This window comes from Bufo bufo, chromosome 4 (genome assembly GCF_905171765.1).
Source record: "Bufo bufo chromosome 4, aBufBuf1.1, whole genome shotgun sequence".
Taxonomy (NCBI): Eukaryota; Metazoa; Chordata; class Amphibia; order Anura; family Bufonidae; genus Bufo; species Bufo bufo.
The window spans coordinates 55,968,231-56,112,409 of NC_053392.1; the positions used below are offsets into that span (position 1 = coordinate 55,968,231).

The 144,179-nt window shown below is 44.9% G+C and overlaps 1 protein-coding gene across 2 annotated transcripts; it reads left to right on the forward strand.

Moving 5' to 3' along the window:
* The first annotated feature begins 7,408 nt into the window (after window positions 1-7,408).
* Window positions 7,409-84,760, forward strand: LOC120997259 (cytochrome P450 2C5-like). 2 transcript variants are annotated; one of them, XM_040427271.1, is made up of 11 exons: window positions 7,409-7,455; window positions 14,715-15,166; window positions 30,823-31,019; window positions 35,608-35,770; window positions 66,474-66,623; window positions 71,465-71,625; window positions 74,025-74,201; window positions 75,014-75,155; window positions 78,014-78,198; window positions 78,721-78,862; window positions 82,948-84,760. In XM_040427271.1, exons 3-11 carry the CDS (start codon window positions 30,837-30,839, stop codon window positions 83,130-83,132), a joined length of 1,488 nt encoding a protein of 495 aa, XP_040283205.1. In that variant the 5' UTR covers window positions 7,409-7,455; window positions 14,715-15,166; window positions 30,823-30,836; the 3' UTR covers window positions 83,133-84,760. The 2 variants fall into 2 exon arrangements, with proteins under 2 accessions (XP_040283205.1, XP_040283206.1); XM_040427272.1 differs by lacking the exon at window positions 74,025-74,201.
* Window positions 84,761-144,179: the final 59,419 nt, after the last annotated feature.

Consider the following 144,179-nt stretch of genomic DNA (forward strand, 5'->3'; position numbering starts at 1 on the left):
GTGAGATGTAGGCACCACGTCTCCAGTCCCATGACAAGACAGATTTACCACCATCTGTTCCAGGATATGAATCAGTAGAATGATGTTCTTCATCCCATTGTCCTGGCGACTGACAAAGTGGCCTTCTCAAAGGGCACTAGCAAATGGCAGGTGTCATGCATGAGCTGCCCCTGGCTAACATCAAAGTTACACAGGGGAGTACCTATACCAGCCTGTATCATCAAGAAATCATTTATGGCCTTTCTCTGTTCGTACAGTTGGTCCAACATATGGAGGGTGGTATTCCAACAGGTGGAAACGTTGCATATCAGCCTATGTTGAGGGAAGCCGTTCTGCCGCTGTAGCGCAAGGAGGGTGTGCTTGGCAGTATACGAGTGACTGAAATGCATGCAAAGTTTCCTGGCCATTTTTAGGATGTTTTGCAGATGGGTGGAATACTTCAGGAAACGCTTGACAACCAGATTGAACACCTGCATCATGCAGGGAGCATGGCTCAGCCGTCCTTGATGCAGCACCGACACCATGTTCTTCCCGTTGTCAGTCGCCATGGTTCCGATTTTCCGTTGTCACGGAGAAAGCCAGGATTCTTCCTCTCCCGTGTGACTCCGTTCGCCCAGGCAAACTAGGTGCAGAACAGCGTGACACGGCACATGTAGTATGCTGGTGGGGCACTGTGAATTGTCCTTGCAGTGGAGGCTGAGGACAAGGTGGAGGATGAGGAGGCAGAGGTGGACATTGTCGCAGGACCAATGGTGTGAGAGTGTGGAGGCGGAAGCGGCGTCACCTGGCCAAGTTGCTGGTTTGGCTGGGCAGTAACCACATTCACCCAGTGGGCCGTAAAGGACATGTACTGTCCTTGACCGTAGTTATAGCTCCACACGTCGGCGCTGCTGTGCACTGGCAGACACCAACAGGCTGAACGACTGGCCCACCTTCTGTTCTACACGTGTGCAGGGCGCTGCCGTGAACTTTGGAAGACACAGACAGGCTTAAGGACTGGCCCACTTTGTTCTACATGTGTGTGCAGGGCTGGTACTGCCTTTTTGGCAAAGAAATGACGGCTTGGGACTCTCCACCTCAGCTCGGCACAAGCCATCAGTTCTCTGAAAGGTGCAGAGTCCACCACTTGGAAAATAAACTAAATAATGAGGGGCACACCTAACAATACAAGAGGGAGTGCAGGCCTGGTATCAAAAAGAAAACATGTGAAACACTAAAGAAAGAAATACCATAACTTGGCCGCACCTCCAAGAGTAAAACATAATTTATTGAAACATATAAGTTGAAAACATGGATTCATGAAGCAAACTCAACTGATGGGGAAAATTAAAGTGCTACAGTATATAAAAGAAGTCACCATGCAATCATAATGCCACAACAGGAAAACAGTAGAATATCTGTGACCTAGGTGGAATACTTATCGTGAAACATAGTGGTAGCAAAAGGAATGACTAAAGCCGATCAGTGAGGAGAGCAAAGTACAAGGACTAGCTTCCTCAGAGGTCCATCTGAATCCATATGACTAATTTAACATTTATAATTAACATAATCGTATCTTAATTGAATAAACCTGTGGTAGAGCCTATCGGAGAAGTTCTCCTGAAGAGGGGGGCCAGAGAGAGGGTAACAGAATGTTTATGTTACCTGGATCCTCCCCGATTCATGGTCGCGCCCAGATGCAAATGCAATAAAACAAGCCGGCGTGTTGGAAAAGCAGGTGCGCATGCGCAAGATGGCGCCCAAACCGGAAGTCAGCGCCGCGATGCGTTCCAAAGACCGGAAACGCAGCCCGGCACCAACGACAAGCCCGGCCGCCAGCCCACGCAATAACCTCCCGTGGAACGCAGGCAGGGGGTGCGGACCAGCGCAGAGGTCAATTGTGATTAAAATATAAATATAATTATACATAGTATCGAGCCACATGGTGTCTGTCAAAGTAAATGACAAAGATTAATGACATGGTATAAATATAATAGATCAATTACATGATTATACATATAGTGATATTATAGTAAGTACCAGCATACGTAGAAGCTATAAGCAAAAAATAGAAATAAATAAAACCACAATCAAGGCAATAAGTGATACATACCAAAAATATATATTCCATGATTATATAAACACACAATATAAGCAGACCATTAGAGCCATAATAAATCCACAATTAACATGATCACAAAAAGTACAGTATACATAGGCCTTTGGAGCCATAGTTACAGGGCCGGCATCACCAGTAAGGCGCCACATAGCAGGGGGCTCCCGCCGCGATTTAAAAAAAAAAAAAAAAAAAAAAGAAGTTGGTTAGAACTAACATAACAGTGGCGGCCGGCGGCGCCCCTCATGCTGCGCCGCCAGAGCGGCTGAGCGCTCTAAAGAATCCCGGCGGGCCGCGGCGGCGGGCGGCACATGTCAGACAGGCAGCGCACACAGGCAGCAGGCTGCGCACTGCGCAGCACTGGGCTGAGCCGGCGCCTGCTGACTCCTGACTGTGACAGTCTGTGACTGAGCGCTGCTGCCTCAGTAAAGCCGTGGGGGCGGGGGGGGGGGAGTTGCGGGCGGGAGGGGGGGTCTGACGTCCTTACTCTGAGTGACTATTCTAAGTTCTAACTGCTGCTAGCTTATGCCGGCTTACCTGGCTTCAGGCTGCAGTGCAGAGGGTGGAGCGGAGGCGGAGCTCTGCTGACTTTGGAGCTAATGAGGGGTGGAGCGAAGGAGGAAGAAGAGAAGGCGGCAAGGCCGCACACTCAGCAGCCCAGCAGCCAGCCAGAGCCACAGTGGCCCACCACCAGCAATTTGCCTCCCCCGACCCCCAGTGCGGCAGTGCAGTCGTGCAGTGCCTGTGCCTTCTGGGACAGAACTAGAAGTGGGCTCCTAGCCTCCTACCTGCCTGGATTGGAGTGCAGCCTGCAGGTGCAGCTGCTTTCTTCTTCCCCAGGACCCCAGCCAGGGCGACATTCCTGAATGGTGTACGTACCGTGTTTGTCTCCAGTCCCCAGAGCCCGACCAAGAGCCAGACTGCAGCCAGAGACCAGCTCATCTTATTGTCCTGGACTGGTAAGTAGTCAGTAGACAATGCAATATGTTTATTATTTACTGTATTTTTTGCCTTATAAGACGCACTTTTCCCCCCAAAACAGTGCGTCATCCACAGATCCCCCCATAACAGTGCGTCATCCACAGATCCCCCCCATAACAGTGCGTCATCCACAGATCCCCCCATAACAGTGCGTCATCCACATATCCTCCCTATAACAGTGCGTCATCCACAGATCATCTGATAAGGGGGGGGGGGGGGGGGGCGGCAATTTTTATCTTGCCTAGGGCGGCAAAAATCCTTGCACCGGCCCTGCATAGTTAATCCATCACAAAGTACAATAATTAATTAATGAAGAATCACAAGCATATGTGTGCAATAAATAAATAAACATAAATAAATTCATGGACACATAATACCCTAAATTGCAGTATTCCGCATTGGCTCGATTATACAGCCCAAACTGTGTCCCATACCCCAATCACTGTTTCCCTGAATCAGATAGCGAAAAAAGTAAATTGTGTAATCCAACAATCTATATCAAGGTTTATGCGAACCAAAGGATGGCAGACCATGCACCGGGGAGAGAGGGGCCAAGGGAGCAGGCGCAAAAATGGGAAGAGGACCAGCGCACACAAATCTGCATGCTAAATACATATAGGCGGTTAAGTAAACAATAGATTGGTACGGTCAGAAGTACATCACATTACAATGTTGTAAAAAATATATTATTACAAATAGTGTCCAAGCAGTTCAATAAAGATTTATATATACTGTATATAAGTGCAAGAGGTGTTACACTGCAGCAATAAGCAATCAATAGATTGAGTATGCTCCAGTGGCCACAGGGGATTAAAGTGATAAGTGCTATATAATATATAGTGTAATATACCTCTGCGGTTGTGGGAAATGGGCAGGGAGAAATGCTGTCCATTATACCTAAACAACTACAGAGAGTAAACATAGGAGAAACGTGAAGAAGAGCAGGCGAAAAGGATCCATGAATTCTTTATCCCCGCAATCCAGTGTAATCAGACCCCTTAAAAACCTAGAAAGGAAACAATAAGCAAAATGAAAAACAGACCAAACAAAGTGAAAGTGAACTTAGGAATACGTAGGTCTGTACAAATAAGACAGAACTTATGTATAATAGCCATTAAAAGTGAGTTCCTCATTTAGACCACCTGGGGCCTGTGAACCAAGGTTAAAAATCCACCTTGATTCCGAGCGGAGCAAACTCCTAGAAATATGCGTACCCCTAATATTACCCCGGACAATATCCAAACACACCACCCGTAGGTCGTCATACCTACCATCATGGTTGTCCAGGAAGTGGGTTGCCACTGATGTTAGGGGTTTGTCCCCCTTACTTCTGTCCCGCGCTGCCAGCCGAATATTCGAAGTGTGCTGTTGTATTCTCTTCCTGAGCTCCTGCAGGGTCTGGCCCACATAGATCCTATTACAGGGGCAGAGAAGGGCATAAACTACATTCTTGGAGTGACAGTTGATATAGTGTTTGAGATCCACCCTGTTGTCCTGTCCTTAGGCAAAGCTATCTGAGTTCAGCATGAATTGACAGATATTACAGTCCCCACAGGAATAGGTGCCTTTTAAAGTGCCTCCTCTACCCGTAGTACCAACCGGGCGTTGGAAATGGCTGCGTAGGGTATCTTTGAGATTCGGTGCCCTCCGAGCTATGATCCTTGGTTTGTCGTCGACATGCGACGCTAATTTACCATCTGATTGAAGTAGGAACCAATGTGTATTAAGGATTTTGTACAGGTCAGACCACTGGTTATTGTATCTAGTGATCACACGTACCTTGTTATCCCGTGTTTTAATCTTGGGTACAAATAGATCCTCACGTTTAGATTCCTTGGCCCTTTCGAATGCCCGAGATACAACCTTTTTAGGGTAACCCCTCTCATGTATTCTTGATGATAAATCTTATGAGGCCTCCTTGAAATCGCTGAATTCAGTGCAATTACGTCGTAAACGTAGGAACTGGCCCCTTGGTATACCCTTCTTCAGGTGTGCCGTGTGGAAGCTCTCAAAGTGGAGTAGATTGTTAGTTGCAGTGCTTTTTCGGAACAAAGATGTCACGATTCTGGAATCCTTCAATTTGATTCGAAGATCAAGGAAGTCAACTTCAGACTCAGAGATTTTGTGTGTTAAGAATATATTCAACGGATTCTTGTTGAGATGACCAATGAAGTGTTCACAATCCTGTCTGGGTCCCTGCCAAAAAAAGATAATATCATCAATAAAGCGATACCAGCCCACCACATGATCCCTGAACTGAACCAATGGGTACACCCGTGTGGCCTCCCACCAGCCTAGAAAAAGGTTGGCATAGGAAGGCGCACACCGTGCACCCATGGCAGTACCAGAGATCTGCCTGTAGAAGGTGCGGTAAAAAACAAAATAGTTGTGTGTGAGCACAAATTCCAATAGACTCACCAGGAACATGTGGTGGGCTGGATCGCCAGTGATTGAGCCAGACAAAAAGAACTCGACAGCTGTGAGCCCATCACTGTGGGCAATATTGGAATACAGTGACTCAACGTCACATGTGATCATCAGAGTACCAGGCGGTAAGACAACATCCTTCAATTCTTGTATGAAATGCATTGAATCCCGAATATATGATCTGAGGCCCAGTACAAAAGACTGTAAAAAGAAATCCAAGTAAATACATGCTTGTTCACATAGGCCCCCAATGCCAGCCACAATGGGGCGGCCAGGTGGATTTTCTAGATGTTTGTGCACTTTTGGCAACATATAAAATGTGGGTGTGATGGGACAACTCACCTCCAAAAACTGGAGTTCCCGCTTAGTAATGATCCTCATGTCAAACGCCCTCTTTAAGAGTTGGTCCAGTTTTTTCTTGAATATTGTAGTCGGATCTGCTGGGATAGGGGTGTAAGAGACTTGATTACCCAATTGGCGTTTGGCTTCATTCGTATACATCCCCATATCCCACAGTACGACATTCCCACCTTTATCCGCTTCCTTTATGACAAACAATTTGTTCTGTTGTAGTTGTCGGATAATATTGGACTCGGCCACAGCCATGTTTCTACCCTTGATAGTGTTCTTTTGTAGTTTATAGACTTCTTGTAGGACTGCTTGAAAAAATAAATGGATGTTAGGGAACATACTCAAGGAGGGTGTGATTGTAGATGGTTTGGATACACTAAAAAATCTCCTACCTAGGTCACTCTCATTCTCCTTGAGCAGGTCCATCAGATCCAGGAAGACCCCGCGTTCATCCTCCGCAAGTTCTTTCACTAATGTTGGTTGAGCATAAAGTAATTTGAAGCACAATTGCCTACAAAATAAATAAATGTCTTTTATAAACCCGAACTTGTCGAGTGTGCTCATGGGGGAGAACGACAGTCCTTTCTTCAGGACAAGTTTTTCTTTGTCCGATAATACATACGAAGATAGATTAATGACCTGTAATGACCCAGTATCCTGGGAATGTCCGGCTCCTACATCCGTTTCCTGTGGGGTGGTGGATGATTGTTGCCCCTGCGCAGCTGGGGTCCCCTTTTTCTTGGATTTACGTAGTCCCCTCCGAGTTCGCTGTCTTCGCTGTTTTCAGATAAAAAAATCAATATCACTGTTTGTGTTGGTAACAGTCTGCTTCAAAGCGGTATCATTCAGATGATGGCCCTTTGAGGGTGCCCTTGTATTACCACTGTGTTTCCACCTATAGGCCTGTTTCCTCTCAAAGTCACCCTTATCCCGCTGAAATTAGATTTTTTACCCAACATGATGTCGTTATCAAATTGCTCAAGGGTGTCCTTCAATTTGGCCTGAAACATATCAACCTTCTCTTTCTCATGCTGTTCCAGTTTAGCTTCCAACTCAACAAGTCTAAGTCTAATTTTCCCCATCAGTGGGGTTTGCTTCATGAATCCATGTTTTCAACTTATATGTTTCAATAAATTATGTTTTACTCTTGGAGGTGCGGCAAAGTTATGGTATTTCTTTCTTTAGTGTTTCACCACTTGGAAAAGGAGGGACTGCAGCACCAGCAACTTGGCCAGGAGTACGTTCAGCTTCTGCGCTGTTGGATGAGTGCACGCATACTTAGGGCTGGACTGGCCTACCGGGATACCGGAAAAAAAACGTTAGGCCGGTACCCTTGACTGCCACACAGCCGGCCGTGCCGACAGCGAGGAGGCTCCTTGGCTGGTGCAGTATATTACAGAGAGACAGAGTGACTGACAGAGAGAGGAGCCCATCCCCCGGCCCCGCCTCCAACAGCAGGCTCCAGCACGGACATTGCCCGGAGCCTGACTCCTCCCACACATGTGACTGATCACATGATCATGACATCACGGAAGGTCCTTTAGCCTGCTAGCTGCTGCTTGTGCAGAGCTGTCACCCGGCTGTTCAGGGCTGTGTGTCAGGTAGGAGGCTGAGTACAGAGAGGCTGGTGATTCTCAATATCAATAGGAGTTTCAATAGGAGAGCGATTGTTTCAGCAGTAAAGAAAGACTTTGCATACAAAGACAGTTATGTGCGTGGTTTAGGACACATGAGGGAACATTAATAAAGTAATGCTGTGACACATAGGGCCATGAGAGGGGCCAGCATAATATGCTATATGTGTGTCATTCACACATATAGCATCTTATGCAGGCCCCCCTCATGGACCTATGTGTCATAGCACACATCCCCTATAACAGTGCATCATCTATAGGTCCCCCATAACAGTGCCATCCACAGATCTCCATAACAGTGCCATCCACAGATCCCCATAACAGTGCCAACCACAGATCCCCATAACAGTGCCAACCACAGATCCCCATAACAGTGCAACCACAGATCCCCATAACAGTGCCAACCACAGATCCCCATAACAGTGCCATCCACAGATCCCCATAACAGTGCCAACTACAGATCCTTCATAACAGTGCCGTCAACAGATCCTTCATAACAGTGCCATCCACAGATACTTCATAACAGTGCCATCCACAGATCCCCCATAACAGTGCCATCCACAGATCTCCAATAACAGTGCCATCCACAGATCCTTCATAACAATGCCATCCACAGATCCCCCATAACAGTGCCATCCACAGATCCTTCATAACAGTGCCATCCACAGATTCTTCATAACAGTGCCATCCACAGATTCTTCATAACAGTGCCATCCACAGATACTTCATAACAGTGCCATCCACAGATCCCCCATAACAGTGCCATCCACAGATCCTTCATAACAGTGCCATCCACAGATCCCCCATAACAGTGCCATCCACAGATCCCCTCCATAACAGTGTCATCCACAGATCCCCTCCATAACAGTGCCATCCACAGATCCCCTCCATAACAGTGCCATCCACAGATCCCCCATAACAGTGCCATCCACAGATCCCCTCCATAACAGTGTCATCCATAGATCCCCTCCTTAACAGTGTCATCCACAGATCCCCTCGATAACAGTGTCATCCACAGATCCCCCATAACAGTGCCATCCACAGACCCCCCCATAACAGTGCCATCCACAAATCCGCTCCATAACAGTGTCATCCACAGATCCCCTCCATAACAGTGTCATCCATAGATCCCCTCCATAACAGTGTCATCCACAGATCCCCTCCATAACAGTGTCATCCACAGATCCCCCATAACAGTGCCATCCACAGATCCCCCATAACAGTGCCATCCACAGATCCCCCATAATACTGCAAATAAACCTCTAGCACAATTCCCTTAAAATATCGCATCGCATATCGTTATCGCATCCTGTTTGGGAAAAGCTGGTCTACTGTGATAATATAAACAATGGGGGTCCTTCAAAAGAGCTATTATGGGGCACAATTCTTATTCGTGCTTACACACGTGTTTTAAAATGAATGCTTTCGCCTTTTATAAACATGTAAATAAGTACACAATGCTGTGGGGCAGGTATGAATCTTTTTCCAGGGCTGGTTTTTATCCCCAGTCCGGCCCTGCGCATACTGTTGTCTCTTGGCAATCGCTTCGGTGATCGATTGCTGACGGAATTACTGATGAGTAGGAGCAGGAGCATCTGGACCAGCAGAAGATGGGATTTACAGACAGCTCTCTTTGGCTGAGGTGGTGGAGCCTTGACTGGCTTAAACCGGGTGCGTGCCACTGGGTGATGTAGCGGTTGCTGAGGCAGGCTAGACCACCACATCGGAGCCATGGTTCTCCCAGGCCACTTCATGGCAACGCTGCATATGTCGGCGCAGGGCCGTAGTGCCAACATTTGGCACCCTGGCCACGCTTCATCTTCTGCCCACAGATGCGACATATGGATACGTCCACCTCCTCTGGCGCTTTGAAAAAAAACTGCCACACCGCTGATTTTACCCCCAACAGTCTGCACTGACTGATTGCTACCGACACTGCCTCAGTGAACCCCTGCACCACTACTTCCCGGGCAGGTAGGCTGCTGCGAAGCAGGTGGTCTACCCCAGGCACGTTTGGCTCCCGACCTCCCACTGCTGCCAACCTGCTGACTCCGCCGCTGTCTCACAGGCAAGCTGCCACCCTCTTCTCCTGATGATGATGAAGTCCCTTCTGCACCCGGCTCCCAAGTGTGATCGGCTTCATCATCATCGATTAGTGTCTACACATCACTTATGTCCTGCTCAACGGCCTCTGACCACTCGCAGCACACGCTAGCGTGCCACTCTTCTCATCACTACTTGCCCGACTAGCGGAGGAAGCGGCGGATGTCTCCTCCAGATCTTGGCTGAGGAGTAGCTGCTGACTGTCCTCTAGTAGCTGTTCCTCGCTGAAAAGTGGAGCAGAGCCTACAGCATATACTACTTCTCGCGGTGAGGGAACAGAAAAGGACAGAGGCAGGTTGAGGACAGGTCCCTGCTCCGGAGCCATGACAACTAAGGGTTGTGTCTGACCAACCCACCGACTGTTGCCTGGGGGTGTCTGATGTCACTTGGGATGACGTGGATGACCGAGTTAACCAATCGGTAGAGCACCCGAGCATCGCAAAGTGTTCTACTCGAGCACCCGAGCACTTTGGTACTCGATCAACACTAGTGACCTGTGTATATATTTCTCGTATTGGACTAAAATAGGCCACTAAACGATTTCAGAGTAAATAAGAGAAAAAGTGAACTGCGTCGATTTTTCTCGTATTGTAATGAAATATGACAAGAAATGCTTTTAGCGCAAATAACAGCAAAAGTGACCTGCGTAAATATTTCTCGTATTGTATTGAAATAGGCCACTAAATGATATCAGCGCAGTTAACAGCAAAATTGACCTGCGTATATATTTATCTATTTCCACAGATAAAAACCACTAAAGGCTTTTCAACATAGCACTTTTACCCAATAACTAATTGCTGGAATGACAGAGCTGTATTATGAGACTATCTGGATCCCCAAGTAATGTTTCCCTGCACTTGTAAATCGCTTTTTTTCCCAATGAGGATTTTCCTATGACTCTCCCTAGCATCTGCACAAGTCTCTCCCTGCCTGTGAAATGGTTCCTCTCACTATCCTTTCCCTGAACTTCTTTCCTTTTTTTTTTTAACAATTCGTTTTTCTTTCACTCTCCCTAGCGCCTGCATATACAGTCGTGGCCAAAAGTTTTGAGAATGACAAAAATATTGGAAATTGGAAAAGTTGCTGCTTAAGTTTTTATAATAGAAATTTGCATATACTCCAGAATGTTATGAAGAGTGATCAGATGAATTGCATAGTCCTTCTTTGCCATGAAAATTAACTTAATCCCAAAAAAACCTTTCCACTGCATTTCATTGCTGTCATTAAAGGACCTGCTGAGATCATTTCAGTAATCGTCTTGTTAACTCAGGTGAGAATGTTGACGAGCACAAGGCTGGAGATCATTATGTCAGGCTGATTGGGTTAAAATGGCAGACTTGACATGTTAAAAGGAGGGTGATGCTTGAAATCATTGTTCTTTCATTGTTAACCATGGTGACCTGCAAAGAAACACGTGCAGCCATCATTGCGTTGCATAAAAATGGCTTCACAGGCAAGGATATTGTGGCTACTAAGATTGCACCTCAATCAACAATTTATAGGATCATCAAGAACTTCAAGGAAAAAGGTTCAATTCTTGTTAAGAAGGCTTCAGGGCATCCAAAAAAGTCCAGCAAGCTCCAGGATCGTCTCCTAAAGAGGATTCAGCTGCAGGATCGGAGTGCCACCAGTGCAGAGCTTGCTCAGGAATGGCAGCAGGCAGGTGTGAGCGCATCTGCACGCACAGTGAGGCGAAGACTTTTGGAAGATGGCCTGGTGTCAAGAAGGCCAGCAAAGAAGCCACTTCTCTCCAAAAAAAACATCAGGGACAGATTGATCTTCTGCAGAAAGTATGGTGAATGGACTGGTGAGGACTGGGGCAAAGTCATATTCTCCGATGAAGCCTCTTTCCGATTGTTTGGGGCATCTGGAAAAAGGCTTGTCCGGAGAAGAAAAGGTGAGCTACCATCAGTCCTGTGTCATGCCAACAGTAAAGCATCCTGAGACCATTCATGTGTGGGGTTGCTTCTCATCCAAGGGAGTGGGCTCACTCACAATTTTGCCCAAAAACACAGCCATGAATAAAGAATGGCACCAAAACACCCTCCAACAGCAACTTCTTCCAACACTCCAACAACAGTTTGGTGAAGAACAATGCATTTCCCAGCACGATGGAGCACGGTGCCATAAGGCAAAAGTGATAACTAAGTGGCTCGGGGCCCAAAACGTTGACATTTTGGGTCCATGGCCTGGAAACTCCCCAGATCTTAATCCCATTGAGAACTTGTGGTCAATCCTCAAGAGGCGGGTGGACAAACAAAAACCCACTAATTCTGACAAACTCCAAGAAGTGATTATGAAAGAATGGGTTGCTATCAGTCAGGAATTGGCCCAGAAGTTGATTGAGAGCATGCCCAGTCGAATTGCAGAGGTCCTGAAAAAGAAGGGCCAACACTGCAAATACTGACTCTTTGCATAAATGTCATGCAATTGTCGATAAAAGCCTTTGAAACGTATGAAGTGCATGTAATTATATTTCACTACATCACAGAAACAACTGAAACAAAGATCTAAAAGCAGTTTAGCAGCAACCTTTGTGAAAACTAATATTTGTGTCATTCTCAAAACTTTTGGCCACGACTGTACATCTGTCCCTGAACAAAGTACGATAGTGAATGGCAGACTGTAAGATGGCCGCCGTATTTATAGGGCTGTGACATCACCGGGCTGTCTGGCTGCTGATTGGCTGCATGATGATGACATTATGGGTCATCCCGCCTTCCCAGAGTTCCTTGCCCCATGTCCTCACACGTGTAGCTGCCATTTTAGCTGCCATTGTAGCAGGCTAGCTGCCATGTTAGGAAAAATTGTGCTTCGTTACCACGAAGCGCAAAGAAAATTTGCATTCGCTCGGAATAAAATTTTTCCTGAAATTCAGAACGAATTCGACTTCGTCAGCTTTGTTTCGCTCAGCTCTACTTAGGACACATTAGGGAGGGGGTAAATCCAGGAGAAGAGCTGTGGAATAAGCTGGTCATGTATGTGACGCACAGAGTTGAGTGACAAAATGATCCAGCTCTCACAGAAATAAGAAGAGAGGAGATGACCAAGGTCTTGTTGGCATTTTCTAGCAACATACAATTCATTTTTAAAGGGGAACCTGTCACCATGAAAATGCAAATTAATCTGCAGACAGCATGTTATAGAGCAGAAGGAGCTGAGCAGATCCATACATAGAGGAAAGATTCAATATAGCTTGTATTCCATTTATTTAGGCTCCTGCTCATTTTGGGCTTTGAAGTGTTGGAGGCGGCCCTGTCAATGACTGTATATACATAGAGAGCTGTCAATCACTCATAGGACCGCCTCCTTTACTTCAAAGCCTTGACCACACGAACAGCAGGTCATCGATATAGCAACCGTACCATCTCAGGGAGCCGCTCCAAGGGTTATCTGCTGAAAATAAAAAGTGACATTCCCACCATGCCATATAAATGTTTGCCATGGAGGGCGAAAATTTCGCCCCCATGGAAACTCCTGTCAATTTCAAGAAGTAACGTTGCGAGAACATAAAGACATTATGTTTTAGCAGAAAGAGCACAACCCGACAAACAAAATCCTGGAAAGTAGGAGAAAAGTCAGAATAGACATTCAAAAACCAAGCTAAGGAGACCATGGCCACATTGTGAGGGATGACCGTATATAGGGATGTAACATCCGCTGTGATCCAAGAGAAGTGCTGTTCCCATCTAAAATCATAAAATGCTTGCAGCACTGCTCTGGTATCCTGCAGATAGCCAAGTATGGATTGAACCAGCGGCTGGAGGATACTGTCCACCCAGGCGGACAATCTCTCTGTGAAGGAGCCTATGCCAGCGACTATGGGCCTCATGGCTGGAGGAAAACCTCCCTTATGAATTTTTGGTAGGGAATGGAAAATTGGAACCACTGGATGTTGGATAAATATATAGTCCAGTTGTTTTTGGTTAATGAAACCATGTTCCAAGCCATGAGTCAATAGTCGCAGCATCTCCTGTTGATAGGTGGGGGTGGGGTTGTGGTCGAGCTCAAGGTAGGTACTATTATCCTCTAACATAGCAAGGTTTTGCTTTTTATAAATCTAACTATCTAGGACCACCACCCTTGTCCGCCTGTTTAATGACAATATCCTTCAGAAGCATCAGCTCTTTAAGAGCCCTATTTTCTTTGTAAGACAATCTGTCACATTTCTGAGCAATATCCTGTGAGGACACTCTATCATTTAAGGTGACCAAGTCCCTTTCTACAAGTTCCTGGAAACAATCTAACACAGGAGACCGTGACTGAACAGGAGAGAAGTCACGGTTAGATGTAACAAAATTGTGTGCAAAATTCTTATTTTCTTTTTCTTCATTCTGTAAGGGACGGCATTGTTGCATATAAGAAAGATTGGAAAGTTCCTCAAAGGAAAGAGCCGAGGTGCTGTGCGTGCCGGTTGAGTCGTTTTCATGCGGTGTGGCCTCCCTGGGATCCTCACATGTGCAGGGCAAAATGCATCGGAGCATGAAATGCTCTGATACTCATATCAGAGGGGATGCCCAGGTGAAAAATAGAGATGTCCTGGTTCAGCTCTGAACCTGGACAACCCCGTTTAAATTCAGGGAATTCCACTTGCAAGCCGAGCCCCCTATATTATACCTCTTTTGGTGCCACAATGGCCATTCAGGGAATTTAGGTTCCACGTGCATGCTGAGCCCACTCTATATTTTACCTCTGCTGGTTCCAAATGGCCTCCAATAAATGCAGGGAGAGCTGGCGAAGGCTTTATACATGCACTAGTTCAAATCAGCCTACGAGACAGACAGGTTAGTTAGGAGTGCACCACCAATGGAGTCAGCCAAACCTCCAGTGCAACAAAGGGGTTAGTCAGCACATCCAAGGGTGCACGGTACCCCCCTTCCCCCCCCCCAATCCAATTCTTGACCTAAACCTTTCCCTCCAACCAGAGGTGTAACTTGACCAGCATGCACTGGCTATATTTTGTCTTCTTATGCAGCACAAGGGACTTTGGGCCCCCTCAGGTGCCTGGGCCCGGTCGTGACTGCTACCTCTGCACCCTATATAGCTATGCCCCTGCGCATCCCATGACAATGTGCACCTGTGCATTAGGATGTGTTGACTAACCCCCATTTTTTTCTTTGCAGATCTCAATATCACATACCAAATTTCATCAGAGGACAACCTCTTGGTATGACAACATTGATTTCTTTCCATGGTTTGGACCATCATTACAACACAGCACCGTCTAGTGGCACAAATTGGTAACGTGTCAGATTTCTGGCGTAATAGGATTGTGTTGAGATACATTGTAGCATTGGCAGGCATCCAATGTAAAAAAAGACCAAGGTCTACTTAGCAGAAAACAGACCATGAAAACCAAGCTGTAATTTATTTCCTGCTAACAGGAGAAACCAGTTATCCCAGAATAAAGCGGGATCAGCTGACAGGACTCAGGGGTTATCCAGGGATAAATAGGAAGAGAACAAGGAGTGAAAATAATTTTGTTTTCAGTGTTTAGCACCCAGCATCACAATCTGACCTGCTAAACCTAAGTGGAATAGATTTCTTCAGCCTGAGATACCGGGACCACAAGACGGTGAGTTTATTCCGAGTTTACTTTAATATATTTCTAGGCAGTTGTTCTAAAACTACAGGTGAAAGATCCATAAAGGATAAGTGTTTTGTCTAGTGAAGAGCTCTCAGAGGAGAGCATAACACAAGGAGCCTACACTTCACATGACACATGTTACAGTGTTCCAGTTTTTCAGGGAGAGCTTCTTTAACCCCTTCCCATATTTTCATGCACATGTAAGTTGGTTAAAGTTTTTTCATTCTGCCATGCAAGTATGGCATGATGATCGTGTTGGCAGAAGATCTGTGCCGGAGGATCACCAAGGGAGTATGGTTGGAACTGACAGCTGGGGTCCAGCTGAAACCAGTGGGATCAAAAAAGAACTTAAATCCTGGCTGCTAAACCTCTTAGATGCCACCTGATGTCAATAGTGACCATGGAATTAGTGTTGAGCGAACTTGTGGTTTCAAGTCCAACGTACAAGGTTCGGGTTACCTAAGAATTCCGTTATGGATTCCACTACCACAATTGCAAAAAGCGTTGTTCATTTGATTATTATGTAATATGTTTTCTGCACTTGCACCGACAGATCCATGAACGTAGTATCCGCTGGGTTCATCCTACAGATGATGTCCCTGCACCTATGTTCTTTTAATCATGTTTGCGAGATAGCTTTTTGCAATTATGTAATAAAATGATATTAATTTATAAGCGGTCTGGTAGTTATTTGTAGGTTTTATGTTATGGTGTGTACCACAGGCTTAGGTGTGTAATTCTATTCATGTGTTTGAATAGTCAAAGAATCCCTGGTTGGGGCATATATTGGTTATTATGGAATCTATGGTGTTTATCAAAGTGACTAAACTCAGCATCGTCCCCGATGGATTACTATGGCAGCCAGAGTGTCTGATGTGTAATACTTGGAGGAGTAATACAGTTATAAGAGATCGGTTTATTACAAATTCAAGTCCTCTCATTGAATTAAGAAAAAAAATAATTCCGAGTTTAAAAATATTTTAAAAATTACAAAAAAACAGCTGTTTGGTCAATTTTTTTTATTTTTTATGGGGTTTAACATGCAATATAGATGACATGATGACTGAGATGATTACAATGACACCAAATTTATATCGTTTTTATGTTTTCCTACTTTTGCATCATGAAATCGCTTTTTAATTAAAACCATTTTAGTGTACACATGACGTTTTGTTCATTTTAATATTTTTTGGGAGGCGAGTATTCTGCAAGTGTGTTTTATTTTTATTTTTTTATGCAACACTATACTTGAAAAATGGAAGCTGTTCAAGCACATTTTTGATCAAACTGTGTCGGGACCAACGTCATCCAAAATAATCCGTAATCCCTAGTTCTTTTGTTTGCATGTATAATGGTGAGCTGCCACACATATTCTGTTTGTCTTCTGCATTAGCTGCGGTCCAAATTTGCACTTGTTAATATTCATGCAGCAAATCTACAGTGTTGAACACTACCAGCAAAATAAATTAACATTTTAGCAATTCTCACATGTGGCACAAAACATGCCTATTGCATACTTGTGAACTATAGAAGCTTTGTAATAGTTATTTTTTTGTCTCCTGCACGTAAAAAGAGCACTGTCTCCTTTATATGATCTTTGTGTAGTGCAGCACACAAAGATCCTGGCTACAGACAATGTAACTGACCCTATCCTGTCCCTAGTAATTCAATCTACCTAACTAAATACAGTATATCTTCTTCACAATCCCAAGACTGTCTATATCTACTTATGTCTGTCTTGTGTGTCACATCAGTAGCTGAGATCACAATGTCATCAGCTGACTGCAAAGCATCATGGTAAATCCCACTAGCCTGGGTGCATGCGATCTTCTGTCTTCATCTTTTAAAAGTAAAATGGTGGACACCACTTTACGTGATTTATCTGAAGAGAAGCACCAAAATTTTGAATTCATTTGAAAAAATAATTTTTGTAAAATTCTAAATGTATTGATTCTTTTAGAATTACCTTGCTCATCTTCAATTTGGACCCAAATTGAATCTGACAACTAGAGTTGAGCGGACACCTGGATGTTCGGGTTCGAGGAGTTCGGCCGAACTTGAAAAAAAAGTTCCGAACTTGAACCCGAACCCCATTGAAGTCAATGGGGACCCGAACTTTTGGGCACTAAAATGGCTCTAAAATAGTCCTGGAAAGGGCTAGAGGGCTGCAAAGGGCATCAAAATGTGCTTAATAGCATGACAACTGTTCTGCAAACAAATGTGGATAGGGAAATGACTTAAAATAACATAAAATACAGAAAAATAAAAAATAACAATCTGGATCTAGGAGTAGTAGTTTGAGGAGGCGGTGGATGGGTGGATGTGGCGGTGTAGGTTGACGTGGCGGTGTAGGTGGAAGCGGCGGTGAAGGAGGAATAGGTATCCAACACTGATTTGTGTTATTTTTTATTTTTAAATTGGCGTATCCCCCAAAATATTGGGACATATAACAAAATAACACAAAGAATAAGTGCACTTGAGTACAAGAATGGATGGTTGAGGCTGGTAAAAATGTCTATTCTGCACAAGGTACGGACAAGTCCTGTGGGATCCATGCCTAGTTCATTTTAATAAACGTAAGCTTGTCCACATTGACTGCGGCCTGTGATAATGCTCTCTGCCGTGCTAAACACACGTTCACACTATGGCTGCAGGGCAGGTCAGCACCTCCAAGGCGGACAAAGCTTTTCTACATTTTGGCCATGCTAACCCTGCCTTCTCAGGTGCTGGTGGTGCCCCAGCTGCGTTGGCGACCTCTTCCTCCTCCTCTGCCTTCGCCTTGTGCTTCCACTGTGCCCCCGCTGTCAGGTGGGAATGCCATCAGCAGCGTGCGCTTGTAGTCGCGCATCTTCCGATCAGTAACAGATATTTTCACTAAATTTAGTTCCCTGTCACCCAGGCACAGCAGGGGTTTATTCATGGAAAAAGGGGGTTCTTGTCACCCAGCAATAGAACAGAGGAATTTGAGAGATTTGGGCCCCTGTCACCCATGTGAACCGAGAGCAAGGCAGGTGATTTGACTCCGCCACCAGAAAAGAGTGCGTACGCAGAAGTCAAGATTAAGAAAATTGCATTTACTATAAATTAATAAAAGCAGGTTAACAGTGAAGTTACAGAGGTAAAGACAAGCAAAATCTTCAAAACAGTATAAACAATACAAGTTAAACACTGCAACAATTTTAACCTTTGTTGTGTCCGTATTCGCAGTGCGGACACTAATAAAGAATAGTCCCAGAAACTATCCCTAACTGACCCTAACTTTCAAGCGGTTGCGCACCCTTCTTATCCCAGTGGTCCAAGTGGACCGCTTACAGTTTGTGGAAGTGCACGGTGGGGCCCGATGTCGTCCTTTTCCTTTAACCAGCGCAGGATCCGCAACAAAGAAGTCCTCCTCAGCAGGCTGGAAAACCAATTGAATATAATCCAGGATTATTACAGTTATTGTCCGGTACCTCCACAGCACTGTGAGTCTCTTTACTGTTTGGGGCAATCCACACAGCCCAATGTCAGCTCCACAGGTTAGTTGCTGCACACAGTCCTTTTTAACTTGGCTTCACTAAATGCATTGATTCTTTGTACTCCATCCGTCTCTAGACCGAAGTTCACACAGCTTGGCCACACAGGGAAGTCCTTTAGTATCTCCACACATGTCTTACACAACACAGAACTTGTTTTCTATCTTGCTAATATGGCGGCAGTTGTAGTTCAAGTCTCTCTTCCTCCTTCTTCCTGCTCACACTGAGGCAGGGTGACATCATAAGGGGCGTGTCTCTTCAACACTTAGCTGCTGCCTTAAAGAACTAGTATCACAGTAATACACTTTCTCTATGGTAAACTCCAATGCAAATTGGTCCTATGCTGCCATCTATTGACCAAACGAATACTGCAGGCATTTTACATTAAATTTTAACACAGTTTACCAGGATAATGAAACTTAGAGACATTACATGACTGTTTCTTACACCCAGGCACAGCAGGGGTTCATTCACGGCAAAACTAGCTTCATGTCACCCAGCAATAGAACAGAGGATTTTGAGAGATTTAGGCCCATGTCACCCAGGCACAGCTGTGGTTCATTTACGGCAAAAGGGGGTTCATGTCACCCAGCAATAGAACAGAGGATTTTGAGAGATTTAGGCCCCTTTCACTCAGGCACAGCAGGGGTTCATTCACGGCAAAAGGGGGTTCTTGTCACCCAGCAATAGAACAGAGGATTTTGAGAGATTAAGGCCCCTGTCACCCAGGCACAGCAGGAGTTTGTATACGCCAAAAATTGTAAAATGTCACCCGACAATTGAAAATAAGATTTTTTTAAATTTAGGGCACTTTTTTGCATTAAAATGGCTCTAAAATAGCCCTTGAAAAGGCTAGAGGGATGTAAAAGGCAGTAAAATGTGCTTAAGAGCATGGCAACTGCACTGCAACAAATGTGGATAGGGAAATAACTTAAAATAAAATAAAATAACAAAAGATTTCAAATTATTGACCTGCAACTCAGAGGAGGAGGTGAATATGGAGTTGGAGGTTGAGGAGGCGGTGAATGTGGTGTTGTAGGTGGAGGCAGCAATGGAGGAGGAGGAGGTAGCCAACAATGTTTTTATTAAATTTTTTATTGGGGTAGGTAGCCCCCAAAATATTGGGACAAATAAAAAAAAAAAGAAAACAAAGAATCATTGCACTTGACTTGAGTACAAGAATGTATGTTTGATGGTGGTATAAATATCTATTCTGCACAAGGTACAGACAAGTCTTGTGGGATCCAAGCCTGGTTCATTTTAATGAACGTGAGCTTGTCCACGTTGGCTGTGGTTAGGCGGCTGCGTTTGTCTGTAATGACTCCACCTGCCATGCTAAATATATGTTCAAACAATACACTGGCTGCAGGGCAGGCCAGAACCTCCAAGGCATAAAGGGCAAGCTCAGGCCATGTGCCCAATTTGGAGACCCAGAAGTTGAAGGGGACAGACCCGTCATTCAGTACGTGTAGGCGTGTGCACACATACTGCTCCACCATGTTGATGAAATGCTGCCTCCTGCTAAGACGTTCCATATCAGCTGGTGGTGCTGGTTGTTGTGGCGTGCTGACAAAGCTTTTCCACATTTTGGCCATGCTAACGCTGCCTTCTGAGGTGCTGGCGGTGCCCCATCTGCGTTGGTGACCTCTTCCTCGTCCTCTGCCTTCGTCTTGTCCTTCCACTGTGCCCCCGCTGTCAGGTGGGAATGCCATCAGCAGCGCATCTACCAGCGTGCGCTTGTACTCGCGCATCTTACGATCACGCTCCAGTGACAGAATTAAGGACGGTACGTTGTCCTTGTAACGGGGATCCAGCACTGTGGCCACTCAGCAATCAGCACAAGTTAGAATGTGGGCAACTCGGCGGTCGTTGCGGAGACACTGCAGCATGTAATCGCTCATGTGTGAAAGGCTGCCCAGAGGCAACGAAAAGCTGTCCTCTGTGGGAGGTGTATCGTCTGTGTCCTCTGTATCCCCCCATCCACGCACCAGTGATGGCCATGAGATGGTCTGGGTGCCACCCTGCTGTGAACATGGTTCCTTATCCTGCATCTCCTCCTCCTCATCCTCCACCTCCTCATCCTCCAGAACTGTGCCCTGGCTGAACAATTGTGTACCTTGGGTTTGTGGGTGCAGGAACCCACCCTTGGAGCCACTTGGAAATGACTGGCCGGAAACCCTACGAAATTATCCCTCTTCCTCCTCCTCCTCCTCCTCCTGTGTCACATCCTTTTCATTCATCGCCAGGAGTGTTTTTTTCAAGGAGGCAAAGAAGTGGGATAGTAACGCTGAGAACGGCGTTATCGGCACTGGCCATGTTGGTGGAGTACTCGAAACAGAGCAACAAGGAACACAGGTCTCGCATGAAGGCCCAGTCATTGGTGAAGTGGTGCTGTTCCGCTGAGCGACTCACTCGTGCGTGCTGCAGCTGAAACTCCACTATCGCCTGCTGCTGCTCGCACAGTCTGGCCAGCATGTGCAAGGTGGAGTTCCACCTTGTGGGCACATCGCATATGAGGCGGTGAGAGGGAAGGCCGAAGTTACGCTGCAGCGCTGACAGGCGAGCAGCAGCAGGGTGAGAACGCCGAAAGCGCACACAGACGGCACGCACTTTATGCAGCAGCTCTGACATGTCGGGGTCATTTTTAAGGAATCTTTGCACCACCAAATTCAGCACATGCACCAGGCAAGGAATGTGCGTCAAACTGGCTAGTCCCAGAGCTGCTACGAGATTTCGCCCATTATCGCACACACCACCAGGCCGGGCTTGAAGCTGACTGGCACAAACCACTCATCAGTCTGTTGTTCAAGGCCCCTCCACAGCTCCTGCACGGTGTGTGGTTTGTCCCCCAAACAGATAAGTTTTAAAACTGCCTGCTGTCGTTTACCCCTGGCTGTGCTGAAGATGGTGGTGAAGGTGTTACGCTGACCGGATGAGTAGCTGGTAGAGGATGAGGAAGCAGATTAGGAGGAGGAAGCAACAGTAGGCAAACTGAAGCGCCCTGCAATCCTTGGTGGTGGAAGGACATGCGCCAAACTGCTATCCGCCTCAGGCCCAGCCGCCACTGCATTTACCCAGTGTGCTGTTATGGAGATATAACGGCCCTGACCGTGCTTACCGGTACACGTATCCGTAGTCAGGTGCACCTTGCTACAGATGGCGTTGCGCAGTGCACACCTGATTTTGTCCCCTACTTGGTTGTGAAGGGAAGGGATGGCTCGCCTTGAAAAGTAGTGGCGGCTGGGCACGACGTACTGTGGGACAGCCACTGCCATAAGGCCTTTAAAACTATCCGTCTCCACCAGACTGAATGACAGCATTTCAAAAGCAAGTAATTTAGAAATGCTGGCATTCAGGGCTAGGGATCGCGGGTGGGTAGGGGGGTACTTCCTCTTCCTCTCCAGCGTTTAGGATATGGAGAGCTGAACGCTTCCGTGGGACATTGTGGAGATGCTTGATGACCCAGGTGTTAGTGTTGCTGGCAGATTCTCTGTTTGTGGGGTGCCAGGTCCACTGTCACTCCAGAGGTGGATGAAGAGGCCGCGACTGCAGCAGAAGAGGAAGCAGGAGGAGCCAGAGACCTTTCTTGTTTTTTGAGGTGTCTACTCCACTGCAGCTCGTGCTTTGTACTTAAATGCCTGGTCATGCAGGTTGTGCTTAGGTTGAGAACGTTTATGCCTCTCTTCAGGCTCTGATTGCACAGCGTGCAAACCACTCGTGTCTTGTCGTCAGCACATTGTCTGAAGAACTGCCACGCCAGGAAACTCCTTGGAGCTGGCTTTGGTGTGCTCGGTCCCTTGCTGCGGTGGGCACCAGCAGGCTTACTGTCTAGAGGACGGCCGCTCCGCTTTTGCACCCTGCTCCCTCTTCTGCTGTGCTGGTGGCTATGTGCGACCACAGCTTCTTCCTCCGGACTACATTGGTCACTCACATGACCTTGATTCCATGTGGGGTCGAGGACATCATCGTCCTCGACATCATCTTCCACCCAGTCTTCACCCCTGACTTCCTTGTCTGTCTGCACATTTTTGAAAGCCCCAGCAGTTGGCACCTGTGTTTCGTCATCATCCGAGATGTGCTGCGATGGTCCTCCTATGTACTTATCTTGATAAATAAGTGGTTGGGCATCGGTGCACTCAATCCCTTCCACTTCTGGTGCAGGGCTAGGTGGATGGCCCTGGGAAACCCTGCTAACAGAGTCATTGAAAAGCAGAAGAGACTGCTGCATGACTTGGGGCTCAGACTGCTTGGCTGATTTGCAAGCGGGTGAGGTGAAAGACTGATGGACATCGGCTGCAGGTGCCAACTGTGGTCTTTCAGCAGAAGACTGGGTGGGAGACAATGTGAAGGAACTCGATCCACTGTCAGCAACCCAATCTACTATAGCCTGTACTTGTTCAGGCCTCACCATTCGTAGAGCAGCATTAGGCCCGACCAAATACCGCTGCAGGTTTTGTCGCCTACTCGCACCTGAGGAAGGGGTTTCCCTTGTGCGTGTAGCTCGCACAGATCGACCACGTCCTCTCCCTGCAACAGGAGCTCCACCAGCAGCACCACGACCTGGGCCACATCCCTTATTTGACGCTCTCCTCATATTTTTTGAATTTAGGATCTTGCCCTAAATGAGTGTTTAATTAATAGTAGAAAAGAACGACAGTATGTAAAGAGTGTATCTCACATGGCCTGAACCAGACTACGCCTAAATAAAAGATTTCTTTGCACAAAATGGCTGTATTTCAAATGCCTGATTCAAACCCCTGTATGTAGGGGGGTATCTCACACGGTCTGAACCAGTGTAGGCCTGAAGTAAATATATCTTTGCACAAAATGGCTGTATTTCAAATGGCTGTATTTCAAATGCCTTATTCAAACCCCTGTATGTAGAGGTAGTATCTCAGAGGGCCTGAACCTCTGTAGGCCTAAACTAAATATTTATTTGCCCAAAATTGCTGTATTTCAAATGCCTGTATTTCAAATGCCTAATTCAAACTCCTGTATGGAGGGGGGTATCTCACAGAGTCTGAACCAGTGTAGGCCTGAAGTAAATATATCTTTGCACAAAATGGCTGTATTTCAAATGCCTGATTCAAACCCCTGTATGTAGGGGGGTATCTCACACGGTCTGAACCAGTGTAGGCCTAAAGTAAATATATCTTTGCACAAAATGGCTGAATTTCAAATGGCTGTATTTCAAATGCCTGATTCAAACCCCTGTATGTAGGGGGGTATCTCACACGGTCTGAACCAGTGTAGGGCTGAAGTAAATATATCTTTGCACAAAATGGCTGTATTTCAAATGGCTGTATTTCAAATGCCTAATTCAAACCGCTGTATGTAGGGGGGTATCTCACACGGTCTGAACCAGTGTAGGCCTGAAGTAAATATATCTTTGCACATAATGGAGGCCTGAAGTAAATATATCTTTGCACAAAATGGCTGTATTTCAAATGGCTGTATTTCAAATGCCTAATTCAAACCCCTGTATGTAGGGGGGTATCTCACACAGTCTGAACCAGTGTAGGCCTGAAGTAAATATATCTTTGCACAAAATGACTGTATTTCAAATGCCTGATTCAAACCCCTGTATGTAGGGGGGTATCTCACACGGTCTGAACCAGTGTACGCCTAAAGTAAATATATCTTTGCACAAAATGGCTGTATTTCAAATGCCTGATTCAAACCCCTGTATGTAGGGGGGTATCTCACACGGTCTGAACCAGTGTAGGCCTGAAGTAAATATATCTTTGCACAAAATGGCTGTATTTCAAATGCCTAATTCAAACCCCTGTATGTAGAGGTAGTATCTCAGAGGGCCTGAACCTCTGTAGGCCTAAACTAAATATTTCTTTGCCCAAAATGGCTGTATTTCAAATGCCTGTATTTCAAATGCCTGATTCAAACCCCTGTATGTAGGGGGGTATCTCAAACGGTCTGAACCAGTGTAGGCCTGAAGTAAATATATCTTTGCACAAAATGGCTGTTTTTCAAATGGCTGTATTTCAAATGCCTAATTCAAACTCCTGTATGTAGGGGGGTATCTCACACAGTCTGAACCAGTGTAGGCCTGAAGTAAATATATCTTTGCACAAAATGGCTGTATTTCAAATGCCTGATTCAAACCCCTGTATGTAAGGGGGTATCTCACACGGTCTGAAGCAGTGTAGGCCTGAAGTAAGTATATCTTTGCACAAAATGGAGGCCTGAAGTAAATATATCTTTGCACAAAATGGCTGTATTTCAAATGGCTGTATTTCAAATGCCTAATTCAAACCCCTGTATGTAGGGGGGTATCTCACACGGTCTGAACCAGTGTAGGCCTAAAGTAAATATATCTTTGCACAAAATGGCTGTATTTCAAATGGCTGTATTTCAAATGCCTGATTCAAACCCCTGTATGTAGGGGGGTATCTCACACGGTCTGAACCAGTGTAGGCCTGAAGTAAATATATCTTTGCACAAAATGGCTGTATTTCAAATGGCTGTATTTCAAATGCCTAATTTAAACCGCTGTATGTAGGGAGGTATCTCGCACGGTCTGAACCAGTGTAGGCCTGAAGTAAATATATCTTTGCACAAAATGGCTGTATTTCAAATGGCTGTATTTCAAATGCCTAATTCAAACCCCTGTATGTAGAGGTGGTATCTCAGAGGGGGGTATCTCACACGGTCTGAACCAGTGTAGGCCTGAAGTAAATATATCTTTGCACAAAATGGCTGTATTTCAAATGCCTAATTCAAACCCCTGTATGTAGAGGTAGTATCTCAGAGGGCCTGAACCTCTGTAGGCCTAAACTAAATATTTCTTTGCCCAAAATGGCTTTATTTCAAATGCCTGTATTTCAAATGCCTGATTCAAACCCCTGTATGTAGGGGGGTATCTCACACGGTCTGAACCAGTGTAGGCCTGAAGTAAATATATCTTTGCACAAAATGGCTGTTTTTCAAATGGCTGTATTTCAAATGCCTAATTCAAACTCCTGTATGTAGGGGGGTATCTCACACAGTCTGAACCAGTGTAGGCCTGAAGTAAATATATCTTTGCACAAAATGGCTGTATTTCAAATGCCTGATTCAAACCCCTGTATGTAAGGGGGTATCTCACACGGTCTGAAGCAGTGTAGGCCTGAAGTAAGTATATCTTTGCACAAAATGGAGGCCTGAAGTAAATATATCTTTGCACAAAATGGCTGTATTTCAAATGGCTGTATTTCAAATGCCTAATTCAAACCCCTGTATGTAGGGGGGTATCTCACACGGTCTGAACCAGTGTAGGCCTGAAGTAAATATATCTTTGCACAAAATGGCTGTATTTTAAATGGCTGTATTTCAAATGCCTAATTCAAACCCCTGTATGTAGGGGGGTATCTCACATGGTCTAAACCAGTGTAGGCCTGAAGTAAATATATCTTTGCACAAAATGGCTGTAATTCAAATGGCTGTATTTCAAATGCCTGATTCAAACCCCTGTATGTAGGGGGGTATCTCACACGGTCTGAACCAGTGTTGGCCTGAAGTAAATATATCTTTGCACAAAATGGCTGTATTTCAAATGGCTGTATTTCAAATGCCTAATTCAAACCCCTGTATGTAGAGGTAGTATCTCAGAGGGCCTGAACCTCTGTAGGCCTAAACTAAATATTTCTTTGCCTAAAATGGCTGTATTTCAAATGCCTGTATTTCAAATGCCTGATTCAAACCCCTGTATGTTGGGGGTATCTCACACGGTCTGAACCAGTGTAGGCCTAAAGTAAATATATCTTTGCACAAAATGGCTGTATTTCAAATGGCTGTATTTCAAATGCCTGATTCAAACCCCTGTATGTAGGGGGGTATCTCACACGGTCTGAACCAGTGTAGGCCTGAAGTAAATATATCTTTGCACAAAATGGAGGCCTGAAGTAAATATATCTTTGCACAAATTGGCTGTATATCCAATGGCTGTATTTCAAATGCCTAATTCAAACCCCTGTATGTAGGGGGGTATCTCACACGGTCTGAACCAGTGTAGGCCTGAAGTAAATATATCTTTGCACAAAATGGCTGTATTTCAAATGGCTGTATTTCAAATGCCTAATTTAAACCGCTGTATGTAGGGAGGTATCTCGCACGGTCTGAACCAGTGTAGGCCTGAAGTAAATATATCTTTGCACAAAATGGCTGTATTTCAAATGGCTGTATTTCAAATGCCTAATTCAAACCCCTGTATGTAGAGGTAGTATCTCAGAGGGCCTGAACCTCTGTAGGTCTGAAGTAAATATATCTTTGCACAAAATGGCTGTATTTCAAATGGCTGTATTAAAATGCCTGATTCAAACCCCTGTATGTAGAGGTGGTATCTCAGAGGGCCTGAACCTCTGTAGGCCTGCAGTAAATATATCTTTGCACAAAATGGCTGTATTTCAAATGGCTGTATTTCAAATGCCGAATTCAAACCCCTGTATGTAGAGGGTGTATCTCACAGGACCTGAACCAGTGTAGGCCTGAACTCAATATTGGTGCACCAAATGGTGGTATTTAAAATCTCTGAATGTAACCCAAATGTATTAATGGTGTATCTCACAATGACATCTGCATCAAAGGCTGCAAACAATTTTTTTTTGCCTAAATGAGTGTTTGTTTAAAAACTGAATTTGACAGCAGTATATAAGCCTGTAATCTTAGTGTTTTCTGTCTAAAGAGTGTGTTTTTCAAACCCCAGAAAATGATGGGTGTATTTCTACCTAAATTACACACTGACTAATACAGTTGTTGTATATTGCCCAAAAAGTATTTTTTTGCTAACAGAATATGAAAGCTGCATATATTAAACTTGAATTTAACACTTGCAGATCTGGAAAATACTGTTTTTTGAAAAAAAAATGAAAAGTGTGTTTTTAAAACCCCAGAAAATGATGGGTGTATTTCTACCTTAAATTGCACACTGACTAATACAGATGTTGTAGATTGCCAAAAAAGTATTTTTTTGCTAACAGAATATGAAAGCTGTATATATTAAACTTGAATTTAACACTTGCAGATCTGGAAAATACTGTTTTTTGGGGGGAAAAAAGTGTGATTTTAAAACCCCAGAAAATGATGGGTGTATTTCTACCTTAAATTGCACACTGACTAATCCAGATGTTGTAGTTTGCCCCTCAAAAAATTGTGATTTGCAATGTCCCAAAAGCTCAGATGCAGTGCTGGTGCACTGAGCATGCATAAAATGGCCACCCACCTAACTAACAGAATTCTAAAAGTTTGTATTTTTTGGTCAATGAGCTCAGGGCAGGGTAAAACGATAGTGCCCTGCACCCACATAACTATTTGTCTGTAGATCGCTGAGTTAGATTCTCTCCTATTCTCTCCCTGAAATCATAAGTCCAGCAGCATCCTCTCCCTACACTTGTAACAGCAGAGTGACGTGCAGCGCTACGGGACTGAAGCTTATATAGAGCCTGGGTCACATGCTGCTCTGGCCAATCACAGCCATGCTATTAGTAGGCATGGCTGTGATGGCCTCTTGGGGCAAGTAGTATGCTTATCCTAAAGTTTGGTACGAACCTGAACTTTACAGTTCGGGTTCGCTCAACCCTACTGACAACCGATTATTTAAATTCAGACATAAAACAAGTTTCAAGAAGTTCATTCATCTCTAGTGGGGACCATCATCATATCACAGCCACATCTAATAGCATAAATCAGTTGAAAGGGGATGTCCACTTTTTTATATTGATGACCTATCCATCAATATCAAATCAGTGGGGGTGCGTGACCCGACACCCCCACAGATTAGCTGTTTGAAAAAAGCAGTACTAGTGCTGCCTTCACTTCATTGTTTACATGCCAAGGCTTCGGTCACATCACCGTTCAGCCTTTCCGTTCTCCTGCCCCGTTTAGGGGCAGAAAAAAGGAAAGGATGTATTCGGCATATAACTGAGCCAAATGGAGCCCACGGGCCCCATAGACTATACTGCATGCACAACTTTTGTCTCCACTCCAAAATCTTCTTCTGAGCGGAAACCTAACGAACCCTATTATAGTCTATGGGGCCCATGGGCTCCGTTCGCCTCAGTTATGTGCCGAATACATGCTTTCCGTTTTCCTGCCCCTAAACGGGGCAGGAGAACGGAAAGGCTGAACGGTGATGTGAACAAAGCCTTACCGTCACAACTGCAACGGTAAGCAGGTATAATTACAACTTATTGTCTGTTATACCAATGAGGAAGAAACTCTGGCCCGCCCTAGGTTCTTCTGATTACCTCCTCCCTTCAGTGTGAAATTCCGCGCCTGCGCCGTGCATCCGAATCACCGCGCCTGCGCACAGCACTACCCATTATGGGCATCGGCATCCGAGCGTTTATTGCGCATGCGCCGGCCCCAACATCCCAATCTAGCTGGCGGCTACTGCCGATGCCCATAATGGGTAATGCTGTGTGCAGGCGCGGTGATTCGGATGCACGGCGCTGGCGCGGAATTTCACACTGAAGGGAGGAGGTAATCAGAAGAACCTTACATCACAAAAAGTGTAATCGCAAGCGATCAAAAAGTCATACGCACCCCAAAATAGTGCCAATCAAACTGTCATCTCATCCTAAAAAAATGAGCCCCTACATAAGACAGTCGCCCAAAAAATAAATAAACCTATGACTTTCAGAATGTGGAGACACGAAAGAATCTTTTTTTTTTAATGCTTTGTTATGTAAAACTGAAACAAATAACCCCAAAAAGTAGTCATATTTGGTATTGTCGCATCCATGACAACCTGCTATATAAAATTACCACATGATCTAACCCGTCAGATGAATGTTGTAAATAACAAAAAATTTAAACAGTGCCAAAACAGCTATTTCTTGTTACCTTGCCTCACAAAAAGTGTAATATAGAGCAACCAAAAATCATAAGTACCCTAAAATAGTACCAACAAAACTGCCACCCTATCCCGTAGTTTGAAAAATGGGGTCACTTTTTTGGAGTTTCTACTCTAGGGGTGCATCAGGGGAGCTTCAAACTGGACATGGTGTCAAAAAAAAGTCCAGCAAAATCTGCCTTCCAAAAACCATATGGCATTCCCTTCCTTCTGCGCCCTGCCGTGTGCCCGTACAGCAGTTTACGACCACATATGGGGTGTTTCTGTAAACTACAGAATCAGGGCCATAAATATTGAGTTTTGTTTTGCTGTTAACTCTTGCTTTGTACCTGGAAAAAATGGATTCAAATGGAAAATCTGCCAAAAAAGTGACATTTTGAAATTTTATATCTATTTTCCAATAATTCTTGTGGACACCTAAAGGGTTAACAAAGTTTGTAAAATCAGTTTTGAATACCTTGAGGGGTGTTGTTTGTAAAATGGGGTCATTTTTGGGTGGTTTCTATGATGTAAGCCTCACAAAGTGACTTCAGACCTGAACTGACCCTGAAAAAGTAAGTTTTAGAAATCTTCTGAAAAATTTCAAGATTTGCTTCTAAACTTCTAAGCCTTGTAATGTCCCCAAAACATAAAATGACATTCCCAAAATGATCCAAACATGAAGTAGACATATGGGGAATGTAAAATAATAAAAAAAAAATTGAGGTATTACTATCTATTATAAAAGTAGAGAAATAGAAATTTGAAAATTTGCTAATTTTTAAAACATTTTGTTAAGTAAAAATTTATTTTTTTAACTCCATTTTACCAGTGTCATGAAGTACAATATGTGACGAAAAAACTATCTCAGAATGGCCTGGATAAGTAAAAGCGTTTTAAAGTTATTTACACATAAAGTGACACTGGTCAGATTAGCAAATAATGGCCTGGTCCTTAAGGTGAAATATGGCCGTGTCCTTAAGGGGTTAAAGGTAGAGCTCTTTTGTACACAGATCTGCTGTTTCTGTATTATACTGTAACTTCTTGCAGGACGCTGTCCACATCTTCATTCTGTATCCAAGACTAAGCCCTGTTATACCCTGGTAGACTAAGGATAAAGTGGTGTGGTAGATATGGGTAAGAAGAGTATGGGTGGAGCTGGAGGCTATAACTCGCTTGGTCATTTTCTGCCTCACATGATGACATAATGCTCAACAGCATTATCTACATAGACAACGGAGATTTAGAAAACACAATTCATCACTTAATTTTAATGGAAAAACTCTCTCTCCTTCTCCATGTAGATTTGACCATCACCATGTTCAGTGTGGATATTATCACACTTATTCTCTTCCTCCTTATTTTTCTTCTTCTGAGCAAAGTATTTTATAAGACGAAGAAAAGCAAAAACAAGAATTTTCCACCAGGACCAAACTGCTTACCAATCATTGGGAATATGCATTTATTTGATGTAAAGAACCCTTCCAAAACATTCACCCAGGTAAGGATATCTGAGATAAAAGATGTTGCTGAGTGCCCTTTAACACGAGTCCATAGAGCGGGCACTAATCGTATATTCCTGATCATTGACAGTTCATTTACTGCTATGCTGGATGGTGGATTATTCCTACCATCATTTGTCCCATAAAGTTTCATTGTTTACACAGGACGATGTGCTACCGAGGAACTACGATTTTTGGTGTTGTATGAAAGATGCAATCATCCACCAAACAAGCTTTTGCTTATTGGTCGTGTGATTGGCGCCACATTTACACAGGCGGGTTTTTGGAACAATCATTAGTACGAATGTTGTAACGAATTACTTCTTAAGTAGTTCGCGCGATGACAGGGAGTAATGATTGCGCCGCCCCCATTATTGTACTCCTCTGATGCCGCATTCATACATGATCGCAGCGTCTGATATACATAAGTGTGTAAAATTAAAAAACAAACAAAAAAAAAACCCTACCTGATCCATTCGACCTCGACGGGCCAGCCGCTGCTATCGTGCTTGAAGTTCACGCAGCCCAAGATGACTTCAACACGCTGGCCGCGCCGGGATTTCGACCATGCTCTTCAAGCAAGATGGCGGCAGGCAGCCTGTCGCAAGCAAATGGATGAGGTTAGTATATATTATTTTTTTGTTTCTGTACACTATATCAGGTTAAATACATTTGCTACCGCAAGGCACAAAGAAATTAGGCTTCAAGGTGAATCGAATTTATCCTGAAATTAGGATTGAAGTCCACTTCATTGACTTTGATTCACTCATCCTTAATCACTATAATTGGGGCAAAGGTCAGAAACTAGTAAACCTGGGCAGATGTTAGAGCCTATTGATCTCAGGGAGGCTCATAGTAATATGATTAAATATAATCTAAGGGACTGTCAATCAAATAAGAGAAGGAGGCACTGGGCAACAATACTGGTGAAACAACAACGCACCAAACAGGGTACCTCGGTGCACCATAAACCTTATTTGAATAAACAGAAAAGGAATAGAATCAAAATGTAACCCAAATTATTACAAAAATTCATATTGTATTGAATCAGAATGTTTGGGAGAATATTTGAAGAGGGAGAACACCAGTATGGTCTCTGCCGTTTTTCAAGCAGTTTTGATATGGGTGGAGTCAATTTGGGTCCAAATTGAATGAGACCCAAATCAAATTTCCGGAAACTTGCCGATCATTAAAAGGGATGTATGTCTACAGATTAGAGGACCAGATTTTCCCATGAAAATTATGATTGTTTCAAGGCACCTACCCTTCATGGCTGTATGCTTACTCTGAAACCGATTTTAGATGTGACAGACTACATTTAAACCGATATTCCCATCACAGACATTCATATCATATCCACAGGAGATGCCCTACAGTAAATATCTGACAGATATGGGATCTAGAACCCGCACATCTTTGGAATGGAGCCCTCCAACTTGGAGTCCCACTTGGATGTGATGGCCAGATGTAGTCGGCACTATGGAGTCTGACAGCAACTTATGTTCTACTACTGTATTAGTAGAAAATTAGTAGAAAATCTGTGAATGCATTCTTCCTTCATCTCACAGGAAGAACAGGTACAATTATAGGAGATCTATCATGTGAGGACAACACCAAACAGCTTCTAATATCTCAGCTTCCTGAACCCTTCTGAGGCATACATTCAGTTTGTTGCACTAGCTTGTCTTAATACCCTGGCCAAGGCGGAGTGGATTGTTGGCAAAACCTTAGCACCCTGGCCACATTCCTTGACATTTACCCCCTGAGTGGGGTAAGCGAATACTGTAGTTAATAGTAGTGATGGCCTTTTGGTTCACCCAGCGGTCGGTTCGCGGTGAACTTTGCTCGTTCGCGATTCGCCGAACATGTGAACATATGGAGATATTCGCGCCAGCCATATTCTTTTAGATTGTGAAGAACTTTGACCCATGTGACACATCCATCAGGTGGTACAGTACAGCCAATTGAAAAGTTTCAGCACATGGACATAACCCCTACCTTATAAATAGACCCGATATGGCCGCCATTTTACATTCAGTCTTTTGTTAGTTTAGGGAGAGGTTGCTGTGTGGAGCAGGGACAGACTGTTTTGATTGGGTGACTAAAATAATAGATGGCGGAGGTGCAGTAGACATCGCTTATCTGGACTTTAGTAAGGCTTTTGATGCTGTCCCACTTAGAAGTTTTATCAATCAATTGCAGTCTTTGGGCTTGGACTCCCATATTGTTGAATGGATTAGGCAGTGGCTGAGGGACAGACAACAGAGGGTTGTAGTCAATGGAATATATTCAGACCATGGTCTTGTTACCAGTGGGGTACCTCAGGGATCTGTTCTGGGACCCACATTTTGTTTAATATCTTTATCAGCGAAATTGCAGAAGGCAATGACACAAAGATTTGTAACAGGGTTGATGTTCCTGGAGGGATACACCAAATGGAAAAGGATTTAGGAAAACTAGAGGAATGGTCAAAAATCTGGCAATCTTGCCGATGACACAAAGATTTGTAACAGGGTTGATGTTCCTGGAGGGATACACCAAATGGAAAAGGATTTAGGAAAACTAGAGGAATGGTCAAAAATCTGGCAACTAAAATTTAATGTTGATAATTGCAAGATAATGCACCTGGGGCGTAAAAACCCAAGAGCAGAATATAAAATCAGTGATACAGTCCTAACCTCAGTATCTGAGGAAAGGTTAGGGGCCATTATTTCAGAAGACTTAAAGGTAGGCAGACAATGTCATAGAGCAGCAGGAAATGCTAGCAGAATGCTGGGGTGTATAGGGAGAGGAATTACCAGTAGAAAGAGGGAGGTGCTCATGCCGCTCTATAGAGCACTAGTGAAACCTCATTTGGAGTATTGTGCGCAGTACTGGAGACCATATCTCCAGAAGGATATTGATACTTTGGAGAGAGTTCAGAGAAGAGCTACTAAACTGGTACATGGATTGCAGGATAAAACTTACCAGGAAAGATTAAAGGACCTTAACATGTATAGCTTGGAAGAAAGACGAGACAGAGGGGATATGATAGAAACTTTTAAATACATATAGGGAATCAACAAGGTAAAAGAGGAAAGAATATTTAAAAGAAGAAAAACTGCTACAAGAGGACATAGTTTTAAATTAGAGGGGCAAAGGTTTAAAAGTAATATAAGGAAGTATTACTTTACCGAGAGAGTAGTGGATGCATGGAATAGCCTTCCTGCAGAAGTGGTAGCTGCAAATACAGTGAAGGAGTTTAAGCATGCATGGGATAGGCATAAGGCCATCCTTCATATAAGATAGGGCCAGGGGCTATCCATAGCATTCAGTATATTGGGCAGACTGGATGGGCCAAATGGTTCTTATCGGCCGACACATTCTATGTTTCTATGTTTCTATGTTAGGGACAAAAAACGCTATAAAATAGGTCCACAAAAGTCCTTTTAAGGACTGGTATAGGTGTACTATTGATAGGTGTGCAGTACATAGGGGTGTAATACACTTATAATATACTTTCTAACATAGAAAGCATATTATGGTGGATTTGTATTGTGCAGCATTGTGACTGGTGAGCGGTTCTGCAGCTACACACATTGACAAACGCAATTAGAAAAAATTATTATAACTGGTGTGATATACCAGTTGCCCCCCAAAAAAACGGATAGATGCGGGGGTGTTATATACCAATAACATACTATCTTTATAGTGCATTTGGGTACTGCAGCATTTGTTTGCGGTTTTGCTGCGTTCCCTCTGCTACACACAGTGACAAACGGTATTGGAAAAAATAATTATAACTGGTGTGCGCATGCGCGTATGCGAAAATTATATTGCCGATATTTTCGCATTGAAAAAAATAATGAATGGAGATCGCAAATTTGAATAATACATCTGGTATGTCACTGTCCATGTTGTGGGACTATTTGTGCACTTCTAGTAATTATTTCTTGGCTGCAAATATGAGCTGATGGTTTTCCGATTCGCCTGCCATTAAAATGAATGGGACCCGCCGCAAACTCGCAGTTCGGCAGATGTTCGTCCATCACTAGTTAATAGTATTTACAGCTGAATTTTCAGGTTTTGAGTGGAATTTCACTACTACTATATACTGTGCATCAGTAGTATCAGTAATAATTTATTAGTAAAAGTAAGGCCTCATGCACACGGCCGTTGGTCAGCCGTTCCGTGCATTTGGGACCGCAATTTGCAGTCCCCAATGCATGGGCAACATCAGTGCGGATTCCGTAGACAGATTCAGACCCATTCAACTTGAATGGGTCCGTGATCCATCCGCACCACAAAAAAGTAATGCATGCCCTACTTTTTTGCTTTGCAGAGGCACGGAGAGAAACCCCATTGAAGCACTCCGCTGTACTCCGGGCCTTCCGGATTGGAGACCCATTCAAGTGAATGGCTCCACATCCATGATGGGGGGTGAACACGGCTAGTGCCCTTATATTGTGGACCCGCTACTTGCGGGCCGCAATACGGGCACGGCCAGGCAACGGCTGTGTACATGAGCCCTAAATCATTAAATATTTAATATTATACTTATTATTATTATTATATTTATTATATTTTATTCTTCATTTCATTTTACAGCTGAGCAACAGGTTTGGCCCAGTGTTCAGTGTCCAATTAGGAATGCAGAAGGTTGTGGTTTTGTATGGATATGATGCGGTAAAGGACGCTTTTGTCAACCATGCTAATGAATTCGCCGACAGAGCTGACATACCAATATTTACCGAAACATCAAATGGACATGGTAAAAATAAGCTAACAATAACCCTGTTACCCATTGTGACAGCAGAGCCCGTATAATCACTCATGGAAGGGCAACTGTGATTGACAGCCATGGGCAAGTACAATGTCAAAGAAAATACTAATCTGAGCATTTTACCCTTTAAATGATTCTCTACTTTGTGAAAGTTCTTATTTACTAGAAGGTTCCTTTGACAATAATCTGTTCATAAAGTTTCTCTCTATGGGGACCTCCATCTATGGGGAAACCTTGCAGTAAGGAGGAGTCGGTGCTAGTGCTCTGTTTCCTCTTCAAGATTACATTGCGGGTCGCATCATTTGTAATTACACTGTGGCGCAATGTAATCTTGAAGTGGGAGCAGGGCTCACACGAACATTGCCTCCTCTTACCCACTGCACAACCACTTTAACCACCTAACAGTTTTCCTGAGCTCAACCAGGTCTTGTGGGAAAAACACTTAACTGTTCTGCCAGAGCCCAGCTTGGGCAGAAGGCGGAGGGGAGTCCAGTTTATGCTTTATTATTTATTTATTTTACGCACTTATATAGCGCTGACATATTCCACGGCTCTATACAGACATCGGAATCAAGCTGTCCCCAATGAGGCTCCCAATCTAAGTTCCCTATCAGTATGTCTTTGGAGTGTGGGAGGAAACCAGGGGACCCGAAAGGAAACCCTCACAAACACAGGGAGAACATATAAACTCAATGCAGATATTGTTCTTGGTCGGATTAGCTGCTCATATCTCTGGATTGGTAGCAGCTAGAGACATTCCATTTCGTACAAGATCAAAATAATAGCATTAGCACAAGATAAGCAGGAGATATTGCTGTTAGAAAGCGAGTCAGGAATAAAACCTGATTTTACTTTCACTTTTAGCTGCATTTATTGCATCCCGATTTCTAACACTGATATATCTTCCCGTGTAGTGAAGATAATGCTGGTATCTTTGTATTCTGGTATTGTTTGAAAGCTTGGAATGTCAGCTTTCAGACAATACAATGATTTCTAACAGTGATATCTTCAGTTTTTTTGTGCTAATGCTGTCATTTTGGTATCGTATGAAATCCTGGAATGTCTCCAGCTGCTACCTATGCAGAGATATGAGCAGCTAAAGCAGCAGTTGGGGAGCTGACAGTCTGCAGGAGGAAAGGAAAAAATATATAGAAATATGACATTATCATCATTGCACTGACCCACATAATAAGGTTTTGTTATTTATACCGCACAGTGTACACCATAAATAAATGCCACAAAATAATGTTAACCCCGTCCCGACTGCCCATTGGGTAGATACGTCCTATCTGCACATGCCTCGTGCAGATAGCACATACAGTATATACACATTCAGGCAGCACTTTAATTCCAGTGTAGTGTACGGGAGTTGTAATACCCGTCACTACCAAAGTGTCACTTGGTGTGCTGTCGTCCCTCCTAATTATGGGAAGTTGGTATATGTCAGTTTTATAAAATGTCATGTAATGTAATGCATGTATTTCCCTGTGGCTATGAAACTTGCAAGTACAGGCCGGCTAGGGGTGTCATTCCAGCTCTTAGGCATTAGAGGGAGCTAGAGAGCCCTAGTTTATATAAGGCCAGTCAGGGAAGTGCAAAGCAGTGTAACCTGATCTAGTGTGGAGTGCAGAAGCAGTCTAGACCAGAGCTCAGAAGTTTCTAGAGCCTGAGGAAGCTGGGAGAGACTGAGGCAAAGATCAGAGGAGCCAGAGGTACTGAGAGAAACAGAGGAGGTACTTATTTAAGCCATAATCAAGGATATAAAGCCAGACTTGGGTTAATGGGCCTTGGTGAAGAATTGCTACATTCCAGGATCAGACAGAGTTAGAGTGCAATCTCCTTTGCTGCAAATCCTGTGTTTTACACTCTGTAATTACCCTGCTGTACTGAATTGCCTGCATCGACCGAATTGCAAAATCGACTGTATGCTGAGGAACTGCGTTTCCAATATTGTCTCTGCCTGCAAACTACTAAAGTTGAAGTTCTGTTTTAACACCACGTTTCCTCAAATTATTCCTGCATCCGCAAACGGCGTGCCACCGTTTACTTGGCACTGGCGTCACGAACTATTTCTACCTATACCTGCCCTTGCAGAGAGTCAGCTGTACCAGGTTAGTGTATATTGCACTACATCACCCAGAAACACCTATTGCACACAACTTGAGTACGCTGCACTTCTCTTTTGGCGTCACGAACAGGATACGCACGCTTTCTAGTGCAAGAAGCGTGTACTTTGTGCCTTATACCGTTGCCCTGTGACCAAAGTGACAAAATACCTGCTTTATTCAAGTGGACTTTGTGGACTGAAAATCGTACCCAAAGTGTTCCAAAAACCTCTAAAAAGCGCTGTGCAGGGTTGCGCTACCCAGAGGAAGAAAATCGCCGCATTGGATTGTGGTTTTGTGGACTTTAAACATTCCTGCTTGCTGTCAGTGAACAGACAGCGTTTGTACCTAAAGATGGCCGCTGAGCTTGCTGAATTTACTGCTGCGTCACCTTCATCCCGAAAAGGCGGGAAAAATTGGCGCCTTTCTGAGGAAAAAGCGGGAAGAAGGTCAAGGGCAGGCGCCACGGCTTATCTGGACATTTGCATGTCTGCCAGCATGGACACCGCCCTCCATATACTGGAATACCTGGGGGGCGGCTCCCCAGTGCAATGGGAGGAGCTGGCTACTCTAATTGACGCGACCCTATCGCTCTCCTCAGTAGGATCGAGCATGTTGGATTGTGAACAGAGTGTTGCTGCAGCGTCCGCACCTATGATTGGAAAAATGACCGACACCGGTGTAGAGCCAGAGGAGGCTCCACCGGCCTACGCTCCGGGACCGGAGCAACCCGCCTGCCGCACCAGGGAGAAGGAACCCGAGCCCTACTATGGCTCATGGAGGGACTTTTTTCAGCCATCGTTTAAATGGTCTTCCCTGATGGCGGAGATCCGAGAGGCCGCTATCAAGCGGAATACTAAGACTAAGATCGTGTATGAGGAGCTAACCAAGACCATACATGAAAGACATACGCACACCCAACCCCGCCTGGAAAGGAGAAAGGGAGTGGTGCTGTCGTTTGACAAATCCCGTGGCTACGGGTTTATTCAGGACTATCTTACTGGCAGAGACCTCTATGTGAATCGCAGGTCTGTCAAGAGAGACTACCTCCCTTCGTACCAGCACAGCCTCCGCGAGGGAGAGGAAGTGGAGTACACCCCTGCCGAGAGCCTGCGAGGCCCCTATGCGACTGCTGTGACCCGTCCGAAGCGAGGACCTGAGGATTGGGAGGCAGACGAAGGAGAAGACTACTCTGGCTGCGAGCGAGAACCGGAACGCTCTCCAGAGCCGGCCCATCACGCCTTCCAGGAGCGGAGCTCCTTCATTGGGCCGAACGTCTTCTGGCAGCCAACCGTGTTGGAGAAATGGGTGAGCCCCTACCCTTCCCCCGAGCTGCCACGTCGGGAGAAGACACTATCTGAGCTGGAGCAGCAAAGAGGATTGAGTGCTACCTTCCAGAACATCCGGATGGGACGGAGACCTGAGGCAAGTCCAGAACCTGAAGAGGCCGAGTCTGCATCAGCGGTGACTGTACCTGCGCCGGCGGCGCCAGCAGAGAACAGCGACTCCGACACCGAGAGTATTGGTGAGCAGATCGTCCGGCTGGAGGAGAAGTTGCGGGAGTTGCGTAAGACCTACACCGCCAGGATCCAGACGCCGCCGAGGAAGGATGAGGTAAGGGTGCCTGTCACCACCCGCCGACCGCCTTCTGTTGTCACCGCTCCGTCAGTGCCCCAGACCGGACCCGCGATTGCTGTGAATTGCTGCACCCAGAGCACCGGACCGCTTGCTGCGGCGGTACCAAGTATGTCACACCCTGCAGTGATCATGCCAGGGCCGGCACGGCCCACCAGAGGGTTCACCCCTAGGCCTATGGGGCCAATACCTATTAGGGGCCCCTTTACCCTGCAGCTACCCCCTGATACAGTCATGTGGGCCCATCCTCCTGTGGAAGAATACTACAGAAGATACCTCCCTGCAGAGCCAAGTAGCTACAATATGCCACTGTGATCAGCCTGCTAGGCCCTTGATTTATTTCTTCAGAAGGTGATGTTAACCCTTCCAGGACAGGAGTCCTATGTTGCTGGCCCTTTGTTGCAGCTGCCAATTTGTCCACGGCCCAGTGGTAGGTGTTGACCACTGAAATCATAAAGTCAGCAAGGCCACGTTTGTTTCCAGGACCTCCTGCCTGCTTTTGTTACCCCACACCAAGTTGTGCCTGTTCCTTTGTTGCACCTTTTACCCTTCACCCCCTTTTCAGGTTGATCAGGGGTATTACAGCACTTGTCTTTGCTGTCCATTTTATTGTGCAACCTGTTACTAAGGAACCGTGCCCGGAGACAGACTCAAAAGATACCTGAGCCTCTGAGATTCTTACTCTTTTAAAGTATTGTGCCCAGAGATGGACTCCACCGCATGAGAGCCTCTGTGATTTAATAAGAAATAACCTGGGTACGGACTCATGTTTGTTATTTGAGCCTCCAAGAACTTTTATACCGTTTTCTACTGTTTTATCATGGACTTATTCATTGTCATGGACTATCCTGGTTCTAATGTTACGCTGTGCCAGGTCAGCGCCCCCGTTCCATTCATTATCCTGAGAGAAGAGAACGACGCCCCTTGTCACTACCCTGCACCTTTGCCAATTGGACCTGATGTAAATGCAGTTGAATTGCGTATATGTATGCCTGCATGTCTCTTTTTCTATTTCAGGTAGAGATTCCAGTTGGGCGACCCATGATGGAGTACGAGGGCGTACTCAGCTTAAAGCAGTGGGGTATGTAGTGTACGGGAGTTGTAATACCCGTCACTACCAAAGTGTCACTTGGTGTGCTGTCGTCCCTCCTAATTATGGGAAGTTGGTATATGTCAGTTTTATAAAATGTCATGTAATGTAATGCATGTATTTCCCTGTGGCTATGAAACTTGCAAGTACAGGCCGGCTAGGGGTGTCATTCCAGCTCTTAGGCATTAGAGGGAGCTAGAGAGCCCTAGTTTATATAAGGCCAGTCAGGGAAGTGCAAAGCAGTGTAACCTGATCTAGTGTGGAGTGCAGAAGCAGTCTAGACCAGAGCTCAGAAGTTTCTAGAGCCTGAGGAAGCTGGGAGAGACTGAGGCAAAGATCAGAGGAGCCAGAGGTACTGAGAGAAACAGAGGAGGTACTTATTTAAGCCATAATCAAGGATATAAAGCCAGACTTGGGTTAATGGGCCTTGGTGAAGAATTGCTACATTCCAGGATCAGACAGAGTTAGAGTGCAATCTCCTTTGCTGCAAATCCTGTGTTTTACACTCTGTAATTACCCTGCTGTACTGAATTGCCTGCATCGACCGAATTGCAAAATCGACTGTATGCTGAGGAACTGCGTTTCCAATATTGTCTCTGCCTGCAAACTACTAAAGTTGAAGTTCTGTTTTAACACCACGTTTCCTCAAATTATTCCTGCATCCGCAAACGGCGTGCCACCGTTTACTTGGCACTGGCGTCACGAACTATTTCTACCTATACCTGCCCTTGCAGAGAGTCAGCTGTACCAGGTTAGTGTATATTGCACTACATCACCCAGAAACACCTATTGCACACAACTTGAGTACGCTGCACCAGCACTGATCAGCGCTGGGATTAAAGGGTTTCTATCACTTCGTATGACATAATTAGCTGTCAGACACTAGCGATCTGCTAGTGTCTGCTCTGGCCAACCATCCTACTATAATCACTTGTGGGGCAGCGGTTTTGCTGAAAAACTAACTTTTATAAATATGCTAATGAGCCTCTAGGTGCTATGTGGGCGTCATTAGCACCTAGAGGCTCCGTCTACCTTCATACACAGCCGCCGCCCAGCGCGTCCCTCCAGCCCGCCCATGTCCTCCTCCGTGTGACTCAGCGGACGAGTTCTCGCGCATGCGCCGTGCGCGGCTGTATTCGGCGCATTTGAGATCTCAGCTCGGAGCGGTCAGACATTCAATGCGCATGCGCCGAATACAGCCGCGCATGCGCATTGAATGTCTGACCGCTCCGAGCTGAGATCTCAAATGCGCTGAATACAGCCGCGCACGGCGCATGCGCGAGAACTCGTCCGCTGAGTCACACGGAGGAGGACATGGGCGGGCTGGAGGGACGCGCTGGGCGGCGGCTGTGTATGAAGGTAGACGGAGCCTCTAGGTGCTAATGACGCCCACATAGCACCTAGAGGCTCATTAGCATATTTATAAAAGTTAGTTTTTCAGCAAAACCGCTGCCCCACAAGTGATTATAGTAGGATGGTTGGCCAGAGCAGACACTAGCAGATCGCTAGTGTCTGACAGCTAATTATGTCATATGAAGTGATAGAAACCCTTTAAAGCTCCTGCAATCTAGCAGGAGCAGGTTGTGTCCCGGCTGTAAGACACATCTGGGACCCTGAAGAGAAGACAGGAGCAGATTATTACCGCTTCTGCTTTCTCCTGTGCCGAGAAGAGATCGCTGAACGAGCGCAGGTATGGAGAGCAGGATGCGGCAGTGCCGCTTCTTCTGTTAGTCACAGCGGTCATGTGACCGTCGGGGGTGTCTGGGGCAGGAACAGTTCTGCAGGGTCTAAGGAGACCCTAATCAACTCTGCCTGTGTGCAATGCCCCCACATGGGGCTGTTTTACCCTGTTACCCCAGTTACAGTGAAAAAAAAAGGTAAAAGTCAGTGCTCTCCTGAGGTCTTTTAATGACCTTTTGAGGGACATATTATGTGCCAAAATTAAATTAAAATATAAGTAAAAAATACGAATAAAAAATGTATATTTTTTTTTTAATGCAGTCATTAACAGAAACCATCACCATAGTCACCCCATTCGTTCAAACCTATACATGTTACATATGAAAATGATTGCCACAAAATAGTAAACCCATATCAATAATAAATTTTTGTGTCAGTTTTTATTTTTAAGAAATAAAAAGCTATAATTTAAAAAATATGTTGTAATAGTAATTAGTGGTTTTCCTCCAAATTAAACCTAAAAAATAACCATTCTAATAAAAAGTCCTAAGTATCAAGTGAAAAAAAATCGCTAAAATTATTTTGGTACTCAAACAAAAAGGCTACGGTCACCAAACCACCACGTGCATAAAATCACAGAAGGTTGCTTGGGCATTCAGTTTTTTTTTTAGCCTTGTCATGAAAGGGTTAAAATTTATTTTTTTATTTTTTTATTCATTTTTTTAATCTTTCTCCCTAACAATAAATAATTAAAGTTATTTAATTAGAGATGAGCAAATCGAAGCTGACGAAATGGAATTCATTCCGAATTTCAGGAAAAATTCGCACTAAAGCCGTGGTAACAAATCACATTTTTTCCTAAAATGGCTGCTGCATGTGTAAGGACATGGAGAAAGGAACTCTGGGAAGGCGGGATCACCCATAATGCCATGCATGCAGCCAATCAGCAGCCAGCCATGCCTGTGATGCCAAATAAATAGTGTCAGGCATCTTAGATTCTGCCATTTACCAGTGCACTTAGTGCAGGGAGAGGTGTCAGCAGGCGCTAAAGACAGTGTTAGAAAAAACGTCATTGTGCTAAAAAAAAGATTTACAAGTGCAGGGCAAGATTATTCAAGTTGTATTGAAAGGATAGGGAGGAATTATTCCAAAGCATTTATGTTGAACAGGGTTCAGTAGGGGAGGTTACAGCCTGGGTAATAGTAACAATCCTATTACACCTTGCTGCACTGACTGGGCACGCAAATTGCCATTACACAGCTCTGTAATTCCAGCAAACCTTTGTTGTTAGGGTGCAAGTGCTGTTTGAAACAGGCATGTCACGGGGTTCCGAAGGTGCACTCGGTCCCCCATTGCCCGCAGAACTGTTGCTTAGCTTTTGGAGTGAGGTTCTGTGTTTGACCTCATTCCCAGGGCGGCTTTACTAGCTGGGTGGCTCCTTGCTCCTAAGTCTGCCTTGAGCGCCGAGCTGATCACTCGGTGCTCGACTGGTTGGTCTGTCGGTCATGTGACGCTGGCCACGTCACACGACCCTCACTCCCCACTATAAATACAGGCAGCCTGCTGGCTACAGGTTGCCTGTTAATTTCTAGGTTCCTGGTATTTGTTGGACTGCTGAATACTTACCTGATCCTGTTCCTTGACCATCCTTTTGCCTGATCCTCCTGTACTGCGCATCCGTCCTGGTATTGTGACCTCGGCTCCCACCTGACTACTCTCTTAGGACTCCTCTTGTACTTCTCTGCTCTCCTGGTATTTATGACCCCGGCTTCTCCTGACAATTCTCTGCTTGCTCCATTTGTACTTTGCAGCTTTCCTGGTATTGACTCGGTCCGTTCACGTCCTGTTGTTTGTCTGTCTGTCATCCCTGCACTTACTCCAAGTTAGGGATTGCCGTCCAGTTGTCCCCTGTCATTAGGACTCGCGAGGCAAGTAGGCAGGGCCAGGGGTAAGGGTGGAGCGCAGTGGTCACTTCCCTCCCCCCTGTGTGTGTGTGTACGCGACCGTTACAGATTAACAGGCCCAATAACCACTGTATTATAAATCCTCTGGTGACCCTGACTGACTATGTCTCTAATCTGACGCAGATGGTGCAGGATTTAGGGGAAAAACTCAGCTCTTTTGAGTTAGGGCAAGGCTCTTCCACTCCTCAGGCCTCCAGTCCGCATTTTGAGCCCCAGATTAAGCTCCCAGAAACCTTTTCTGGAGACCGGAAGAAGTTTCTCTCTTTTAAGGAGAGTTGCAAACTTTACTTCCGTTTGCGCCCCGTGTCCTCTGGCCCCGAGAGTCAACGCGTGGGCATTATCATTTCCCGATTACAGGGTGATCCCCAGGACTGGGCGTTCTCTTTACCTGCTGGCGCCAGTTGTTTATATTCTGTGGAGGGGTTCTTTCAGGCCCTAGGTACCCTCTATGATGAACCAGACAGGGCTCTAGTAGCCGAGACGGCTCTAAAGGCACTGGTTCAGGGCAATTTACCAGCGGAGGATTATTGCACTCAATTCAGAAAGTGGTGTGTCCCCTCAGGATGGAACGAACCAGCCCTGAAGAGTCAGTTCAGGTCAGGTCTGTCTGATAAATTAAAGGATCTTCTGGTCAGTTATCAACTTCCAGAGACCTTAGAGGAGATGATGACCCTTGTTGTTCGACTTGACCGACGGGTTAGAGAGAGACGACAGGAACAACAGTTCTCTTCCCAGATGGTGGTCCAGCCAGAGGCCTATCCCAGAGACAATGCTGAGGTCTCCACCGAGGAACCCATGCAGGTTGGCATGACCCGAGGGAATCTTCGCCGCAGACGTGGAGAATGCTTTTACTGTGGAGATTCTGACCATTGGATCAACCAGTGTCCTAAGAAGGTCCTCTCTGTCAAGTCTCCTAAGGCAAGGCAACCTAAAGACCAGGTACACCCTGAATTTTCTAAATGTAAGCTTTCGGTACCCATTACGATTTCTCTGGGAGTAGATAAATGGCCGGGTAAGGCCTTTATTGATTCTGGCTCAGCGGCTAGCTTTATTGACTCTGAGTATGCTGTTAGATTGGGTATTCCTATATTTGCCTTACCAACTCCTATCCATGTCATGGCTATTGATGCTACTCCTCTTATTGGTGGTACGGTGAGCTTATGTACCTCGGAGATTTCTCTAACCGTGGGTGTGTGCCACTCAGAGAGATGTTCGCTTCTAGTCCTGGAGAACCTACCTGCTGAGGTGGTACTAGGGTTGCCTTGGCTCCGACTACATAACCCCACTATAGATTGGTCCAATGGGGAGTTGGTGAGATGGGGGCCTAAGTGTGACTCGTGCCTGTCCGTGGTACAGGCTGGGGTCTCAGTAAAGTCTGATACTTTACCCTCTGTTGTTAGAGAATATTCTGATGTATTCTCATCACCAACCCCGGAGGTTCTACCCCCCCCATAGACCTTATGATTGTACCATAGAGCTAGTAGAGGGGGCCAAGTTTCCTAAAGGACGAATTTATAATCTTTCTATGCCCGAACGCAAGGCCATGGAAGATTATATTAAGGAGAGCCTTGGTAAAGGGCATATTAGACCTTCTGTCTCTCCTATGGGGGCGGGGTTTTTCTTCGTTAAGAAAAAAGATGGTGGTCTTAGGCCATGTATCGATTACCGGAGATTAAATAAAATCACTGTCCAGAATAGATACTCCCTCCCATTGATTCTGGATTTATTTAACCAGGTCCTGGGGGCAACCTGGTTTTCCAAAATTGACCTGAAAGGGGCATACAATCTAATCCGAATCAAGGAGGGAGACGAATGGAAGACGGCGTTCAATACTCCGGTAGGACACTTTGAATATCAGGTGATGCCTTTTGGACTCAGCAATGCCCCAGCTGTGTTCCAAAACTTCATGAATGACATTCTTAGGGAGTTCTTAGGTAAATTTGTTATTGTCTATCTTGACGACATTTTGATATTCTCTCCTGACTTCGAATCCCATGTGTCTCATGTTAGACAAGTATTAGAGGTGTTGAGGGAGAATCAGCTATCCGCTAAACAAGAGAAATGTGTCTTTGGTGTGCAGGAGATTCTGTTTCTAGGGCATGTTCTGACTCCTCACGCCTTCAAGATGGATCCTGGTAAGGTACTAGCAATTAAGGAATGGGTAAGACCTTCATCCTTAAAGGCCTTACAACGGTTCTTAGGTTTCGCCAATTACTATCGTAAATTTATTATGAATTTTTCCGTAATTGCTAAACCGTTGACCGACCTTACTAAGAAAGGGGCGGATTTTCTTCATTTGAAAAATTAAAAAAGGCATTCAGTAGCGCTCCCATTCTGATCCAGCCTGATCAGGAGAAACCTTTTATTGTGGAGGTGGATGCGTCCGAGGACGGCGCAGGAGCAGTCCTTTCACAAGGTCCTACCAGCCTCACTAATCTGAGACCATGTGCCTTCTTCTCCAGGAAATTCTCTCCCACGGAGAGAAACTACGACATAGGGAATAGGGAGCTGCTGGCCATTAAATGGGCATTTGAGGAGTGGAGGCATTTTCTGGAGGGGGCAAGGCATTGTGTAACTGTTGTCACTGACCATAAAAACCTTATGTTTCTCGAGTCTGCTAAGAGGTTGAATCCCCGTCAAGCCAGATGGGCTCTGTTTTTTACTCGTTTTGATTTTTCCATCACGTTCAGGCCGGGAAGTAAAAATGTGAAGGCGGACGCATTATCTCGGAGCTTCCAGGCTTTTCAACCTACTGAGGTACCACCTGAATCCATCCTACCAGCAAAAATCTTCTTAGCAGCTCTTACCCAGGATATCTCGGCTCGCATTAGGTCGGAACAACATCTGGCACCGGTATCCACCCCAACAGATAAGTTGTTTGTTCCCGTACAATTTCGTCTCCAGCTGTTGGGTGAGTGTCACGATTCTGCCTTTTGTGGACATCCGGGTGTTGAGGGCACTAAGGATCTGGTTTCTAGATCTTATTGGTGGCCCACTCTAACTAGGGATGTCAAGTCCTATGTGTCAGCCTGTGAGGTTTGTGCCAGGTCCAAGACACCTAGGACTCGCCCTGCTGGTAACCTACGACCCCTACCCATTCCCAGTAGACCCTGGTCCCATATCTCGATGGACTTTATAACTGACCTACCGCTGGCGGAGGGTAAGACTGTAGTGTGGGTAGTGGTGGATAGGTTTAGCAAGATGGTCCATTTCATTCCCCTGACTAAACTCCCGAATGCCAAAACCCTGGCGTCTATTTTTGTGAAAGAAATTGTTCGATTGCATGGTATCCCGGAAAATATTGTTTCGGACAGGGGTGTGCAGTTTGTGTCCAAATTCTGGAGGGCCTTCTGTCAAAGATGTAAAATTTCGTTGTCTTTTTCTTCCGCCTACCATCCTGAGAGTAATGGGCAGACTGAACGCCTTAATCAGTCTGTGGAACAATTCCTGAGGTTGTATGTTGCTGATGACCAGCAATTATGGGTCAAATTCCTTCCGTTGGCTGAATTTGCTCTGAATAACCGTGTCAATTCTTCTGCTGGGGTCTCCCCTTTCTTTTGTAACCATGGTTTTCATCCCCGTTTTCATTCTGGGTCGTCCGTCTCCTCCTCTAACCCTGAAGCTGATAAACTCTCCTCCGAACTGTGCACAGTTTGGGCCCGGGTTCAATCGAACCTAGAAAAGGCTCAATGTTCTCAAAAACTCAAGGCCGATAGGAGACGTTTAAGGGGGGTAAACTTTCAGGTTGGGGATAAAGTATGGTTGTCCTCCAAGAATCTATCTCTCAAGGTAACTTCTAAAAAATTTGCTCCTCGATTTATTGGACCATATAAGATCACGGAAGTGATTAACCCGGTATCTTTTAGGTTGGAGCTGCCTGAGTCATTCCACATTCATAATGTGTTCCATAAATCTCTGCTTAAAAAATATTTTGAACCGGTAGTACCTTCAAAAGCCTCGCCTCCGCCAGTTCTTGTTAATGATGCTGTCGAGTATGTGGTGTCTAAAATAGTGGATGTCAGGAAGGTGCGTAATTCCTTGCAGTACCTGATTCACTGGAAGGGGTATGGACCTGAAGAGAGATCTTGGGTACCTGCCAGGGAGGTTCGTGCTCCTAGACTTGTTCGTAAATTTCATTTAGAACACCCTGAAAAGCCATCGCCTGAAGTCTTAGGTCCGGTGGCCCCTCGTAAAAGGGGGGGTACTGTCACGGGGTTCCCAAGGTGCACTCGGTCCCCCATTGCCCGCAGAACTGTTGCTTAGCTTTTGGAGTGAGGTTCTGTGTTTGACCTCATTCCCAGGGCGGCTTTACTAGCTGGGTGGCTCCTTGCTCCTAAGTCTGCCTTGAGCGCCGAGCTGATCACTCGGTGCTCGACTGGTTGGTCTGTCGGTCATGTGACGCTGGCCACGTCACATGACCCTCACTCCTCACTATAAATACAGGAAGCCTGCTGGCTACAGGTTGCCTGTTAATTTCTAGGTTCCTGGTATTTGTTGGACTGCTGAATACTTACCTGATCCTGTTCCTTGACCATCCTTTTGCCTGATCCTCCTGTACTGCGCATCCGTCCTGGTATTGTGACCTCGGCTCCCACCTGACTACTCTCTTAGGACTCCTCTTGTACTTCTCTGCTCTCCTGGTATTTATGACCCCGGCTTCTCCTGACAATTCTCTGCTTGCTCCATTTGTACTTTGCAGCTTTCCTGGTATTGACTCGGTCCGTTCACGTCCTGTTGTTTGTCTGTCTGTCATCCCTGCACTTACTCCAAGTTAGGGATTGCCGTCCAGTTGTCCCCTGTCATTAGGACTCGCGAGGCAAGTAGGCAGGGCCAGGGGTAAGGGTGGAGCGCAGTGGTCACTTCCCTCCCCCCTGTGTGTGTGTGTACGCGACCGTTACAAGGCATTAACAGGGTTTACTACAAGGAAATATTTCTACCTCTTATTTGCCTTTGTATGATGCAGTTATATGTTCTAAACCATTTTTTGGCTTGTATTAGTGGGAAAAAAGGGCTTATTAGCTGTTGTGTGGTGAAGTGCGAAAATTACAGCCCTATTTGTGGTGTATTAGTGCCAAAAGTAAAATATATTTGCCGTTCAGCGGTGCAGTTATCTGTTCTAAAGTCTTTTGTGGCGTGTATTAGTGGAAAAAGAAAAAATATATTTGCTGGTCAGCAATGCAGTTATCTGTTCTAAAGTCTTTTGAGGCCGCGGTAGAGTCAGCAAGTCGGTAGCGTGGCCGGGAGTCAGCAGGGTGGCAGCAGTGGGAAGTCGGGAGCCAAAAATGGCCGGGATAGACCACCCACTTTGCAGGAGCCTACATGCCCGGGTAGTAGCAGTGCACAGGTTCACGGAGGCAGCAGGGGTAGCAGTCAGTCAGTGCGTAGTGTTGGGGGTAAAATCACCTACTCGGCAGTGTGGCAGTTTTTTGTTAAGCTGCCGGAGGAGGTGAACATGGCCATATGTTAAATCTGTGGGCAGAAGGTGAAGCGTGGCCAGGGTGGTGCCATGTTGGCACTACGGCCCTGCGTCAAAATATGCAGCGTCACCATAAAGTGGCCTGGGAGAACCGTGGCTCCGATGTGGTGGTCCAGCCTGCCGCAGCAACCGTTGCTTCACCCAGTGGCAAGCACCTGGTTTCAGGCAGTCAAGGCTCCACCACCTCAGCCGAAGGGAGCTGTCTGTCCTTCCCATCATCTTCTGGTTCCGATGTTCCTGCTCCTCCTACTCCTCATCAGTCATTCCGTCAGCAATTAATTACCAAAGCGGTTGCCAAGAGACAACAGTATGTGTGCACTTATCCAACGGCACAGGCGCAGAAGCTAAACGTGATCCTGTCCAAGTTGCTGGTGCTGCAGTCCCTACCTTTCCAAGTGGTGGACTCTGCACCTTTCAGAGAACTGATGGCTTGTGCCGAGCCGAGATGGAAATTCCCAAGCCATCATTTCTTTGCCAAAAAGGCAGTACCAGCCCTGCACACACATGTAGAACATAAGGTGGGCCAGACCTTGAGCCTGTCTGTGTCTGCCAAAGTGCATGGCAGCGCCGACTTTTGGAGCTGTAACTACGGTCAGGGACAATACATGTCCTTTACGGCCCACTGGGTGAATGTGGTTCCTGCACAGCCACACCAGCAACTTGGCCAGGTGATGCCACTTCCGCCTCCATGTTCTCATGCTGTTGGTCTTGCTAAAATGTCCGCCTCTGCCTCCTCATCCTCCACTGTGTCCTCAGCCTCCACTGCAGGGACAATTCACAGTGCCCCTCCAGCATACCACATGTGCAGGGCACGGCGGTGTCACAATGTTATGCACCTCATTTGCTTGGGTGAACGGAGTCCCACAGGGGAGGAACTGCTCTGTGTCCTTCATCAAGAAATCAAATCCTGGCTTTCTCTGACACAACTCAAAATTGGAACCATGTTGACCGACAACGGGAAGAACATGGTATCAACTCTGCGTCGAGGAGGGCTGAGCCCTGCGCCCTGCATGACACATGTGTTCAATTTGGTTGTCAAGCAGTTCCTGAAGTCTTCCACCCATCTGCAAGACATCCTAAAAATGGCCAGGAAACTTTGCATGCACTTCAGCCACTCGTACACCTCAAAAAACACTCTCCTTGAGCTGCAGCTGGAGAACGGCGTCCCCCATCATAGGTTGATATACGACGTTTCCACCCGTTGGAATTCCACCCTCTATATGTTGGACTGACTGTACAAACAGAGACCATAAACGATTTCTTAATGATCCAAGGGGACAGGAGTACTCCTCTGTTTAACTTCGATGTTAAACACCTGCTGTTTGCTCAGGCCCTTTGAGAAGGCCACATTATTTGTCATTCGCCAGGACTACAGGATAAACAACGTCATTCCACTGCTTCATGTCCTGGAACAGATGCTGGTAAATCTGGCTGTCAGGGGACTGGAGATGTGGTGCCTACTAGATCTCACGGCCATATGAGCCCTGTGGGGGTTGAACTGAAGGAGGAGGAGGACATTGAAGCACAAGCATTGTGTAGCGAAATGGGTGGTTTTTCTACACAGGTGAAAGGAGAGGAGGAGCAGGATCAGCCAGAGGAGCTACAGGGCGATATGGAAAACGAGGCAGAGGACCCAGATACACTGTGGCAGTATGCAGGGGAGATGGAGGCAGGGAGTCCCTCCGAGTCACTTGCGCAAATGGCCCAATGCCTGCTCTCTTGCTTGCATAGTGACAGCCGAATTGTCACCATTCGGCAGAGGGATGACTTCTGGCTCTCCACCTTGTTGGACCCTCACTACCGGCCAAAATGAGGGCTTTTTTTACACCCGTTGAGACGGAGGACAAACTGAACTACTATAGAGACATCCTATGTAGTCAGTTGGCTGCTGCCTATCTGCACCATCGTCCATCCTCTCGCAGGTCTGACCGCCTGCGCTCACGTTCCACTGCCATGGCTGCTGGGGAGGGGTTGGGTGGCAGGAGTAGTACCAGCTCCATCAACAGCAGCCTGAGTCTACAGTGGCTGATGAGCAGCTTTCTTCACCCGCCTAGTATAGAAACTACTTACCAGCAGAAGCATCTAGACCTGGAGCAGAACCTAAACCAGCAGGTGGTGGCATACTTGGAGTGCACTCTGCCAGCTGTCATTGAAGATCGGCTGGACTACTGGGCAGCCAAACTGGATATGTGGCCGCCACTGGCTGAGTTTGCCCTGGAAAAGCTGTCCTGCCCAGCCAGTAGTGTGGCATCAGAGCGGGTGTTTAGTGCAGCGGGGTCCATAGTTACCCCAAGAAGAACTCGCCTGTCCACCCAAAATGTGGAGAGACTGACCTTTGTCAAGATGAATCAGGCATAGATCAGCCAGGATTTCCACCCACCAATGGCTAATGCATCAGTCTAGATCAGGAATGCACAACCTGCAGCCCGGGGGCCACATTCGGCCCTTGATACCATTCTGTGCGGCCCCCAACTATCTGGTAACAGATATGTATATCTATGTCTTGTGGCTGCTCACATGTATCTTTCATGTATTTTCCCATGAGATGGGAGTACTAGAAGTGTAACCAGACATTTATGATATATACTATATGTTCAATATGCCATAAAAATAGTATTTCAGTTGGTAATACCCCTTTAAGTTTTATTTTCGGCCCTTGGAATTGGTTCAGGCTCACAACGTGGCCCCCAAACAGAAAAGGTTGTGCACCCCTGGTCTAGATAATCCATGGGCCACACCAACATTTTGACAAAAGAGACCGGTTTCTTCTGGCTACCTGCCTCAGCTACTATTCTGATGCTGTCACCCGCCTGATGCCACACATCTGATGCCAAGTGCTCCTTCTTTCACCCATCATCTTCAGCTGGTACTGGTATTGCCACCCACCTCCACACTTTGTCACCTTCACTCGGTCAGCATTTGGTCAGTAATCAATCAGTATTGCTAAAGCCCAAAAAATAGGAGTTGATCCAAAACAGAGATGACACGTAAATTGAATATTTGCATGTCCTCTGTGTTTTGTACCCACTCCTGCTTTTGGCTACCAAATCACAAGCCAATTCTGATGGGGCCACATAGGCCTTACAGCTGCTCACAGACAGGATCTGTTGTGCGTCTCATTTTTCCTTCATTCTGACAGATCAGCAGAAGGGTCAAAAAAATGATGATGTCAGCCAGGCCGAAAGGCAAAATAGTGGCCCAGTCATGAAGTGGGGAGGGTGGGAACAGCATGAGAAGTCCACAGAGTGGCATATTGACATAGTGGTGAGGTGGAAGCAGCATGAGGAGGCCACAGAGTAACGCAATTACAGTGTGGAGGTGGCAGCAGCAGCATCCGGAGAAGGCAACAGAGTGGCACAATGACAGTGTGGAAGTTACAGCAGCATAAGGAGACCACAGAGTGGCAAGGTGACAATGTGGAGGTGGCAGCAGCATCAGGAGACTACAGAGTGGCAAGGTTACATAGTGTGGAGGTCGCAGCATTATAAGGAGACCACAGAGTGACCTGGTGACAGAGTGGAGAGGTGGGTGGCAATACCAGTACCAGCTGAAGATGGTGGGTGAAATAAGAGCATTTGGAAACAGATGTGTGCCATCAGGTGGGTTGCAGCATCAGAATAGTAGCTGAAGCAGGTAGCCAGAAGAAACCAGTCTCTTTGTCAAATTGTTGGTGTGGCACCATGGATGATCTAGTCTGATGTATCAGGCATTGGTGGGTGGAAATCCTGGCTGATCCACGCCTGATTCATCTTGACAAAGGTCAGTCTTTCCACATTTTGGGTGGAAAGACGAGTTCTTCTTGGGGTAACTATGCCCCCCCCCCCGCCGCACTAAACACCCACTCTGATGCCACACTACTGGCCGGGAAGGACAGCTATTCTCCAGGGCAAACTCTGCCAGTTGTGGCCACAAATCTAGTTTGGCTGCCCAGTAGTCCAGCGGATCTTCAATGTGGGGTGGCAGGGTGCTGTCCAAGTATGCCACCACCTGCTAGTCCAGGTTGTGCTCCAGGTCTATTTGCTGCTGGTGAGTAGTTTCTTCACTAGTCGGTGTGAAGAAAGCTGCTCATCAACGACTCTAGACTCAAGTTGCTGCTGATGGAACTGGAACTGCTCCCACCCTGCCACAGCAGCCATGGCAGAGGAATCTTGTCACGGAGGGCCACCCTGGTCAGACCTGCTAGAGGATGGACGATCGGGCAGATAGGTAGTGGCCAACTGGCTACATAGGACATCTCTATAGTAGTTCAGTTTGTCTTCCCTCTCAGCAGGTGTAAAAAAGGCCCACAATTTGGACTGGTAGCGAGGGTCCAACAAGGTGGAGAGCCAAAAGTCATCCATCTGCAGAATGGTGACAATTTTGCCTAAGCAAGTGAGCATGCATCAGGCCATTTGTGCAAGTGACTCAGAGGGACTCCCTGCCTCCATCTCCACTGCATACTGCCACGGTGTGTCTGGTTCCTCTGCCTCCTCTTCCTCATCACCGTGTAGCTCCTATGGCTGCTCCTCCTCCTCCTTCTCTCCTGTAATCTGTGTAGAAAAGTCAACCATTTTGCTACACATTGCTTGTGCTTAAATGTCCTCCTCCTCCAGTTCAGCCCCCACAGGGCTCATGTGGCCATGAGATCTAGGCGCCACGTCTCCAGTCCCTTGACCAGACAGATTTACCAGCATTTGTTCCAGGACATAATTCATTGGAATGACGTTGTTCATCCCGTAGTCCTGGCGACTGACAAATAAGGTGACCTCCTCAAAGGGCCTGAGCAAACGGCAGGTGTCACTCATGATCTGCCACTGGCTGACATCGAAGTTACACAGGGGAGTACTCCTGTCCGATTGGATCATGAAGAAATTGTTTATGGCCTTTTTTCTGTTCGTACAGTCGGTCCATCATATGGAGGGTGGAATTCCAGAGTGTGGAAACGTTGCATATCAGCCTATGTTGGGGGATGCCGTTCTGCCGCTGCAGCTCAAGGAGGGTTTGCTTTGCGGTGTACGAGTATCTGCAGTGCATGCAAAGTTTCCTGGCCATTTTTAGAATGTCTTGCAGATGGGTGGAGGACTTCTGGAAACGCTTGACAACCAGATTGAACACATGTGCCATGCAGGGCACATGGCTTAGGCCTCCTTGACGCAGAGCTGACAACATGTTCTTCCCGTTATCGGTCAGCCAGAATTAGATTTCTTGATGAAGGACATGGAGCAGTTCCTCCCCTGTGTAACTCTATTTGCCCAAGCAAACGACTTGCAGAACAGCATGACACCGCCATTCCCTGCACATGTGGTATGCTGGAGGGACACTGTGAATTGTCCCTGCAGTGGAGGCTGAGGACATGGTGGAGGATTATGAGGCAGAGGCGGACATTGTCGCAGGACCAACTGTGTGAGAACGTGGAGGCGGAAGTGGTGTCACCTGGCCAAGTTGCTAGTCTAGCTGTGTAGGAACCACATTCACCCAGTGGGCCGTACAGGACATGTATTGTCCCTGACCATAGTTATAGCTCCACATGTCGGTGCTGCCGTGCACTTTTGCAGACACCGACAGGTTGAAGGACTGGCCCACCTTCTGTTCTACATACGTATGCAGGGCTGGTACTGCCTTTTTGGCAAAGAAATGACGGCTTGGGACTTTCTACCTCAGCTCGGCACAAGCCCTCAGTTCTCTGAAAGGTGAAGAGTCCACCACTTGGAAAGGGAGGGACTGTAGCACCAGCAACTTGGCCAGGAGCACGTTCTGCTTCTGCGCTGTTGGATGAGTGCACGCATACTGTTGTCTCTTGGCAATCGCTTCTGTGATCGATAGCTTACATAATGACTGATGAGAAGTAGGAGGAGTAGCAAGAGCATCAGGACCAGCAGATGATGGGGACAGACAGCTCCCTTCGGCTGAGGTGGTGGAGCCTTGACTGCCTGAAATTGGGTTCCTGCCACTGGGTGAGGCAGCGGTTGCTGCGGCAGGCTGGACCACCACATCGGAGCCACGGTTCTCCCAGGCCACTTTATGGTGACACTGCATATGTTGACGCAGGGCTATAGTGCCAACATTGGCACCCTGCCACGCTTCACCTTCTGCCCACAGATTCTACAAATGGCCATGTTCACCTCCTCTGGCGGCTTAACAAAAAAACTGCCACACTGCCGAGTAGGTGATTTTACACTCAACACTCTGCACTGACTGATTGCTACCGCCGCTGCTTCCGTGAACCCCTGCACCACTACTTTCATGGCAAGTAGGCTACTGCGAAGCGGGTGGTCTACCTCTGGCACTTTTGGCTCTCGACCTCCCACTGCTGCCACCCTGCTGACTCCCGGCCAACGCTAGGGACTTTCTGGCTCCACCGCGGCCTCACAGGCAAGCTGCAACCCTCTTCTCCTGATAATGATAAAGCCTCTAATTCACCCGGCTCCCAAGTGCGATCAGCTACATTATCATCATTGAGTACCGTCTGTGAGTCACTGATGTCTCCCTCAATGATCTCTGGATCAGGAGCCTGACCACTCGCAACACCAGCTCCCACTCCACTCTCCTCATGACTACTTGCCTGTCTACTGGAGGAAGCTGCAGTTGTCTCCTCCACATCTTGGCTGCCCAGTAGCTGCTGACTGTCCTATAGTAGCTCGTCCTCGCTGTATAGTGGATCGGAGCCCACAGCATATAATACTACTCTGGCTGAAGGAACAGAAAGGATAGAGGCAGGTTGAGGACAGGTTAGGGCACAGGGCCTTCTACCGGCGCATGCCAACTAAGGATTGTGTCTGACGAACCCACCAACTCTTGGCTGGGGGTGTCTGATGTCACTTGTGACTAAGTGGATGACCGAGTCAACCATTCAAGAACTGCTGGGTTGCTGGTCAAGACATGACCGATAGATGACACCGGGAGCTCAGGCCTCTCTCTGCGACTCCTGATGCCACGCCCCCTTACTCTGCTGCGACCTGTGCCTGTGCCAGAAACATTTAGGCCTCTGCCACTCCCCTGTGCATGGTCTGGCACTTCTCTGTCTGACATACTGTTGGATGAAATAAATAAAAAGAAAATTAAAACACCCCAAAAAAGTCTGTAAATTTCTCATTTCACCACACAACAGCTAATAAACCCTTTTTTTCCCACTAATACATGCCAAAAAGGGATTTAGAAAATATACAGTAACTTGCACCGCTGCACGTCAAATTGGCCCTTATTTTTTGCTACTTATACACGCCACAAAAGGCTTTAGAACATATAACTGCACGGATGAACGGCAAATATATATATATATATATTGCCACTAATACATGCCAAAAAGGGCTTTAGGACATATACCAGCACGACTGAGCGGCAAATAAATATATTTTTTGCCACTAATACATGCCAAAAAGGGCTGTAATTTTCTCACTTTACCACACAACGGCAAATACTTTTTTTTGTGCCACTAATACATGCCAAAAAGGGCGGTAGTTTTCTCACTTCACCACACAACGGCAAATACCAGTAATGCGCACAAAACAGTACTTCAGAACATATAACTGCACTGCTGAACAGCAAATATTATATATATTTTTTCCACTAATACACGCCAAAAAGGGATTTAGAACATATAACTGCACCGCTGAACTGCAAATAGGCCCTTACTTTTTTCCACTTATACACTCCACAAATGGCTTTAGAACATATAACTGCACCACTGAACGGCAAAAATATATTATTTTCCCACTAATACATGCCAAAAAGGGCTGTAATTTTTTCACTTCACCTCACAACGGCAAATGATTTTTTTTGTACCACTAATACACGCAAAACAGTGGTTTAGAACATATAACTGCATGGCTGAACAGCAAATAATATATATATTTTTTGCCACTAATACACGTCAAAAAGGGCTTTAGAACATATAACTGCACCGCTAAACGGCAAATAATATATATTTTTTTGCCACTAATACACATCAAAAAGGGCTTTAGAACATATAACTGCACCGGTAAACGGCAAATAGGCCCTTTTTTTCCACTTATACACGCCACAAAAGGCTTTAGAACATATAACTACACTCCTGAACGGAAAATAATATATATTTTTTTGCCACTAGAACACGCTAATACATTGCGATGCTCTGCACGTCGCGGCGTTTCGGCCGAACACCGCGTGTACTCGAGCGCGATGCTTGAGTCTCCTCCCCGTACGTTTGTCAGCCAATAAACATGCAGGGAAGTGCTGCCACTCACTGTAATGCCATAGCCATGTTGTTTACTGGCATTACAGTGATTGGCTGGCCGAGATGCGTCATTGGGTGCTATATAGCACCTCATGACACGTGTGATGCCCGTTGCAGTATTGAGGACCGCATTTGCGGATCCGCAATACACGGGCACCATACCGTGGCCATTCCACATCACGGATGCGGCCCTATTCATTTCAATGGGTCTGCAAATCCGGAGATGCGGAACAGAAGAACGGAATGGAACAGTACGGAAACACTACGGAGTGCTTTCTGCGGTTCCGTTCCGTGCTTCCGCACCGCAAAAAGATAGAACTTGCTCTATCTTTATGCGGAATGGAAGGATCGCGGACCCATTCAAGAGAATGGGTCTGCGATCCCCATGCGCCTGCCCCATGGTGACAGCGACATTACCAGCGCTACAACTCCTGTATAACGTTTGCGCATCATAAATATTAGTGTTGATTGAGCACCGTAGTGCTCGGGGGCTCGGGCCGAACACATTGAGATGTTCGGGTCTCGACCTAGCACCCGAGTATAATGGAAGTCAATGGGAGAACCCGAGCATTAAACCAGGCACCCCTTTCTTTGAAGAGGGGAGGGTGCCTGGTACATAGGAAAATGTCAGAAATTGATGAAAACACCAACAAAATGGTTGGGGAACAGCATGGGGAGAATGTCTGGATGCATCTTGGACTCCCAGGTCGCTGCTGAGAATGATGTTGTCCGAGTAGTACGCCACTTTTACAGACTGACAATAATATGCACAAAACCGAAGATGAAATCGATTTTAGAAGAAAATATGTTAGGGAACATTCTTTTCTGTATATTTACTTGTATATAAAGTGCAAGTGCTGCCAAAAATATTGTTGATTTTCAGAACCGGGGCCATGATTAAAAGGGATGGCCGTTGGCATCCGTATTGCGCCACTAGAGGTGAAATTCGTGGACCGGCGCAAGATGAACCACAGTGAAAGCATTTGCCAAGAATGTTTTCATAAATCAACAATGAGAGTCGGAGGTTCAAAGACGATCCGACAGGCGATCCGGCGGTGTTATTCCCATGACCCGCAGAGCAGCTTCCGGGAAACCAAAGTCTTTGGGTTCCAGGGAGAATATGGTTGCAAACCTGAAACTTAAAGAGGACCTTTCACTTGTATAAACTATGTGAACTGAGTATGCTGCCATATAGAGCGGCGCCCGGGGATCTCACTGCACTTACTATTATCCCCGGGCGCCGCTCCGTTCTCCCGTTATAGGCTCCGGTACCTTTGCTCCTTAAGTTATAGTAGGCGGGTCTTCCCTTGTCCTGTGGGCGTCTCCTTCTCCTAGGCTGCAGCGCTGGCCAATCGCAGCGCACAGCTCACAGCCTGGGAGGTTTTTTTCTCGGAAGGGCACCACCAGGAGTGGAGCCTGCGGCTTAATTTGACTCAACACGGCAAACCTCACCCGGCCCGGACACGGAAAGGATGGACAGATTGATAGCTCTTTCTCGATTCTGTGGGTGGTGGTACATGGCCATTCTGAGTTGGTGGAGCGATTTGTCTGGTTAATTCCGATAACCAACGAGACTCCTCCGTGCTAATTAGTTACGAGACCCCCGGCGGTGAGGATTTTGTTGACCAGACTCTTATGGTTGAGGGCCTGCAGGTGAGCTGACCATCGCAAACAATATGGGCGAGGGCCTGCTGCTGCTTTGTTGACTCTAGGTGACTTCTGCCTGATCGCACGTCCCTGTGATGTCGATGATCCATTTGGATGTCTGCCCTAACAACTTTCAATGTTCTTTTATGTGCCTTACATGGTGACCACAGGTAACAGGGAATCAGTGTTTGATTCCGGAGAGGGAGCCTGAGAAACGGCTACCACATCCAAGGAAGGCAAGCGGGGGGCATGCAAATTACCCACTCCCAACTGTTAGAAAAGGACACCATCTATTGAAAAATTCAATTTTATTTTTTTGAAGCGCACACTTTTCACAGCATACACTTACAAAACCTGGGCTACTGTACATGTGACATACTTGCAAGCATATATACCATTTAATATGCACAAGGAGAGCAGCAACGGATGGGGAAGTGGCTGTGCTGCTGATGGTGCACGCAGAGGCCATGGCCCTGGGCACGGTGAAACTGTGCCTGCTGCCAGAGCACAAGAAACATGATACCTAGCTTCATGTCCCAGTTTGCAGGGCGGCGCAGGACACCACTCTCAAAGTCACACCAATGCGACCAGGTGGTCAGTTGAATTGCAGCAGGTAATGCTTCTAGTTGGTTAAGCACCACCCTGTCTTCCACAAAGTCCAGTGTCAGTAGCCAAGAGTATGGTCAACAGAATCCTCACCCTGATCCTCCATCCTCCCACCATGGAGAGTCTTGGCAAACAAGTGATCCCAAACTCAGATATTCCAAAGAGCTCTTTTCGTCGCCATTCCTTGATTTGGCCCTCTTGCCAAGCCCACTTGAAGAGAGACCTGAGGATATCTTGTGGACTGATTCCCAAACTCTTGAGCATCCACAGTCAGAAAAAGATCACGGTGGGGAACGGCAATTAGTGTTTCACGAGGTGGATAATGATGATGAGACACAGTTGCCAATAAGTCAATGGCAATTAGTGTCTCAAGAGGTTCATGATGAGGATGAGACACTGTTGTCAATAAGTGAGGTTTCTGTTAGGTTAACAAGTCAGGAGGATGACCAAAGTGAGGAAGTGGAAGAGAAGGCAGTGGACGATGAAATCACTGACCCAACCTGGGAAGGTGGCAAGCCGACCGAGGACAACAGTACAGAGGGGGAGGGATCCGCAGCACCGCAACAGGCCGGAAGAGGCAGTGGGGTGGCAAAAGGGAGAAGGCAGGCCACACCAAACAGGCCCACAACTGTTCCCCGGAGCACCCCCTTGCAGCAATCTCCCTTGCCAAGGGGTAGGTGTTTCGCAGTCTGGCGCTTTTTTGAGGAAAGTACGGACGATAAAAGAATTGTCATTTGCAACCTGTGCCGCACCAAAATGAGCAGGGGCGTGAACACTAGCATCCTCACCACCACCAGCATGATCTGCCACATGGCATCAAAGCACCCTAATAGGTGGGCCAAACGCCTGGGTCCACAACCAGTATCTGCAGGTCACACCACTGCCTCCTCTACCCCTGTGTCACGTGCTGGCCAATCCCCTGTCCAAGACGCAGGCCCGGATGCCTCCCGCCCTGCACCTGGACCTTTGCATGCACCGTCAGCTATCACATCCACTTCTGTGTCCCAGTGCAGCGTACAGATGTCCATACCCCAGGCCTTTGAACGAAAGCGCATATACCCAGCCACCCACCCACAGACCATAGCACTAAATGCGCACCTTTCCAAATTGCTAGCCTTGGAAATGTTGCCATTTAGGCTTGTGGACACTGAGGCTTTCAGCAGCCACTATTTTTCCCGGTGTGCCATCCCCGCCTTACACCAGCATGTGTCCTGTAACATCACCCGTGCCCTGACCAATGCAGTTATTGGGAAGGTCCACTTAGCGACTGACACATGGACAGTCAGCTATCAGTCAGTAGCTGGAAGCAGTGTAGCACTGCAGTGGGGAAGCGACAACAGGCCGTGCTGAAACAAATTTGCTTACGTGACAAACAGCACACCACTGCAGAGATGTGGCAGGGTATTAGGGACCAGACTGAGCTGTGGCTCTCGCCACTCAACCTACAACCAGGCATGGTTGTGTCTGACAATGGCTGTAACTTGGTGGCGGCTTTGGAGCTCGGCAAGCTCACACACATACTATGCCTAGCCCACGTGTTCAACTTAGTGGTTCAGCGGTTTCTCAAAACCTACCCCAATTTGCCTGAGCTACTGTTGAAGGAGCACCGTGTGTGTGCCCATTTACGAAAGTCATCTACAGCTGTCGCCGGTCTGGCAACGCTGCAGCAGCGCTTGCAAGTGCCGGATCAGCGACTTTTGTGCGATATGAGCACGCGCTGGAACTCCACGTTCTACATGTTGGCCAGGCTTTGTGAGCAGCAGAGGGCAGTAGTGGAATACCAGCTGCAACATGGTCGTCGCCTTTCCAGTCAGCTTCCGCTCTTCACAAGCTACGAGTGGGCATGGATGTCTGACTTCTGTGAGGTTTTACGCAACTTTGAGGAATCAACACAGATGGTGAGCGGTGATAATCAGCATAATCATCCCACTCCTGTGTGTAATGAAATGCTCACTGCTCACAATGAAGGCGGATGCTTTGCATGTGGAAGTGGTGGAAATGGGGGAAGGCCCAGCAGTTCCAACAGAGGCAGGGCAACACTCTCCAATGCCTGGGACAGTTTTATGACACCCAACCAGCACCCTAACCCTGATGTGCGACCTAGTGTCACAAGGAGGGAAAAGTTTTGGAAGATGGTGAAGGAGTACGACCGCAGACCTTACAACTACTGGTTGTCCAAGCTGGACACGTGGCACAAACTGGTGCTCTACGCCTTGGAGGTGCTGGCCTGCCCTGCTGCCAGCATTTTGTCAGAGCGGGTATTTAGTGCTGCTGGGGGCATGATAACTGATAAGCACATCCGCCTGTCAACTGAAAATGCTGACAGGTTGACTCTTATCAAAATGAACAAGGCCTGGATTGCCCCTGACTTCCACCAGAGGAAAGCGGCAGAACATAAAGGCACTCTAAATATGGCTTTTATGGTGTATTGAATACACTGTATTCCCATGCACCCCTTCCACCACAAAAATGGGTATATGGTTCAATCTTACTTTTATCATCCTCCTCCTCCATCATATCAACATGCTTATTAGGCTGCCCTCACCCCTAATGTTTTAGAGGGTCACGAGCAGACCCTCACCCCTAATTTTTTAGATGGTCAGATCAGCAGCAGGCCCTCGCCCCTAATGTTTTAGAGGGTCACCAGCAGGCCCTGGCTTCTAATGTTTTTGAGGGACAGCAGCAGGCCATCAATCATAATTTTTCAAGGGTGTGTATGATTACGTCCTTTATGTATAATAAAGGGTGTATTGGAGTGCCGGTTCCTTGTAATTTTTGTAAGCCCTTTCACTTAGTGCATAGGCTTTATGAATGTAGGAGTCCCACTCCCTGAACAATTGTGCCAGAATATGCCTCTTCCTTGTAATTTTTGGCAGCACTTGCATTTTATATACAAGTAAATATACAGGAAAGAATGTTTCCTAACAATTTTTCCTCTAAAATTGATTTTATCTTCGGTTTGTCGCGTATTATTGTCAGTCTGTAAAAGTGGCGTACTACTCAGACAATATCGTTCCCAGCAGCAACCTAGGAGTCCAAGATGCATCCAGACATCCTCCCCATGCTGTTCCTGAACCATTTCAGTGGTGTTTTCATCAATTTCTGACCTATGAAGCAGACCCCCTCCCCTCTTCAGAGCAGAGGGTGCCTGGTTTAATGCTCAGGTTCTCCCATTGACTTCCATTGTGCTACAGTGCACCCGAGCATCCCAAAGTGTTCTACTCGAGCACCCGAGCACTTTGGTGCTCGATCAACACTACATATAACTGCACTGCTGAACGGCAAATAGGCCCTTTGTTTTGTTCACTTATACACTCCACAAAAGGCTTTAGAACATATAACTGCACCGCTGAACGGCAAATAATATTTTTTTTTTCCCGCTAATACAAGCCAAAAAATGCTTTAGAACATATAACTGCACAGCACAAGGGCAAATAAGACGTAGAATTATTTCCTTGTAATAAACCCTGTTACTGGCTGTATCAAACAGCACTTGCACCCCAATAACAAGAACGGTTTGCTGGAATTACAGAGCTGTATAATGGCAATTTGGATCCGCAGTCAGTGCAGCAAGGTGTAATAGGATTGTTCCTATTACCCAGGTTGTAACCTCCCCTACTGAACCCTGTTCTACATAAATGCTGTGGAATTATCCCTCCTTATCCTTTCCCTGAACTTCTATAAAGCAAAATAAAAGTTTTAAAGGCTTTTCTACTACTGTCCCTAGCGCCTGCTGAAGTCTCTCCCTGCACTAAATACACTGGAAAATGGCTGAATCCTAGATGACTGATGCTATTTATAGGGCTGTGACATCACAGGGCTGGCTGGCTGCTTATTGGCTGCATGCATGGCATTGTGGGTGATCCCTAATTTCCAGAGTTCCTTGCTCCATGTCCAAACAGGTGCAGTAGCTATTTTAGGAAAAAATGAGATTCGTTCTCACGAAGCATGAGGAAATTCGGATTCAGTGCTAATCTAATTTTTCATGAATTTCGGATCAAATGCCACTTCGTTAACTTCATAGTTACATAGTTAATATGGTTGAAAAAAGACAAACGTCCATCAAGTCCAACCAAGGGATAGGTGGGGACTCGAATCTCAGAAGGAAATGAGACTCAGATTTCTATACTTTTTCAGAAGCATTTATGTTTTTTAATTTTAAGAATTTGTCTAAACCCTTTTTGAAACTGTCCACTGTTCCTGCTGTGACCACGTCCTGAGGAAGTCTAATCCACAGATTCACAGTTCTTATAGTAAAGAAGCTTTGAGGCTTCTGGAGACTAAACTTTTTCTGTGCCCCCTTGTCTTTTGAGCACATTTCACATGGAACAGCTTTTCGCCGTATTTTTTGTATGGCCCATTTATTTACTTTGATTTGCTCATCTCTAGACAACACTGAAGATGACACTTTGATGCAATGTAAAGTAGTCAGTGTACAGCTTGTATAACAGTGTACATTTGGTGTGCCCTCCAAATATCTCAACACACAGCCATTAATGTCTAATACGTTGGCATCAAATGTGAGTACACCCCTAAGTGAAAATGGCCAAATTGTGCCCAAAGTGTCAATATTTTAAGTGGCCACCATTATTTTCCAGCACTACCTTAACTCTCTTGGGCATGGAGTTCACTAGAGCTTCACAGGTAGCCCCTGGAATCCTCTTCCACTCCTCCATAATGGCATCACAGAGCTGGTGGATGTTAGACATCTTGCGCACCTCCACCTTCCGTTTGAGGATGCCACAAACAGGTTCAATAGGGTTTAGGTCTGGAAACATGCTTGGCCAGTCCAGCACCTTTACCCTCAGTTTCTTTAGCAAGGCAGTGGTCGTCTAGGAGGTGTGTTTGGGGTCATTATCATGTTAGAATACTTCCCTGTGGTCGAGTTTCCAAAGGGAGGGGATCATTCTCTGCTTCAGCATGTCACAGTACATGTTGGCATTCATGGTTCCCTCAATGAGCTGTAGCTCCCTACAGCCGGCAGCACTCATGCAGCCCCAAACCATGATACTCCCACCACCATGCTTAACTGTAGGCAAGACACACTTAAAACCATCTAAACCAAATAAGTTTATCTTGGTCTCATCAGACCACAGAACATGGTTCCAGTAATCCATGTCCTTATTCTGCTTGTCTTCAGCAAACTGTTTCCGGACTTTCTTGCGCATCATCTTTAGATTAGGCTTCCTTCTGGGATGGCAGCCATGCAGACCAATTTGATGCAGTGTGCGGTGTCTGGTCTGTGCACTGACAGGCTGACCCCCACCCCCCAACCATGTCTATTTTGAAAAGACCTCTGGATATGATGCTGAGCATGTGCACTCAACTTCTTTGGTCAACCATGGCAAGGCCTGTTCTGAGTTGAAGCTGTCTTAACCATTGTATGGTCTTGACCACCATGCTGCAGCTATGTTTCAGGGTGTTAGCAATCTTCTTATAGCCTAGGGTTTGGCCATCTTTATGTAGAGCAACAATTCTTTTTTTCAGATTCTCAGAGAGTTCTTTGCCATAAGATGCCATGTTGAGCTTCCAGTGACCAGTATGAGAGAGTGTGAGAGCGATAACATCAAATTTAACACACCTGCTCCCCATTCACACCTGAGACCTTGTAACACTAACAAGTCAAATGACACCGAGGAAGGAAAATGGCTAATTGGGAACAATTTGAACATTTTCACTTAGGGGTGTACTCACTTTTGTTACCAGTGGTTTAGATTGGCTATGTGTTGAGATATTTGGAGGGCACACCAAATTTACACTGTTATACAAGCTGTACACTGACTACTTTACACTGTATCAAAGTGTCATATCTTCAGTGCTGTCCCATGAAAAGATAGAATCAAATATTTACAAAAATGTGAGGGGTGGACTGACTTTTGTTAGATACTTTATATACCCCAAAATAGTTCCTAAAAAGTCTACAACTAATCTTGCAAAATAAAAATAAAGAAATTTAGAAGAAAAAAATTAAAAGGTTAATGAAGGGGCAAAGTGTTGCTGGTCCTTAAGGCTAAAATGAATTACTTCACTAAGGGGTTAAAAATGCAGTTGTGTCCCCCTGAGTTGTTTGCCAACAAGATTTACTTCAGGCACATATTAAAAATCTACAATAAAAAAGTGACATTTTTGGGAGGGTTTTTCCAATTTTAATGTGATTATTAGGAGGTTAATTCACCTTATGTTAAATGGCCATATCATAATAAACCATCATATAGTACTGTATACCACTTAATTAACTTCCTCTAACCCAGCATCCAATAATCCAGAATAACACTATTTACATTCTCTTCTTTCAAGGTATTGTCTTTTCTAATGGCGAAAACTGGAAAGTAATGAGAAGATTTACCCTTTCAAAGTTGAAAGACTTTGGAATGGGGAAGAAATCTTTAGAAGATCGGATAAATGAAGAATGTGACTCATTAGTACAGACATTTAAGTCATATGGAGGTGAGATGTTCCATGTACAATGCACAATATTATAATAATAATATTTTTATTACATTATATAACGTCATAGACCCAACTAACTGCTACAATAACAGTTCATGACCGCCGATGGCTTGTGTGCACAGGTGCCAGCTTCCTGTGTGTGAATTAGGACTTGTATTCATTGTACCTCTGTCTTCAGCACTGCTAGGGTTAAACTTTCTGTGAGGTGCTGCATGGCCGTCAGGGAAACTACAGTCACCTTCCAGGCCACCGCTAGTGTGCCCAAAACCTGCTTTTGAAACCTCTCCAGGTAATATGAAACTAAGGCCACCAGACCGCGATGCAAGGTAGGATGGACTTGGCTGCTAAGGACCCAAGATACACCTGCTTCAGATAACAGATTACTGGTGCAGACATACTGGTAGCAGAACTGTCAGGATTACCAGGTAAGTACAAGAAGCACCACGCCATGTCCGCCATAATCCAGGCTTAAGCTTGATAAAGGGCACCGTATCAGGGCCCGAAACGTTGCACTAGCCGTAAATGCTATCGTGTGTACTACTGTACGAATAAAGCCTAAATAGCAACTTCATCTGGTGTGCTGTCTCCGCCATCTTTTGTAAAACAAATTATACAAGACTCCTTGGGTGGAAGGAATTGATTGGAGGCATGCACCTACGAAAGCCCTATAGACGAGTGCTGTGGTCACCTTTGATTAGAATATACCAGGTAAGTACAAGAAGCGTCAGCAGGGTCAGGATACTAGAACAAATATGAAGATTTCCACTAGAGATGAGAAAAAAAAATCAAAAATTGGATTCGGACTGTTCGCCGAATTTTCCCAAAAATTTAATTCGATCCAAATTTATTTGCGACAAATCGCATTCAAAATCAGCTATTTTCTGGCTACAGAGACCCTTTATAGTGGTGCAGAACACTGTGCCTTGCAGTAACATGCATAGGGAGACTGCTGTGGTAGTGAAACTGACCAAATAACTCAAGTGTGAACTTAACCTTATAGGTCAGTGTTAGCATCAGGTATAAAGAACCGTGCAGTGGCCCAAGATTCTACTATAGTGTGAAAGAGCGCACTCCTTTTACACTATTGTCAGCTGATTCCACATAGATTTCTACAGAACCTGTTCACCCCAAAATCAGTACTATCAGACCGCAATTTCACTCCAATTACACAATTAGGGATTAACGGATATACTTATGTATAATAAAATGTGAGCACCCCAAATTCTGTAGTATCAAACCACAGTTTCACCCCAATAACAGAATCAAGGATTACTGGAATTACGTATGCATCAAAGAATGCAAACAACCTGAAATCTGTAGCAATAGATCACTTTTAGTAACCCCAATTAGTGCAGCAAGGTGTAATAGAATCGCTCCTATTACCCAGGCTTTACACTCTCCTGTTGGACCCTGCTCTCTCCCTACGGTGTGGATAATGCCTCCCTATCCTTTCCCTACATTATGAATAATCTTTCCCTGAACTGCTCAATAGTTGTTGTTTTTTTGTGAATAAAGTCTTTTCTAAACTCTCCCTAGCGCCTGTAACATCTTTCCCTGCACTAAGTTCACTGTAAAATGGCAGAGACCGTTTTTTTTTTATAGGGCTGTGACATCACTGGAGCTGGCTATCTGCTGATTGGCTTTCTGCATGGCATTGTGGGTGCTCCCTCGTTCCCGGGCTTCTTACTTTCACTTTGTACAGTAACATGTGCAGCAGTCATTTTAGAAAAAAAATATGATTTGTTACCACGAAGCGGGAGGAAATTCTCACTTTGGAAGTAATCAAATTTTTCCTGAAATTCGGATCGAATTCCACTTTGTCAACTTCAATTCGCTCATCTCTTATTGACACAAATAAAAGGAAATCCAGGTACAAGACAAAGTCAATGCCAGGAGAGTCAATGTGAGCAGAATCAGCAGCAAGAGATAATCCAAAAACAAGCCACAGGTCAAAACCAGAGAAAAGTACAGAGCGTAGAGAAAGAAAATACCATACACCGATGATTGGTACCAGCTGATTTAAATACTTTGCCTCGCTCTATATTTGGACACAGAGACTGAAACCTGATTGGCTCGGTTTCTAGTCATAGTGACAGGTCCTGCAACTGATGCTTGTCTGGTCAGCATAGCAACCCTCCCAGACGGACTCTGCATAGCAATACAAGGAGACAATAGCTATGTTGAATTGCTAATCAGCTGCTCCTCATAATTGTGTTGATTACCTAATTTCATGGTCTGTGCAATGCATTTTCTAGCTAGAGCCTGCACGGTAGCTGATATCCAATTGTCTGCCTATGCACCTGACCTGTACCTGTTCACCATACTTTTCCTGTGCCTCCTGCCCTGACATTTGGTCTGTTTTAAGGATTTTCATGTACTCTGCCAACCCTGATCTCTGCCTGTTTCTTGACTACTTATATTGCCTTTTTCGTTCAGTGTTACACACATCAGGACTATTCCAAGAGGTAGCGACCTGGTGGCTCCTGTGCAGTGAAGTCCAGATCCCTGTAAGGGTAACTGCCAGGGGACTGCCATGATAACACCCTTAGGTCTAGCTCAAAATCAAACTGCTTGGTTGGCACAGTGGTTCTACAACCATTGTTCGTAACACTACTATGTAAGGAATGTCTTTTATGCGTTTGCTGGGCAGGTATATATTCCTATGCCTTTTTTAGTCTGAGTTTGATACGAAATTCATTCCTCCACTGGGCTTTCTGTTGGGGGTACTGTATATGTTTGAATATCCCAAAACATCATTGAAATGTATAAAATAAAGTGTGCATTCACTTCAGTGAGGCAATAGGAGTCCAAAGGATTCATTGGTTGACTTGTTTTCCGTTCATTTCTATCTTTTTTGCCAGATAATACGTAATAATGTTTTTTGTTTGTTTTTGTTTTGTTTTTGTTTACTTTCTTTTTTTTCTTTTTGCATGTGGTTTGAGGAGTGACAGAGAGCCTAATATGAGGTACACACTTCACCAGCTTGTTCACATCTTGTTACTGGCCTCCAGTTACTGAATTCATTGGGAAAAGCTTCCAACATGCACTTCCGACAAAGGTCATACACCGGTATCTGTCATCCGTATGCACCCATGTTTAAAAAAAAAAGTATACTGCATACTATGCATTTTTTTTAATGCATATTATTGCATGGAATACCATAGTCTACTGCACTAGTCTATAATTTTTATTTCTGTATACCGACATATACTGGCCCGATACATGGCAAAAATACATTCTTTTGGACTCCATTGGGCTAATGGTGCCTTATGGACATTCATGAATACATCGATGGTTTTTCCTAGTGTACAGGCTATTGTGATGTGAACATATCTTAAACTGGCACCTACTATATGCAGTACAATTGAGATGTGCTGTAAGGATTGCATCTGAGTTCATTGAGTTTAAGAGATTATGCACATGGCCAGTAGATGAAGGTCATACGGCACCCTAGTATGTAGCCATGTGACCGCTGCGTTTTGCCATGGAGGCTCTATCAAGTGCCTTATGTATGGATATATTCTCCCCTAGATGCAATGCCTCCTTATACCTCCCTACATGTGACAAACTGTGGAAAGTGACTTCTCTTGGATTAGTTTGGGACAAAACTCTTTGGAGCAGATTTACATGCCACTGTTTTACACCACTTTTATGGTTATGAAACACCAGTCTTTATAAATTTCCCCCATTATCTCCGCATGGAATCAGGAGCTTATAAAGTTGCAGTACATGATTATTTCTCTGTGGAAGCCTAAAGTTGAAGGGGTTGTCCGGCCTAGGATCCGACAACTCCAGTGGCCGAAAAAGGTGTTCCCCATTTAATAAACCAAAAAACAAAGAAACACTCACCTGTCCACAGTACTGCTGTTCCAGAACCTCTGTCCTGTCCCCATCCACTTCCAGTCACAACAGGACCAGAAGTGGCTTCGTGCCATGACCACTGCAGCCAATGGAAACATGATCTTAAATGGCACATCATTGCTAGTGATGCGCTGATGGCATGCTGTTCAAGCACATGTGACCGCTAAGGTCACACCAGTAATAGGTCTAAGCCACTTCCGGTCTGGTGGAGAGAACAATGCACACCTTTCTACCACTGCGGTTGTCATCTTCTAAGCCGGACAACCCTCTAAATATGTCACCCATAGCTGTCTGGGATAATAATGTAACTTCGTACGGCATTATACAAAGGTTGTTAACAAATGGGCCAGTCTCCAGAAAAATCATTGCTTCTCAGAAAATAATATAATCATATGGCGACACATCCAGAGCCTACAACTCAGAAATACAGAGCAAAAGAAACTCTGTGTGCTGCTACCCAGACTATGTGCAACACGTACATGGCTCTATGTTGTGCATGAGGCCTAAGGAGTTATGCTGTTATTGTTGGTAATATCCAGCGCTATAATGAAAGACATCGGCAAACTATTATAATTGCAAATAGTTCCATCTAGTAGCTTGTTACTGTAAAACTTTTAGAAAAGAGTTTAGTAACTGTAAGGGCAACTAACGTCATCGACTATAAAATATTGCACATTGTTTTCTATTTCTTCATTTTACATAATAATTTTTAATTTTTATTACTATTGTTCTTTTAAGCTGCTTTTAAGTGTCTATCACAATTTTTAACCAAGATCAGTAAATACTGTATAAATATACCACACTGTTCATTGAATTCAATGGGGCTAAACGTGGGAACAACCATTGCCTCAGGTCCCCGAGAACTGACATTCCCACTAATGTCCTGACATTGATCCGTATGTTTTACAAGATCCTCCATCTTATCTAATATGATACACAATATCACAGTACACCTCTGTCTTATGTTGTTCTTCTAGGGCAGCCGTTTGAGAACACAACCATCATTAACACTGCTGTGGCTAATGTCATTGTGTCTATATTACTTGGCCACCGATACGATTATGGAGATCCAACGATTCTTAAACTCATGAGATTAGTCGATGAAAACTTTAAGCTCCTGGGTAGCCCAATGATCACGGTAAGTCCTACATACAACAGAATTCACATCACAAGCTGCCAAGACAGTCATCAAAAGTGAATACAATCCACCAGTGGTGTCTTTAGGCCCTGATACTAAGGGCATGTGCCCAAGGTATTTTGCCCTGTGTCTCATTTTCCCCTGTAGCAAGGATCATCCCTTTCAATTCTTGCAAAACATCACCCTAGGATACCCTCCATTTCATAGCTCACAAATGCACCAAGATCGCAAGATAGGAGAAAATGAAGATTTAAGAGAAAATAAGCAGATAACTAAGCCAGATAAAACAAGTCCTTACATATACCAGTCAGGAATAGATGCTGGAAGCGGGTAATTCACTCTCTATGATGAGGACAGGAGTTTCTTCAGGGTACATGTGTAACATACATAATGTTCCAGACAAATAAAATGAGTATGTTGTCCTCACCTGACATCCAAAGGAGCAGCTCATCCCAGTGCAGACAAAGAGCTGTACAGAACAGCCAATACAGGGGTTTTGCCAGTGAAATGTTGGTTGGTTGGATCAGAGTCTGAGTTTAGCTTCAACTTACTATGGCCCAGAAAAGACCATTACAAGTTGAAAATATTGTATCCTGAGGCCATTGTATCTTGAGGGACCACTGTATATTGCTCTTCTATATACAGTACACTAAACATAATACATTTGTATGAATCATGCTCTTCAACTCCCTCTAGTGGTAGCTGCTGGCAAGATTTTCTATAAACTGTGTACTGCTCACTCCATTCTCTGAGGTGAACCAAGCAGACCCAATCAGAAATGAAGGGGCAGAGTGCTTCTGCCCCTTAAAATTGGCAATCAGGGTGTGTCTCAACAATTGGACCTCCACCGATCAAAACTTTTGACGTATCGATTCATAAGTTTTTATTATATGCAGGAAAATCAAATCTCCAACCTCTATCAACTTATTATCACAGCAAGGAAAACCCCATGCTAAAACGTAACTTTTATTGAACACAAAATATGTAAAAAAAATATTAGACATATGGATCTGATAATCACTTAATAAAGTCTGGCATGATGCCCAAAGATACTGTCACAGCAGATAATTGCTGTGGTTATTCAAAACATCATTCAAAAGATTATTGGTACCAATATCTAATGGACTATTATTATTATTTATTTTGAAGAGCCATTAATTCCATGACACTGTACATCAAGAGGGGGTTACACAAGCATAACACAGAAAATACAAATAAGATAAACATAAAACTAATAAAAGATTGGTACAGAGGGGTAGAGGACCCTGCCTGTGAGAGCTTACAACCTATTTATCAAACTACATTTGGCCCCGTGAAGAACCAGGCATCTTTTTCTGGGGAAACGCGTTGTAACCTACAAGGTAGGGTTACCATAGTGAGTTTAGCCACTGAGAAGTGGGGTCACCCCTGTCAGAGGCGGGTGCTCCACTTTTAGGCAGGGGTAGCTGAGGGACATCTGAGGGACAGATGAAATTGTGCCCCAACCCAAGAAGCATCAGACAACATTTGACCCCACTTTAATCCATACAGTCATGAGTATGACCATGTTTGGTAGAAACATGTTATGTTGATGCGTTCATCTCAGGAGGATGTTTTAACCACAGTTTATTATGGGTGAACATTTATCCATGCTGTATATTTCCTTTTATATATACAAATGCTCTTCCCCGATAGTCTGACAGATCACCATCCTGTATAAAAGGACCTGGTACAATTGTGTGTACTTTGGCCCCAGCTCAGGTGTTGTCTTACCTTTTTGGTATGACCACTACAATTATATGATGTGACCATGTGTTTGGGCATCAAGTCAGGGTTTATTAGGTGATTATCGGATCCATATCTTTACATTTGTTTTTGTTTGTTTTTTTACATATTTTGTGTTCAATAAAAGTTGTCTATAAAATAATATTATCCTGAGAGTTCAGGCTCATCCATATTCTGCAAATTGAGGATCCGCAAAACACGGATACCGACTGTGTGCATTCCACATTTTACGCAACGTCCAGCCCCTAATAGAACAGTTCTATCCTTGTCCATAATGCGGACAAGAATAGGACATGTTCTATAATTTTGCAGACGGAATGGAACAGGTGTGTGGATGAGGACAGCACACGGTGTGCGGTCCGCATCTTTTGTGGCCCCATTGAAGTGAATGGGTCCGCATCCGAACCCAAAAAATAGTCGATAGGATGCACGCCAAAAAAACCGTTTGTGTGCATAAACCCTAATTAGTAACATACCTCCTTCAACATATAATGATATATGAACTAGCACAGAATAAGGGGCCTTAAAGCAACATGATGATGAAAGGGAGGCGACCGATCATATGGAGGACAATAACTTTACCCTTGATGTTGTTGGCATTGTGATTAATCCTATGTGTGCTTTACCTCTACAAGTTGTACAACATGTACCCTAACATAATGCGCTGGTTACCTGGAGGACATAGGACAGTTTTCAAAAATAATTCGACATTAAAAGACTTTATAATGGAAACGTTCACCAGGCAGAAGAGTCGACTGGACATTAATCACCAGGAGAACTTCATTGATGCCTTTCTGATAAAGCAACTAGAGGTAACCTGTAATTCTTATGTAAGATGTCACCAGAAGTCCTCAGTGGATAAAATCTAATTTATCCTAATGTATACATTAGTGTTGAGAGAATCAAAGTTAACAAAGTGGACTTCGATCTGAATTTCAGGAAAAATTTGATTTGTCACAAAGCCGAAATCCCTCGCTCTTCATGGTAATAAATACATTTTTCCTGAAATGGCAGTAAAAAACCAAAAAATACATACTCACCTCATCCATTTGGTCACCATCTTGATTGAAGAAAACGCGCCAAATCTCGCGCGTGCTGACGTGTGACGTCACCATAACAATGGCTACTATATTTGAAGCAACTTATACTAGTGAACAATAAATATAACACAGAAAACAATTAAATGAATTGGCGTTCAGAAGCCATAGCTGGGACAGCACAATTGTGCAGAGCTGTAAGACAGGATCAATAGGCCTCTAGTGTGTACTATGCCTTCTTCACATGTCACACATTTCATGCAGAGGAATACAGTGGTGTTTTCCTGTTGAATTCTTTATGAACCTGACACCTGCTTTGTTCCTTACGATGCCATATTACAGGGGTATTCTCACAGTACAGTGCCACACCTAACACACTGAGCCTCCTGAACATGGCTCAGCTATGTGCATAAGACCTGTGAGTACATAGCTGCAGTCCAAAGTATATCATACATAATAACTTCATAGATACATCAAGTTGCATACCAAATTCTGGCACATCCACATCCCCTTCTGCTATGTGTATATGCATATTGTAATCCGACATGACCAGCCTTCATTCACTCTTGAATTCTTCTATATTTCAGAATAGTCCTGAATCGGATCTGTACTTTCACAATAGCAACTTAATCATGCTTGTTTCCAATTTGTTTGTTGCCGGGTTGGAAACTACTTCTACAACTCTGAGATGGGGCCTCCTGTTGATGATGAAATATCCCGAGGTTCAAAGTAAGGGACCATTAAACAGTTGGGTGGAAGCACTTTTATCTGAGCAGAGGCCAAGGGATGTGATGGCCTCATAGCAGTGATGTTCAAAGCACCGCCTTCTAGGGGCCTTTGATGCTATCAAATATTAACATATTCATTTTAAGGTCCCTTGTCCGTCCGTTTGCAGTTGACAATTGGTTATGCGTGTGCCATCATTCAGAGTCACTGAGATCTATATTCAGCCATATTTTTCCCATACAAGGTCCTGCCACATGCCCCATATAGACCCCGACCACATACCCCTCATACATTGTGGAGTTATTTTGCCTAATATGTATAGTGCAGCCATATATCTGCTATATACAGTGCATCCTAACAACATGCAACCACAAGACTCCTATATACTGTGCCGATCCAGTCACTGCTGCGTGTATAGTGTCAAGATAGACTCTTTCCCTCTTCTCCATTTCCAAAACTCGTCTTTCCTTTGCTGTAGTCTCTTCCTCTCCTTATTGCTCATTTACTCCTCAGCGTGTACATTAGGCAGAATCATTGTTTGATCCCGCCACCTAATGGCTGAATTATTAGTATTTCCACTAAAACATTAAGAGACAGAATCACTAAAACTTAAATAAAGTTGCATACTCAGTGGGAGGAGTGACAGTGAGTAGAGAGAGCGGCCACAGGGTGGGCACCTGACGGTTGTATGCTAGTAGCCCACTGCTACTCTATAAAGTCTTTTGATTTTAAGTTAAGGGGTTGTCTGACTTAGGAGCCAACCAACCCAATCCTCGAAACCTGTAAACAATCATACAGTATGTTCACAGTCCCACTATTCCCGGTTGCTTCTGCTATCCTTCGGACTGGAAGTGGCTTGGTCCTTTGACTGATGTAACCAATCACTGGCCTCAGCAGAGCAATGTCCTAGAATGGCATATCACTTCTAATGATGTGCTAATAATAACCTGTGAGCAAGTACATGCAAAATGGGGATCACACCAAAAAATATAAAATGTGTACATTTTATTGGATCAATTTAAAAATAATTAAAAACCCCAAGAACAGGAGGTTCCCAAGTAAATGATGGGAGACTCTCCCCTCACAGCAGAGTTTAGAATACAGCTATAGAGGTCCCAATAATATTCATAATAATATTCTGAATAATCTTAAGTGAGTACTTATAATGAAATAATAAATATCAGCCATTACAATATAACATGATTAAAGGTAATCCCCCAAAAATATAATGTAACATCAAATGTCTAAATATAATATAAAGTGCCGGTGCTAAGAATAAAGTGCAAGGAAGTATACAACCTGGAAAAATACTCAGGAACTATGTGGACTTCTTCAAAATGCTGCTAGGGTAATCCCCATGTGTATCGCTGCCATAGGTCATGTGCAGTTTCATCAGAGAACCCCAGTAATGGCTGATTATTTTTAGTACTCACTTAAGATTATTCCGAATCTTTATGATTATTATCGGGACCTCTATGGTTGTATTGTGAACTGTGCTGTGAGGGGAGAGTCTCCCATTATTTTCTGGTTAATTGTTTTTAAATGGATCCAATAAAATTTAGACCTTTCTATTTTTTTCATGTCACGAACCAGTGGGTGTGAACCCACTGTGCCACGTGTCCCACCTCCTCTAAGGGCGTTGTCTAAGTGTACCCCTCGATTCTTCATAGAACCCCCCGATGGTGGGGATAGACTTTCCCAAGTGGAACACCAGGTCGCTACCTCTTGAGGAGGGTAGGCACACGAGGCAGCTGGTCCAGGCGGACCAGAAAGTACCTGAGTAGATACCAGAAGTACCAGGCAGGCGGGGTCGTAACCAGGAACAACAGTGCAGGAACGAGGGATGAGGCAGAGGCATAGTCAGACATGCAAAAGGTCAGGGCAGGCGGCACTGGAACAGGTCAGGAATTCTGGGTCGGTAACAGGAGAGTCAAGGCAAGCAGACAGGGATCAGACGAGTAGCAGAATCCAGGAACAAGGCATAGGTCAGGCGCATACATGAGTATCAGGAGCTTAGAAAACTCAAGGACCTTGACACTGAGGCATCTGGAAAGGGGGCTGAGCCACTTTAGTACCTGCAGGAGAGTCTGGGTTGGTCAACGAGGTCCCATGACCCAACCCATGCAGCCCAGGGAGTGATGCGTGCCACCCCAAGGGCAGTGTAACAAGAAACCAGCAGCAAGCATGCTGCGACCAGGGCTGAGTGAAACCTGTGGAGCGGAATCCTCACCACCACAGCATGTAGAGCGACAGAGGACTGCAGCGGTGTACGGAAGGATCACCACTGAGCACGGCGTCCAGGACTACGGCGGTAAGCGGGGGAACAGTGGCGTACAGAAGCTGCTGTTGCATTCTGAACATTTGATTTTTTTTTACAAGCTATTTTTTAGAGTCCTTGTTCTTTTTAGTAAAATACAATCAGTACATAATAATTAAAGGAATAACAAATACAAGTCATAAATGACTTGCAGGACAGCACCCATATATTACTTATATTGGTGGTGCCCTTACTACTGTATGTGTTTTGATCAGTTTCAATGGTGTGCTAATGACTCGCCATTCTAGCACATGTGACCACTGAGACCAGTGATTAGTCACAACACTCGCGAGACCAAGCTACTTCCAGTCCAGTGGGGATCTGAAGCAGCCAGGAACGGGGTTGTAGCACACTAACAATAGGACTGTGGACATTGGACACTGGTTCTAAGAATCGGGTTGGTTGGCTCCTAGGCCGGAATAACCCTTTAACATTGTATGACCTACAGTATAACAAAATTATCTGCAATGGATTTACCCTTTGAAGGGTTAAATAACCTATAATATCACTTACCATTATATAAACCATTGTAAACCATTTTTAGAAAAAGTTCAAAAGGAAATTGAACAAGTCATTGGCTTCCGCCAGCCCCAGATCGAACATCGCAAGCAAATGCCCTACACGGACGCTGTAATACATGAGATTCAGAGATTTGGGAATATTATACCTGCTATTGCTCCACATGCTACAACTCAAGACGTGATGTTCAGAGGCTACTTCCTGCCAAAAGTAAGAGAGAGATTTCATAGTTTAGAAATTATTAAAGTTGTTGTCTGCTTTTAAAAATCTATTTTCATATAGCCTATTAGGAATTCTTACTCTAGACGCATCTATAAACAGTGTCTCTTACACTGGAAGACCCAGCCTATTGATTTCAGTAGAAACAGTGTAATACTTCATTTCACCTGTAGTGGCGTTGCAGGGAAATGGAACGCCTACTGCCAGGTTCCTCCACAGATTACAGTTGATCGCTGAGCGGAACCACTTTGAAGTCCAGATATAACTGTTCTCAAAGGTTTCATTGTGAATAGAATGATGGACACCATCATCTCTAGTGGCACTGCCAATGGAGTAAAGGTTGTCCTTATAATTTATATAGTGCCATAATCTTCCATGGTGCAGTACACTATAATGGTGACAATTTATTGTAGAACCATGCAGCATATGACCACTCGGTGAACAGACCCCTTTGTAGATATTACATCATTCTCAGTCACGTATGTCATTTACCCCATTATCCTGTAATTGCAGGGCACCCATGTTCTTCCATTACTGGCTACTGTACTGAAGGACAAAAAATACTTTGAAAAACCGGATGAATTTTATCCAGAACATTTTCTCAATTCTCAAGGACACTTTATGAAAAATGAAGCATTTCTGCCTTTCTCAGCAGGTATAGTAACATGGGGTATAGAGTCTTCAGGCAGAAATTGTTGCTTGTTCTGTAACTGTTCTGTGTTTTTTGGAATATGATGAAGATGAAGATTTAAATAGTTGCTTCTCGTGTCAGTGGTCATAAGATACAGTGTACAGATGTAAGAGAGCCACTCTTGACAACATTTGAAACTACGGAAGGTAGATTACAATAAGTAATGTATTAAGTGAGGCAAACATTTTTTAACATATGCGCTGTTCACTTATATAGAGTATGTCTCCAACTTAAAATATAGTTTTGCAGGAGATCCCATTTGTCAAACACCAAATGGATTACAGACCACTTACCAGAACTCCTAAACAAATACCCCAGAGCAGACCACATAACCAAATACAGACCTGAGACTCTGAACTAATACAGACTGCAGATCAGGCCATCTAACCAAATGCAGAACCACGACCCCTAAACTGATACATTTCCCAGACTTGACTCCCTAAATAAATATTGACCCCAGACCCAAACTAAATTTCCTAAACTTACCGTATATAGACCAAAATACCCTTTACAAATACATAACCCCTATAGTAAAACAAATCCCACACCACATCTCATAAATGCTGACCCCAGGGCATACCCTCTAAACAAATACAGGCTCTACATTGCTCAAAGGAGCTGTTCATGCAACACCCCAGAGTGGTGTTACCACTCCTGCACCCTGCTATAGTCTTTATTGGGCTAACACCAATGCCATCTATGTATTTTGTTCAGGTCCTCCACACCGTGCATTCCTAAACTGTTTGCAACTGTTATGTTAATGTAATGTGCCTGGTTCACCAGCAGGTGGCAGCAAATATGGCAGAGCTGTACTTAGATCGAATGGAACTTTCCATTCCATTCTAACCCCCTTCTGGAGAGAAGTGGGCTAGCCCTAATTCCTGCAGGAAGGGTGGGGACCAGTTAGTTCCAGTCTAGTTAAGGGTGTGCAGGGGCACGTCTCTGCTGGATGTGCCCATGCCAGACAGAGCACCTTAAAGAGGACCTTTCACTAGTTTAAAAACTAAAAACTAACTATATCAGTGGGCAGAGCGGTGCCCAGGGGTCCACCTGCACTTACTAGTATGTCTGGGCGCCGCTCCGTTCGCCTGGTATAGGCTCCGGTGTGTGCAGCTCCTTCTGTTGAACGGGGCAGAGTTTTTGTATTAGGGTTGTCCCTTGCTGCAGCGCTGGCCAATCGTAGCGCACAGCTCATAGCCTGGGACTCCCAAAAACTTGGGGATAATTAATTATACAGGACTCTTAGGAGGCCCTGTTATTGGAATGAGTAATAAAAAATTACAGGGAATGTCACTGGTATTTAGGATGAGGAAACGTTATACAGGAGAGGTACCACAGGTAATGTCACTGCTCGCAGCATCTACGCAAAAAGTACATTGTATGTCACAGATATGCGAGGGCCTGCAGGTGAGCTGACCAGCGAAAACATTATGGGCGAGGGCCTGCTGCAACTTTGTTGACTCTAGATAACTTGTGCCTGATCGCACATCCCCATGACGTCGACGATCCATTTGGATGTCAGCCCGATAAAATGTAGATCAAGTTTTCGACAAGGATCTTCTGGTATAGCATCGTTTTGCTTGTCCTCTCCACCAGAGAAACAGGAGATGATAAGTTCTCTTTGTAGTGGATGTCGAAAAGGGTGAACAACCAATAATCCGTGTTGTCTAAAATACATATACCGTACGTGTCGCGGGAAAAGCAGCCTAACATGAAGTCAGCCATGTGTGCCAGAGTTCCAACAGGCAAGACTTGGCTATCATCATCAGGAGGTGAGCTGACCCTGTTAAATATTGTACGTGAGAGCCTGCTGGTGAGCTGACCATTTAAAAAATTGTGTTGACGACGGCCTGCTGCTGAGCTGACTATTTAAAAAATTGTCTGGATGAGGGCCTGCAGCCGAGCTGACCAATTAAAAAATTGTATGGACGAGGGCCTGCTGCCGAGCTGACCATTTAAAAAATTGTGTGGACGAGGAACTGCTGCCGAGCTTACCATCAAAAGATTTTTGTGGGTGAGGGCCTGCTGCCGAGCTGACCATCTAAAAAATTTTGTGGGCGAGGGCCTGCTGCCGAGATGACCATCTAAAAAAAATTGTGGGTGAGGGCCTGCTGCCAAGCTGACCATGTAAACAATTTTGTGGATAAGGGCCAGCTGCCGAGCTGAGCATTTTAAAAACTTTTGTGAATGAGGGCCTGCTGCCGAGCTGACCATTTAAAAATGTTTGTGGAAGAGGCATTGCTACCGAGCTGACCATTTTAAAAATTGTGTGGACGAAAGCCTGCTGCCGAGCTGACCATTTAAAACATTTTGTGGACAGGAGCCACTGCTTAGTCTGGTCCCTTATCCCCTGCCACAGCTCTGCGGCGGTGTGCTGTTTGTCACCCAAGCGGTAGGTGGCGGCGGAAACCCTGATGGAAGTAGGGCCCTCAATCCTTGGCATTGGTAGCACCTTGGTAGCGCCATCCCAGGGTACGACTCGCTCCCAGCCTCCACAACCTTCACCCAGTGTGCCGTCAGGGAAATGTAGCATCCCTGGCCAAAAACGCATGTAATGTCGCTGCCACCACCGCCTAATAAAAAATTTAACTGAATGAATGTCACTGATATTTAGGATGCGCACACGTTATACAGGAGGTATAGCGCAATTAATGTCGCTGCCACTATAGCCTAATAAAAAATTACATTGAATGAATGTCACTGATATTTAGGATGCGCACATGTTATACAGGAGATGTAATGCAGCTAATGTCACTGTCCGCAGCGGACACCGTCTACGTTAAAAATACACTGGATGTCAGATTTTTTATGGATGCGCACACTTTAAACAGGAGATATGACGCAGATAATTTAACTGTCCGCAGCGTACACTGTCTATTGAAAAATGTAATTTAATGTCACAGAAATTTTTTAAAAGCCCACACGTTACACAGCAGATGTAGGCCTGGTAAGGTCACTGTCAGAAGTGGACACTGTCTATGGAAAAATAAAATTTTCTGTCAGAGAAAAATTTTAGAAGCGCACAATTTGCAAAGCAGATGTGGGCCTGGTCAGGTCACTGTCAGAAGGGGACACCGTCTATGGAAAAAGTGCACTGGATGTCATTGACATTTTAGGGACGCACACACTTCACACAGGAGATGTGGCGTGGATAATTTACCGGTTAAACGGTATTTAGTGCAGGGAGCAGACTCGCGCATTGCGCTCAAGCACGTGCGGTACTCGGCCGAGTACCGCCATGTGCCGAGTATAGCGATGCTCGAGCTGAACTGGTATTCGACCGAGCATGCTCGCTCAACACTACTTAGACTGGAGAAACGTTTATTAAAGTAAAGCTGCCATTGGACTTCATCTCAAGGTCTGGACTCAAGTTATTTCTTCAAATCCCTCAATTATTCCCCCTTTTTATTTCTTTAGAGCCAAAGCCTGGGGTCCAGCGGTATCCAGATAGGAGCACCGTGACACACATAAAGAGACATTTATGCCGTGCTACACTACTCTGTATTTCCTACACCTGGGATGCGCGTTATTTAGAGGGCTCTGGGGGGAGGCCACCTGCCACATTCACCTCTGGGTTCCTTTCCAGCAGATCCCCAACATGGTTGAACCTGTGGAGGGAATCATACTTACTGTACCTGGCCCCTGCTGCTGGGTTTTGGCTCCTTCTCTTCCCTGCTAACGCTGCACATCTTTGGTCTCCTCACATAACCATCTAGTTTAATATGGGTCATGTGACTGCTGCATGACTGGCCACAGTGATGACATGTCACTGGGTCACATGACACATGAGGGATACATCACTGCTGTGATGTGACCTGTGTCAAACCAGATGTTCATGTGGGGAGATCAGGGATTTACAGCAGCAGTGGGGAAGTGAAGAAGCCAAAACCCAGCGGCGGAGATTAGGTAAGCAAGAAAGGCCCTTGGGGTTGAAGAACCCCTTTAAAAAATTCTAGAACTGACATTCTCAATTATTACAGACCCGAGACCAACCTAAACTAATACAGACTCAGACTCCCTGAACTAAATATATATATTTTTTCTTCTAGGTAAAAGACGGTGCACTGGAGAGATCCTGGCTAATGCTGAGCTGTTCCTCTTCTTTACAAGACTGTTGCAGAACTTTTCTTTCCAGGCTCCTCCTGGCACTGATGTGGATATTACCCCTGTAGTTGGGTTCACCAGTGCTCCCATGATCCATGAAATGTGTGCTGTGCCACGTCATAATGACTAACCGGGCTGGTGGAGCCCCATGGTCAAAAAACTTTGGTGGGGGTCTTACCCAAATAAGTGTCATATACTTTGTGGCTGTTTAATTTAGTGCTTTGTTGTCCTCTTCACATGTCAAAAATGATGACATCTTCTCTATGACACCTGACCACACTCTCCACTGCTGTAACATGTATGGCAATAATCTTAAAAGCTTGGCCACCAAATATCTTCTAGTTTTAAGAGCCGACAGAGAGGGTGTTAAAACTTTAATATTGATGGAGAGACATGTTCCCATGTCTTGTGCTATGTCTTGTCTGTTAATTGCTTGAAGGTGGTGGGTCCAACAATTACCTGCTTTGCCCACCCTATAATCTAGCCTTGATAACTAGTGCTGTGAAAAATAATGGGCAATTCTCCCATCTGCCCATAGGATATCAAGAGTTCATCCAGAGTCCCCATTGGGATCTTGGTCACCTCTCTTACCAAGGTTCTTCTCTGCTGATTACTTAGTTTGGTGGGACAGCCAACTCAAAGAGTCGTGGTTGTTCCAAATGTCTTCCATTTAAGAATTATAGAGACAACTGTGTCCTTGGGATCTTTAGGACCATGTTCAATCAACTGAATTTACCACTGGTGAACTCTAATCAAGGTGTGGAAACATCTCAGAGATGATCAAGAGAAATGGTAGGCCCCCAGGGCTGAACTTCAAATGTCATAGGAAAGGATCTAAATATGTACAGTGGTCAATCAAGTTACAATATTGTTTCCGACTGTTGAAACAAGTTGAAACCATTGTACTTGAGTAATGGTCAGTTCAAAAAGCCCAAAATGTCATCCAAGGACAATAAATATTTAATAAATATAAGCAGATACCTAAGACAGATAAACAATTCCTTACATATAACAGTCAGCAATAGCTGCTAACTATGCAAGCAAGAAAAATAAAAAATATATAAAGATAGAACTGCAAACAAAAAAGAGATAAAATGTAAAATAAAATATATATAAATAGTTTGCCACTGCGTTTTACATCTTCTAGCGGCGTCGCAGACCTCAGTTTGAAGTGGGTTCAAGTCACAGATTTGGGTATTAAAGCAGTGAGAGAACAATTTGAAAAGGACCCTGATATGAATGATACACAGGGAGATTTCATTTGTCAATGCCTTGATTTTTGTTTGAGTTACAATTATTTTTGGTTCCAGAATAATTTCTATTTACAGCAAACCAGGACGGCAATGGGGGCAAAATTTGCCCCCAGTTTCGCAAATCCATACAGGTCAGCATGGGAGAAGGAAAATATCCACCCCATACTATACCAACAACAACTGGGTGGTAGACTCACATTATGGAAGAGATATATAGACGATTGTCTTATAATGTGGGAGGGTGAACAACAAGGGTTAACAGATTATTTGAATAGTATAAATAGCAATAGCTGGAACCTAACCTTTACTAGTGAAATTAGCTCTGAGAGTGTGAATTTTCTCGATCTCACTATCTTTGTACAGGATAACAAGCCCACTGATGTTAATGGATATATTGACACAACCAGTTGCCATCATAACCCTTGGATAGCAAATATCCCCAAAGGACAGCTTATGCGAGTCCATAGGAACTGTACCGATATAGAGGATTACAGAGAACAGAGTAAAATCATAATACAGGGTGGGCCCTTTATATGGATACACCTTAATAAAATGGGAATGGTTGGTGATATTAACTTCCTGTTTGGGGCATATTAGTATATGTGAGGGGGGAAACTTTTCAAGATGGGTGGTGACTATGGCGGCCATTTTGAAGTCGGCCATTTTGAATCCAAAAGTTGGATTCAAAATGGCCGACTTCAAAATGGCCGCCATGGTCACCACCCATCTTGAAAAGTTTCCCCCCTCACATATACTAATGTGCCACAAACAGGAAGTTAATATCACCAACCATTCCCATTTTATTAAGGTGTATCCATATAAATGGCCCACCCTGTAGAACGATTTGAGGAAAAAGGCTATGATAAAGACAAGTTAAAAATGATTAGTGAAAGTATGGAAATAGGGGGAAAGGAGAAAAGGACCAGAGTAGATAAGGAAAGGACTATAGGTTTACTTTTTTCACCCAGTTTAGTGCGATCACAGGGCCAGTGAAAGATAAATTACGAAAAAACTGGTCAGTTTTGAAAAATGACCCTATTTTAGGAGCAGTTATCCCAGCAAAACCAGAGGTACTGTACCAAAAAGCACCCAACCTACGTAATGTTTTGGTACATAGTCATTTCCCCACTAAAGTTGAAAAGAAAGAAAAAAATCAATTCACATGGTGCAGTTTTTTGCATTGCTTGCAGGAATCGCACCATGGAAGAAAAAAGAAAATGAATATACAGAAGATAACATCGAAGAGTGGTATAGCGTATGAGATTAAAGGAGAAATAAACTGCGAACACATGGGAGTAATATATTTATTAAAATGTCCCTGTGGGCTATACTATATTGGGAAGACCTTGTGCAAGCTTAAAACTAGAATCCAGGAACATATTAATAACATCAAAAATGGCCTGGAAAGCCATAGTGTGTCAATGCATTTAAAAAAAAAGGCCTAGAAAACACCCAAAAGGTCTATGGTTTGCGGGGATTGAAAAGGTCAAATCAAACTGGTGGGGTGGAGACCCAGTGGCGAACATTAACCGCCGGGAGGTTGAGTGGATCTATAGAATGTGTTCCCTATATCCGGATGGTTTGAACATTGACTTAAAGAGAACCTGTCACATGGAAAACACATATTAAACCAACCACAGTACCTTAAAGTATCCCCCAGTGTGTTGCTAATCATAATTTTCTTTCCTCATTCTGTCTCCTCATATTTGTTGAAATCGCCGTTTTAATGTCTGTTAGCGCCTTCTCCAAGTCATGCTTGAAGTCAAGGGGGCAGTGGCTTCTTGCTTCAAGGCACCATATGCCCGCCTCTTACCCCTCCTCTTTACATTGTGATGGACATCTTGCCGTGATGCCAAGACCACGCCCTTCTCGCGCATGCGCCGTGCGCTGCCTGTTACAGGCAGATCCCGCTGTTCTGTCAGAAAACCTTAAATCGCCAGATTCCCTTACCTAACGTGACTTCCGGGCCGGCACACCCCCAGAAGTCACGTGGGATAAGGGAATCTGATGATTTAAGGTTTTCTGACAGAACACCGGCCGTCGCTTCTCATCTTTAGCATGAGCGTGATCACTGGCATGCGTTCTCCAGTGCCTGAAGCCAGTGATCACGCTAAAGACGAGAAGCGACGGCCGGGCGCGAGCGCGATAGAACTGAACGGCGCATGCGCAATCTGCAAAATGAAGGCGGTGAGTGAGGGAGCTGGAATTGCGCTGTAGCAGGCAGTGCATGGCACATGCGTGGGGAGAGCGCAAGAATAGCGCGGTCCCGGCATCACGACAAGATGTCCATCTCAATGTAGAGAGGAGGGGTAAGGGGCGGGCTTATCGTGCCTTGAAGCAAGGAGGCCGCTGCCCCCTTGACTTCAAGCCTGACTTGGAGAAGGCACCAACAGACATTAAAACTGTGATTTTAACAAATATGAGGAGACAGAATGAGGAAAGAAAATCACGATTAGCAACACACTGGGGGATACTTTAAGGTATGTCTTTTGTCATCCCTGACCCATATAAAAAGAACACCCAAGTGTGGGTGTTCATCCGCTCCTGATGAAGCTATCCTAGCGAAACCTGGGTTGGGCGGTTCTGTGAACACGGACGATTTTATGTTTGCTCAAATGCCTGTTAATCTTATACTTTTGTGAGTATAATAAAACCTGTTGACATATGGAAAATTGGTGGACCTTCACTATGTGCTCCAACCTCTAATATCCACAGAAGGGTCGTTCTGGGGCAATAACTATCTTCTGTTGGAACTCAGGTATTCGGCTGCATTGAAAAGAACTGCCATATCCCCACCATCACTCAGAAGCCACAGCCTATGTGAGGCAGCGCGACCACTTTGTTGAAATAGCTACTAACTAGCAAGTAATACAGCTATTTTACCAGAGAAGTGGCCTTGATTGGTTGGATCTCAGTCTGAGACATTGTATGTTGAGTCTAGTTTCAATTTACGATGGGTCAGAAATGACCATTGTATGTTGAAAATATTGGGGGAGATTTATCAAAGCTGCTGTAAAGGAAAACTGATTTTGTTGCCCATAGCAACCAATCAAATTTCACCTTTCATTTTTCACAGCTCCTTTGGAAAATGAAAGGATCAATCTGATTTGTTGCTATTAGGGTTGAGTGAATTGAAGTATTCGAAGTGGACTTCGATCCGAATTCCAGGGAAAATTTGATTCGCCACAAATCTAAATTTCCTCATGCTTTGTGGTAACTAATCAATTTTCCCTGAAATGGCAGTAAAAAATTAAAAATCATACTCACCTCACCCATTTCACCGTAAAGAGACTGCCGCCGACATCTTGATTAAAGATTCCGTGCAAAATATTGTGCACGGTGACTTATGATGTCATCACGCCAGCCAGTGTGATGACGTCATCACGCACCATGCAGGATTTTGCGTGGGTTCTTTAATCAAGATGGCTGCGGCGGCCTCTTCGTGCTCAAATGGATAAGGTGAATATATTTTTTTTAACCCATTAACCCCTGAAAGCCCTCATTTTTCATGGCATCTGAGGGGTACAATGATGAGGGGCGGCACAATCGCTGTTCCCCGTAATTGCGCCTGCTACTTACAAAGAAATGCGCTTCATGAGGAAGTAATTTGTCACAAAGCTAATTTCTTTGCAAAGCAGCGGAATCTAATTTTTTCAAGCTTGGCTCACCACTAGTTGCTATGGGCAACTAAGGTAGTTTTCCTTTGCAACAATTTTGATCAATCTCCCCCATTGTATCCTGAGGCCATTGTATCTCGAGGGACCACTATACATCCATGCAAAATTTTAGTTTTTCCTTTTTAATAAATTTGCAAATATTTCTTAAATTCTGTTTATAGTTTGTTTTTATTGGGTATTAAATACAGATTGATGGGAAAACTTGAATTTTATTTATTTTAGCACAAGGCCACAACATAAAAAAAATGCATTGAAAATAGCTATGGGTAAATGCATGGTTGATGGTGTTAACAAACTATGTTTAAAAACACACTATTGTCACGCCCCGCCCTGTGAGTGATCTGAGAAGATCTATCAGACTTGCTGCACGTGAATCTATCTGACAGATTGCTTTGTTGTGGCTTTGGGCAGGATCCCACCCCCTCACAGGTACTGCTCATTAGTTTATTAGTGATGCTATTTTTACCTGCCTCTCACTATAGCTCTTGTGGTTTATAGTTTCTCCTGGAGTTCTCTGCTGGTGTTTTGTGGATCTCCTGCTCCCAGTTCGTCTTCAGTTAAATCCTCCTTCCTTCCTTTCTATTGTTTGTACTGGCTAGGCCTTAGGTAGACGCAGGTTCCTTCATCTTGTGCAAAGAACCAGTTGTCTTTTCGCCTGCTCCCTAGCTGAGGGTTTGTATCAGTTGCAGAAGGGGTTAGCTCGTACCGAACTTTAGGATTTTTTGACCCCGAACCCGAACATTTCAGTAAAACTTCGGGTTCGGCGATTTCTTAGCGCTTTTTGAAAGGCTGCAGATCAGCCAATCAACAAGTGTTTAACTGTGTGACCTTAGAAGCCATCACAGCCATGCCTACTAAAGGCATGGCTGTGATTTGCCAGTGCAGCATGTGACCCAGCCTCTATATAAGGCTACTTTCACACCTGCGTTAGGTGAGGATCCGTCTGGTATCTGCACAGACGGATCCGCACCTATAAATGCAAACGATGGTATCCGTTCAGTACGGATCCGTCTGCATACACTTAATCAAAAAAAGTCTAAGTCTAAGTGTAAGTCAAACGGATCTGTCCTGACTAGGGATGAGCGAACCCGAACTGTATAGTTCGGGTTCGTACCGAATTTTGGGGTGTCCGTGACACGGACCCGAACCCGAACATTTTCGTAAAAGTCTGGGTTCGGGTTCGGTGTTCGGCGCTTTCTTGGCGCTTTTTGAAAGGCTGCAAAGCAGCCAATCAACAAGCGTCATACTACTTGGCCCAAGAGGCCATCACAGCCATGCCTACTATTGGCATGGCTGTGATTGGCCAGTGCACCATGTGACCCAGCCTCTATTTAAGCTGGAGTCACGTAGCGCCGCACGTCACTCTGCTATGATCAGTATAGGGAGAGGTTGCAGCTGCGACGTTAGGGCGAGATTAGGCAGATTAACTCCTCCAAAAGACTTCATTCTGTGATCGATCTGCAGCTGTGGATCATTGAAGTGCTATTATTGACTTGCTCACTTTTTTGAGGCTGCCCAGAGCGTTTTTAGATCACTTTTTTTCTGGGGTGATCGGCGGCCATTTTGTGACTTGTGGTGCGCCAGCTATCACCAAGTGTATTTAACCATCGGTAGTGTGGTTATTTTGTGCTATATCCTACATCAGCTGCAGGCTGAGCCTGTGTCACCCAAGTGCATTTAACCATCAACAGTCTGGTTATTTTTTGGCCATATACTACATCAGCTGCAGGCTGAGCCTGTGTCACCCAAGTGCATTTAACCATCAACAGTCTGATTATTTTTTGGCCATATACTACATCAGCTGCAGGCTGAGCCTGTGTCACCCAAGTGTATTTAACCATCGATAGTGTGGTTATTTTGTGCTATATCCTACATCAGCTGCAGGCTGAGCCTGTGCCACCCAAGTGCATTTAACCATCAACAGTCTGATTATTTTTTGGCCATATACTACATCTGGTGCAGGCTGAGCCTGTGTCACCCAAGTGCATTTAACCATCAACAGTCTGATTATTTTTTGGCCATATACTATATCTGGTGCAGGCTGAGCCTGTGTCACCCAAGTGCATTTAACTATCAACAGTGTGGTTATTTTTTGGCCATATATTACATCAGGGGCAAGTTGAGCCTGTCACCCAGCGCCTAAAAAATAGACCTGACATTTCTATTCAACCAAATCTGTACTGTTTTAGCTGGTCAAGTTATTTGTATTGACCGTAAAAGCACACTTTTTTTTCTGGGTTGAAAAAGCATTCCCAAATTTGCCATTCTCAAAATAACTAGTTTCTGGTATTTGAGGCCTACTTGAAATCTATCCCAAAAAGAAAATCTTACATTGAAGGTATTGATAGTGTCATTCAGAAAAACCTAAGACACACGCTAGCGTGCTGATAGAAGTGTGATTCTGTGATTAAACCTATACCTGTCACACAGCGCAAAAAAAAACAGGTCTCACATCTCTATTCAACCAAATCTGCACTGTTGTAGCTGGTCAAGTTATTTGTAGTGACCGTAAAAGCAGACTTTTTGTTCTGGGTTGAAAAAGCATTCCCAAATTTGCCATTCTCAAAATAACTAGTTTGTGGTATTTGAGGCCTACTTGAAATCTATCCCAAAAAGAAAATCTTACATTGAAGGTATTGATAGTGTCATTCAGAAAAACCTAAGACACACGCTAGCGTGCTGATAGAAGTGTGATTCTGTGATTAAACCTATACCTGTCACACAGCGCAAAAAAAAAACAGGTCTCACATCTCTATTCAACCAAATCTGCACTGTTGTAGCTGGTCAAGTTATTTGTAGTGACCGTAAAAGCAGACTTTTTGTTCTGGGTTGAAAAAGCATTCCCAAATTTGCCATTCTCAAAATAACTAGTTTCTGGTATTTGAGGCCTACTTGAAATCTATCCCAAAAAGAAAATCTTACATTGAAGGTATTGATAGTGTCATTCAGAAAAACCTAAGACACACGCTAGCGTGCTGATAGAAGTGTGATTCTGTGATTAAACCTATACCTGTCACACAGCGCAAAAAAAAACAGATCTCACATCTCTATTCAACCAAATCTGCACTGTTGTAGCTGGTCAAGTTATTTGTAGTGACCATAAAAGCAGACTTTTTGTTCTGGGTTGAAAAAGCATTCCCAAATTTGCCATTCTCAAAATAACTAGTTTCTGGTATTTGAGGCCTACTTGAAATCTATCCCAAAAAGAAAATCTTACATTGAAGGTATTGATAGTGTCATTCAGAAAAACCTAAGACACACGCTAGCGTGCTGATAGAAGTGTGATTCTGTGATTAAACCTATACCTGTCACACAGCACAAAAAAAAACAGGTCTCACATCTCTATTCAACCAAATCTGCACTGTTGTAGCTGGTCAAGGTATTTGTAGTGACCGTAAAAGCAGACTTTTTGTTCTGGGTTGAAAAAGCATTCCCAAATTTGCCATTCTCAAAATAACTAGTTTCTGGTATTTGAGGCCTACTTGAAATCTATCCCAAAAAGAAAATCTTACATTGAAGGTATTGATAGTGTCATTCAGAAAAACCTAAGACACACGCTAGCGTGCTGATAGAAGTGTGATTCTGTGATTAAACCTATACCTGTCACACAGCGCAAAAAAAAACAGGTCTCACATCTCTATTCAACCAAATCTGCACTGTTGTAGCTGGTCAAGTTATTTGTAGTGACCGTAAAAGCAGACTTTTTGTTCTGGGTTGAAAAAGCATTCCCAAATTTGCCATTCTCAAAATAACTAGTTTCTGGTATTTGAGGCCTACTTGAAATCTATCCCAAAAAGAAAATCTTACATTGAAGGTATTGATAGTGTCATTCAGAAAAACCTAAGACACACGCTAGCGTGCTGATAGAAGTGTGATTCTGTGATTAAACCTATACCTGTCACACAGCGCAAAAAAAAACAGGTCTCACATCTCTATTCAACCAAATCTGCACTGTTTTAGTTGGTCAAGTTATTTGTAGTGACCGTAAAAGCACACTTTTTTTTCTGGGTTGAAAAAGCATTCCCAAATTTGCCATTCTCAAAATTGTGGTGAACGGGAACAATGAGGAAAACATCTAATAAGGGACGCGGACGTGGACATGGTCGTGGTGGTGTTAGTGGACCCTCTGGTGCTGGGAGAGGACGTGGCCGTTCTGCCACAGCCACACGTCCTAGTGAACCAACTACCTCAGGTCCCAGTAGCCAGCAGAATTTACAGCGATATTTGGTGGGGCCCAATGCCGTTCTAAGGATGGTAAGGCCTGAGCAGGTACAGGCATTAGTCAATTGGGTGGCCGACAGTGGATCCAGCACGTTCACATTATCTCCCACCCAGTCTTCTGCAGAAAGCGCACAGATGGCGCATGAAAACCAAGCCCATCGGTCTGTCACATCACCCCCATGCATATCAGGGAAACTGTCTGAGCCTCAAGTTATGCAGCAGTCTCTTATGCTGTTTGAAGACTCTGCTGCCACGGTTTCCCAAGGGCATCCACCTAGCCCTTCCCCAGGGGTGGAAGAGATAGAATGCACTAACGCACAACCACTTATTTTTCCTGATGATGAGGACATGGGAATACCACCTCAGCACGTCTCTGATGATGACGAAACACAGGTGCCAACTGCTGCGTCTTTCTGCAGTGTGCAGACTGAACAGGAGGTCAGGGATCAAGACTGGGTGGAAGACGATGCAGGGGACGATGAGGTCCTAGACCCCACATGGAATGAAGGTCGTGCCACTGACTTTCACAGTTCGGAGGAAGAGGCAGTGGTGAGACCGAGCCAACAGCGTAGCAAAAGAGGGAGCAGTGGGCAAAATCAGAACACCCGCCGCCAAGAGACTCCGCCTGCTACTGACCGCCGCCATCTGGGACCGAGCACCCCAAAGGCAGCTTCAAGGAGTTCCCTGGCATGGCACTTCTTCAAACAATGTGCTGACGACAAGACCCGAGTGGTTTGCACGCTGTGCCATCAGAGCCTGAAGCGAGGCATTAACGTTCTGAACCTTAGCACAACCTGCATGACCAGGCACCTGCATGCAAAGCATGAACTGCAGTGGAGTAAACACCTTAAAAACAAGGAAGTCACTCAGGCTCCGCCTGCTACCTCTTCTGCTGCTGCCGCCTCGGCCTCTTCTGCTGCTGCCGCCGCCTCGGCCTCTTCTGCTGCTGCTGCCGCCGCCTCGGCCTCTTCCTTCGCCTCTGGAGGAACGTTGGCACCTGCCTCCCAGCAAACATGGGATGTACCACCAACACCACCACCTGCGTCACCAAGCATCTCAACCATGTCACACGGCAGCGTTCAGCTCTCCATCTCACAAACATTTGAGAGAAAGCGTAAATTCCCACCTAGCCACCCTCGATCCCTGGCCCTGAATGCCAGCATTTCTAAACTACTGGCCTATGAAATGCTGTCATTTAGGCTGGTGGACACACACAGCTTCAAACAGCTCATGTCACTTGCTGTCCCACAGTATGTTGTTCCCAGCCGCCACTACTTCTCCAAGAGAGCCGTGCCTTCCCTGCACAAACAAGTGTCCGATAAAATCAAGTGTGCACTGCGCAACGCCATCTGTGGCAAGGTCCACCTAACCACAGATACGTGGACCAGTAAGCACGGCCAGGGACGCTATATCTCCCTAACTGCACACTGGGTAAATGTAGTGGCGGCTGGGCCCCAGGCGGAGAGCTGTTTGGCGCACGTCCTTCCGCCGCCAAGGATCGCAGGGCAACATTCTTTGCCTCCTGTCTCCTCCTCCTACTCAGGTTCCTCCTCCTCTTCTTCCACCTGCTCATCCAGTCAGCCACACACCTTCACCACCAACTTCAGCACAGCACGGGGTAAACGTCAGCAGGCCATTCTGAAACTCATATGTTTGGGGGACAGGCCCCACACCGCACAGGAGTTGTGGCGGGGTATAGAACAACAGACCGACGAGTGGTTGCTGCCGGTGAGCCTCAAGCCCGGCCTGGTGGTGTGCGATAATGGGCGAAATCTCGTTGCAGCTCTGGGACTAGCCGGTTTGACGCACATCCCTTGCCTGGCGCATGTGCTGAATTTGGTGGTGCAGAAGTTCATTCGCAACTACCCCAACATGTCAGAGCTGCTGCATAAAGTGCGGGCTGTCTGTTCGCGCTTCCGGCGTTCACACCCTGCCGCTGCTCGCCGGTCTGCGCTACAGCGTAACTTCGGCCTTCCCGCTCACCGCCTCATATGCGACGTGCCCACCAGGTGGAACTCCACCTTGCATATGCTGGACAGACTGTGCGAGCAGCAGCAGGCCATAGTGGAGTTTCAGCTGCAGCACGCACGGGTCAGTCGCACTGTGGATCAGACCCACTTCACCACCAATGACTGGGCCTCCATGCGAGACCTGTGTGCCCTGTTGCGCTGTTTCGAGTACTCCACCAACATGGCCAGTGGCGATGACGCCGTTATCAGCGTTACAATACCACTTCTATGTCTCCTTGAGAAAACACTTAGGGCGATGATGGAAGAGGAGGTGGCCCAGGAGGAAGAGGAGGAAGAGGGGTCATTTTTAGCACTTTCAGGCCAGTCTCTTCGAAGTGACTCAGAGGGAGGTTTTTTGCAACACCAGAGGCCAGGTACAAATGTGGCCAGACAGGGCCCACTACTGGAGGACGAGGAGGACGAGGATGAGGAGGAGGTGGAGGAGGATGAGGATGAAGCATGTTCACAGCGGGGTGGCACCCAAAGCAGCTCGGGCCCATCACTGGTGCGTGGCTGGGGGGAAACACAGGACGATGACGATACGCCTCCCACAGAGGACAGCTTGTCCTTACCTCTGGGCAGCCTGGCACACATGAGCGACTACATGCTGCAGTGCCTGCGCAACGACAGCAGAGTTGCCCACATTTTAACGTGTGCGGACTACTGGGTTGCCACCCTGCTGGATCCCCGGTACAAAGACAATGTGCCCACCTTACTTCCTACACTGGAGCGTGATAGGAAGATGCGCGAGTACAAGCGCACGTTGGTAGACGCGCTACTGAGAGCATTCCCAAATGTCACAGGGGAACCAGTGGAAGCCCAAGGCGAAGGCAGAGGAGGAGCAAGAGGTCGCCAACGCAGCTGTGTCACGCCCAGCTCCTCTGAGGGCAGGGTTAGCATGGCAGAGATGTGGAAAAGTTTTGTCAACACGCCACAGCTAAGTGCACCACCACCTGATACGGAACGTGTTAGCAGGAGGCAACATTTCACTAACATGGTGGAACAGTACCTGTGCACACCCCTCCACGTACTGACTGATGGTTCGGCCCCATTCAACTTCTGGGTCTCCAAATTGTCCACGTGGCCAGAGCTAGCCTTTTATGCCTTGGAGGTGCTGGCCTGCCCGGCGGCCAGCGTTTTGTCTGAACGTGTATTCAGCACGGCAGGGGGCGTCATTACAGTCAAATGCAGCCGCCTGTCTACAGCCAATGTGGACAAGCTGACGTTCATAAAAAAGAACCAGGCATGGATCCCACAGGACCTGTCCATCCCTTGTGCAGATTAGATATTAACTACCTCCCCTTAACAATATATTATTCTACTCCAGGGCACTTCCTCATTCAATACTATTTTTAATTTCATTTTACCATTATATTGCGGGGCAACCCAAAGTTGAATGAACCTCTCCTCTGTCTGGGTGCCGGGGCCTAAATGTGTGACAGTGGCCTGTTCCAGTGGTGGGTGACGTGAAGCCTGATTCTCTGCTATGACATGAAGACAGATTCTGCGCTGACATAAGGCCAGATTCTCTGTTACGGGACCTCTCTCCTCTGCCTGGGTGCCTGGGCCTAAATGTGTGACAGTGGCCTGTTCCTGTGGTGGTTGACGTGAAGCCTGATTCTCTGCTATGACATGAAGACAGATTCTGCGCTGACATAAGGCCAGATTCTCTGTTACGGGACCTCTCTCCTCTGCCTGGGTGCCGGGGCCTAAATGTGTGACAGTGGCCTGTTCCAGTGGTGGGTGACGTGAAGCCTGATTCTCTGCTATGACATGAATACAGATTCTGCGCTGACATAAGGCCAGATTCCATGTTACGGGACCTCTCTCCTCTGCCTGGGTGCCTGGGCCTAAATGTGTGACAGTGGCCTGTTCCAGTGGTGGGTGACGTGAAGCCTGATTCTCTGCTATGACATGAATACAGATTCTGCGCTGACATAAGGCCAGATTCTCTGTTACGGGACCTCTCTCCTCTGCCTGGGTGCCTGGGCCTAAATGTGTGACAGTGGCCTGTTCCAGTGGTGGGTGACGTGAAGCCTGATTCTCTGCTATGACATGAATACAGATTCTGCGCTGACATAAGGCCAGATTCTCTGTTACGGGACCTCTCTCCTCTGCCTGGGTGCCGGGGCCTAAATGTGTGACAGTGGCCGGTTCCAGTGGTGGGTGACGTGAAGCCTGATTCTCTGCTATGACATGAATACAGATTCTGCGCTGACATAAGGCCAGATTCTCTGTTACGGGACCTCTCTCCTCTGCCTGGGTGCCTGGGCCTAAATGTGTGACAGTGGCCTGTTCCAGTGGTGGGTGACGTGAAGCCTGATTCTCTGCTATGACATGAAGACAGATTCTGCGCTGACATAAGGCCAGATTCTCTGTTACGGGACCTCTCTCCTCTGCCTGGGTGCCGGGGCCTAAATGTGTGACAGTGGCCTGTTCCAGTGGTGGGTGACGTGAAGCCTGATTCTCTGCTATGACATGAAGACAGATTCTGCGCTGACATAAGGCCAGATTCTCTGTTACGGGACCTCTTCTCTGCCTGGGCCTAAATGTGTGACAGTGGCCTGTTCCAGTGGTGGGTGACGTGAAGCCTGATTCTCTGCTATGACATGAAGACTGATTCTGCGCTGACATGAAGCCAGATTCTCTGCTATGGCATGAAGAGACTGATTCTCTGCTGACATGAAGCCAGATTCTTTGCTATGGCATGAAGAGACTGATTCTCTGCTGACGTGAAGCCAGATTCTCTGCTATGGGACCTCTGTCCAATTGATATTGGTTCATTTTTATTTTTTTAATTTTAATTTTAATTCATTTCCCTATCCACATTTGTTTGCAGGGGATTTTCCTACATGTTGCTGCCTTTTGCAGCCCTCTAGCTCTTTCCTGGGCTGTTTTACAGCCTTTTTAGTGCCCAAAAGTTCGGGTCCCCATTGACTTCAATGGGGTTCGGGTTCGGGATGAAGTTCGGATCGGGTTCGGATCCCGAACCCGAACAATTACGGGAAGTTCGGCCGAACTTCTCGAAGCCGAACATCCAGGTGTTCGCTCAACTCTAGTCCTGACTTTACATTGAAAGTCAATGGGGGACGGATCCGTTTACAATTGCACCAATATTGTGTCAATGTAAACGGATCCGTCCCCATTGACTTACATTGTAAGTCAGGATCGATCCGTTTGGCTCCGCACCGCCAGGTGGACACCAAAACGCTGCTAGCAGCGTTTTGGTGTCCGGCTCCAGAGCGGAATGGAGGTGGAACGAAGCCAAACTGATGCAGTCTGAATGGATCCGCATCCATTCAGAATGCATTGGGGCTAAACTGATCCGTTTGGGGCCGCTTGTGAGAGCCCTGAAACGGATCTCACAGGCGAACCCAGAAATGGCAGTGTTAAAGTAGCCTAATTTGGAGTCACGTAGCGCTGCACGTCACTCTGCTGTGCTTAGTGTATGGAGAGGATGCTGCTGCTGTGAGGGAGATAATAGGACATAATCTGTTTTCAGAACTCCAATTGAACTCAGCGATCTACATAGATTTAGTTGTGTGGGTGCAGTGCACAATCTTTTTACCCTGCCCTGAGCCCAGTGACAGAGAAAAATAACTTTTATCCGTCTGTTAGTTAGGTGGGCAGCGGCGGCCATTTTATGCAAGCTCAGTGCACCAGCACTGCATATGTGCTTTTGTGACATTCATATCCAAGCTTGAAATACTGCAATAATAATCTGGCCTTTGCTGCATATGTCATTGTGAGATACACACTTTAGATATTGTGGTTCTATTCAGTTATTTGGAAAACAGCCATTTTGGGCAAAAAACTTAAATTGTGGCCTAGTCTGGATCTGTACGTGTGAGACACACACACACACACACTTACTTTAGATACTGTGGTTCTATTCAGTTATTTGAAAAACAGCTATTTTGGGCCAAAAACTAAATTTTGCTGCATCTGCACATGTGAAATTCAAGGGTTATATACTGCTGTCATAGGGGTATGGTGAGTTCATGTGAGATTTTATTTTTTGTCACAAGTTAGTGAAATATGAGACTTTGTAAGAAAAAAAAAAAACAATTTCCGCTAACTTGTGTGAAAAAAAAAAATCTTCTATGAACTCGCCATGCCCCTCAAAAGTGATCTTTTTATAGCGCCGCAGCGATTTTACGGTGTTTTTGCAGTGATTTTGTAGAGCCTATAGAACATGTCCTATTCTTGTCCGCAATTGCGGACAAGAAAAGGCACTTTCTATATAGTTCTGGCAATGTGCGGATCTGCAAAATGCGGAAAGCACATTGCCGGTGTCCGTGTTTTGCGGATCCACGGTGTCCGTGTTTTGCGGATCCGCAAAACACATATGGACGTCTGAATGGAGCCTTACAGGGGGGTGATCAATGACGGGGGGGTGATCAGGGAGTCTAATATGGGGTGATCAGGGGTTAATAAGGGGTTAATAAGTGATAGGGGGGGGGTGTAGTGTAGTGTGGTGCTTGGTGCTACTTACAGAGCTGCCTGTGTCCTCTGGTGATCGATCCAAGCAAAAGGGACCACCAGAGGACCAGGTAGCAGGTATATTAGACTCTGTTATCAAAACAGCGTCTAATATACCTTTTTGGGGTTAAAAAAAATCGCATCTACAGCCTGCCAGCGAATGATCGCCGCTGGCAGGCTGTAGATGTACTCGTTTACCTCCCGATCCTGTGAACGCGCGCTCCTGTGTGCGCGCGTTCACAGGAAATCTCGCGTCTCGCGAGAAGACGCATCGGCGCGTCCAGGAGGAATAAATCTGCCGCCGCCGGGACGCAATCCTGCATTCGGCGGTCCTGAGCAGGTTAAACAAACAGCACTCCATCTCCCAAACACTGGAGCGGAAGAGGAAGTACCCCCCTACCCACCCGCGGTCCCTGGCCCTGAATGCCATAATTTCTAAATTACTTGCCTTTGAAATGCTGTCATTCCATCTGGTGGAGACGGATAGTTTTAAAGGCCTTATGGCGGTGGCTGTCCCACAGTACATCATGCCCAGCCGTCACTACTTTTCCAGGCGAGCCATCCCTTCCCTGCACAACCAAGTGGGGGACAAAATCAGGTGTGCACAGCGCAACGCCATCTGTGGCAAGGTGCACCTGACTACGGATACGTGTACCAGTAAGCACGGTCAGGGACGTTATATCTCCATAACAGCACACTGGGTAAATGCAGTGGCGGCTGGGCCTCAGGCGGATAGCAGTTTGGTGCATGTCCTTCCACCACCGAGGATTGTAGGACGCTTCAGTTTGCCTCCTGTTGCTTCCTCCTCCTACTCTGCTTCCTCATCCTCTACCGGCTCCTCATCCGGTCAGCGTAACACCTTCACCACCATCTTCAGCACAGCCAGGGGTAAACCACAGCAGGCAGTTTTAAAACTTATCTGTTTGGGGGATAAACCCCACACCGTGCAGGAGCTGTGGACGGGCCTTGAACAATAGACCGATGAGTGGTTTGTGCCAGTGAGCCTCAAGCCCGGCCTGATGGTGTACGATAATGGGCAAAATCTCGTAGCAGCTCTGGGACTAACCGGTTTGACGCACATCCCTTGCCTGGCGCATGTGCTGAATTTGGTGGTGCAGAGATTCCCTAAAAAATTACCCCGATATGTCATAGCTGCTGCATAAAGTGTGGGCCGTCTGTGCGCGCTTTCGGTGTTCTCACCCTGCTGCTGCTCGCCTGTCAGCGCTGCAATGTAACTTTGGCCTTCCCACTCACCGCCTCATATGCGACGTGCCCACAAGGTGGAACTCCACTTTGCACATGCTGGCCAGACTTGGCGAGCAGCAGCAGGCGATAGTGGAGTGGTGAGTCGCTCGGCGGAACAGCACCACTTCACCACTAATGACTGGGCCTCCATGCGAGACCTGTGTTCCTTGTTGCACTGTTTCGAGTACTCCACCAACATGGCCAGTGCCGATAACGCCGTTATCTGCATTACTATCCCACTTCTATGCCTCCTTGAAAAAATGCTCCTGGCGATGATGGAAGAGGATGTTGCACAGGAGGAGGAAGAGGGATCATTTCATAGGGTTTCTGGCCAGTCATTTACAAGTGGCTCCGAGGGTGGGTTCCTGCACCCACAAACGCCAGGTACACAATTGTCCAGCCAGGGCACAGTTCTGGAGGATGAAGAGATGGGGGTTGAGAAGGAGGAGATGGAGGAGGAACCTTGTTCACAGCAGGGTGGCACCCAGACCAGCTCATGGCCATCACTGGTGCGTGGCTGGGGGGATACAGAGGACACAGATGATACACCTCCCATAGAGGACCGCTTTTCGTTGCTTCTGGGCAGCCTGGCACACATGAGCGATTACATGCTGCAGTGTCTCCACAACGACTGCCGAGTTGCCCACATTCTAACTTGTGCTGATTACTGGGTGGCCACTCTGCTGGATCCCCATTACAAGGACAACATACTGTCCTTAATTCCCTCACTGGAGCGTGATCGTAAGATGCGCGAGTACAATAACATGCTGGTAGACGCGCTGCTGATGGCATTCCCACCTGACAGCGGGGGCACAGTGGAAGCACAAGGCGAAGGCAGAGAGCAAAGAAGAGGTCGCCAACGCAGCTGGGGCACCGCCAGCACCTCAGAAGGCAGGGTTAGCATGGCCAAAATGTGCAAAAGCTTAGTCAGCACGCCACAACAACCAGCACCACCAGCTGATATGGAACGTCTTAGCAGGAGGCAGCATTTCACCAACATGGTGGAGCAGTATGTGTGCACACGCCTACACGTACTGAATGAAGGGTCTGCCCCCTTCAACTTCTGGGTCTCCAATTTAGACACATGGCCTGAGCTTGCCCTTTACGCCTTGGAGGTGCTGGCCTGCCCTGCAGCCAGTGTATTATCTGAACGTGTGTTTAGCACTGCAGGGGGCGTCATCACAGATAAACGCAGCCGCCTGTCCACAGCCAATTAAAATGAACCAGGCATGGATCCCACAGGACTTGTCCATACCTTGTGCAGAATAGACAAGTATACCGGCACTAAGCAGCCATTGTTATACTACAGCGCAATTGCTCATTCTTGTATTTTGGATATTTTACACTATTTTGGAGTGTACCCTAATAAAAAAAAAAAATTTTAACCAAAAAACAGTGTTGGCCATCTCGTCCTCCTCCAACGCTGCTTCCACCTACACCGTTACGTCCACCGCCTCCTCAAACTCCTACTCAATATGGACCTCCACCTCATAAATCATATATATATATTTTTTTTTTATTTGTACGTATTTTATGTCATTTCCCATTTTTGTCTGTTACATTTTCAGGTGAGATTCACCAATTTTTGGGTGTGATATACTTCTCCTCTACCTAGTTGACAGCTTAATAAATTTCACAAATTTTTATTTTACATTTTCGAGTGACATTAAACAATTTTTTTTTTTACCTGCAATCAGCTAAGCGTCTGAACCCTAGGCAGGCCAGATGGTCATTGTTCTTTACCAGGTTTAATTTTGTGGTCACTTATCGTCCTGGGATCAAAAACGTCAAAGCGGATGCTTTGTCACTTAGCTTTCCTGGGGGGGGGGGGGAGATTCGGAGGATCCCGCTCCGATTTTGTCTGATGGGGTGGTGGTATCCGCTCTTTATCCCGAGCTGGAGGCAGAAGTGCTGGGGGCTCAAGGTGAGGCACCTGATTCCTGTCCTCCAGGGAAGTTGTTTGCTTCTTCATAACTGCGACACAAGGTGTTCAAGGAACATTATGATACTGTCCTTGCGGGACACCCTGGGAGTAGATCCACGGTGGATCTTATTTCCCAGAGATTCTGGTGGCCAGGTTTGCGTAAATGTGTTGAGGGCTATGTAGCAGCTTGTGAGACCTGTGCACGTACTAAGGAAGCTCACACTCGGCCATCAGGATCTCTTCTTCCGTTGTCCATTCCATCTCGTCCTTGGACGCATTTGTCCATGGACTTCATCACTGATTTACCAAGTTCCTCTGGGAAAACTGTGATTTTGGTGGTGGTGGACCGCTTCAGAAAGATGGCTCACTTTGTACCATTATCAGGTTTGCCCAATGCTAAAACTCTCGCTCAGGTGTTTATTAATAACATCGTGAAATTACACGGCATCCCCTCTAATGTGGTGTCTGATAGGGGGTCGCAATTTGTTTCTAAGTTTTGGAAGGCGTTTTGTACTCGTCTGGGTATTCAGTTGTCTTTCTCTTCGGCTTTCCATCCTCAGTCGAATGGACGAACTAAGCGCACTAACCAGAACCTGGAGACTTATTTGAGGTGTTTTCTCACTGAGAATCAGGAAGAATCATCCTCGTTTTTGTCCTTGGCTGAATTTGACTTGAATAACCGTAGACAGGAGTCAACTATAATAAGTCACCATTTTTTGGCGCATATGGTATTCACCCTCAGTTTGGTACTTTTTCTGGGACTGAATCTACTGGTATTCCTGAAGAGGATATATTCTCTTCTTCGTTGTCTTCTATCTGGCGGAAGATTCAGGTTAATTTGTAAAAGATGGGCGAAAGATATAAACTGATGTCTGACAAGAGACGTATGACTGGTCTGGACCTGTGTGTGGGTGATTTGGTGTGGTTGTCCACTAAGAACAATAAGTTGAAAGTACCATCTTGAAAGTTGGACCCAAGATTTATTGGTCCTTACAAAATCTCGGCCATTATTATACCGGTGGCGTTTCGTCTGAAACTTTCGCAGGCCTGGAAGATCCATAATGTGTTTCACAGGTCCTTGTTGAAGAAGTATGTTAAACATGCTGAACCATCTCCTTTGCCTCCTCCTCCTGTTGTAGCGGTCAGAGGAGGAAGAGACCGCAAGGCAGGATTCAGTACAGCATACAATACAGTACAGCAGACAAGGAGCCTGAAGGATACACCAGCTTTATTAAAGAACAAAATGTAACTGCCGGAAAATCGGATTAACAGTACAGTACCACTGCACCAGAGGCGCAATGGGTTAATGACAGAAATGGTATAAACAGGTGTACATAAATCAGCAACAATGGTAATGGAATTTTGCATAGAAAAAGGAATGAGCTAAACAGCAAACAGACAGTTTACAAGCTACTCTCACTAATAATTTCCTATCTATCCCTGCTACCCAGGGGACGCTTCTACAGAGCACTGACTAAATACCCTTACTCTATAACCTATTGCAAATTAGCACTGGTGCCACTCACAGTTCTTCAGATTCTCCTTGGTCCGGTATGTGACTGAAGGTGCAGTCTGGCTCCAGATCCGGTCGCTTGCTGGTCCCAGCATGGTCTTTCTTTCTCTCTGGTGGAGTTACAGCAGATGCAGGTCTTCACCTAGTTTCAGCTCTGGCAGGAAAAATCCGGCTTGTGACTGGTCTCTGAATGACACGATCTCACTCCTCTGAAACACACTTTGCAGTCTCTGTATTCTGCTCCACAGCTGTCAGGAAGAAATCACCTCTTATAGTCTCTTGCTGTCTCTTGCTCTCTTTCTGTTGATTCTCCCAGCAGCCAGTCTCTCTACCTCTGCAGACAGACCCGGCAACTTCTAGCACAGCCCGGGAAAAACTTTATTATCTTCTTTCAGCTTGTCCTTTCCCTTATTTCAAGCCACAACAGCCTCTTGTGGCTAGAGGAGGATATCACAGCCTGTGTGCAGCATTATCACCAGAGATGTCAGTGCAATGTAATTTGGTGAATATAAGGCTGATTCTTGGTAGATGGTAATCTGGAGTTTCATATCTCCAGAATACTCAACTTGCGTGTTCTTCTGCGTTCCCTTCAGTACCTGGTGCATTGGAGGGGATACGGTCCTGAGGAAAGAATGTGGGTTCCGGCTACCGATGTCAATGCTAGCCGCCTTGTGAATGCCTTTCACAGGGCACACCTGGATAAAGTTGGTCCTGGTGCCCGGAGGCACCCGTAGAGGGAAGGGGGTACTGTCACGCCCTGCCCCGTGAGTGATCTGAGAGGATCTGTCAGACTTGCTGCACGTGAATCTATCTGACAGATTGCTTTGTTGTGACTTTGGGCAGGATCCCACCCCCTCACAGGTACTGCTCATTAGTTTGTTAGTGATGCTATTTATACCTGCCTCTCACTATAGCCCTTGCGGTTTATAGTTTCTCCTGGAGTTCTCTGCTGGTGTTTTGTGGATCTCCTGCTCCCAGTTCGTCTTCAGTTAAGTCCTCCTTCCTTCCCTTATGTTGTTTGTACTGGCTAGGCCTTAGGTAGACGCGGGTTCCTTCATCTTGTACAAGGAACCAGTTGTCTTTTCGCCTGCTCCCTAGCTGAGGGTTTGTATCAGTTGCAGCAGGGCTTAGGTTCAAGTTCATGATAACTTCTACCATCGAGATTTGTTCATGTTGGTAGCAGTCAGAGAAAGGCTCAGGGATTGTCAGGAGGTGATCTTTCCCTGTTCCCTAGCTGTGGGTCCTAGCCTGTTGTTTTGTGTAATTTTGTTGTGTTTGGTTTTCTTCCCTTCCCTCACCATCCGTGATAACTATCCTGTCATATGTGTTATGCTTTTGCATATTAGAAATAAAATATGTCCCTTGTTGGGAGCAGATGGTTTTGAAATTATTCTTTAACAATAGCAGATTCTTGCTCCTGTTTATACACACACAGGTTAATATCAGAAGAACCAGTGACTTATTAGGCACGAGAGTCCAAAAATTATGCCTTAATGGAGACAGAATGCTTGCACGTATTTATACATATACAAGTATTAATTTTCAGAAGAAACAATGGCTTGTTCTGAACGTCCCTGGAAAAATGATCTCTTTTAATTGAGAGCAGCAGCAGTATAGCATGGATGTGGAAAGGGTAGGGTAATAGTTGCAAGTGGCAATAGTAGTGGCTGTTGCTGGCCAGCTAAGTCCTGTTCTACCGTAGATTGCTAATATAGCTTACAGGTGAAACTCGAAAAATTTGAATATTGTGCAAAAGTCCATTTATTTCAGTAATAAAAATTTAAAGGAATTGCATTAATGCAGCTTAAAATTAGAATTTTGTGAAAATGTTCAATATTCTAGGCTCAGTGTCCCACTCTAGTCAGCTAATTAATCCATACCCCCTGAGCAAAGGGTACCTCAAAATTGTGACTTTGGGGTTTCATAAGCTGTAAGCCATAATCATCCAAATTATAACAAATAAACAAATAAAGGCTTGAAATATCTCACTTTGCATGTAATGAGTCTATCTCATATGTTAGTTTCACCTTTAAGTTGCATTACTGAAATAAATGAACTTTGCACGATATTCAAATTTTTCGAGTTTCACCTGTATATGTTTATACAGCTAAACCTGCCAATAACCTTAATACAGTTTCTATGTTTATGTGTTAAAGACAAAAGCAGAGTTATTTACAGTGACTTCATGTTTGGATGTTATATAACTGTTATATATTGTGTTCACAGAAGCAGAAAAGATAATATGCCTTTAAGATTCATTATATGGATGTGAGGTAAGCTCAATGACACAGCAGAAACAACAGAAAGCATAGAGTTAAACTGTTGTTGCTGGGCAGGAGTATAGACCAATCACAGCCAGCCTCACACACATCAGGAGTTTTGACCAATTACAGCCAGCCTAACACACAGCTTGGGTGGAAAATTCGCCTAGCAGGAGCTGCTGGAATCATTATTCACCAGAGAGAGGAGCTGAACAGACACACACTCCACTAAGAGCTGTGTTTTATGGAAGCAAGAGGCCAAAATTGTTCCACTGTGGCAGGCGCAGCATTATGAAGTGCCTTTTGCGCTGTGGCATTATAAGAATTTTGATATCTCTGACTTTTTAGTCTAACCAGACTGTGAAATACTCTGTAATTCCTCTAGCACTGTTCTATGGAAACAATAGGTTTAAAGAGAACACCAAATGCTTGAAATAACTTCTTTATTAACTTCAACTTTTCTTCATATATAACACTGCCGCCTCCGCAGCAGATAGTCCATGTACAAAACATGCATTGAATAAAGTATCATAAAATGGCGGTATGCACAAGATGGTGGTTCAACTGTTCAATCTTGTCATTCAACATAAAATGGTGGATATATTTCTCTCTTGAGTATTTTCTCTCACTTTAAGTTATTTAAGCATTTTATGATCTCTCTGAGAGGTATATTTGAGGTCTAACTAATAGTTCTACTTGCTTAATTTGGTCGCAATTTGCAGTATGCAGTTAGCAGTAACTATTTGCAGATTGATTGAGTTTGATCTGGTATGGTTGCATGCAATTTGGATTGCAATATGAAATTCAAATTCAATTGCAAATTCAAATTCCATATTGCAATCCAAATTGCATACAACCATACCAGATCATACTCAATCAATCTGCAAATAGTTAGTGTGTTAGGTAGTGTGATAGGTTCTGCCGTCCATACATACATACATGCAGACCTGCTAAAATGTGAAGTTTCACGTATTGCACCAAAATTCTTGCATCATACTGCCGATTAACGCAATCGCAAATATATTGGACCACTCTAACTGAATATAAAGCCATTTTTTATGTTCTGCCGTGCTAATCATCTTCTCCAGTCTCAGGAAACTTCTAGCAGCTTGGAAAATGTAGCAAAAGTTACCAATGCCTGTATTTTACGCGCATTACGCAAAAATTACATTTTCAATTTTTTTGCAATAAAAAAATAATAATCTCGAATTCGCGAATATATGACGAATATTCACCCAAATATTTGGGAAATATTGCGAATTCGAATATAGCCCCTTCTGCTCATCACTAGTCAAAACTGTATTTGAATGCTGTACAGAGATCCGTCTCCGTACAGCATTCAAATGTATGGGCTCCAGCAAGATGAAATTCGTTATCACCGAAGTCTTGCGAGACTACGGACATAACGAATTTCATCTTGATTGAACCCAGACATTTAAATGCTGTATGGAGACTGGTCTCTGTACAGCATTCAAACAAAGTTTTGACCGAAGCGACTTTGGATCTAACACTAATACTAACAGCAGGAGTAATGGTAGTGGCAGTAGTGGGATTAGCAGCAGGGAGTACTAGCAAAGGCAGCAGCCATAAGGTATCGAACATGATAATAGGCAGGCAGATAGCGGCAGTGACATGGTGGTGACTCCATTAGCAATGCCAAATCTATTCATCAACCCTGAGTCATAGGTGTGTGAAAATCCTCAAAGATCGATGTTCAAAGAAAGTGATGTTTTGTACACCAGAAGAGGATAAGTTTGTTTGTTTTAGTTTGACAACACTACCTGCCACACTGAAAATCCTGTTTGAAATGGCACTGGAGGATGGACAAGACAGTACATAGAGGGCAAACTAGGTTAGTTCCAGCCATATTTCCAATCTTCATCCACAGATGCCTGGGGAGTCCAGGACAATGAGACAATTACATTTGTATACTTTTTGAGAAACAAATGGACAGCTGGGCAGCAGTACAAATATCAAACAGTAGAATTACATTTTTGAGAAGGCGCGAGCTGCACCACTATGGAGACCTGGCCAAAAGTATAGCTGATGAAATATGGTAAAAACTGTAGCTGATGACATATTGAATAATTCAATTTAAAAAAAGGGTTAAATTTTGATGGAACTGCGCCTCTATGGGGACATGGCCAAAAGTTCAAATTACAAGATATGACAAAAACTGAAGCTGATGGCATATAGAAGAATTATATTTTTGAGGAGAATGAAATTTTTAAGAATGTGTAGAACTGTGCCACATTTACCACAACTAAATGGTACTGCAGCAATTGCACTGATGCTTGTCCAGGTGGGATTCTGCTTGCGCACAATTGCTGTTATGCATGCTTCATGATGAAACGGAGGTCAAGGAGGAGGAGTCTGTGCAGGAGAAGAAGTAGCTTATGATGATGAAAATGACACTTTACTACTTGGGGATACAGGCTGGCTGCCGCAAAGAAGTGTGGCCAGTTCTATTTTCCCACAGGAGCCACTGATGCCGCCTCATGTACTGCAATAGAGCATTGGTACCTATGCTTGTGTCTGAATGCCCATGGCTTATTTTAATCCTGCAGATCTTGTACATGGCTGTGGTTTTATGTGCTGGCTTCGTGGAGAAAAACACTATATGGGAGCTGCACAGAACTAGAGGCAGGCAAGTTTGGCCTATGTTAGCACATTTTGATTTTGCGCCCAAAGTATCAGTGGAATCACCAGTTCCTGAGCTGACCACAATAGAAGAAGTTCTCACCCTGCTAGTTTTTGGGAGTTCTTGGTGTACATTGACTCTGTGTTTTATTGCTGCTGCAGGCATCCCCCTCTCCTCTGATGCCTCCTCCTCAACACTTCAATTAGGCTAACAGATAACACAACACATAATCATCATCAGATGGGGCTCCTTGTCCCCCCTTCATATTTCCATCTCTGTATTTGCCCCAAGAGCCATTCTTATTACCTTTGATACCACTTTGGAAATTGGTGCCACTTCTACTACTACTACTACTACTATAAATGAAAAGTCACGGGTTTGGTACAAAGATTTTTTTAAAAGATACTAGCAAAATTGTGTTTTTTCTGTAATTTAAAGACAATGAAATGCCCCTCACCTTTTACAAACACACTGAACACTGATATTGACAGTTTACTGCAATTTTTGTGGTAAAATATTTTTTTATTTCAATAATTTGTATTGAAATTTTACAAGGTGTATCTAACAAAATACAGAAACATTCCATCTGTTAGGCTTCACATAGTATGAGAACAATGTATGGGTGTTTACAGATGGTTATATATTAGAGAAGTACATTGCTTTTGAATGCACAAACAAAACTAAAGAAACCAAAATTAACAGAATAAAACAGTATAGAACAAAGTCTCAGATGCCGTTAAATTGACAGACTCTATAAGATAGATGTGTTCGGAGACATAACCAATAACCAGGCTCCCCAGTGGTGTGTGAATCTATCCATGTTATGCCATAATCTTCTTATACAAGCAATTATTGTGTACTCTAGTTATGATTGTTGCTGTCTTAGGGATAGTGTTGGATTTCCAGTACCTAGTGATAGCCAGTTTTGTTGTCAAGAATAAGTGAGCCACAGGGACTCGTCTATTTACCGGTATAGTGTGCATGCCCATATAAAAGAGGGCCGGACATGGAGACTTTTCAATAGTGATACCACTTCAAAGATCTCCGACCATAATTGTAGCACCAATTGCCATGACCATAGCACGTGCATTAGGGTGCCTCTATTCCCGCAACCTCGCCAACAAAGATGTGTGGTGCCAGGGTAAATTCTACTAAGCTTATCAGGAGTATTATATCATTTTAAACAGGTTTTAATGGCAGCTTCATATAATAAAGTACTGCGGAAGGTAACGGGGAGGATTTTGAATGTTGTTAACCAGTCCACTTCAGGGGTGTCCACTTGTAATTCTTTTTCCCACGCAAGGAGTCGAGTGGTTTTGGAGAAGGTTGATTTAGAACCTAGCACCATATATAATGGTCTGATACCCAGTTTAGTGCGAGGCTGTGCTTAATAATCTCTTTGTTGGCTATCACTTGGCATGGGGATTTTGATTGTAGTAGGTGACGTACCTTCAGGTACTTGAAAAAAATACCCTCTGGGAACCCCAAACTCCTGTTGGAGGTTAGTAAAAGATTTGATGTTGACATTTTTATACAATTGGCTTATAAGTTGAATTCCCAGTAAACGCAACAGGACTAGGTCCGTGTCTGGAAGGTGGAGCTCCATGAGCTGTAATGGGGACATATCCATCAAAGAGAAGGGTTGTTATTTGCTCCTTTGATGGAATTTGCCGTCCTTTGACGAATCCTGTCTGGTCAGTATCTATTAAGGAGAGTAAGATGTTTGCCAATCTAGTTGCAAGAATCTTGGTGTATACTTTTAGATATGTGTTTAGGGGGGATATGGGTCTAAAATTCTGGGGTCTATCAGGGGGTTTGCCAGGCTTCGGTAGGGCCACTATAGTAGTAGCGAGCATCTCCTCCGGGAAAGACCACTCTTGCAATGCCTTGTTATATACTGGTAGTAAGGGGGGATGGAGTTGACTCTGAAAGTCTTTGAAGTATAAATTAGATAGACCATCTGGGCTCGGGGACTTATGTAGGGGGAGGGAAGAAATAGAATTTCTGAGTGAGTAATAGGATGGGATATTAAATCCCTCTGCTGGGTCCAGATTTTCCAAATAAGTGTAAATATCCGAAGGGAGTACTTCACGTGTCTCAGGAGACCCTTGAAGGTTGTACAGTGCAGAGTAGTACTCTACAAATTGGTCAGCCATTGCTTTCGGGTCATACATTTTGCTGCCACTGGTTGGGTGCATGAGGTGGGGAATTCTAGACTTCGCTGCGCGCATTTTAAGGCGGCGAGCAAGCAATTGCCCAGCCCTTTTGTCCTGGGAATAGTATCGATCTTTCACTGATCTTAAGTTTTTCTCATAGGTGAAAAGGAGACATTCCCTAAGTTGCGTTCTCAGGGAGTGGATTTGAGTGCCTCTATCTAGGAGATCTTATTTAGGGATTCTAGGGAGGTTAGCTAGGAGAGTATAGTTTGCATTTCCTGTTCGCTATGCTTTTTTGCCTGAAGGCCTAGTTTGATAAATGTCCCCCCTGACATAAGTCTTATGGGAATTTTATAGGCTATATGGGCTAGAAATCGAGTCTTTGTTTAACCAGAAATACTCAGCTATAGCCTCTGCCAATGCAGACTTATAAACTGGGTTAGAGATAATATAGGGGCTATAGCACCAGAGGGTGTCCCTAATGTTGAAAGTTGCCTGTATTGAAAGGGATATAGTGTCGTCGTCGAACCACTTGATCGTCCCAATGGTAGATCGTGTGGCAAGCTGGAGGAGCGATCTGCTAACAAGAAATTTAAGATTACTTACCGGTAATCACTTTTGCATGAGCCCATGACAGCACCCTTAAGAGACTGCCTCCATCAAGAACAGGAAACAGGAACTTTCGTGGAGAGCACTTAAGGAGGGATACCTCCCCTATACCACCAGTTAATTGCGAGAAATTGTCCTAAAACACATCTAATATAACTCACTTTTTTTTTTACATTATATAATTTCATTTTATTTTTTGGGGGGAGGGAATATCCCAGGTGCTGTCATGGGCTCATGGAAAAGGGATTACCGGTAAGTAATCTTAAATTTCCCTTACGCCCATGACAGCACCTTGAGAGACGACTAGAATACCTAGCTCACGGTGGGACAACTGCCTGCAGTACTTTCTTTCCAAAAGATAGCCGCTCCTTAGAGTTTAAGTCTAAACTGTAGTGGCGAAAGAAAGTACACGGAGACTTCCAGGTAGAGGCCCTACAAATTTGCTCTAGAGATGCTTCAGCCCTTTCTGCCCAAGTAGTAGAAATGGATCTGGTAGAGTGAGCACCAAATCTCAAAAGGGGGGATTCCCCCATTGAAGAATAGGCTAAGGTGATGGTCCTTACTATCCATCTAGATAGTGTTCTGGAAGAAAGTTTATTACCTCTATTTTTACCACCAAACTGTATAAAAAGCCTAGAGGATTTTCTCCATTAATTAGCGACTCTCAAATATTCTGATAGGCATCTTTTGACATCTAGACAGTGGAGTCGCCTCTCTTTTTCATTCTTTGGGTCCTGACACAAGTATGGAAGAATAATATCTTGGGTCCTATGAAACATAGAAAGCACTTTAGGTATTAAGGAGGGATCTGGCTAAATGAGCACTTTGTCTTCCAGGATGTTAGTATAAGGGGGAGCAGCTGAGAAGGCCGAAATTTCCCCAACACGCCTGGCCGAGGTAATTGCCACCAAAAAAGCAGTTTTGAAAGACAAAATTTTAATAGATAAATCCTGCAAAGGCTCGAACAGGAGGCTCCATCAATCTACAGCTACAAGAAAAAGTATGTGAACCCTTTGGAATGATATGAATTTCTGCACAAATTGGTCATAAAATGTGATCTGATCTTCATCTAAGTCACAACAATAGACAATCACAGTCTGCTTAAACTAATAAAACACAAAGAATTAAATGTTACCATGTTTTTATTGAACACACCATGTAAACATTCACAGTGCAGGTGGAAAAAGTATGTGAACCCTTGGATTTAATAACTGGTTGAACCTCCTTTGGCAGCAATAACTTCAACCAAACGTTTCCTGTAGTTGCAGATCAGACGTGCACAACGGTCAGGAGTAATTCTTGACCATTCCTCTTTACAGAACTGTTTCAGTTCAGCAATATTCTTGGGATGTCTGGTGTGAATCACTTTCTTGAGGTCATGCCACAGCATCTCAATCGGGTTGATGTCAGGACTCTGACTGGGCCACTCCAGAAGGCGTATTTTCTTCTGTTTAAGCCATTCTGTTGATTTACTTCTATGCTTTGGGTCGCTGTCCTGTTGCAACACCCATCTTCTGTTGAGCTTCAGTTGGTGGACAGATGGCTTTAAGTTCTTTTTGCAAAATGTCTTGATAAACTTGAATTCATTTTTCCTTCGATGATAGCAATCTGTCCAGTCCCTGGCGCAGCAAAGCAGCCCCAAACCATGATGTCCCCACCACCATACTTCACAGTTGGGATGAGGTTTTGATGTTGGTGTGCTGTGCCTCTTTTTCTCCACACATAGTGTTGTTCGTTTCTTCCAAACAACTCAACTTTGGTTTAATCTGTCCACAGAATATTTTGCCAGTACTGCTGTGGAACATCCAGGTGCTCTTGTGCAAACTGTAAACGTGCAGCAATGTTTTTTTTAGACAGCAGTGGCTTCCTCTGTGGTATCCTCCCATGAAATCCATTCTTGTTTAGTGTTTTACGTATCGTAGATTCGCTAACAGGGATGTTATCATATGCCAGAGACTTCTGTAAGTCTTTAGCTGACACTCTAGGATTCTTCTTCACCTCATTGAGCAGTCTGCGCTGTGCTCTTGCAGTCATCTTTACAGGACGGCCACTACTAGGGAGAGTAGCAGCAGTTCTGAACTTTCTCCATTTATAGACAATTTGTCTTACCGTGGACTGATGAGGATTGAATCATAGGCTTAATCCTACTAATTGCTCTAAAGAATCTCCTTATCCATGGATGATTGTCAATAGGAGAATAAAAGTAGGCACTAAGGGCAGAGACCTGTAACTTAAATCCTTAAGGACAGAGCCTTATTTCACCTTAAGGACCAGGCCATTTTTTGCAAATCTGACCAATGTCACTTTAAGTGGTGATAACTTTAAAACGCTTTGACTTATCCAGGCCATTCTGAGATTGTTTTTTCGTCACATATTGTACTTCATGACACTGTAAAATGAAGGGGAAAAAAAATCATTTTTATTTATAAAAAAATACCAAATTTAGCAAAAATTTGTACAAAATTGCACATTTCCAAGTTTCAAATTCTCTACTTCTATAATACACAGTAATACCTCAAAAATAGTTATTACTTTACATTCCCAATATGTCTACTTCATGTTTGGATCATTTTGGGAATGATATTTTATTTTTTATGTTTACAAGGCTTAGAAGTTTAGAAGCAAATCTTGAAATTTTTCTGAAATTTTCAAAAACCCAATTTTTAGGGACCAGTTCAGGTCTGAAGTCACTTTGTGAGGCTTACATAATAGAAACAACCCAAAAATTACCCCATTCTAGAAACTACACCGCTCAAGGTATTCAAAACTGATTTTACAAACTTTGTTAACCCTTTAGGTGTTCCACAAGAATTAATGGAAAAAAGAGATACAATTTCAAAATTTCACTTTTTTGGCCGATTTTCCACTTTAATAAAAAAATTTTAGTTGCAAATCAAGGGTTAACAGCCAAACCAAACTCAATATTTATGGCTCTGATTCTGTAGTTTACAGAAACACCCCATATGTGTCCGTAAACCGCTGTACGGGCACATGGCAGGGTGTAGAAGGAAAGGAATGCCAATACCTCAAGGTATTCAAAACTGATTTTACAAATGTCGTTAACCCTTTAGGTGTTCCACAAGAATTCATGGAAAATAGAGATACAATTAAAAAATTTCACATTTTTGACATTTTAATTTTTTTTTATTACTTTTACAAAGCAAGGGTTAACAGCCAAAGAAAACTAACAGCCAAACCAAACTCAATATTTATGGCCCTGATTCTGTAGTTTACAGAAACACCCCATATATGGTCGTAAACCGCTGTATGGGCACACGACAGGGCGCAGAAGTAAAGGAATGCCATACGGTTTTTGGAAGGCAGATTTTGATGGACTGTTTTTTTTTGACACCATGTCCCATTTGAAGCCCCCCTGATGGAACCCTAGAGTAGAAACTCCATAAAAGTGACCCCATCTAAGAAACTACACCCCTCAAGGTATTCAAAACTGATTTTACAAACTTCGTTAACCCTTTAGGTGTTCCACAAGAGTTATTGGCAAATGGAGAAGAAATTTCAGAATTTAAATTTTTGGGCAAATTTTCCATTTTAATCCATTTTTTCCAGTAACAAATCAAGGATTAACAGCCAAACAAAACTCAATATTTATGGCCCTGATTCAGTAGTTTATAGAAAAACCCCATATGTGGTCGTAAACTGCTGTACGGGCACACGGCAGGGCGCAGAAGGAAAGGAATGCCATACGGTTTTTGGAAGGCAGATTTTGCTGGACTGTTATTTTTTACACCATGTCCCATTTGAAGCCCCCCTGATGCACCCCTAGAGTAGAAACTCCAAAAAAGTGACCCCATTTTAGAAACTATGGGATAGGGTGGAAGTTTTGTTGGTACTAGTTTAGGGTACATATGATTTTTGGTTGCTCTATATTACACTTTTTGTGAGGCAGGATAACAAGAAATAGCTGTTTTGGCACCGTTTATATTTTTTGTTATTTACAACATTCATCTGACAGGTTAGATCATGTGGTATTTTTATAGACCAGGTTGTCATGGACGCGACGATACCTAATATGTATACTTTTTTTTATTTATGTAAGTTTTACACAATGATTTAATTTTTGAAGCAAAAAAAATCATGTTTTAGTGTTTCCATAGTCTGAGAGCCATAACTTTTTCAGTTTTTGGGCGATTACCTTGGGTAGGGTATGATTTGTGCAGGATGAGATGACGGTTTTATTGGCACTATTTTGGGGTGCGTGTGACTTTTTGATCGCTTGCTATTACACTTTTTGTGATGTAAGGTGACAAAAAATGGTTTATTTAGCACAGTTTTTATTTTTATTTTTTTACGGTGTTCATCTGAGAGGTTAGGTCATGTGATATTTTTATAGAGCCGGTCGATACGGACGCGGTGATACCTAATATGTATATATATTTTTTTCCCTATTTTTTACCATTTTTTTTTTTCTTTATTTGGGGAAAATAAGTTTTTGTTTATTTTACTTGAAACTTTAAATTTTTTGGGGGGAAAACTTTATTTTTTCAACTTTTACTTTTTTCACTTAATTTTTTTTCCCACTTTGGGACTTGAACTTTTGGGGGTCTAATCCTTTACAATGCATTCCAATACTTCTGTATTGGAATGCATTGGCTGTATGAGTAATACTTTGTGTATTACTCATACAGCTTCCAGCCTGTGAGATCCAGGGGGCTGGATCTCACAGGCACGTCACAGGAAGGCAGCGCGATGCCATCGCCGTGTGTCTGTACAGCGCGATGCCATCGGGTCCCCCCTACAGCCGCGTGGGGACCCGATGGGACCGCCCGCCGCCGCCGCAAAAGGTAAAAGCCGCAAACCACTGGTCTGAATTGACCTGCGGTTTGCGGCGATTGCCGACATGGGGGGGTCACGGGGCCCCCCTGGGCATTTAGCAATGATTTGAGCAGGCACCGGCTTCCGATTACCGCCCGCTGCGCGGCAGTGATCAGAAATACACAGGGCGTACAGGTACGCCCTGTGTCCTTAAGTACCAGGACATAAGGACGTACCTGTATGCCCTGTGTCCTGAAGAGGTTAAAGGGGTTGTCCTTTAACCCGCTGAACCCGGACATACCCATATTTTCACCCAGACAGCCCCCCTGAGGCTAGCATCGGAGCATCTCATGCTCTGATGCGCTCCCGTGCCCGGCGATAAATCGCGCAGGACACGGGCTCTTTTGTTTTCAATAACACACTTTCGGGCGGTAACTTCCGCCCGGCAGTGTGTTCGGTGACGTCACTGGCTCTGAGGGGCGGGCTTTAGCTCTGCCCTAGCTTTTTTACTGGCTAGGGTAGAGCTAAATCCCGCCCATCAGTGCCGGTGACATCACCGGGGTTCCTGTCAGCCCCATAGAGAGCCCCGGTATGTCACCGGAACTCCTAAAAATGCCTTTGCCCTGCGCAATTTAGCGCAGGGCAAAGGAGAGCATCGGAGCATGAACTGCTCCAATGCTCATGTCAGGGGGGCTGCTGGGGTGAAAATGGAGGGATGTCCGGGTTCAGCTCTGAACCCGGACAACCCCTTTAAGAGTTCTTGGTCTTAGGTTTTTATCCAGACCTTTATGCAAAAAATCTTGAATTTTTGGCATGGGAGAAGAAATCAAGGGATCTACCGGATTTTACAGAAAGTATTCCATATTCTGAGATAAATGGTAGAGGTTACTTCTTTGCTGCATGATAAAAGAGCAGATATAACTTCCTTAGACAGGCCCCTACATTCTAAGTTTTCCCCCTCAAATACCATGCGTTTAGATGAAGGCTTCTCACTTCTGGATGGTAGACAGGATCTTGAAACAACAGATCCTGCCTGTCCGGAAATCCTGGGAACTATCAGGGAAAGTTTCCTCAACCAAGTGAACTAACTCCTCCTTAGCCAAAAGGGGGCGATTAGAATAAGCATTGTCCGTTCCTGCCTCAAACTTCTGTAATACCCTCAGAAGGAGTCTTAGAGGAGGAAAGGCGTACAGAAGCTGAATCGGCCACGGAAGGGATAACGCATCTGTCTGGGAATCTTCCGGATTTAGGGAAAAGAATAGGTTGCATTTTTTGTTCTGTCTGGTCACAAAGAGGTCTATTTGAGGAGGACCCCAAAGTTGAATTATCTGGCTGAAGACTTCTTGGTTTAAGCACCATTCTCCTTGATCTAACTGGTTTCTGCTTAGAAAGTCTGCCACCTTGTTCTCTACTCCCTTTAAATGTACAGATTTGACGAAGGAATGACCAGGGAGAAAATGTCTGCGGTTAAGGACATAAGGTTTTTTATTTGGTTCCTCCTTGCCTGTTTAAATAAGAAATGACCGTGGTGTTGTCCGAAAAGATTTTTATTCATTTCCCTTGTATTTTGGGTAGGAATTCTTAGTGCTAATATGACTGATCTGAGTTCCCTCATATTCTGGGAGTCCTGACTCTCTATCAAGCTCCATACCGCTTTACGAACCTCCCCCTGACAATAAGCGCCCCATCCAGATGGACTGGCATCCGTAGTGATGGATATCTGCTCCTGGGGATCCCAATCAAGGCCCTAAGACATATTTGCAGGTTATAGCCACCAGGTTAGACATTGAATCACCTGAGGGGTCAGGGAAAGTGGGACGTCTAATGAGGATAGAGATCCCTGCCACTCTTTTAGAATCTGCCACTGAAGAGACCTGAGGTAAAAAAGAGCCCAATTGACCGCAGGTATTGTGGAGGTCATTCTGCCCAATACTGTCATCCTGTGTCTGATGGTTCAATTCTTTGAGGTTACAAGAGACCACAGGTCTTATTTGAGATACTTTGTGTGGAGGAAGAAAACAACACTGGTTTACCGAATCCAGGATTAGACCCAGAAATACACATCTTTGGGAAGGTATCAGATTTGACTTCCTCCAGTTTATTTGCCATCCTAGTTTTGTCAAGATTTCTATTACTTCCAGAAGATAAGAAGTTATGCAGCGTCCCACTCATGTACGTGGGCACTGCAAAGTTATCATATTGTATTTTGTGTCATATTTCATATTATGTCATGCTGTATTTCACTTCATGTAAGATCCCTGTTAATAAGCTGTTAGGTGCAGTACATACATTTCACCACTAGATGGGGATAGCACCACAGTATATATACCTCAGTTTCGGCCTAGTTAGGGGGGTGGAGTTCAGTGTGTGTGTGTTGAGGAGATGGAGAAGCTGGATTGAGGGAAATGAATACAAGTGAAATGAATAAAAATCTTTTAAGACAACACCACGGTCATTTCTTATTTAAACAGGCAAGGAGGAACCAAATAAAAAATACGAGCCCCCAAGGAGGTGGAGAAGCCGCCAGGCGGAGCAAGGGGACCGCCATGCCAGGGACCCTGTGGCCCACCCTAGTATGAGCAGCTCTGGGGCTCGTACTAGTTTTCCGGCAAACCAGATAAGTCCACCTGAGCTCCCTAACGGTGAACTTGCATGGTGTACCCCAGAGGATTTTAAGCCTGTGATTCCTGATTTTGTTGGCCAACCAGGAATTCAGATTCCCACAGTGGGCTTTACTGAATATGACTATTTTAGTCATTTTTTTCAGTGACCACTTTGTGAATCTGATGGTGGAGCAAACAAACTTGTACGCCCAACAGTTCATTGCTCAACACCCGGGCTCCTTTTTGACTAGGGCCGGTGGCTGGACTCTGGTCAGTGCAGGCGAGATGAAGACGTTTTGGGGCCCCGTGCTGGACATGGCCTAGTCAAAAAAAACAGTGTCAGGCTGTACTGAAGTGGGGATGTCCTGAACCAGACCCCACTTTACAGTACGGCCATGACACGCTCCCGTTTTGAGGCCATTCGGAAATGTCTGCATTATGCAGATAATGCAGCATGTCCCCCACAAGGTGATCCTGCCTATGACCGCCTGTACAAAATCAGGCCGGTCATCGATCACTTTGGGGACATATTTTTGGAGGCCTATATACCTGGAAGGGAGTTTGCGGTTGATGAGTCTTTCATTGCTTTCAAGGGGAGACTCATTTTCCACCAGTATGTTCCCTCTAAGGTATGGCGTAAAGCTGTACAAACTTTGTGAGAGTACCTCAGGTGTACGAGGGGCGAGATTCCCGTATTGAACCCCCAGAATGTCCCCCCACTCTTGTTAGCGGGAAACTTGTGTGGGAACTTATGTACCCACTGCTAGATAAGGGTTACCACCTGGACGTGGATAACTTTTAGACTAGTATCCCCTTGTTCCAGTCCCTCGCCACCAGATCCACGTCCGCTTGTGGGACCGTGCTAAAAAATCAAAGCAGCCTTCCTACCCTCCCCCTCCAGGTACCTATCCCCAGGGGTGAGACCCATGCCCTTACCAGTGGAAACCTGTTGCTGGTCAGATATAAGGACAAGAGGAATGTCCTTGTAAGGTCCACAATTCACGGTAACGGCATCACTCCTGTCCCTGTGTGAGGTACCGTGGCAACGGTCCTCAAGCCCGATTGTATCGTCAACTACAATCAGTATATGGGAGGAGTTGATCTCTCTGATCAAGTCCTCAAACCATATAACGCCAAGCGCAAAACCCAGGCATGGTACAAAAAAGTTGCGGTCTACTTGGTACAGGTTTGCCTTGTACAACTCTTTTGTGCTGTCCCAGAGCGCTGGCAACACAGGTTAATTCCTTCAGTTCTATGAGGCAATCCTCAAGAACCTGATCTTTTCTGACCGGGAAAGAGCAAGCCGGAGTACCTCAGGAACTGGAGGCGTCCGGATCGTCCCTGGCCAACACTTTCCAGGTGTAGTCCCCCATACTGGAAAGAAGAGATGGAGCTAAAAAAGGTGCAGAGTGTGTCACAGGAGAGGGATAAGGAAGGACACCACCACCCAGTGTGATACGTGCCCCGATCATCCGGGCCTCTGCATTATTGGTTGCTTCAGGGAGTACCACACTTCCATGGAGTACTAAATTTATAATCCCCTTCCTCAATTTTAATTCCATTTAGCCACTCACAATCGGAAAAAAACTATGGTTCTTAGACTTGAGACACCCAAAAAAAATATCTGCCTTCCAGAAACCATATGGTGTTCCTTTCCTTCTGCGCCCTGCCGTGAGCCCGTACAGTAGTTTATGACCACATATGGGGTGTTTCTATAAAGTACAGAATCAGGGCAATAAATATGGAGTTTTGTTTGGCTGTTAACCCTTGCTTTGTTAATGGAAAAAATAGATTAAAATGGAAAATTTGCCCAAAAAATTTAAATTCTTAAATTTCATCTCCATTTGCCAATAACTCTTGTGGAACACCTAAAGGGTTAACAAAGTTTGTAAAATCAGTTTTGAATACCTTAAAGGGATGTAGTTTCTTAGATGGGGTCACTTTTATGGAGTTTCTACTCTAGTGGTGCATCAGGGAGGCTTCAAATGGGACATGGTGTAAATAAACCAGTCCAGCAAAATCTGCCTTCCAAAAACCACACGGCGCTCCTTTCCCTCTGTACCCTACCGTGTGCCCGTACAGTAGTTTATGACTACATATGGGGTGTTTCTAAAAACTACAGAATCAGGGCAATAAATATAAAGTTTTGTTTGGCTGTTAACCCTTGCTTTGTTACTGGAAAAAATTTATTAACCTCCTCAGGACCGCCGTACGCAGGATTGCGTCTTTGCGGCGGCCCTGCTCTTCTGGGTGCACGCGCCGGTGCGTCCTCTCGCGAGACGCGAGATTTCCTGTGAACGCGCGCACACAGGCGCTGGCGTTCACAGGATCGGAAGGTAAGCGAGTGGATCTCCAGCCAGCGGCGATCGTTCGCTGGCAGGCTGGAGATGTGATTTTTTTAACCCCTAACAGGTATATTAGATGCTGTTTTGATAACAGCGTCTAATATACCTGCTACCTGGTCCTCTGGTGGTTCCTTTTGTTTGGATTGACCACCAGAGGACACAGATAGCTCAGCAATATGTTGCACCAAGCACCACACTACACTACACCCCCCCTGTCACTTATTAACCCCTTATTAGCCCCTGATCGCCCCTGATCACCCCTGATCACCCCATATAGACTCCCTGATCACCCCCCTGTCATTGATTACCCCCCTGTCATTGATCACCCCCCTGTAAAGCTCCATTCAGACGTCCGCATGATTTTTACGGATCCACTGATAGATGGATCGGATCCGCAAAACGCATACGGACGTCTGAATGGAGCCTTACAGGGGCGTGATCAATGACATAGAAACATAGAAACATAGAATGTGTCGGCAGATAAGAACCATTTGGCCCATCTAGTCTGCCCAATATATCTGAATACTATGGATAGCCCCTGGCCCTATCTTATATGAAGGATAGCCATATGCCTATCCCATGCACGCTTAAACCCCTTCACTGTATTTGCAGCTACCACTTCTGCAGGAAGGCTATTCCATGCATCCACTACTCTCTCAGTAAAGTAATACTTCCTTATATTACTTTTAAACCTTTGCCCCTCTAATTTAAAACTGTGTCCTCTTGTGGTAGTTTTTCTTCTTTTAAATATGCTCTCCTCCTTTACCGAGTTGATTCCCTTTATGTATTTAAAAGTTTCTATCATATCCCCTCTGTCTCTTCATTCTTCCAAGCTATACATGTTAAGGTCCTTTAACCTTTCCTGGTAAGTTTTATCCTGCAATCCATGTACTAGTTTAGTAGCTCTTCTCTGAACTCTCTCTAGAGTATCTATATCCTTCTGGAGATATGGCCTCCAGTTCTGCGTACAATACTCCAAATGAGGTCTCACTAGTGTTCTGTACAGCGGCATAAGCACTTCACTCTTTCTACTGCTTATACCTCTCCCTATACATCCAAGCATTCTGCTGGCATTTCGTGCTGCTCTATTACATTGTCTTCCCACCTTTAAGTCTTCTGAAATAATTACTCCTAAATCCCTTTCCTCAGATACTGAGGTCAGGACTGTGTCAAATATTCTATATTCTGCCCTTGGGTTTTTACGCCCCAGGTGCATTATCTTGCACTTATCCACATTAAATTTCAGTTGCCAGAGTTCTGACCATTCTTCTAGTTTTCCTAAATCCTTTTCCATTTGGCGTTTCCCTCCAGGAACATCAACCCTGTTACATATCTTTGTGTCATCAGCAAAAAGACACACCTTCCCATCGAGGCCTTTTGCAATATCACTTATGAAGATATTAAACAAAATTGGTCCCAGTACAGATCCCTGTGGAACCCCACTGGTAACATGACCTTGTTTTGAATGTTCTCCATTGACTACAACCCTCTGTTGTCTGTCACTCAGCCACTGTGACTGTGGTGATCACCCCAAATAGACTCCCTGATCACCCCCCTGTCATTGATTACCCTCCTGTCATTGATCACCCCCCTGTAAAGCTCCATTCAGACGTCCGCATGATTTTTACGGATCCACTGATAGATGGATCGGATCCGCAAAACGCATACGGACGTCTGAATGGAGCCTTACAGGGGTGTGATCAATGACTGTGGTGATCACCCCATATAGACTCCCTGATCACCCCCCTGTCATTGATTACCCCCCTGTCATTGATCACCCCCCTGTAAAGCTCCATTCAGACGTCCGCATGATTTTTACGGATCCACTGATAGATGGATCGGATCCGCAAAACGCATACGGACGTCTGAATGGAGCCTTACAGGGGCGTGATCAATGACTGTGGTGATCACCCCATATAGACTCCCTGATCACCCCTTTGTCATTGATTAACCCCCTGTAAAGCTCCATTTAGACGTCCGCATGATTTTTACGGATCCACTGATAGATGGATCGGATCCACAAAACACATACAGGCGTCTCCCTGGAGCCTTCCAGGGGGGGTGATCACCCCATATAGACTCCCTGATCACCCCCCTGTCATTGATCACCCCCCCTGTCATTGATCACCCCCCCCTGTCAGGCTGCATTCAGATGTCCGTATGATTTTTACGGATCCACGGATACATGGATCGGATCCGCAAAACACATACGGACTTCTGAATGGAGCCTTATAGGGGGGGTGATCAATGACAGGGGGGTGATCACCCCATATAGACTCCCTGATCACCCCCCTGTCATTGATCACCCCCCTGTCATTGATCACCCCTCTGTAAGGCTCCATTCAGACATTTTTTTGGCCCAAGTTAGCGGAAATTATTTTTTTTTTCTTACAAAGTCTCATATTCCACTAACTTGTGTCAAAAAATTTAATCTCACATGAACTCACCATACCCCTCACGGAATCCAAATGCGTAAAAAATTTTAGACATTTATATTCCAGACTTCTTCTCATGCTTTAGGGCCCCTAGAATGCCAGGGCAGTATAAATACCCCACATGTGACCCCATTTCGGAAAGAAGACACCCCCAGGTATTCCATGAGGGGCATATTGAGTCCATGAAAGATTGAAATTTTTGTCCCAAGTTAGCGGAAAGGGAGACTTTGTGAGAAAAAAATAAATAAAATCAATTTCCGCTAACTTGAGCCAAAAAAAAAAAAATTTCTATGAACTCGCCATGCCCCTCATTGAATACCTTGGGGTGTCTTCTTTCCAAAATGGGGTCACATGTGGGGTATTTATACTGCCCTGGCATTTTAGGGGCCCTAAAGCGTGAGAAGAAGTCTGGGATCCAAATGTCTAAAAATGCCCTCATAAAAGGAATGTGGGCCCCTTTGCGCATCTAGGCTGCAAAAAAGTGTCACACATCTGGTATCGACATACTCAGGAGAAGTTGGGCAATGTGTTTTGGGGTGTCATTTTATATATACCCATGCTGGGTGAGATAAATATCTTGGTCAAATGCCAACTTTGTATAAAAAAATGGGAAAAGTTGTCTTTTGCCGAGATATTTCTCTCACCCAGCATGAGTATATGTAAAAAGACACCCCAAAACACATTGCCCAACTTCTCCTGAATACGGCGATACCACATGTGTGACACTTTTTTGCAGCCTAGGTGGGCAAAAGAGCACCTTTCGGATTTCACAGGTCCTTTACCTACTTACCACACATTAGGGCCCCTGGAAAATGCCAGGGCAATATAACTACCCCACAAGTGACCCCATTTTGGAAAGAAGACACCCCAAGGTATTCCGTGAGGGGCATGACGAGTTCCTAGAATTTTTTATTTTTTGTCACAAGTTAGCGGAAAATGATGATTTATTATTTTTATTTTTTTTTCCTTACAAAGTCTCATATTCCACTAACTTGTGACAAAAAATAAAAACTTCCATGAACTCACTATGCCCATCACGAAATACCTTGGGGTGTCTTCTTTCCAAAATGGGGTCACTTGTGGGGTAGTTATACTGCCCTGGCATTTTAGGGGCCAAATGCGTGAGAAGTGGTTTGAAATCAAAATCTGTAAAAAATGGCCGGTGAAATCCGAAAGGTGCTCTTTGGAATGTGGGCCCCTTTGCGCACCTAGGCTGCAAAAAAGTGTCACACATGTGGTATCGCTGTACTCAGGAGAAGTTGGGCAATGTGTTTTGGGGTGTCATTTTACATATACCCATGCTGGGTGAGAGAAATATCTTGGCAAAAGACAACTTTTCCCATTTTTTTATACAAAGTTGGCATTTGACCAAGATATTTATCTCACCCAGCATGGGTATATGTAAAATGACACCCCAAAACACATTGCCCAACTTCTCTTGAGTACAGCGATACCACATGTGTGACACTTTTTTGCAGCCTAGGTGACATCTAAGCCTTGTAACATCCCCCACAAAAAATATCATTCCCAAAATGATCCAAACATGAAGTAGACATATGGGGAATGTAAAGTAATAACTATTTTTGGAGGTATTACTATGTATTATAGAAGTAGAGAAATTGAAACTTGGAAATTTGCAAAGTATTCAAAATTTTTGGTAAATTTGGTATTTTTTTATAAATAAAAATGATTTTTTTTACTCCATTTTACCAGTGTTATGAAGTACAATATGTGACAAAAAAACAATCTCAGAATGGCCTGGATAAGTAAAAGCTTTTTAAAGTTATTCACACATAAATTGACACTGGTCAGATTTGCAAAAAATGGCCTGGTCCTTAAAGGGTTTCTACCACTTTGTTTTCACATAATTAGCTTTCAGACACTAGCGATCCGCTAGTGTTTGCTCTACCAAACAATCATAATATAATAGCTTTTGGGGCAGCCGTTTCGCTAAAAAAAGAACTTATATTGATATGCTAATGAGCCTCTAGGTGCTATGGGGGCGTCATTAGCACCTAGAGGCTCGGTCTACCTTCACAAAATGCCGCCGCCCAGCACGTCCCTCCAGCCCGCCCATCTCCTCCAGAATGCGATCCTCCCTTGTGTGAGCGTATGTATTCGGCGCATGCGCAGTAAATGTCTGACCGCTTTCTGCACAGACATCTCCACTGCGCCTGTTCCTCGGAGCACTATGACGTCATCGGCGCAGGCGCAGTGGAGATGTCTGAGCAGGGAAGCGGTCAGACATTCACTGCGCATGCGCCAAATACAGACGCGCTGGCTCACAGGGAGGATCGCATTCCGGAGGAGATGGGCGGGCTGGAGGGACGCGCTGGGCGGCGGCAGTTTGTGAAGGTAGACCGAGCCTCTAGGTGCTAATGACGCCCCCATAGCACCTAGAGGCTCATTAGCATATCAATATAAGTTCTTTTTTTAGCGAAACGTCTGCCCCAAAAGCTATTATATTAGGATTGTTTGGTAGAGCAGACACTAGCGGATCGCTAGTGTCTGAAAGCTAATTATGTGAAAACTAAGTGGTAGAAACCCTTTAAGGTGAAATATGGCCGTGTCCTTAAGGGGTTAAACTACCAAGATCCTCAAAAGGTAGGGCCGCCTTTTTTGACATTTTGGCGACAGGGGTGTCAAGTTTAGGAGGCTTATCCCAACAGGAGGACTCTCCCTCATCAATATTTTCTTTTTATATTCTTAGGAATAAAGAATTTCTTATCAGGCTTATTCTATTCTTTTTGAATTAAATATTTTATGTTTTCATTTAAAGGAAAAACTCTTGACCTTTTGTGCCCCAGGTCACCAAACATTATGTCCTGGACAGACTTTGGTTCCCTAGAAAATCCACTTTCATAGTAGCTCTAATAGCTTTCAGTAAGGATTCCGTATCCTTAGGGGAAAATAGAGGTCTGCTCATGGCTTCTTCATCTGAAGATGAGCTTGAATTTTCCAGGATTTCTCCCTGCTCATTCTCATCTGAAGAGTCCGAATGCACACAGCACATTCCCACCCTTTGGATTTAGTGGTAGATTTCCTGGGGCCCTCTTTGATATTCTACAAATAAAATAAGAGAATAATCCCCATTAGATCTGATAGAGGAAAAATAAAAGTTGGGGATTGACCCCTTTAGCCCATCAGGAATACCTGTCTGGTATCTCCTGGATATCAGCGCACTGGGTACTCTCATCATCCATGATAGTGAACAAGGATCGAGAGTTTTCCAGTTTTCCACTGAAGGTCGTAGGCTGGCTGGGCTTCTTCTGACCGCCCGCTGAAGGGTTTAAATACCAAAGGGTCCGGTCCCGCACCCATGCGGCCTCAGTATGAGCTTCCTTCTCCTACTTCCAGAACAAACTCTTACAACTTCCGGTTCGCGCACAGGGCACGTGAATAACTCAAACACACCCCCCCCCCCACACCTCTGTAAGCTTCAAGACAGGGAGGAAAACAGATCCTCCTGAACACCGCCAGGAGGATCCGGCGTGTCAGCATCCCCTCTCGGTTATGCTGGGACTGTCCAGGAACACCGGCCCAATAAACTATCCAGGACCCAGAAGGATGAATCCCAGGCTTAGTAGGTGGCCCTTAGAGGAGACTTATGCCGCACCAGGTAACCCCCATAATAAAGTGCCTGCGGGGCTCCTGCAGCCTAATCAAGCTCTCCACAAAGCGTCCTATCCATAGGACAGGAAACAGAAAACTGGTGGTATAGGGGAGGTATCCCTCGTTAAGTGCTCTCCACAAAAGTTCCTGTTTCCTGTCCTGGATGGAGGCGGTCTCTCAAGGGTGCTGTCATAGGCGTAAGGGAAATAAGTCAATACGTGAGTAAGTGTTATGCACTGGCGAGAAGAAGCAGTCGTCTTGCTCAGATGTGTGGTGGAGACTCCAGATGTCATACAGCTCCTCCCGTTGAAGCAGGGAATTGAGAGTGGGGTATAGTACTCTAGTGCTAGCTGTGAAGTCCACTTCAGCATCAGGTACTAAGTTGAAGTCTCCACAAACGATAAGATGGCCTCTCCTTACTTTTGCAGTCTTAGCCATCACTTTATTAAGAAAGTGCATTTGATGTTTATTTGGAGCATAAAGGGCAACTATGGTATATGGGATATTATCCACAGTACACACTAGAATAATGAATTTACCATTGGTATCTAAGATTGTGGTACTAGGTGCAAAAGCAATAGAATTACTGAAGGCTAAAATAACACCCCTCTGCTTCCGGATCCTGTGGACATCTTTACTTACAATGTGTGATTCTTGCACGAAAAGTATATCAGTCTTAAGCAGTAGCGCCTCTGACCACATGTAAGATCGTTTCTGTGGGCAGTTAAGCCCTTTGGCGTTCAGAGAAACTAATTTAATAACCATGGGAAATTACTGAAATGCATAGATCTCCAGCTAACCCATTAAGGCCAAAGCAGTGATCCGACCACGCCTTCTGTCCCGCTTACAGTATAGTCATCTGAAACAATATGGTAAAGGTGAATATAAAACATTAAGAGCGGAAACTAGAACAAGTAGAAAACTAAATAAAAGAAACCGAAAGCTCAAAACCTGGAGTGCAAAACTCTACCCAGCAGTGTGTATAATCCGGACTGGAAGGACTTCAAGGGGGAAAAGTCCTGTTTGATGCCAAGCACTGAAAGTAGACTCCAATGCACTTTAGAATGAATCTAGAATCAGTGTTTGGTACCCCTTTTAGCACAGACTGCACCGTTTGGCTTCCGCGTCCGTGATCCGTTTTTCCAGTCCGTGAAAAAAATATGACCTGTCCTATTTTTTTCACTGACAACGGTTCACGGACCCATTCAAGTCAATGGGTCCGTGAAAAATCACGGATGCACACAAGATGTCATCCGCGTCCGTGATCCGTGTCCGTGATCCGTGTCCGTTTTTCCTATCATTTTCAATGCAAACTTGACTTAGTTTTATTTTTCACTTTTCATGTCCGTGGATCCTCCAAAAATCAAGGAAGACCCACGGAAGAAAAAACGGTCACAGATCACGGAACAACGGAAATCCGTTTTGCGGACCGCAAAAAAAAAACGGTCGTGTGCATGAGGCCTTAGTCAAAGGGCCCAATTTACTCCAGGATCCCCTGAAACGTTATATTGTTTTGCCTAGAGCGATCTTCTAGGTCATTCAGCTTAGGCTTTATACGGTCAATATCTGCTGACATGTCTTCTTGGTTATCTACAGTATAAGTTGATTATGAGATGTGGCGAATTCTCCCATTTTAGTCTCCACATGTAGGACTTTGGCATCTAAGCCTGAGATGAAGGATTTGAGAGAGACTAATAATGAAGAAAAGTCCATGTGGAGGGCAGCGCTAAAGGCTATTAACATATCCCCTTTGAAGGGCGCAGGCGCCGGAGCGGGAGGTGGTAATGATGGCTGAGGCTCCACCACTGCCACCAGGCCTGTCTGCGCCACATCGGTGTCTTTTTCAAAATAGAAGTCGAGCCTGTTCTTCCTGGCATGGGCTCTTTTGCCTCTAGGCATCGTGAAGAGGCTTTGGGCAATGCTCACTGTAGTAAAGCAATTAGAAAAGGGGGAAACCATGCTTTGAGAGTTGCTTAGTGCAGGAGGTAAAGAATCATGTGGCCATCTTGCTCGGCTGCCAAGCCACGCCCTGTGGTAAAATGTTTTTAAATTATGCGTTTGCTATAACTGAATGTTACCTTGCAGTAATATGGAACTCGTTTAATAACATGGGTTTAATAATGATGTTATTGATTGCCATATAATGGTTTTCCTAGAATAGAACAAGTTTTATTCTTGCCCTGATTAGCTGATCACGCTGTCCATATGGCCGACAGAACGTTCCAGTTACAGATGGACAGCATTTATAGGAACACACTGCGTTCTAGCATATGGCAGGCAAACCTCTAGCACACTAGTCTTCAATGACAGCAAAGCAGTACTTTGAGGGTATGGGTGCATTTAGAGCAGCAATGAATAACATAATAAATTTAAGATTTAATGTAAAATATAGTTCAGTACTAAAAAGGTTACAAAAAGGACATACAGATAAGCAAACAGTACAGAAATAAAAGCGATGAAATAATCACTTGCATACCAATTAGATTGGTGAAGGGTCCAGCTTAAAGCGACCAGACATACACTAGATGTATTTTTGGGATGTGAACATGTGTGGTTTATAGTATGACATTTTTAAAGGGTCTTAGCCAGACCACCTTCACCCTCCTCCTAGTTATGTGACAGGAAACTGGCTAATTGCATGCAACAAGTGGAAAGTTGTATGAGATAATTCTAATTTTAGCCAAAGCTTCTTGCAGGTATCTCTGAGAAGTAACCAGGGCAGTCTTTAATATTGGATGGACCCTGTGCAAGAATTTATTTGGGCCCCCTGGATCCCGCCTTTCCACACCCTAGCATGCAATCACATCACACACACCAAAAAAAAAAATCCACACATCTCATAGAGTATAAATACTTACAGTTCTGAAGACTCCAGCAGGCTCAGGATCAGTGCTCTGGGCAGCTGAACTCAGGGCTGGAAGTGGGCACCGCTCTGCAGTTCAGGAAGGAGACCGGGGCTCGGCTCACTCTAGCGTTGCAGAGCCTCCGCGTGATGTCACGGGCCACGGCGCGCAACGTACGCAAAGGGGCAGAGGAGGTCAGGAGGAGAAGCAAGCAAGTCCTTTACTATGCGAGTCATGCAGTTCGCATAGTGAAGGATAGGATCGGGACACGGAGCCGGCGGAGCAGAGGCAAGAAATTTTTCAACGACGTCATAGAATTTGTGGGCAGTGTCAGTGGCGTAGCTAGCGTTTTATGGGCCCCGGAGAAAACTTTGAATTAGGCCCTGCCCTCTGATTCAGTGGTGCGGAACTAATGTCTGAATTCAGAAAGGGGGGAGCCCGTGCCAGCCATATGAGGGCAGGTGGCAGCAGCAAATAATGAGGGGGCAAGATGAAAATAAAATATACACAGAGAAAAAAAAAAAAGGAAATATATAGAGGGAGTGGGGGCAAAATGAAATATAATGAGAGTGGGCCACAGACAAAAGCTTGGCAATAATAACCATGAGCACTGCTGTGCCCCGCCGGCCATATGCGGGCAGGGCACTGCACTGGGGTATGCGGAGGGGAAAAGAGACACAAGGCAGTACAGGATCATAATTTCAAACCTGGAGCCCGACATAAGCTGGGACAAAAGATTAGCAGTGCGGAGCGGCAGAGAGCAGGGGAAGGACGGGAGGAGGGAGGAGCAACGCAGCAACCTACATCATCGCGTCTTGCTTCCTGAAAGCAGCCGCACTTAAAAAATATGAGCACTTGCGGGGCTGCGGGCACCCTCTGCGACCGCGATCGTTAAACCCCTGGGCAGTGGCCATCGGGGCTCAAGAGGCAGCTGCCTTGGGACCCCCAGGAGAAATTCAAAGACATACTGATAGGGACCTTAGATTGTGAGCCCCATTGAGGACAGTTGTATGCTAATGTCTGTAAAACGCTCCGCTATATAGTAGCGCTATATAAGTGCATAAAATAAAATAAATAACTGGGCCCGAGGCAGCTGCCTCTTTTGCCCCGCGTTAAAGACGGCCCTGACTAAACCCTACAAATTTTACAGGATATTCTTATCACCCCAGGCATATGGAACACAAATATGAAATATTAATCGTTTCAACCAATATGTAATTGTGTAGGTTTCCTAAAGCCAAAAACTCGGGCACTTGAAACTCAAGAAGTGTCCAAGCTCGCTGATCATAAGAACATAAGTTATTTATTACAAAATATGAATTATCCCAAGACTGCATTTGTAACATATCTTTTTGTCTATGGATATACACAGCACTATTCGCCAGCATTGGGAGGCCTGAAGATGTACTTTCTGTGGCTTGCATTAATTCCATTAGCACCTCTGTTATAACTAGCAAGCAGTACAGTTTGGCTTTTTGCCTGCAAACAACTTTAATTGTCCCCAGTCTACAACATCCTGCATCTAATAAGTTCTTATATGTCCCGGAAGGTGGCATCAGAACTCATGACTCATAAGGCACTGCTCTTCTGAAGTCCTGAGCAGTGCTGTTGCACTCAACGCAAAATTGCCAGCACCCCCAATGTAATGGCGTTGTACAAACACTAGATGGTGCTGCTTCATTACCAGTGACATATGATTCATTTTCATGTCCTGTGGAAGGAAGTATATAATAAAGATAATTTAATAAAGATATGGTACATGATACAGTGGGATGCAAAAGTTTGGGCAACCTTGTTAATCGTCATGATTTTCCTGTATAAATTGTTGGTTGTTACGATAAAAAATGTCAGTTAAATATATCATATAGGAGACACACACAGTGATATTTGAGAAGTGAAATGAAGTTTATTGGATTTACAGAAAGTGTGCTATAATTATTTAAACAAAATTAGGCAGGTGCATAAATTTGGGCACCACAAAAAAGAAATGAAATCAATATTTAGTAGATCCTCCTTTTGCAGAAATTACAGCCTCTAAACGCTTCCTGTAGGTTCCAATGAGAGTCTGGATTCTGGTTGAAGGTATTTTGGACCATTCCTCTTTACAAAACATCTTTAGTTCATTCAGGTTTGATGGCTTCCGAGCATGGACAGCTCTCTTTAAGTCACACCACAGATTTTCAATTATATTCAGGTCTGGGGACTGAGATGGCCATTCCAGAACGTTGTACTTGTTCCTCTGCATAAATGCCTTGGTGGATTTTGAGCAGTGTTTAGGGTCGTTGTCTTGTTGAAAGATCCAGCCCCGTCGCAGCTTCAGCTTTGTCACTGATTCCTGGACATTGGTCTCCAGAATCTGCTGATATTGAGTGGAATCCATGCGTCCCTCAACTTTGACAAGATTCCCAGTCCCTGCATTGGCAACACAGCCCCACAGCATGATGGAACCACCACCATATTTTACTGTAGGTAGCAGGTGTTTTTCTTGGAATGCTGTGTTCTTTTTCCTCCATGCATAACGCCCCTTGTTATGGCCAAATAACTCAATTTTTGTTTCATCAGTCCACAGCACCTTATTCCAAAATGAAGCTGGCTTGTCCAAATGTGCTTTAGCCCACCTCAAGCGCCACTTTTTGTGCTGTGGGCGGAGAAAAGGCTTCCTCTGCATCACTCTCGCATACAGCATCTCCTTGTGTAAAGTGTGCCGAATGGCTGAACGATGCACAGTGACTCCATCTGCAGCAAGATGATGTTGTAGATCTTTGGTGCTGGTCTGTGGGTTGACTCTGACTGTTCTCACCATTCGTCGCTTCTGTCTATCCGAGATTTTTCTTGGTCTGCCACTTCGAGCCTTAACTTGAACTGAGCCTGTGGTCTTCCATTTCCTCAATATGTTCCTAACTGTGGAAACAGACGTCTGAAATCTCTGAGACAGCTTTCTGTATCCTTCCCCTAAACCATGATGGTGAACAATCTTTGTCTTCAGGTCATTTGAGAGTTGTTTTGAGACCCCCATGTTGCTACTCTTTAGAGAAAATTAAAAGAGGAGGGAAACTTACAATTGACCCCCTTAAATACTCTTTCTCATAATTGGATTCACCTGTGTATGTAGGTCAGGGGTCACTGAGCTTACCAAGCCAATTTGAGTTCCAATAATTAGTTCTAAAGGTTTTGGAATCAATAAAATGACAACAGTGTCCAAATTTATGCACCTGCCTAATTTTGTTTAAACAATTATAGCACACTTTCTGTAAATCTAATAAACTTCATTTCACTTCTCAAACATCACTGTGTGTGTCTCCTATATGATATATTTAACTGACATTTTTTATTGTAACAACCAACGATTTATACAGGAAAATCATGACGATTAACAAGGTTGCCCAAACTTTCGCATCCCACTGTATGTGTGTGTGGACCCTACTACAGAATTTACTTAAGCCCCTATCCTGTAGATGGGGGATACATTGTTGTAATGGGACAGCTGAATGGCAGTTTTGGCAGCAAGCACCATTCAGATGAATGGAATTGATTTTCAGTTGCAGTAATTTCCCCCCTTAACCCTTTCAAGACCGTATGATTTTCCGTTTTCTTGCTTTCGTTTTTTACTCCCAGCCCCCCAAAGCTATAACATTTTTCTTTTTTCTTTCACATAGCCGTTTAAGGGCTTGTTTTTATGCGAGACACAATGTATTTTTCTAATGGCTCCATTTACAGTTGCATACAATGTGGTGGGAAGGAGGAAAAAAAATTCCAAATGGGGTGGAATTCTAAAAAGAAAAAACACCATTCCTCCACTGTGTTATGTTTTTTTTTAACCATTTCCTATGCTGTAAAACTGACCTGTTACTTATTTTCCACATATGTATAGTTTTTCTTCCATTTTAATATTTAAAAAAAATGAAAAACTTAAAACCTGACCCCCATAACTTTTTTATTTTTATGTGTACAAAGCTGTGTGAGGCCTTATTCTTTGCAGGACGTTCTATACTTTTCATTGATACCATTCTGGTGTGTGTATGACTTTTTGAACAATGACCAAAAACGGCAAATCTGCCATTTTGACTTTTTTCCCATTTTGTTATTTGCTGTATGGGATAAATACATTTATATTTTAATAGTACAGGTGTTTTCATACATGGCAATGCCCATGTTATTTTTTTTATTATTCTTGGGGAAAGAGGGGTGATTAGAATTTTTATATTTGTTTAAATATTTGTAATTTTTTGTAATTTTTTTTTTTTACACTTTTTAATAGTTCCCCTAGGGAACTATAAAAATAAATTGTTAGTTTCATGTGCCCTGTACCACTCCAAAGTATAGAGGCTGCTACACACTACATCCAGCTCCCCCAATCCTCACCGATGAAAGCCATTACATGGCCGGGAGTGCGTGCTCCCGGTTTTTGACCTCCCAGATGCTGTGGTCATAATCGACCACGGCATCTGAGGGGTTAAAGGTAAATGATTGTTATCATCGATTGCATACATTAGTTCCGGGTGACTGGCCGCAGTGGTGACATGTCCCCCAAGAGCAGATCACTAAGTCATATTCTGCTTGAGAGATATGTTACCACTGTGGCAAGTCATTGGCTGCAGTGGTGCATGTGAATGGTGCATGGATGGGCGGTGGGAGGAGGTCCCATATGCGGTGAAGAGGAGGGCAGATCCTGCCTTCCCAGTGCAGTACGCAGCCCTGCAGGGTGAGTGAGTGGCAGGTCATGGTTAATAGGCAGAACGAGGGTTGCTCTTGGTACTCACAGTTTATAGAAGACCCTGGGCAGGCGTACAGCAGTGATGGAGAGGCTTGCACATGAATCCTCTGGGGCACTCTCTGTGTATAGGGACCAGGCCAGGTGGTAGGTGAGGTGCCCTGGGTGTTGCAGGTTTAAGGTGCCGGTGGCAAGATCCCTTTAAGTTACGCTAGTGCCGGTAACGGTGGCACACACCGATTTATTATAGTAATAATGGAAGAACACACGTTGCAGTGAACCAAAATTTTCTTTTACTGAACAGTTAACTATTTACAGTCTTTGGTCACAAGTTCCATAAGTAAGAAGCAGTAACATGCAGGCTTGACATCAATTGGCAGGTACAATGTTCTTGCAAGATACTCAGAGAGTTAAACACTTTCAGATCAGGCTGCACTTTTCCTCAGAATCCTGTCTGTCTTTATCCCAAGGCCCATATGCCCTATTGCTGGCTTTATCCTTGGTTAGGGAAACTTCCTATCGTATATGACTCCTTGCTTTGAATATATATCCTTCTGCCCTTCAGCTCTCTGTTTAGCTGGAACAATAGCTCTGCTCTGTGCTCTTGTGGGAACTGGGTTTCTCAGGAGGCAGCTTCCTCTCCTGGTGGCAAGCTAGAAGTCTGGGCTGTCTAGCTGCATGTCCGAACCTGGCCTTCAGCTCCTGCCTGGCTAAAGTGCACACTCTGAACTGACTCCTCTCTGTCTAGACCTGACTATTTATACTAGGGGTTCCCTAGCTCCCTCTACAGTCTAGGAGGAGGAACTACACCCAAATAGGCCTGGTACACAGGAGATCACATAAATAAAATGACAAATTACATTAAAATACAATTCAAAATACAATGACCATGTTCCACTGGAGGTGGAGAACAATGTGGCCCAATTGACCCTTGTGTAGTGCCCACATTTACCTAGTGGGACACTACACCAGTCTATGAGATAGAGCCAGAAGAGACTGGAGGGCCCTCACGGAACTTGCACCAAAACATGCTGAGGCGTACAGAGGAAATCCCCTTAGATGATGAGGAGGAATGGTGGGTTGTCCCTGCCCAGTATCCACAGAGGCTCCACCGGGGCAAGTTTGCCACCCAGGGAAAGTGTTGAGCAGCAAGAAGCTCCTCCTCTATTGGATGTGCCTGACACCCCCAGTGCTTCTGAGCCTATAACTCTGCATATGACAACTAGACCCAATGTTGGTATGCCCCCACAGTGGTATGCGCAGGATTAGTTTGTATGGGGAGGGTTGCCGAGAACCACAACTTCGAGTGGGATGGCATGTGAGATGAGGAAACAGTTCTCATTGTGTGAACATTGTATTTGTGTAAATGAAGTTAAATGATTTGAACTGACATTCTGCTGCTTGGCTATTTCCTAAGACAGCTAATAGACTGCATTTCTATATTCATGTGATGTTAAACTGTCAGACGTGGAATTTCAAGCCTGGAAAGGAATTAAAGCTGCAGCCATCTTAGAGTGAGCCTGGGATAAGCATACAGGAGCTGTGTGACGAGAATCCCTTGACATTCAAGAATGAAAGCATCCTCAGGGACTAGAGCTGCAGCCAAGTGGAGCTGATTGTGTCCATGACCCTGATCTTGTCCAGAGGAAGGGGAACTGCTGTTAGGAACTGAGATGAGAGCTGAGGAGTAAAGCCACAGACACTGCGGTACCACACCCTTGTTAGAGAAACCCCATCACCAGCTTACTGTATACAGCATAGACCCGGGACGGTAAGACTAATCGTGCATGCATCTCCTACTACAGTTTGGGCACCTAGGATCCTAGAGACTGAGACCAGGCCTGTAGTTAGTTTGGTTTTCTGTTTGTATCAGGCCACAATTATTGCTAACTACTCATAACAAGGACTTCACGTTTAACCCCTTAACGACCCAGGACGAGAATGCTCATCCTCAAATACCAGCACTTAGCGCTCTCTTCCTGCAGTTATTCCTCCCCCCGCGTGTGGTCCCCCCAGTCAGCAGCAGAGATCCGGCGGTTACTGACAGCTGGATCCCTGCTGCATCCACCAGCATCGGCGATAACGCCGATGCCGGTGGATCAACCCCTCATATGCCGCGGTCAGCGCTGACCGAGGCATATGGGAGGTTTGCCCTCCCTCACCTCATGCATTGGGTCCCCGCTCTGCTGTGGCGAGGACTCAATCATTGCCATGGCAGCCCCAAGCCATTCCAAGGCTTGGGGCCTGTCATGTACGGAAGCCTAAGAGGCCCAGCCCCCAGGCTAGGTCTCCTAGGCAACTTTTAGCGCCTTACAGTGTAAGACACTAACAGTTCAATACAGCACAATACAGATGTATTGTGCTGTATTGAAACAAGGATCAGACCCTGTCCCATAGTGGGACAAAAAATAAAGTGAAAAAAAGTTAATAAAATTAAAGTTTTACCAAAAAAATCCTCCTTTTCCAAAAATAAAGTAAAAAAAATCAGTAAAAAAAAATAGGGAAAATACACATAGACATATTAGGTATCGTTGCGTCCGTATCGACCAGCTCTATAAACATATCACATGACCTAATCCCTCAGATGAACACCGTAAAAAAAAAAAAAACTGTGCTAAATAAACAATTTTTTTGTCACCTTACATCACAAAAAGTACAACAGCAAGCGATAAAAAAGGCGTACACCCACCAAAATAGTACCAATATAACCGTCACCTCATCCCGCAAAAAATGAGACCCTATTTGAGACAATCGCCCCCAAAAAAAAAAAATATATGGCTCAGAATATGGAGACACTAAAACATCATTTTTTTTTTCGTTTTAAAAAAGCTGTTATTGTGTAAAACTTACATAAATAAAAAAAAGTATACATATTAGGTATCGCCGCGTCCGAATCGACCGGCTCTATAAAAATATCACATGACCTAACCCCTCAGATGAACACCGTAAAAAATAAAAAATAAAAACTGTGCTAAATAAACCATTTTTGGTCACCTTACATCACAAAAAAAGTAATAGCAAGCGATCAAAAAATCATATGCACCCCAAAATACTGTCAATCAAACCGTCTTCTCATCCTGCAAAAATAAAACCGTACCCAAGATAAACGCCCAAAAAATGAAAAAACTATGGCTCTTAGACTATGGAGACACTAAAACATGATTTTTTTGGTTTCAAAAATGAAATCATTGTGTAAAACTTACATAAATTAAAAAAAGTATACATATTAGGTATCGCTGCATCCGTGACAACCGGCTCTATAGAAATATCACATGATCTAACCTGTCAGATGAATGTTGTAAATAACAAAAAAAAAAACGGTGTCAAAAAAGCTATTTCTTGTTACCTTGCCTCACAAAAAGTGTAATATAGAACAACCAAAAATCATATGTACCCTAATCTAGTACCAACAAAACTTCTACCCTATCCCGTCGTTTCTAAAATGGGGTCACTTTTTTGGAGTTTCTACTCTAGGGGTGCATGAGGGGGGCTTCAAATGGGACATGTTGTAAAAAAAAACAGTCCAGCAAAATCTGCCTTCCAAAAACCGTATGGCATTCCTTTCCTTCTACGCCCTGCTGTGTGCCCGTACAGCAGTTTACGACCACATATGGGGTGTTTCTGTAAACTACAGAATCAGGGCCATAAATATTGAGTTTTGTTTGGCTGTTAACCATTGCTTTGTTACAGAAAAAAATGGATAAAAATGGAAAATTTGCCCAAAAATTTAAATTCTGAAATTTCATCTCTATATGCCAATAACTCTTGTGGAACACCTAAAGTGTAAACGACGTTTGTAAAATCAGTTTTGAATACCTTGAGGGGTGTAGTTTCTTAGATGGGGTCACTTTTATGGATTTTCTACTCTAGGGGTGCATCAGGCGGCTTCAAATGGGACATGGTGTCAAAAAAACCAGTCTAGCAAAATCTGCCTTCCAAAATCCGTATGGCATTCCTTTCCTTCTGCGCCCTGCCGTGTGCCCGTGCAGCAGTTTACGACCACATATGGGGTGTTTCTGTAAACTACAGAATCAGGGCCATAAATAATGAGTGAGTTTTGTTTGGCTGTTAACCCTTGCTTTATAACTGGAAAAAAAAAATGGAAAATCTGTCAAAAAAGTGAAATTTTGAAATTGTATCTCTATTTTCCATTAATTCTTGTGAAACACCTAAAGGGTTAACAACATTTGTAAAATCAGTTTTGAATACCTTGAGGGGTGTAGTTTCTAGAATGGGGTAATTTTTGGGTGGTTTCTATCATGTAAGCTTCACAAAGTGACTTCAGACCTGAACTGGTCCTTAAAAAGTTGGTTTTTGAAAATTTCTGAGAAATTTCAAGATTTACTTCTAAACTTCTAAGCCTTGTAACGTCCCCCAAAAATAAAATGTCATCCCAAAATGATCCTAACATGAAGAAGACATATGGGAAATGTAAAGTAAGAACTATTTTTATAGGTATTAATATGTATTATAGAAGTAGAGAAATTGAAACTTGGAAATTTGCTAATTTTTCAAAATTTTTCAAAGATTTTTTTTTACTCCATTTTACCAGTGTCATTAAGTACAATATGTGACAAAAAAACGATCTCAGAATGGCCTGGATAAGTCAAAGCGTTTTAAAGTTATCACCACATAAAGTGACACTGGTCAGATTTGCAAAAAATGGCCTGGTCCTGAAGGTGAAAATGAGCGCGGTCCTTAAGGGGTTAAAGTGCCAGTTCACACCAGAGAGCTGATAAGCTCCACTATGAATTCAAGCCAGGCTGGCGTTTATTAGGGAGAAACACTATAGGCACGTGCTATATTATCAGTTGTTATTGGGGGGAATACTATAGCATGGAATAAAATTGTTAGCTATTGTGCTATACCGCAGGCTAGCCCGCATTACGCACCCAAATAATTGTTCCTGATCCTAGGGTAATAACAGGTAAGGTGTGGCTGGTCTAGTTGAGCCCGCCAGTAGGTAAAATCACTGCTCATACCTCCAGCATCCACCGGAGGGCGCTGCACTGTACAGCACAAGGGTCTCAGCCTTCTGGCTGAGTGTATGTAAATTTATTTGTGTGTAACCAGCATCTATGGTCGCGTTCGTTGCCACGTTTAAGTAAAATACGGTTTTGGCAAAACTGGTGTTGGAGTTGTTTTCCTCGTTCGTGACTTCGCTGTATCCTGGGGAGCCCACCCCGGTACACAGCTTACAGAGGTCTGCTCCATTTAATAACACAAAGGTTCCTAGCAATTACACCAGACTCCATTAGACTTACCAATGCCCGGGCAGGGCGCTTGCCAATGAAGGATAAACGCTTTGTTTGGCACTCGTTTGCATCACTCTAATACACTGTCCGATACAAAGTGAATGGATAAAGAATGATTACTACCGGAGTCGTTCTTCCCCCATTATCGGCAGCGCGTCCCTGGTTACAAAGGGAGATGTGCTACTGATAATGGAAAGAAGAAAATCAGCCAAACAACATCATTTGCTCTCGTCAGCTGCACGATTATTCAGTCCAATTATCATGAATGAGCATTCCTATGAACCTTTGTTCCCGATAATTCTCCTGAAAATTCAGCCTTAGGCTAGGTTCACATAGAGTATTTTGGGCGAGGAAAAAAACATGATGCGAAATCCACTTCGATTTTTTTTTTCCATGAATATTTTTTCCTGACATGTTTTTTATTGTGGTTTTGGTTGCAGTTCCGGCTAGGATTTAAATTTCTGGCCATTTTCAATAGATGCACATTCCACGCGAACTACACGTCATGAATGGATAGGACACTTCTTTTTTCCTCTATGCGGTTTTAAAAACCACATAAGGGAAAAAAAAACATCACCATCCCTCCTCCATCAAGCTTTACAGTTTGTACAATGCAATCAGGCAGGTACCTTTTCTCAGGAATTTGCCAAACCCAAACTCATCAAACATGATTCATCGATCCTCGGAACTGAATGTTTCTACTGTTCCGGAGTCCAGGGTGGAGGACTTTGAACCACTCCATCTGACACTTGGCATTCTGCTTGGTGATGTAAAGCTTGCATGCAGCTGTTCAGCCATGAAAATCTGTGACATGACGCTGCTGGTGCCTAGTTTTTGTACTGATGTTAATGTCAATGGAGGTTTGCAGCTCTGCAATTACAGGGTATGTAGTCAGCAGATCATTGGCATCTTTTGTGTGCAGCGAGCCCCTGAGGCGTCAATGCAGAGCATGGGAGTGGTAGTGGTCCTGATGCAGTGTTGTGTCATGGTGTACTCTTGCAGGCCGTTGCTCCTTGGGGATCGATGCAGTGGAAATGCAAAATTGAAGAATGAGGCTAGAGATAAACTTTAAAAAAATCTCTTTTGCAACGTATAACTTCAAATACATTCATCAGCAGTAGAGTTGAACGGACACCTGGATGTTCGGGTTCGGCAGGTTCGGCCGAACTTGAAAAAAAAGTTCGGGTTTGGGACCCGAATTTGACCCCGAACCCGAACACCATTGAAGTCAATGGGGACCCGAACTTTTGGGCACTAAAATGGCTCTGAAACAGTCCTGGAAAGGGCTAGAGGGCTGCAAAAGGCATCAAAATGTGCTTAAGAGCATGGCAACTGTTCTGCAAACAAATGTGGATAGGGAAATGACTTAAAATAACATAAAATACAGAAAAATTTAAAATAACAATCTGGATCTAGGAGTAGGAGGTTGAGGAGGCGGTGGATGGGTGGATGTGGCGGTGTAGGTTGACGTGGAGGTGTAGGTGGAAGCGGCGGTGAAGGAGGAATAGGTAGCCAACACTGATTTGTGTTATTTTTTATTTTTAAATTGGGGTATCCCCCAAAATATTGGGACATATAACAAAATAAAACAAAGAATAAGTGCACTTGAATGGATGGTTGAGGCTGGTATAAATGTCTATTCTGCACAAGGTACGGACAAGTCCCGTGGGATCCATGCCTGGTTCATTTTAATAAACGTAAGCTTGTCCACATTGGCTGCGGCCTGTGATAATGCTCTCTGCCATGCTAAACACACGTTCACACTATACACTGGCTGCAGGGTAGGTCAGCACCTCCAAGGCTGACAAAGCTTTTCCACATTTGGGCCATGCTAACCCTGCCTTCTCAGGTGCTGGCGGTGCCCCAGCTGCGTTGGCGACTTCTTCCTCCTCCTCTGTCTTCGCCTTGTGCTTCCACTGTGCCCCCGCTGTCAGGTGGGAATGCTATCATCAGCGTGTGCTTGTAGTCGCGCATCTTCCGATCAGTAACAGATGTTTTCACTAAATTTAGTTCCCTGTCAGCAATGCAGAGCAGGGGTTCATTCATGGCAAAAGGGGGTTCATGTCACCCAGCAATACAACAGAGGATTTTGACAGATTTAGGCCCCTGTCACCCAGGCACAGCAGGGGTTCATTCATGGCAAAAGGGGGTTCATGTCACCCAGCAATACAACAGAGGATTTTGAGAGATTTAGGCCCCTGTCACCCAGGCACAGCAGGGGTTCATTTACGTCAAAAGGGGGTTCATGTCACCCAGCAATACAACAGAGGATTTTGAGAGATTTAGGCCCCTGTCAGCAATGCAGAGCAGGGGTTCATTCATGGCAAAAGGGGGTTCATGTCACCCAGCAATAGAACAGAGGATTTTGAGAGATTTAGGCCCCTGTCAGCAATGCAGAGCAGGGGTTCATTCACGGCAAAAGGGGGTTCATGTCACCCACCAATACAACAGAGGATTTTGAGAGATTAAGGCCCCTGTCACCCAGGCACAGCAGGGGTTTGTATACGCCAAAAATGGTAAAATGTCACCCGACAATTGAAAATAAGATTTTTTTCAATTTAGGCACTTTTTTAAATTGAAATGGCTCTAAAATAGTCCTTGAGGGATGTAATAGGCAGTAAAATGTACTTAAGAGCATGGTAACTGTTCTGCAAACAAATGTGGATAGGGAAATAACTTAAAATGAAATAAAATAACAAAAAATTACAAATTATTAACCTGCAACTCAGAGAAGGAGGTGGATATGGAGTCGGAGGTTGAGGAGGCGGTGAATGTGGTGTTGTAGGTGGAGGCAGCAATGGAGGAGGAGGAGGTAGCCAACAATGTTTTTTTTTTTTTTTTTATTGGGTAGGTAGCCCCCAAAATATTGGGACAAATAAAAAAAAAAAGAAAACACAGAATTATTGCACTTGACTTGAGTACAAGAATGTATGTTTGATGATGGTATAAATGTCTATTCTGCACAAGGTACAGACAAGTCTTGTGGGATCCAAGCCTGGTTCATTTTAATAAACGTGAGCTTGTCCACGTTGGCTGTGGACAGACGGCTGTGTCTGTCTGTAATGACGCCTCCTGCCGTGCGAAATACACGTTCAGAGAGTACACTGGCTGCAGGGCAGGCCAGCACCTCCAAGGCATACAGGGCAAGCTCTGGCCATGTGGACAATTTGGAGACCCAGAAGTTGAATGGCGCAGAACCATCAGTCAGTACGTGTAGTCGTGTGCACAGGTACTGTTCCACCATGTTGTTCAAATGCTGCCTCCTGTTAACACGCTCCATATCAGCAGTTGGGGCCAGTTGTTGCGGCGAGGTGACAAAGCTTTTCCACATGTCGGCCATGCTAACCCTGCCTTCTGAGGCAGCTGCGTTGGCGACCTCTTCCTCCTCCCCTGCCTTCGCCTTGTGCTTCCTCTTGTCCCCCTGTGTCAGTGGGGAATGCTCTCAGGAGCGCATCTACCAGCGTGCGCCTGTAGTCGTGCATGTTCCGATCACGATCCAGAGAGGGAATTAAGGATGGCACATTGTCTTTGTGCAGTACACAGCCCTGCAGGATGAGCGAGTGTGAGGTCACAGGGCTAGTTAATGAACTGAGGGTTGATCTTGTTACTCACAGTTTATAGAAGACCCTGGGCAGGCGTACAGCAGTGATGGAGAGGCTGGCACATGGATCCTCTGGGGCACTCTCTGTGTATAGGGACCAGGCCAGGTGGTAGGTGAGGTGCCCTGGGTGTTGCTGGTTTAATGTGCTGGTGGCAAGATCCGTTTAAGTTCATGACGCCAGTGCTGGTAACAGTGGCACACCGATTTTCTTGTAGTAATAATTGAGGAACACACGTTGCAGTGAACTAAAACTTTATTTTACTGAACAATTTAACTATTTACAGTCTTTGATCAGTTCCACATGTAACAGGTGTTGACAGGCAGGCTTTACATCAAATGGCAGGCACACTGTTCTTGCAAGATACTCAGAGGGTTAAACACTTACAGATCAGGCTGCACTTTTCCTCAGAATTCTGTCTGTCTTTCTCCAAGGCCCGTATGCCCTATTGCTGGCTTTATCCTTGGTTAGGGAAAACTTCCTCAGGTATATGTCTCCTTGCTTTAAATATATCCTTCTGCCCTTCAGCTCTCTGTTTTGGCTGGAATAAACTTGGCTCTGCACTGTACTCCTGTAGGAACTTGGTTTCTCAGGAGGCAGGCTCTTCCCCTGGTAGCAAACTAGAAGCCTGGGCTATCTAGCTGCATGTCAGAGGCTGCTCCTCAGCTCCTGCCTGGCTGAAGTGACTCTTGGCTTCTGACTACACACACCTCTCTCTGGTCTGGACCTGGCTATTTATACTAGGGGATTCCAGAGGCTCCACCAACACCACCACGACCATGACCGCGTCCCTTATTAGATTTTTGCCTCATAGTTAGCGTTCACAAAGCAAAGTAAAAAGTGGTTAAGTATGTTAAAAATAATTAACCATCAATAAAAATCCTGATGTAGGGTATTGCACTCTATATTTTTTTTTTTTAACTCTATACAGTTGCAAGAAAAAGTATGTGAACCCTTTGGAATGATATGGATTTCCGCACAAATTGGTCATAAAATGTGATCTGATCTTC

Coding starts and splice junctions, on each gene's coding strand:
- LOC120997259 (XM_040427271.1), top strand. CDS start 30,837: ATGTTCAGTGTGGATATTATCACACTTATTCTCTTCCTCCTTATTTTT. Junction 66,624..71,464: donor GACATTTAAGTCATATGGAG/GTGAGATGTTCC, acceptor TTGTTCTTCTAG/GGCAGCCGTTTGAGAACACA. Junction 75,156..78,013: donor GAAATATCCCGAGGTTCAAA/GTAAGGGACCAT, acceptor AACCATTTTTAG/AAAAAGTTCAAAAGGAAATT.